General features: G+C 42.9%; 1 protein-coding gene across 1 annotated transcript; it reads right to left on the minus strand.

Annotated features, from left to right (window-relative positions):
* Positions 1-6,879: 6,879 nt before the first annotated feature.
* LOC309551300 (uromodulin-like) lies at positions 6,880-99,456 on the minus strand (the record flags this gene model as incomplete). Its single annotated transcript, XM_082251831.1, has 17 exons — positions 6,880-6,956; positions 12,253-12,273; positions 12,658-12,751; positions 14,444-14,606; positions 24,913-25,158; positions 32,837-32,994; positions 38,172-38,380; positions 39,698-39,793; positions 39,971-40,759; positions 45,755-45,769; positions 48,820-48,957; positions 55,520-55,697; positions 60,376-60,498; positions 65,103-65,341; positions 71,679-71,840; positions 92,758-92,817; positions 99,384-99,456. 17 exons carry the CDS (start codon positions 99,454-99,456, stop codon positions 6,880-6,882), a joined length of 2,841 nt encoding a protein of 946 aa, XP_082107957.1.
* Between the last annotated feature and the right edge of the window lie 44,723 nt (positions 99,457-144,179).

Consider the following 144,179-nt stretch of genomic DNA (forward strand, 5'->3'; position numbering starts at 1 on the left):
GCCCATCAGTGCCACCTATCAGTGCCCATCAGTGCTGCCGATCAGTCCCCATTAGTGCTGCCTATCAGTGCCCATCAGCGCTGCCTATCAGTGCCCACCAATGCTGCATATCAGTGCTATCTATCAGTGCCACATATCAGTGCCCATCAGTGCTGCATATCAGTGCTACCTATCATTGCCCATCAGTGCTGCATATCAGTGCCACCCCATCAGTACCACCCCATCTGTGTCTCCTCATCAGTGCCTGTCAGTGCGGCGTCATCAGTGCTCATCAGTGCAGGAAAAAACGTATCTATTTACAAAATTTTATAACCTAAACAAAAAAAACTTTTTTTTTTTTTTCAAAATTTTTTTTTGTGCACCAAAAAAGAAAAAAACTGGCGGTGATCAAATACCACCAAAAGAAAGCTCTATTTGTGGGGAAAAAATGACACAAATTTGGTTTAGGTACAGTGTTGCATGACTGCGCAATTGTCATTCAAAATGCAACAGCGCTAAAAGCTGAAAATTGGTCTGGGAAGGAAGGGGGTTTAAGTGCCCAGTATTGAGGTAGTTAATAAGAAAAAATTCACGTAAACTGTCAGAAATGCGAGAAAAACAACCCGGTTCCTGCAACATGCGGGTGTCGAACCTCCACACTCCTGGGAGAGGGACTCTCGTGGATTCCTCGATAGAGAGTGTGACTCCCGCATGGTCAGACCAAGATATAGTCTTAATCTCCGAGGAGGACGCTTTACTCAATAGGAACCTATCCACTAGGAACATATCCAGTCTAGAGCAGGGATTATGTCTAGATGAAAAAAACGAGTAATCCCTCTCATTGGCATGCTGACACCACCAAACATCAAACAATTTTTCTGCATGCAAGAGATTCCCCAATCCCTGTTGGCGGCCCCGGGGGGATGCCGAAGAGTCCAACCCGGGGTTGTCAACGATGTTAAAGTCCCCACATAACAAAAGATGTCCCCTCTGAATCTTGTATACTTGCTTGAGGAGTCTGCGAAGGAAGCACAGTTGGTGAGAGTTCGGAGCATAGACATTGACAATGGTCATCGGTAGGTCGTTAAGTTCACAGACAGCAACAATATACCTGCCATGAGGATCCAAAACAGAGGTATGAAGCTTGAATGCAAGAGAGTTCCGGAAAGCCAGTAGGACTCCACGCTGCTTCAAAGTGTCAGAGGCTAACAGGATTTGGGAAAAGTCTTTGTGGGAGCAAGACGGGTGGGAACCAGTCTGAAAGTGAGTCTCCTGTACAGCAAGGACATCGGCTCTGGATGATGCAGCTTCTTGCCACAGGGAGCGCCGCTTTGCAGGGTGATTGAGTCCATTGGCGTTAATTGACAACAGCTTAATGGTCATTAATCAGGAGGTTGGGAACGAGAAGCAAATCCAGCGGTTCTTCGAGAGGCCAGCAAAACTGGAGCATCATAAAAGAAGGAATGTCGTACATCCGGTTGTGTTGAATGATCACGGGAAAGTGATGCGAAAAGTACCAATGCCAAACAAAACAGGGAATAATATACAGCAAAACTAAGAAAGGAACCATCTCTGCGGTTCGTGGTCGGGAGGAGCCGACTACGAGCAAATGGAGGGCCAGGAGAAAATAACATTTCCTATGGCCATGGACACTTGAGGATTAGAAGTTGTGTTATGAGTTTGAGCCCCCATGGTTGGATGCTGGTCTGGAGGGTCTCTTCCGGGACACTATGTGCCAGTCCTCTTCCAGGGGGTGCAGGGGTGAGGAAGCGGAGGCTGAGGGTTGCTGAGGAGGCACTGTAGCCCACAGGGAGGTTGTTAGCATGGCGGGTTGCCAGCATAATTTGTTCCTTCGTGCGGTAAAAGTGCACACGCAGTAAAACATCTCTAGGGACATCACTAGGTAGGAAGGACGGCTTAGGCAGCCTGTGGACCCTGTCTATAAGTAGATCTGCAGTGGAAGCCGCAGGCACCAGAGCTTTAAATAGTGCAGTGACATAGTCCAGAAGTTGGGATGGTTGTACTGTCTCAGGGACACCCCTTATTTTGATGTTATTTCTCCTGGAGCCGTCCTGCAGGTCAGCTACCTTGTTTTTGAGCCACTGAATATCCTCATCATGAGTGTTCACTCTGTCAATGACCGCATTGATGCAAGAGGCCTGTTTCCCCACATTACATTCAGCATTGTCCACTCTGGACCCCAGGGATACAATCTCAGATTTAAGCTGGTGCATGCAGGCCTGCATGTCCGCCTGCATAGTGGCACGGAGGGTATACATCGTGTCTTTCATCACCCCTTCAGAGATGGGGTTATTGCCAGAGGGAAAGGCTGCAAAGGGATCTGGCTGGTTGGATATCTGTGCATCTGCAGCATAAGGAGAAGTACTGAGTTCCATACCTGCACCCTGGGGAGGCCGTGGAGGGGAGTCTCTCCTATGTTTGTTCTTCGCCGGGCTCCTGGATGAGGGCGAGGGAGGTGAGGGGGAGCCAGAGGATTGCCCACTGTCCGGGTTGGCGATCTGCCTGAAGGCTGGGGCCGCGGATGGATGCGGATGGAGCGCCTGTAGCTGCTGAGTCCGCTGCTGTGAGCCGGTGGCCGCCACCATTTTGTTGTAGCCCGGCACTCTGCAAGATCCAGAAGCCGGACAATTTATTCAGTTGTTCCGGCCCCTTCTTGCGGAGGGTCATTGCGGCGGCTGGTAACGGGTTCGGCCGGTGTACCGGGGTGTCTGTGCGGGTCGATGGGGCTCTGATGGAGCTGCGTGTCCAGGGTGGCCTCACGGAGCGGGACTAGAACGCGTCCATCTTCTCTGCCGGAAACCACGCCCTCAATTTATAACTTTTTTGAAATGCGTTTTTCTGGATATTTTTGTTGTTATTTTGTCTCTCACTGTTAAAATAAACCTATCATTAAAATTATAGACTGATCAGTTCTTTGTCATTTTGAAAACGTACAAAATCAGCAGGGGGTCAAATGCTTTTTTCCCTCACTGTATGTAAATTGTTGATGCTATATAAATACTTTTAATAATCAATAAATCGTTTCCCAGCCGCTAAATCATATTTTAGCAGAAAAAAAAGTGTTTATTGTTGTCATTGTTTTCCAAGACAGTTTTTAAATTGACAAGAATTACATTTTTGTGATGAAACTCATGAGGCACAGTTCAGTCATTTTTTAATTTTATAAATTTCCTTTAACCACTTTAAGACAGGAGGATTTGGCTGCTCAATGACCAGGCCCCGTTTTTCAACTTGGCACTGCGCAGTTATGCAATGCTGTACCTAAACGAAATTTACATCCTTTTTTTCCCCACAAACAGAGCTTTCTTTAAATCATATTTGATCACCTCTGCGCTTTTTATTTTTTGTGATATTAATAAAAAAATAGCAACACTTTTGAGAAAAATTACATTTTCAACTTTGTCTTTTAAAAAATAACCAATATACTAAATATTTGTCATATATTTTGGCCAAAATGTATTTAGCTACATGTCTTGACAAAAAATCTCAATAAACGTATTTTTATTGGTTTGCGCAAAAGTTATAGCATCTACAAACTATGGTGTAAATACTGGAATTTATGCAGCTTTTACTTTCTGACTGCCTATATAATTTCATGAAGTGCTAAAATGGCAGGGCAGTACAAACCCCTCCCCCCAAATTACCACTTTTTGGAAAGTAGACATCCTAAGGAATGTTCTGAGAGGCATGTTGAGCTCATTGAATATTTAATTTTTTTGTCACAGGTGTTTGAATTTTTTTTTTTTTTTATACAAAGTTGTCACTAAAAGATACATTTCTCAAACATGACATGGGTATATGTGGAATGACACCCCAAAATACATTCTGCTGCTTCTCCTGAGTACAGGGATACCACATGTGTGAGACTTTTTGCGAGCCTAACTGTTCACGGGACCCTGAAAACTAATCACCACCTTCAGGTTTTCTAATGGCGTAAATTGTACATTTTACTTCTGCACTACCTGTCACAGTTTCAGAGGCCCTAAAATTTCAAGATAGCACAACCCCCCCCCCCCCAAATGACTCCATTTTGCAAAGTAGACACTCCAAGCTATTTGCTGAGAGGCATGGTGAGTCCATGGAATATTTTATATTTTGCCACAAGTTCCGGGAAAATTATTATTTTTTTGTTTTTTTTACACAAAGTTGTCACTAAATGATATATTGCTCCCACATGGGTATATGTGAAATGACACCCCAAAATACATTCTGCTGCTTCTCCTGAGTATGGAGATACCCCATGTGTGAGACTTTTTGTCAGTCTAGCCTCGTACAGGACTCCGAAAACCAATCATCACCTTCAGGCTTTCCAATTTGTTGATTTCACTCCTCACTACCTATCACAGTTTCAGAGGCCATCAAATGCCAAGATAGCACAAACCCCCCCCCCCCAAATGACCCCTTTTCGGAAAGTAGACACCCTAAGCTATTTGCAGAGAGGCATGTTGTGTGTTTTGCAGATCTCACTTCTTTTTGTCACAAAGTTTTGAAAATTGAAAAAAGAGGAAAAAAAATGAATTTTCCTTCTTCTCTTCATTTTCTAAAATAGATGAGAGCTGCAAAATACTCACCATGCATCTTAGCAAATACCCTGGGGTGTCTACTTTTCGAAAAGTGGTAATTATGGGGGGGGGGGGGGGGGTTGTGCTATCTTGGCATTTCATGGCCTTCAAAACTGTGATAGGTAGTGAGGAGGGAAATCAACAATTTACAATTTAAAAAGGATTTTGGGAGGAGAGAGAGGGTCATTTCTGTGCCTGTGTTTACATTACACAGGCAGAAGTCAGTCTGTGATTGGTCAGGACCAATCAACAGGTCCAGGCCAAAAATCATTGGCCTGGACCTGATGACTGATCGGTTCTGAACCCAATCAGACCATCAGCGGGGCAGGGGCCCATGGGAGGATGCCCCAGGGCCCCAGGAACGAGCGCCGTACATGTACGGCGCTTTGCCTGTATGAGCCAGACTGCCGCAGTACATCTGCGGCGGCTTGTCATAAAGTGGTTAAGGTCTCTCCAATGTAAGCACTTTCTTATTATATATGCCTTTTTAGTTTCTGTCATGAAAACTTAAAGTGATACTAAAGTCTATTTTTTTTTTTGTTTAAAAATAATAAACATGTTATACTTACCTGCTTTGTGCTGTTGGTTTTGTACAGAGCAGCCCAGATCCTCCTCTTCGCGGGTCCCATTTCGGCGCTTCTGGCCCCTCTCTCCTGCTGAGTGCCCCCACAGTAAGCATCTTGCTATGGCGGCAACTGAGCCGAGTCACATCTCTGTGTATCCATTCAGACACAGAGCTGTGGTTCAGCTTTGCCCCCTCTCTGTCCTCATGGCTCACTGACTTTGATTAACAGCAGCAGGAGCCAACGGGAGCTGTGTCTCAGCCAATCAGGAAGGAGAGTCCCGGACAGTCAAGTCTCTCATGCCACATTGCTGGATCGAGATGGGCTCAGGTAAATATTAGGGGGGCTGAGGGGGGGCTACTGCACACAGAAGGTTTTTTTACCTAAAGCGGAGTTCCAGCCATTTCACTCACCTGTCCAACGGTCCAGCGATGCGGCCGCCCGAAGCCTTGATCCTCTCCCTCGGCGCCGGCATCACTGCTGTGGGCACCCGGCTGTGACAGTTTGCGGCTTCACAGCCGGGTACCCACTGCGCATGCGCGAGTCGCGCTGCACGTCTTGATTGGCCGGCAATCTTCTGGGACCTCTGACATGTCCCAGAAGATTGCAGGGAGGGAGGGGGAGAGGAGAACTTCCGCTCAGGGCGCCGCGGCGCTCCGAGCGGAAGTGGGAGCGGGTACCTGTCAAAACTAGGTACCTGCTCCCCCCCCAAAAAAATGACATGCCAAATGTGGCATGTCAGGGGGTTAGAATACCTAAAGCGGAAGTTCCACTTTTGGGTGGAACTCCGCTTTAATGCATAGAATGCACTAAGATGAAAAAACTTCTGCCTTTAGAATCACTTTAATACATTTTTTAGTTAAAAAGAAAATGAAGAAACAGACCCCCTAAATAACTCCTCTTCTACATGCTCGATTTACTGTAGGTGAGTTCACAATTATTTAATAGCCACTTTGTATGATGTATTATTAACTTTAGAGAATTTGTTTTAATTAACTAAAAAGGTAACGTTTTTTCTGCTGGTTCTTTATTATATATTTTCTTTAATGAGAAGATGGCATTATTATACCATGTACATTTGCCGAAGGACAATCCATAATTAAGAAATATCATAGTTCACATAAATAGAAATCTTTCTTTTATTTCTGTACAAGGAATGAATACTCTCATCAAAAGTCGTATCAATGAATTAATGAACTTACAGTATGTTCTTGCCTTTAAATCCAAATATAAATTACATTTATGTTTACACTTTTAATGCCATAAGACCTCTCTCCACTTCAAGGATGAAGAGTATGAGGGAGGTTGGGGGTGGACATCTGTATCTCAAATGCTCATTCTTTAATAGGTAACTTTGCTTTAAAATGTGCCTGTCTAGGGGCACATATAGATCCAAAAACAAAAAGGCAGACTCGGTCCATTGCTGGAAAAATTGCATATTTATTGATTTGACTTATTATTACAGGATATAGTGTAATAGAGATAAATGTGATATATTTACTGCATGTTAATTTACTTTATATATCATTTAAAAAATCAATCATTTTTGCAATTTTTGAAAAAAATTGCATTTAGTATTGTATTGTATTATGAAAAATGTAAATGACATTTAAAACAGAGCCATCCAACTATTTTATGTTTTTGTTTAGCTCCTACTGTAGTTTGTCACTGATCTGTGACCACAACCCAACATCTTCATTGCCCTACCAAATAACCTGTGTATGTCAAAATACATAAAGACTGTACATGGAAGGTTAAATGGATGTGTATGACGTTAGGAACCTTCCAAAAATAAAAATGGTTGGTAAAAGATGAACAAAATGAGCAGTCCCTGAAATAGAATGGAAAAAGTAGTCACTGTCAGAATACTAATAACACAACGTTTTATAAAATGAATGCATTTATATAGCTTTTTAGACTGTACATTTTGTAAATGCTTTATTTGTTTCCTAATCAGGACTAATAACAGACATTATTTATTTTCGAGTCTACTGAATTAGGCAATGAGCTGAATTAGCTTAGATGTGTTTGTTGATGGCTCACATGGTACAACATTCTGGTAATATAGCTTGTTTTTTTTCTCTGTCTCTATCTTTTTTTTTGTGTGTAAGTACCTCTCACTATTATCCCACTTTGAATGTCTATCCAAACAAAGTAAGGCGTAGGCATACTGTGCTAAAGGGAAAACAGTTCCACAAGTTTTAAATCTAAAAAGTGCATTGTTCTTAACATTTATAAATAATTATATACTAAAACCCTCCTTAGTAAAAAAAAAAAAAAAAAAAATATATATATATATATATATATATATATATATATATGTGTGTGATCAAACCAATATAGTTTTGTTATTGCCAATACCGATATTTTGGTCATTGGATATCGGTATCGGCTGATATTGGCCGATATTTTCGCACATTAAATTTTTTTTTTTTTTTGACAGGTACTTTTGTGGAGGGATCTGGGGGTCTAAAAGACTCCAAACCCCTCCTCGGCACTTAAAAGCATTCAAAACGCCAAGTTTGGCTGTTTTGAATGCTCACATTGTTTTGAATTTGCCGCCGAGTACCCGGAAGTGATGTCATGACATCACTTCTGGGTTTTTACATGGAGACCTGATCAGAGCTGAATGCGGCTTTGATCGTGTCTTCTCCTCAGCGGCGGAGGAGGTAGGATGCCCGGGTCTCCCGGTGGGACGGAAGACCCAGGTGAGCCGCGGAAGGCGGCGCGAGGGGGCGGGGAACGTCCTCCTTGTAATGACAGCCGAGCAACTTCTCAGCCGCATCGGTTGTCATTACAAGACAGCCTACCGTCAGCTATGGACGCCGGTACCAGGGTGATGCCTCTAGCTGCAGGCATCACTCCGGTACATGAAGGGAAGGGAAGGGGTATGGCGCTGCCTAAATGATCAGTCAATTAGAGATCACAGGGAAAGAAGATAGTCAGGGTAAACCACTAATAATGGTATAAAAAAGAGAGTGGAATATAAATCCAAATCCAATGTGAATAAGTAATTAAAATTGATAGAAAGTGACTGGTGTTAACCTTAGTAAAAGTTCTGATGTAAAGGAGATGGAGAAATCAAACAATATTATTAATATAAGTAAAAAATTATAAAAGAATATAAACAAAACAATATGAATTCAAGTAGATGTAAAGTGACTAGTGGTAGTGGGGTGTGACACACACTGAGTAATAATCGATATTAGTGACTCAAAGCAAGTAAAGCTGATAAATATTGTGATAATGCACCTACATAAAAAAAAAGGTGTAAATAGATATGTAGTGATCACAATCATCTATCCATAAAATAAATAAATGAATCAATAAAGTGACAATGTGCATAAAGTAAGTGGATGACAGTGTGCAAAATATATGGTGACTAAATATCAGCAACAGTCCATATATAACATGCAGCATGGTCAGTGGAGCCTCAATCGTGTGATGCCGGTGGTAACCCTGTGGTGGGTATAGTGGCGGGGTGCTCGTGAACCCTAGGGTAAGTAGCACACTCACCGAAAATACCCACCCCACACAGGGGTAAAGAGCGGGTATGTAAATGTAGGTGGGTCCCTCTGGTGGGTCCTGGATTCCTGTAGGGGTCTTGAAGTGTGGACCTGGTACTCCTAGATGGGTATCCTGGGGGACCCCTCTAGGTTCCTAGGGAAATGGATGGCGATAACCCCTGGGGTGTCCCAATCCCGGGTACTTAGGTCCTAGGAGGGATTCTAATCCACTGCATCCCTCAGAGCGTTGGGGTATGTGGTACATCCGTGGGGAATGAGAAGAGGGCAGCAATCGTGTGATACCGTAAAATAAGGATTTATTGACAGATAAAATGACAGGTACTCACAATACGATCGGTGCAAACAAGCGGTATAACAGCAGCTGGAATACGCTGCGTTCCTCCTGGAGCCGGAACCGGAAATGATGTGACGGCGCCGGTACATGCACTTTCCCTAAATATCGGCAATATCGGTAACCTCAGGGGCCGATTCCGATATATCGGGGAAAGTGCATATCAGCCCCCGATAGTTCAGCCGATCACATATATATATATATATATATACACATACAGTACACTGCCTGGCCAAAAAAAAAAGTCTCCACCTGGAATTAACTAAACAACTAAATAAGCTAAGCATGCAGTAACGATCCTATTGGATCGTTACTGCATGTGCCCAAAGAATGAGGTCGGCTGACTACCTGAATATACTGAATGACCATCAATGGATTTTTTTATTCCCTGATGGCACGGGCATATTCCAAGATGACAATGCCAGGATTAATCGGGCTCAAATTGTGAAAGAGTGGTTCAGGAAGCGCGAGACATCATTTTCACACATTGATTGGCCTCCACAGAGTCCAGAAAGTAACCCCATTGAGAATCTTTGGAATGTGCTGGAGATGGGTTTGGGCAATGGTCCAACTCTCCTATTATCCATACAAGATCTTGGTGAAAAATGAATGCAACACTGGACGGAAATAAATCTTGTGACATTGCAGAAGCTTATCGAAACAATGCCACAGCGTGCCGTAATCAAAGCCAACAAAATATCAGAGTGTGTGACCTTTTTTTTTGGTGGCGACTTTTTTTTTTTTTGGCCAGGCAGTATATATACAGTCCTCAAATTTTCCACTTGCCTGCTAGCATTTTGCGAGTGGAAAATTATTTAGGGTGAGTGTGGGGCTGCTCTGGGAGCCACTCAGGGGAAGAGAGAGGAGAGGAAGAGGAAAGCCGGCCAGCCGACTGACTGGATAATCACAGAGCGCAGATCATCCCACTGTAACAGCTTTAATTGTAATTGCCGGGTGCTCGCCGACACACACAGTCCCACCTCCTAGCCCGGCTTCTTTGATAGACAGAACACCTGGCCAACCAGGACGTGTGACATCTATCAAAGGCGCCGAGCCAGAGGCAAGACTGTGTGTCTCGGCGAGCGCTCCGGCAATTACAGTTGAAGCTGTTACAGTGGGTTGACCCACGCTCTGTCATTATCCGGCCAGCTTTCCTCTTCTTCTCTCTCTCTCTTCCCCTGCACTGGTCAGTGCATTGTCGAGCAAAGATAAACCTGCATTCATGGACACAGGTGAAGCTGCGTTAACAGGCTCAGGTAAAGCTGCATTGATGGGCACAGGTGAAGCTGCATTAACAGGCTCAGGAAAAGCTGCATTGTCGGGCACAGATAAAGCTGCAATGATGGGCACAGGTGAAGCTGCGTTAACAGGCTCAGGTAAAGCTGCATTGTCGGGCACAGATAAAGCTGCATTGATGGGCACAGGTGAAGCTGCATTGACGGGCACAGGTGAAGCTGCATTGACGGGCACAGGTGAAGCAGCATTGATGGGCACAGGTGAAGCAGCATTGATGGGCACGGGTGAAACTGCACTGAGGGGTATGGGTGAGGTTGCATTGATGTGCACGGGTGAGGTTGCATTGATATGCACGGGTGAGGTTGCATTCACATGCATGGGTGAGGCTGCATTGATGGGCATGGGCAAGGCTGCATTGATGGGCATGGGCAAGGCTGCATTGATGGGCATGGGCAAGGCTGCATTGATGGGCACAGGGGAGGCAGCATTGATGGGCACTGATCAGGCTGCACTGATGGGCACTGTTGAGGCTGCACTGATAAGTTTTATTGATGATGCTGCAATGATGGTCACTGATAGGCTGCATTGATGGGCACTGATGAGGCTGCTCTGATGGGCACTGAAAACATTGTTATTAATATTTATTTTTGTAACTTCTGCATTAATGCAAAAACATTTAACAGTGTCATTTTATGAGATAATTTATGAGGACGTGTTTAGGGGCGGGATTAGGGGCGGGGCAGGGTAGGAGTTGGGTGGGGCAACTGTGGCGAATAACCCTTAACCTCCATGGCGGTATGATTCTTTCAGATTTTAGGTGCTGAAAGCGGTACCATTATTTTGCATGTAATTCTTAATAATGAGCAGCCCAAACCAACTATTTACATATGATTTTTTTTTTACTGTGCGTTCTTCTTTATAACATCTCGGGCATGATAAAGTTTGAAACACAAAATTATAAATTATAATATTATAAAAAAATATAAATAAGTTAAAGTATGTATGTATGTATGTATACATATATGTATATATACTGTATATATACTATATATATATATATATATATATATATATATATATATATATATGTGTATATATATATATATATATATATATATATATATATAAAAAGTACAGTAAAACTGCAGGAAAGGGCACTGGGGGGCAATCTAATGTGAATTTATTTTATTTTGCATTGTATCAGTGTGTTTGGTTTGTTTTATATTTGAATTTGCTGCTGGTTCCACCCCCCTGCGAGCGTCACGTCGCAGGAGACGGAAGCCGAGGCACACAGAGGATCGGGAGGAAGATCCGCCGCCACACACCGCCGGGATATATCGCTGGATCCCGGTGACAAGGTAAGTAACCCCTCTACCAGGATCCAGCGATCTTCCTAGCGGTACCCCGAGAGTGGCTCGGGGTTACCACTTTTGGCACTGAAATTTAACCCTGAGCCACACTCGGGAATACCACTAGGAAGGTTAAGGCCTGGCTAGTAGCCCAGGACTTGAAATGTTGAGCCATATATATATATATATATATATATATATATATATATATATAGTATTTTTCCTAACAAATGCATTCAAGACCATGCTGCAAAAATGAATACACCCCAATGAAAGCTTTAGCAGCAAAGCTAAATTTTGGACAACAAAATCCTACTTAACAAGACAACTACAGCGATTCTAATGATTCATTAAACAGGCGTCCAGCAGACAGTTTAATTAATCACAAAGATCATTCTTAACAAAGAAAACCCCTTCCCTTTCATGCTGTTAGCCTGAATATATATATATATATATATATATATATATATATATATATATATATATATATATATATATATATATATATATGTATGCTCATATATACACACTCTGCTGATATGAGCTGCACTGATCAGCTTTAGTGGGACTGCATTTGAGTTTTGACCTAGAAGACTCTAGACATAAGTGTAAAAGTATTTATCCATAAGTATCCTCATATGCTACAATCAACAAATATCAGAAAACGTAGTAATAACATTTTACCAGCTATTCCAGAGGATGAAGCTGTAAAGAAGAAAAAAAATCAGTTACAGGTTTACTTACAAGTATCATTGGGAAAAAAATATATAAAAGCTTTAAACAGTTTGCATATAGGCTAAAGCATATAAAAAAGCTTGCACTACTATAAATCAATAACACCAAAGGAAGCATTTAAAGTGTGTATAAAGTCAAAAGTTCAACTTTTGCTCTAGTGACAACTCTGGAATTTTGAATGTCCCATCACTTTCTGTCTCTGTGACATTGGTCACCAGGAGAGAAATACCTAACAAAGGGTCCAACGCTTACCCACTCTTTGCAAAACTTAATGCAAAATTGCTTTTACAGTACATACACTTTAAATACATTGATTTTCTAGGTATATATACTCTGTACTTTGCTGTACTTTACCTGATATCTCCGGCAGAAGTGTAACTGGTCCCACACTTATGCTGTACATCTGATTGGAAGATTTTACAGAGTTGCTTTTAGCACCAGAGCATGACTGTAACACATAAAATATTTTCTTTATTAGTGTAAAGCAAAGATGAATTACCATATATCCAAAATGTATTAGTTGCATAACCAACAGATCACTATGTGCTTCATTATGTCAGTCTATGGACTTCAAACACTGCCCATAGACATTACTAAACACCATGCAATATGAAATCTTTCTATTTTAAACTGAATGGGTTGTTTCACAAGGTGGGGTTTTACTGAATTTCATTCAAAATGTTTTCATTTTAAGAATGTTTTCTCCATTGTTCTAATCTTTAGTGGGGTCAAATCATCATTTGTTTTGCACCACAATGGAGAAAACATTTGAAGAACTTTTTCTCAATTGAACAAATTTTTAACAGTGAATGTTGTTTTCCTTCAAGCGACTGTAAATCGTACTTTATTTTTTTTATTAAAATAACTAAAATGTCATACCTGTTCTGTGTAACGGTTGTGCGCAAAGCAGCCCTGATCCTCCTCTTTTGAGGTTCCCCACCGGTGCTCCTGACTCCTCCCATCCACAGAGTGCTCACCATAAGAAGCCGCGTCCTATGGTGGTTGCTCATGCGGGCTTGATCCGGGGCCGGGCTGTTTGCATCTATTCAGAAACACAGCCAGGCTTGGCCCTGTCCCACACTATCTGCTCACAGGTTTTGATTGACAGCACCAGGAGTCAATGGTTCCCACTGCTCTCAGCCAAGCCTGTGAGATAGGGGACAGGGGAGAAAAGCTGCTGCAGACGTGCATAGTGGTGGACTGAGTTCAGCTCACGTGACATATTATAAGAATGTCTAATCTGTAATTTGATGCCTGTTGGAGATTTTTTCATCTTTCCTTGGCTTCTTTATGCACATAAATACAAATTTTTACCTGGGGTGCCCAAACTTTCGATCCCCACTGTAGGTGTGTGTGTGTGTGTGTGTCAGTGGCCTGCTCATTTCCCATAACCCTGAATGTTGTGATCTGTGAGATGCACGTCCAAGAGAGTCTTTTAAAAGTATCCATACTCCCTGCAGCTACCACCATTTGTGGAAGAGAGTTCCACATTCTCACCGCCCTTACAGTGAAGAACACCTTACGCAGCAAAAGGTTAAACTGCCTCTCCTCTAATCTCATTGTGTTGTCACGTGTCTTCTAACACTCCTTGGGGCTAAATAGTTTTCTACCTATGCTAGGATCGCCATTGATGTATTTTAGATCGCTATCATGTCCCCTCTCAGGCGTCTCCTCTCCAAGGAGAATAAATGAAGCGCTTGTAATCGCTCCTCATAATAAAGGTCCTCCAATCCCCTAATTAGTTTAGTTGCCCTTCTTTGGACTCTCTTCAGTTCCAGCACATTCTTTCTCAAGATTGGCGACCAGAACTGGACAGAATGGTCAGGACAGGTGTGGCCGAACCAGGGTTTTATAAAGTGGCAAGGTTATAGCTTTATCTCTGCAGTATATCCCCTTTCGCTAGAAATTTGTCCAGCCATCAAACATACTGAGAATTATGGTATGAACGGTCATCCAAAAAATCTCCTAGTTTATGGATTGCTTTACTGTAATGCTGTATGAAGAAACTCCTTTATGAGATTTATTCTAGGGTTTAATTGGGCTTTACTAACTAAAAGAAGTAATGAGCAACGCATGGCTCTTATTAGGATTCACTGGAAGAATTGTTTGTACCCATTTTTCAATGTATCTTTGTACTCACTGGTATGCAACTGGCAGTTGTGAGATCACACAGATTTATATGGCAGTGCAGGTAAATTTTGCTGTAACCGGTGATGAACTTAAATAACTTCAAGGAAAAGCGACCTTCCTTGGAAACACCATTCATGGGAACGCTGATGGACGAGTCCTGCCTGTTAGGACAGCTGTTAAACAAAAGGCAGAAAATAAATCAATTACGATGCTATGATACTGCTATAATACATCATTTGTGTTATTTTAATTACAATAGGTGCTGAAAATATTATGGAATTTAAAGAGACTCAGTCATGTGATAAAATACTTTCGAGAGAGCATATTCCTGTAAGGAAGAGGCTGAACACTAACCTCTTCTTCCATTCAACATTGGTCCATTGTAGAGAGATTGTCCCCCAAAGTCACTACTGGGTCCTACCTTGTTTTGAGCTTGGAGGGAGGAACAAGGGAAAGAGGAGGTGGTTCCTGGAAGTGCTGGTTTCCCAGTGGAATTAAGGGGATCACTTGTCTGCAATAGAGCAGCACTGAGTGGTGCAGGCAGACAGAGAGGTAAGCATTCAGGCTCTTTTTCTACAGGTAGGTTCCTCCTGGAAGTGTTTTCTTATGATGACATAGGGGGTTGATTTACCAAAGGCAAATATACTGTGCACTCTGTAAGTTCAGTTGCTCCAGAGCTTCATAAATTAGGTAAATCATTACTTTGCAAAGAATACCCAATCACATGCAAGGAAAATGAAAAAAAAAAAACAGCATTTTTGCTTGCACGTGATTGGACGATGGAAGTCAGCAGAGCTTCTGCTCTGGAGCAGCTGCACTGCAAAGTGCACAGCCTTTTTGCCTTCAACGGTCTCTTCAACAATTGAAATAACCAATGCACAGTAGATACATACATATTAGTAATAATATTTCCCTAGTCATATCAAAGATAATTCCTCATTGTGATGGGTAACTGTGCCTTGCTCCTCTTTACACATACTGTAGCAAATTAAGCCATTAGGCTAGTATATATTGTATCTGATCCAGTTAGAATGACTTCATACTATGCCCAATCCAACGACTAGACAATGAAAGGAGAAGCAGTGCAGTGATGAGTCTCAGTCACTCTTCTCTCTTCTACTATTAGCATCCATCTTGTCAGCACATTAACTGATTGACTTCTTGTACTGCTTGATTTTTAATTTTGAATATTTTTAAAGCTGGGTTTAAGAAAAAGAGTGTCTACACTTACCTGGGGTTGGTTTACTAAAAGAGTAGAGGTTGTTCATCTATCAAGGTGAGTGGTAACTTTGTGAAGACAAAGGACAAACAAAGTTCTCAGTGCTACCCTTCTCTGGCAGAATGCAAATAACTAAAATGGATGTCCATAAAATGGTATAGAGCACTGTCCAGATAAATATCAAGGGCAAAAAAACTTGAATAAAGTCCTAAAAACTGCCTAGAGATAATGTAAAAAATGCTGACTGTGATCCAAAGTGGGAGCAAGACTGTCTGTTTCAAAAGGGCTGGGAATCCACACTAATTAAAAGAGGGAAGAGAGAGAGAGGCGCAAGGTGACCACTTGGGCCTTGTTCACACCTGAGCGAATTTCAGCTCGTAAAACGCTCATCTCTGAACTCTCAAAACGCCCAAAAAGCAAAATCCCATTCATTTCAATGGCCCCTGTTCACATCTAAGAGTTTTGTCTCCTGAAGCAAAACGCCTGAAGCTTAAAAAACGCCTGAAGCTCAAAAAATGACATGAGCTTCTTTTTTTGCAGATTACCAGCATTTTCGTTAGATGTCAATACTTGCCTTTAAACACCTGCAAAAAACGCCTGGCAAAAGCCTGGAAAAAGCCCTACAAAATGCTTGAAAAAAGGCGAAAAAAACTCCTAAAAATCCCCCAAAAACGCCTAAAAAAGCCCAAAAAAATACCTGAAAAAGCCCAAAAAACGCCTGAAAACGATACGCTCAGGTGTGAATGGAGCCTAAGTGTAGCACAGTTTTATTATGAACAGATAACTAACACATAAAAGTTCCACTCACAAAAGGTGTCAAATGTGGGAGTCTAGGACTGGAGAGAGCTGTGTGAGTGTGACGTCCTGCTCGTGGCCAGGCTATCAATCCACTCCACTTCAGGACCCTGCTCCCTGGGATTGGGCAGGGCTATATATATATATATATATATATATATATAAATATATATATATAAAATATATTAGTACTGCCATCTGCATACCTCCACATCTGTTTCAGAAAGTTCTACAACTTACTGGAAAGCAAAGGAGCTATCAGACTGACAGCAGCTGAGAACACTGACCAGACCTAATTAATCAATTGCAGCTGCACTGATTACAGTGAGCAGAACTACATTTACCTAACACACTAATTACAGTGAGGCAAGCTAAATTTACCTAGCAAAAACACAGCTCTATTGAACACTTTGAGCTAACACTAAATCTATCTATCTAATACAAGCACCTATCAGGAGGTTGCTACGTATGGGACCTGACGTTCCACACATCTGCCCACACATTGGTTTCCATGTGTGTGTAAGGGGGGCACAGTCAATGACAGTTAGTGGTTTCGTTGATCTTTTGTGTCAACCCTAAACTGAAAGCATGAAATCTGAATGTTCACTCGGAAAAGACTTCAATAAATACACCATGATGCAAGAACACGATTCCTCCACCAGAAATTGGACAGCAACTCACTTCCACTGTACTGTATGACCTCTGACTATAGAGGAAGGTCTCACTTAGTGCAAACTACTGTTTGATGTTCAAAGTTTAAATTGAGAGAATACTACAGTATACACAACCGAAGGGTTGATAACTTGTCCAGAAATAGAGCTCAATACTGATATGGACCCAACACATCTTCCACACTTTCCTAGTGGACAGTGAGGCCACTCATCACAGTAGTAATCAGCCAGTAGGTGTAGGAAGTGAGTTCCAGCCTTTTATTTTTATAGCCAGTTCAACATATATTCGAAGGCACTGATGTACTAAGAAATCATGTAAAAACAGAATAAGGTCGATGATAAATACTATTAACAAAGTATGACAATGTACCCTTCACCTTCCTGGTTCCTCCTTTCCCTCTCGAAAACATTCTAATGACAATTTTAAAGAAAACCTGTTTTCACTGGATACCTTATTTTAGTCCCAGTAACATCATGCTGGCTCTCTGAGACAGATCATCTTGGATAGGAAAGATATCAGAGTACTCTACCCAGATAGCTTTCTGAAAACCTCATAGCATCCTGTCTCAGTACAGGCAGTCTCTGAGTTACAAATATCCAACTTACAAATGACTCAAATGTACAAACGGAGGGAGACAACAGGAAGTGAGAGGAAATCTACCCCTAGGAAGGGAAATTCACTCCTGTAAGAGTCACCTTGAAAAAAAGGTGTCTCCACTGAAGCTTTATCACCAATCCTTGTTTCCACAACAACCCATAATTTAAAAAAACAGTTATCACAGGGACAGAAAGTGAGGTGAAATCTATTGAACAGGGGCACAGACACTTCCTCTCCTGCAATGCGTCCTGGGAGCTCTTACTCATCACTCCCAGGAGACAATGGGCAGTGACGTAGGCGGCCGGCCTCTCCTCTCATTGCGTTATTTTCAAACGCGATGATAGGCGTCCCTATGGAAACCCTTACTATGCCGATCGCATAGTACTGGGCATGCGCGAGATTTTACGCTGCATTCCTCGGCCCCCTCTAGCTAGAACCAGGAAACAGGGCATACATTTGCATACTGCGGCTTCAGGTGACCAGAACAAAGAGGGCGGCACTGAGCAAACGTTTTATAAAGTAAGATTTTATGATTGCCAATGAATTATTAAACTGTGTAAAACCGGATTAGCGAATGTATGAAGGGCGGTGGATCGCTTTTTGGGAAGTATTTTTTTAAAAAAACGATTCTGTGGCCGGAACTCCTCTTTAAATAATGTACCTGTTCCAACTTAAGTACAAATACAGCTTAAGAACAAACCTACAGAAGCTATCTTGTTTGTAACCCCGGGAACTGTCTGTATTCCTCTCGACAGTCCTCAGTTCTGTTGTAAACAGTGGGCTGACTCTTGAGAGGGTGATGGAGGCTTGATGGGTGGAAGTCAGTCTGGAGCATTGGGTGTTCCTCGGCAGGCAGTATTTGCATGCAGACCACCCTAGGTAATGCTCACATGTACTTCTGAACCTCCATGACTGAAAGAGCTAAAATACAATGAATAAATGGTGCAGGCCAGGGACAGTTGGGGAGAACTGGATCAGCCATTTACCCCAGGTCTTGTAGAACCCCCCCTGCTAAAACAATTCATTGGGAGCAGTGGGAAAAAATGCACCATACATTAATGTATAGTGGGAAGCATGATCTCTACTCAGCAGTGGTCAGAATGACACCCTAAGAGACAGCTAAAATAATCATTGGGGTCATGCCACTGGAGCTGTCAGGGGAAGTTGTCTTTGGAAATATGTAGTCACAGTTCAAGGAATCCCTAATAACCTGAGTAACCTCCAGGGGAACCTTTAGATTCCACAGGACCCTTGTTTAGAAAGGCTGGACTAGATGATGCTGGACATCCTCCAGTCTAGAAATGAGTACTGTATTTTCTGGCGTATAAGACTTTTGAACCTCAAAAAAATCCCCCAAAAATGGGGGTTCGTCTTATACGTTGAGTATAATATCTCCAAGGTAACCTAAGTATAAGTATTACCGATAGATGTAATCTCTCAAGACGCTGGCTGTGTGGGAATCCTGTACTGGTATACCGTATGTACCGTAGCTTAGGCTACATACAGTGTACCGCGCTGAGCCAATCAGGGAGAGCGATGTATTCTATTATTGAATGCAAAGCCTGCTCGGATTGGCGGAGTAACATCAGCCCACCTCTCTGACTCTGCCAATCCGAGCAGGCTTTGCATTCAATAATAGAATACATCGCTCACTGTGATTGGCTCAGCGCGGTATACTGTATGTAGCCGAAGCTACGGTACATGCGGTATACCGGTACAGGATTCCCGCACAGCCAGCGTCTTGAGATTACATCTACTGGTAATACTTAGGGTACCTTGGAGATATTTTGAGAGATTACATGTATTACAGTACTAGGGTACCTTGGAGATCTATGAGAAATCTGATGTTTTTCAATGGTGTTGCCTTGCTTCGGAAGGGGGGTCGTCTTATACGCCCAGTCATCTTATACGCCGGAAAATACGGTATCTGACTTTCAGCAGTGTGCAATGAAATCAGAGTAAGCCATTTCAGGACAGGAGAGGAGCCTGTACAACTGTGCAAGACTAAAGGGAAGGCCGGTCAGTTCATTTTTGATGGTTGTGTCCTGCATCCCTGGTGGATTGCTTTTCAAAAGGCGGCATAGCAGTGGGTGGTGGCAGGTGTCCAGGAGGCGCTACTTCTGCCTACAGTTTTTTTTTCTTTACTTTTTTCTAATTTGTCCAATAGCAATTTAAAATTGCACGGCAATGCCACAACTGCGAGCCAAACATTTGGCTCCCGGTTGCTTTGTGGCTCCATTAATCTCAATGGGCAAGTTTGACAGATGGCAATGCCTGTCAAACTCTACAGCCCAAGTTAATATTGCCACCGCTGCAACATGTGTAGAGCTCTGTTAGGCTGTATTGTTAGAAATCAAGAGGGAACTGCGCTCAGATGCTTATTTTTACTGAAACCCCAATAGAAAGTGAGAGAAAACGCTGAACAAGTGTCCCCATTGGAAAATTGTTCATCATCAGTTTACATTCCTTATATGTAGTGACTTCATTGGATTTCTTTTTTTAACCATTTGACCTCCTGAAGATTTACCCCCCTTCATGACCAGGCCATTTTTTGCGATATAGCACTGCGTTATTCTAACTGACAATCGTGCGACACTGTACCCAAATAACATTAATTTCCTTTTTTCCCACAAATAGAGCTTTTGTTTGGTGATATTTTATATTTGTTGTGCTATAAACAAAAAAAGGCCGACAATTTTGAAATAAAAACAATATTTTTTACTTTTTGTTATTAAACATATCCAATATCTAATTTCTTCATCAATTTAGGTCAATATGTATTCTGTTACATATTTTTGTTAAAAAAAAAAATCCAAACAAGCATATATTGATTGGTTGGCGCAAAAGTTATAGTGTCTACAAACTATGGGATACTTTTATTTATTTTTATTATTTTTATTCTTTTACTAGTAATGGCGGCCATCAGCAACTTAAAGTGGGAGTGCAATATTGCGGTGGACAGTTGGGACGCTATCTACCACTTTTGACACTTTTTTGAGGACCAGTGACACCAATACAGTGATCAGTGCTAAAAAAATATACACTGTCACTGCCCTAATGACACTGGCTGGAAAGGGGTTAACATCGAAAGGCGATCAAAGGGTTAAATGTGTGCCTAGCCTGTGTTTTACTAAACTGTGGGAGGGGCTTGTACTAGGGGAAGGCATCGATCCATGTTCCTGCTTAACAGGAACACAGGATCAATGCCTTCCCTCCTGACAGGACAGCGATCTGCCTTGTTTACATTGACAGACCACAGTTCTGCCTCTGTACCAAAGAATCGGTGGGTGACGGTTGACATCAAGTTCACCGTACCCGCCAATCAGTTCCAGCTGTGTATAATAACAGCGGGAGCGGCCGCCATTGGCGTGCCTGTTCACTTCCTACCAGGAAGTGCTGGATTACATACTAGGTACGTGATCCAGCACCGGAGAGCAGCTTTGCAGCTGTATATCTAAGTGATACGGTTGGAAAGCGGTTAAGCTAAGATAATTTTCAGTAAATGCAGAAAATATCTGTTGATCCTGCCAAAAATGCAGTGTCCTTGTCACTTCCTGTGAGCTGCACTAAAGAATATCTTCTTTTCTAGCTATCATTTGTAAACTACCAATTGTCTTGCAACCTATGTAATGCAGATGAAGAGATACAAGCATGTTTTTAGTCCGAATCAGGAAAACAGACTTGGGTGATACTGTGACTCCCTCCATAGATACAAATTGTATCATACAATGGAAAAGTAACATAGCCATCCTGGGACAGAAAGTGTGATATTTGCACCATTACCAGGTGAATATAAAGCAAAAGAAGCTTGAAAAAGAAAACTAATGAAATCACCATGTAAGCGGGGCCTAACCAGTATGCCTGAGATTTGAGTAAACATAACTGGATACCTAAACTTTGTTTATATTGTAGAAATTAAATGACTGCAAAACTGGGGTGACTTACGGCACAAGCACTACATATGTTCCAGGTCAAACATATCTTCACATTGTTTATCCAAAAATCACTTTTCAATAGTAAATCAGGCACTTAAAGAGGAGTTCCGGACAAATTTTTATTTATTTTTTGATAAAAATACCCCCAGGACAGTCAGGGCTACTGCATTTAAGCAACGATAGCCTCTGAACTGTCCCCTGCTTAGAGTACCTGTAAGAAGAAAAACTTACCTTGAACATTTCTTGTCCAGCGCTGCCATCTATGGTGTGGGCAGCTGAAGCCGTAGCGTCCCTCTTCGTATCCCTCTTCCTGGATGTCGGAGTCCCAGAATGCCATACTCGTCATCCCGCAGCTGGTTCTGTGCATGCCCAGAAGCTGTTCTAATGCATTCAGCAGGGAATGACGCTCCTGCGCCGGAAGTGACGAGGGACATCGGTGCAGGCGCATTGACTCCTAGGATGGATGACTCTCATCTCCCAGGAGTCAATGCAATGGAGGAAGTGACGTCGGGGGCCGCGGCCGCATAAGGAGGAAGTGGCAGGAAGGTAAGTTAATCTTTATTAAAAATAAGGCAAGTGAAACAAAAAAAAATTATAATTTCCAATTCTTTTTCAGGTTTTTTTAATCTAACTGACGGTGTAAAGTGAAAAAAATAGGGTGGAACTCTGCTTTAAAGACCACAGAATGCCAGCGGAGCACTTCCCTTGAAGAGGCTATGATATTGCTTGGTCACAATGTGAATCTAACATTAGGGATGATCGAACTTTTCAAAAGTTCGGTTCGACCAGAACACCAGAACTTCCAGAAAGTTCGGCCCGGATTTCAGAACCCCATTGAAATCAATGGGACCCGAACTTCTGTAATAAAAAAAAAAACATTTTGAAGCCCTAAAACCCAATAAATGCCCCTAAAAAGTGCCTAGGGTTCTGGGTCGTGCCCCAGAGACTATTAATCACACAAAAAAAAGTTCTTACAAATTGTCATTTTTGATAGAGAGCCAATTATTGAAAAAATTATTGAAAAAAAAATGAGATTTCTTTGGATTTAGTGTCTGGGGGGTCTAAAAGTGTACCTGTGAAGTTTCAGCTCTGTAGCATGTCCAGAACCAGAAAAAAAAGATAGTTTCTCTTAGGTCACTTATAGAAAAGGGATATGGCTATGCTATTTTCACACCTTGCCGGTTTTGTAGCAAGCGTTTTTTTGAGCATTTTTTGGGGGTTATTGGAGGCAGGCATAACATCAGAACTTCTGTGTAGGGGTATATATACACACACACTTATATGTATATATACACATACACATATATAGGTGTGAAAGTAGCAGAACACTATGCTTGCGCTAATGAAATAATTAACACCCATATGGCTTCTCTCCTTTCACACCTATATATGTGTATGTGTATATATACATATAAGTGTGTGTGTATATATACTCCTATACAGTAGTTCAGATGTTTGCCTGCCTCCAAAGATCCACAAAAAATGCCCAAAAAAACGCCTGCAATAACACACCTGGGCGTTTTTTTTGGCGCAGGCGTTTTTTTGGGCATTTTTTGTGGGTCTTTGGAGGCAGGCAAAACATCTGAACTTCTGTATAGGGGTATATATGCACACACACTTATATGTATTTATACACATACACATATATAGGTGTGATAGGAGCGGAGCCATATGCCTGTTAATTATTTCATTAGCGCAAGTATAGTATTCTGCTATTTTCACTCCTATATATGTGTAGGTGTATATATACATACATGTGTGTGTATATATACCCCTATACACAAGTTCAGATGTCATGCCTGACTCCAAACATGTCCTCAAAAAAGCCCTATAAATGCCTGCAGCAAAAAAGCAGGCTGACCGGCGAGAAGCCATATCCCTGTTCTATAAGTCACCTAAGAGAAACGATCTTTTCTCTATAGCGGTCACCCTGAAATGGAAGGGTTTGGTCACCCTGCCATAGCGGTCAGTGTCAGTTCACCCTACACTACACTACGGTCACCCTGGCACTTAACACTTTCCCTACAGAAACTAGATTTTTGACGCTAACTAAAGTGGAAAATAGCACCCTAACTACACTAGATATCCCTTTCCTCACACTAATAATTGCTAAATGACACTTTTGAAGCAGAAGTAACAGAACTGCTTCCACTCTCTTCCACGTCCCTGTATTAAAATGCTAGGAATTTGGCGGGGCTATCTTATTTACCGGGGGGCGTATTCACTAATGATTGGCCTCTGGACCCCCTAGTCACTCCAATCACATTTCTAGCATTCTCCTGCTCCCTCAATTGGCTTTTACTAATGGTTCTGGTCCAATCATGGGCTTTTAAAGCCCATTTCCTGTCCCATTGCATTTTGGTCGGTTCTGGTTGCCGAATTCGGTCGAATTTCGAACACCCAATGTTCGGGTCGAACCGATGGTTGACCCAAACCTTTCGATCATCCCTATCTAACATGTCCCTGCAGATATCCGGCTGCCAGCGGGTTCCAGGAAGTTGACATTGAAGACACCCTGTAATGGGAAACCTCCTCTTTCCCTCTTCGAAGGGTACACCTCCCTACCCTCACCACCAGGGGCTATGTCCCTATCTTATTCCCGCACTGGGACAACACTGAATAATGCAGAATCTCCTATTTAAGGAATACTGGTTTAAGATAGCCTATGAGATCTCTTAGGTTTTGGGTATCTATATCAGTGTTTCTCAACTCTGGTCCTGAGGGCACACTAACAGGCCAGATTTTAAGCATTACCTTGGGGAGATACAGACTAGAATACTACAATCCCTGAGCAGCAAATTATACCACCTGTGATTTATTTCAGTTTTCTTGCAAACCTGGCCTGTTAGTGTGCCCTGAGGACCAGAAATGAGAAACACTGATCCATAGGATAGCTGTCCTCCCAAAGATGGCTGCCTGGAGCCCAAAGAAGGGGACACTAAGTCTTTAATGGTCTCCTTCCAGCCTAAAGAAATGGCACAGTGCCACCTTCAGGTTGGTGGATGTACTTCAGCCCATACCTGCCTACAAACACACAAGAGACTAATAATCTGCAATATATTACATTTTTGGTTTTGGGTTTAGATAAACTTTAAAAAAAAAATGTTTTGGCTATATGTACATTTTAATGATAGTCTGTTTCAAATACGCCCTAAAATATATACCGATCTTGCATGATCCTTCTAATGATTCATTATTATTGACCATCATCAATAGTGAAATCTGTTTTCAAATATTCTTTAACAGTGCACTGTAACAAACCTGTCTTTGATGATATGGTATCTTAAAGTATCATTCATGTTTTTTGTTGGTGTGCCAAAACAGTTCTTCATCAACACAACATATGGCGAACTATCGAGCCCATCGAGAAGGATACCAATATACAGATAAGATTCGATTGACAACTGAACTTCAGGTGCTTCATAGGGAAGAGTGTAGCTGGCATCTTGGAAAAGTGCCATGGAGATCTTGAACTGGCCGATGCCCTCTGTCAAAATGTTTATTGTGCTGCAAAAAAAAAATATACAGACATTATTTCTGCACAACAATTATCAATATGTCGCTTGGCAACTTAGGCCCTGTTCACACCTGAGCATATTCCAGCTCATAAAACACTCATCTCTGAAGTTCCAAAATGCCCAAAAAGCAAAATCCTATTCATTTCAATGGGCCCTGTTCCCATATGAGTGTTTTGTTGCCTAAAGCTCAAAGTACATGAGCTTCTTTTTTTTGCCAAACTACAAGCGTTTTTGGTCAGATGTCAATGCTTGCCTCCAAACACCTGCAAAAAGCACCTGAAAAGGCCCAAAAAAAGCCTGAAAAAGATACGCAAAGGTGTGATTAGAGCCTAAACACAGGGTTAGCACATGCTACAGACTGTAGGTTATGTCCCTTATGCTGATTGTTTTGTTTTTAATCATCACCCCTTTAAAGCAAAGGAGATAACAATGACATCACCTCCCAAATATGGCCACTGGCCAAAGTTTAGCAATGACATTGACCAGATATGGCAATTGCCATATTTAGTTAATGATGTCACCATCATTCCTGCAACTTTTTTCTTTTAAAGCTGATGACAGCTGGGGGGCTGTCATTAGGCCATGTAGAGTGTTGGGATCAGTCATGTGCACCAGGTCATTTTTTCCAGAGAGTCAATGGGCATCATGATTGATAATAGATTTGCATGGTGGGACATTTTTCGGGGACTTTTATTTTTTAATAAAAGACTCATCAAACATTTGGCTATTAATGAGTAGGGGTGCTATGTACTCATTATTATGTACTTGTTCTCATGGAGGGATGTGATCTGGAGGCCCCATTATTATTAAATACCTCCACAACTACCTGACTAGGTTTGTGGGGAAGAAGCCTTTGTCCTTACCCCCCCCCCCTGGCAAGGCATCCCTTGAGGGCATGTGGCCTTGTATGTATCAGGAGTGGGGGACAATCACATCATTTGCCCATCCCCCACCTCATAATATTCTTGACACCCCTTTGCATATTATCCCAGAAATGGGCATCTTTAATTTAACAGATTCAGCTCCCATTAATTTGAAAGGGGTTCGGGATCAGTACCTGAACTTCTTTGAAATTCACAGAACAATGTTTGAACTAAACCCATGGCGATTTGGTTCATCCTTCCTCAGCAGTTGAAATTACATGGTAAATCAAACTGATTAAAAGTCCTTATACTTTTCCTTTAATCTTGCAAAGGAAAATGTCACTGTGACTGTACTCACTGTCACTGGGAATGAAAGACAGATACTTAATGGTTTGGATTGCTTCAAATGGGGTCTGTGTTTACACTTATGCTAATGTATATTGTACTTCAATGTTAGAGACAGGCTGTCACGTACCTGGGAGGAGTCTGAGTTGATGAGGTCGGCCTCTCTTATATCTCCGGCCCAGACCCCACTGAAGGTGAGACAGAGGGTGTCAAAGGCCAGGAGGGACACGAGTGCCTGTGGTTGTTGATGGATCAGGATAGGCTGCTTTTCCGGATCCTGGAAACTGGAACATGCAATGCTGTATGGAACATGTGCAGCAGATAGCCAGGCAAGCACTCGGGTAGTTCTGAGAGACGGAGTCAGAGTAGTAGGAAAGCCAGGGTCATCAACAGGCGGTGCAGCAGGGTACCAAATCGTAAGCAGAGCCAAAGTCAGGGACGGAGCCGGGTCAGGTTTAGCAGAGAAGCAGAAGCAGAATCCAAGTCCAAGTTCAGAACAAGCCAGGTCAGCAACAGGGAAGCATACAGGTATCATCAGGTCACAGGAAACAGCTGAAGATCAGTCAGCACAGGAAACAGGAATGAACTTCCTTAAAATAGCCTGTCTGGCACCACGCCCATTAGTCATTCTTCTGGGAATAGCCTGTGCACGGCCACGCCCCAGACGTCTCACAGGGATTCCCTGACATTGCCCCCCCCTTAAGGGCAGCCTCCGGATGCCCAACATAGACCGTTTTTCCGGATGTTGTAGAAGGTAGGCTCGTAACAATCGAGGAGCATGGACGTTTGAAGCAGGTTCCCAGGAATTATCCTCAGGGCCATAGCCCTTCCACTTGATAAGAAGCTGTGTCTGACCACCCCTTCTTCTACAGTCCAAAATAGACTCCACCTCAAATTCTTTATTACCTTCCATCAAAAGGGGAGCAGGAACTTCAGATCCACGATCTGGAAAGGGGTTGGGAACAGCTGACTTCAGTAAAGAAACGTGGAACACGGGATGGATCTTCAGATTACCTGGTAAGATTAATTCGAATGCCACAGAATTGATCTTCTTCCTGATAGAAAATGGACCCAGGTATCTTGGGCCAAGCTTTTTTGAGGGACACTTTAATCTCAGGTTTGCTGTAGATAGCCAGACCTTATCCCCCGGTTTTAAATTCAAATTCCCTCTCCTTCTTCTATCAAAAAATTTTTTATTACCAGCCTGTGCCTTCAAAATGGTTTCCCGCAAAAGCTGACTGTTGGTATTAAGAAAATTTAGTCTTTCTTGTACAGCTGGTACAGCAGATTCCATAGGTAACTCAGGTAGAAAGGAGGGGTGATATCCATAATTGGCATAGAAAGGAGACTGCTTGGTGGCGGAATGAACAGAGTTATTATAAGCAAATTCCTCTAAAGGGAGGAGTAACACCCAGTCGTCTTGAGAAAAAGAAGAGAAGCACCTTAAATATTGTTCAAGAGTTTGGTTTGTCCTCTCGGTCTGTCCGTTTGTTTGTGGGTGGTAGGCAGAAGACAAACAAAGTTCAATGTTTAATGCTTCACATAAAGCTTTCCAAAACTTGGAAGTGAACTGCACCCCACGATCAGAGACAATGCTGGCTGGAATGCCATGCAATCTCACCACTTCTTTGATAAACGTGGAGGCAGTTTCGGAGGCAGAGGGAGTTCCTTTCAGAGGTATAAAGTGTGCCATCTTGGAAAGACGATCAACTACGACAAAGATAGTTGTAAACCCTTCAGATGGAGGAAGTTCCACAATAAAGTCCATAGAGATCATACTCCATGGTTTTTCAGGTACGGGGAGGGATTCCAACAGGCCCCAGGTCTTGGCCCGATCAGACTTGTTTCTGAGACACACAGAGCAGGATCTGACATAGTTTTTACAGTCCTTTAACCAATCTGGCCACCAAAAGGAACGGGAGACCAAATCAGAGGTTTTATGGATACCAAAGTGTCCAGCCAGAAGATGATCATGACACTTAAGAATGGTGACCCTCAGTTGTTCGGGAATAAAGATTTGTTCCTTGTGGAAATAAAGTCCATCCCTCTGCTGGAGATGCAAGTTCAGAGGAGGTGGGGAGTTTGCAACTGTCCCCTTGATCTGTGACATCAAGTCTGTTTGCAAGAGTAGGAAATTCTTAGCTGGCAAGATGGTGTCAGGTTCAGGAGGTGGAGCTGGTTCAGGAAACATGCGAGAAAGGGCATCAGGTTTGCAATTCTTAGAGCCCGGACGAAAAGTTATATGGAACACAAATCGAGAGAAGAAAAGTGCCCATCTTGCCTGTCGAGGTCTTAATCGTTTCGCGGTTCTTAGATATTCTAAGTTCTTATGGTCTGTAAAAATAAGTATAGGGTGTACAGCCCCCTCCAGTAGGTAGCGCCATTCCTCCAGGGCAGCCTTTATGGCTAACAGTTCATGATCTCCTACGTCATAGTTCCTCTCAGAGGAGCTTAATTTTCTGGAGAAAAAGGCAATAGGGTAGAGTAGGGACTTGGCTCCTTGTCGTTGGGATAGTATAGCCCCGACCGCATTTTCAGAGGCATCCACTTCAAGTACATAGGCTAAAGCGGGATCTGGGTGTTTTAAAATGGGAGCGGAAGTAAACAGAGTCTTTAATAGTTCAAAGGCGGCTTGAGTCTCTGGAGTCCATTTGAATGGGGTAAACTGTTTGGTCAGCTGTGTGATGGGGGATATGATGCCAGAAAAGTTCTTTATAAACTTCCTGTAAAAATTAGCGAAGCCCACAAAGCGCTGTACTGCTTTCTTGTCCTCGGGGGCAGGCCATTCCAGTACGGCAGATACCTTTTGCGGGTCCATAGCAATGCCATCCGCAGAGATAATGAGTCCCAGAAATTGGATAACCTGTTTTTCGAACTCACATTTCTCCGCCTTTGCGTAAAGACGGTGTTGGCGAAGTCTGTCCAGTACCTTCTTTACATGGTTTCTGTGTAGGTCGAGAGAACTGGAAAATACAAGGATATCATCCAAGTATACGATGATAAACAAATCAAGATAGTCCCGAAATATATCATTAACAAGATGTTGGAATGTGGCTGGGGCATTACAAAGACCGAATGGCATGACCAGATATTCGAAATGCCCAAAGCGCGTTCGAAACGCGGTTTTCCATTCGTCTCCTTCACGAATTCTGACTAGGTTGTAGGCACCCCTCAAATCAAGTTTGGAGAACACCTGTGCCCCTCGTAACCTCTGGAAAAGTTCGGGAATTAGGGGAAGAGGATAACGATTCTTGACAGTTATCTTATTGCGATCGCGATAATCCACACAGGGCCTAAGGGTATGGTCCTTTTTCTCAACAAAGAATATGCCCGCTCCTGCGGGTGAAGTGGAGGGTCGGATGAATCCTTTTTCCAGGCTTTCATTAATGTAGTTACGGAGAGTCTCTAATTCGAGCTCAGAGAGAGGGTAGATCCGGCCAAAAGGTATTTCAGCCCCTGGCAACAGTTCAATGGGGCAATCGTATGTACGATGGGGAGGAAGAGAATCAGCGCTCTTTTTATTGAAAACATCCAGGTATTCGTGGTAAACTGTGGGTACCAGTTTCAAGACGTCGGGGTCCGGGTGGATACCAAGGAGAGAGGTAGCAGTAAGAGACTCCTCAGGAACACAATGTGCCCGGCAGTAGGGAGAAGAGAAGGAAATCTCACCCGTGAGCCAATTGATGCTAGGGTTATGGGCCTTCAGCCAGGGTATACCAAGAATGACAGGAAACATGGGTGATGTTATAACGTCCAGGCAAAGGAATTCTTGATGACCAGAGGAGGAAGAGCAGAAAATTGGAGCCGTCTCTTGTGTCACTGGACCAGACTTGATACCAGAGCCATCAGCCAGGTGAACAACAAACCCTTGTTTCTTGGTACAGAGAGGTAGATTGTGTTGGGCTGCAAATGTCACATCCACAAAACAGCTACAGGCCCCAGAGTCTATAATAGCAGGAACAGAGATAGTCCTTTCAGGAAGTTTCAGATGGCAAAGCAAGGTGAGATGTGTTTGATTAGTCCTGGGTGGATGCATCATAGAAATCCAGTTAGAGGAGGTTCTGCAAGGCCTCACAGGACAAGTCTGAATGTGGTGACCGGCATCGCCACAGTAGAGGCAGAGATTGGAGCGATACCGTCAAAGACGTTCCGATGTGAACAGAGGGGATCTCTGGAAACTCTTTCGTGAAGGGTAGTGAGGTACCTCTGGGGGGTTAACGGTAATGAGAGGAGTATCAGCCCCAAACTCCGGGCGGACCAAAGGAGCCTTGTTAGCTCTTTCGGCTTGCCTCTCACGTAGCCTCCGGTCAATCTGGATGACAAGGTTCACCAGGTCTTCTAAGGCCGTTGGTACCCCCACCCTGGCAAGTTCATCCTTTAGGGCATCAGACAAACCAAGACGGAACTGATGATGGAGGGCCGAATGGTTCCACAGAGTATCGGCACTCCATACACGGAAATCTGTCACATAATCCTCCACAGGCCTTAGGCCTTGCTTTAACTTGCTAAGCTTTGATTCAGCAGTCCGATGACAAAAAGGATCTGCGTATAGCTGGGACATGGCAGAAAAAAAAGAGTCCATGGTTGTCAAGGCTGGATCGTGTTGTTCCCGAAGATGGAAAGCCCAGGATTGGGGCTCATCCTGAAGGAGCGAGATAATAAACCCCACCTTGGTATCTTGTGAAGAGAATGTTCGAGGCAACAGGGAAAAGTATAGTTCACAAGAATTACGAAAAGTCCGAAATTTTCTTCGATTTCCAGAAAAACGTTCAGGAATGGGAACCCGAGGTTCCGGGTGGAAATCCGCCGCACAGGATGTGCTGGGCTCCGTCAGAGAAGAGTCATTTTTGCGGGCCGATAATTGATCTTCGATGCAATCCAATTTTCCTTGCAGGCTTTGTACAATGTGGGATAGTGCAGAGATCGATCGTCAAACGTTCTCCAGTGGAGAGACCTCCCTTTCAGACTCCATAGTTGGCTGACTGATACTGTCACGTACCTGGGAGGAGTCTGAGTTGATGAGGTCGGCCTCTCTTATATCTCCGGCCCAGACCCCACTGAAGGTGAGACAGAGGGTGTCAAAGGCCAGGAGGGACACGAGTGCCTGTGGTTGTTGATGGATCAGGATAGGCTGCTTTTCCGGATCCTGGAAACTGGAACATGCAATGCTGTATGGAATATGTGCAGCAGATAGCCAGGCAAGCACTCGGGTAGTTCTGAGAGACGGAGTCAGAGTAGTAGGAAAGCCAGGGTCATCAACAGGCGGTGCAGCAGGGTACCAAATCGTAAGCAGAGCCAAAGTCAGGGACGGAGCCGGGTCAGGTTTAGCAGAGAAGCAGAAGCAGAATCCAAGTCCAAGTTCAGAACAAGCCAGGTCAGCAACAGGGAAGCATACAGGTATCATCAGGTCACAGGAAACAGCTGAAGATCAGTCAGCACAGGAAACAGGAATGAACTTCCTTTAAATAGCCTGTCTGGCACCACGCCCATTAGTCATTCTTCTGGGAATAGCCTGTGCACGGCCACGCCCCAGACGTCTCACAGGGATTCCCTGACACAGGCTCTCCATTTTGTCGGTGTATTGAGGTGTGATGTGGATTATGTTAAGCTTGTCTGTCCCACTGTTAATTGTTAATGAACTCACATATGGTGTCTGTCCAGATGGCTAGATAATTAGTTCAGGTTAATTCTATTTCTGTATACAATTTCATCTGCATATGATAATGTAATCAGGCAACCCCTGACCTGATGGGGTAATTTGATCAGGAGGGGGATGTGCTCATGTGTGTATAAATTGAGTGTGAAACTGTTCAATAAAGGAGAAGGTTCCAGTACAAGCTAAGTTGTCGGCTAGCTTTGTATGGGGGGGGGGGGCGGCTGGAATATTCAATATCTATGTTCAAGACTGAAGGAAGCCGTATACTGATGGAAGCCCACTAACACAGTGTGGGTCGCGGTTCCGTTACAGTCCCATATCTAAATAACTTTTTTTCCTTTTTGATAATTCAATTGGTATTTTCCATGTAATGATTATATTTGAAATGGTGCATTTCAGACTACTTAATATCACAGTTACAGCTAAGCATATATATATATATATATATATATATTTTGTAACATGCGAGAGTACACATGTGTTATGCAATATCAGATAAGATGAGTCTGACCAAATTTCCGTGAAGCTGGATTTAAAATTTTGGGTTTCGCTGGGTGTGTTATCACTCCACATTCCTTATAAATGGGCTGCCAACACACCACAACAGACAATAAAATGCACATGACCTTTTTTTTTTTTTACAGTGCAGCACACCACAATGCCTACATCTAATGTACTGAGTCGTGGGGTTCAACTCACAATGAAGGATATACAATGATGGACACCTCAACACACAGTGTGAATGGCCCAATAATCTTTCTGAAAAAAAAAAAAAATACACAAAAATACCTAACATTATTTACCTAACCATGGGATTAGTTGCAGTGCCAAGGCTAAGTTTTATGTCAAGTGGGTAAGAACATTTCATTTGAACAGCCACTTCTCTTTGTACAAATGAACCATTACTTGATTCCAAGGTAATTTGTAACGTGTTGATAAAAGTTGCAAAGGTTTTAGATGTCTGTGGGGAAAAAGAAATAAAATATGAAAACATATCCTGTACAAGTTATAAAAACTGCAAAATAATTGGAATAGCTCTGTTTTAGAATGTTTGCTTGGATGCAGTATTCCATAGGTATGATTTCAGAAAATAAAAGCAAAGAGAAGTGAAGATAATGTCCTTTGAAATTAGTCATCCAATGCTTCAATTACTATTTTACATTATATTTATTAATATTTAAAGAAAGTTACAAATGTAAAAGAGAACAGAAGCTTATGATAAGCAATACCCATTACAGGTAGGAAATGGAAAGCATAATGAGCAAAATGTTTTTGTCAGGGACTGATTCATTACTCATAAGGAATCATTTATGCAATTGGCAAATGGCAGGGTTATGTCTTTTCTGATTCATTCGTAATTATAGATAAAAGAAAATATGACCTAAATGATGCAAGTATACAATATTCCCACAACAGGGTATCCAGTGTAATATAGTTTTATAAATGGGTGATCCTGCCAGGAGATGTGTTATTTTTCAATTTCCTATACCATGCCAAGCTGTCCAAAAAGTGACAGAAGGGTTGGGAAAAATACAATAAATTAAAGTAGAAGTTCAGTGTAAAGCTAAAATCTCTAAATCTACTTTCAGCCGCAATCTAAGACTAACCTATCCAGCCCTGTAAAGTAAAACTCTCTGTAGCACTGCCCCCTAGAGAGCTGCTGAGAATTACACTTCTTGGGTTCCCCTGGGTTACCATTAGCAACTGACAGCAGATACACAGCATTAAAAGTTCTTGGCTCAGACAATAATCAGTCCAGGGGATTTGGTTTTTGTATTTTATTTAGAACTGGGATGGGAGAAGGGATGAGTGGGATACTCCAACTAGTAACCATGCACAATTCTGAGGACAACTGACTGTAGAATGTGGCAAGACTTCACCCTGCCACTGAAGTGAAGTTAAATTGACCGTTCCAGCTTGAATACTCTCTTCAAGGTTAACAACGTGGCACCCCCTTTTCGCTCACTGCCTGTGTGCTGTCGCCCGTTCATTGACTCTAGCCACTGGAGTGGTCCCCTTCCTGGGCAGACCCCTTGGCAAGCTCCCATGTACTCACGGACACTGTTTTTCCACAGTTGCTCTGCCTTCACCTCCACAGTCAGCTTTATGGGACCTCTAGGTTCAGCCACACCACTGGTTCACTAGCCCGACTGCCTACGGCCACTCTCACAGCTGCAGGAAAGGAAACAGCTGTCACCTTCCTTCTGGGACTTGGCTTCCCGCCCAAAGACCCCCTGTCACATGTGCCCTTGGCTTTTATAATGTATCCCAGGATGCACCACTGCTTGTGCCAACCCACTGAGATAGTTACAAAAGCCTGTGCGTCACTGGCTGGGTTTCCTCCACTGTCCAACAGGCTCCCCTATTGGATGCAGTGGGGACACTTCCTCAGCCCAGATGAATCACACCCTGGACACATGCAACAGGACTAACTATTAATCAGGCTCCCCTGATAAGCAGACAGAACAACTATACTTTCTCTGCCTAGCACCTACCTAGGAGGGTGCTACATCACTATACATACCTTTTCTGAAGCTGCTCTGGACTGGTCCCACGCTGAGCTGTCAGCGGCGGCTTCTTTGTGTAGGCAGGTGCAGAAGAGGCAGTGACAATGGAAGCTCCATAGTAACTCCATAGTAACTCTATGGGTAACATCACTTCCCTGGCATTTCACAGCTGTTATCGGCTGTGTCCTGCACACAGATTCCGCCACTGAAGGCCGAACCAAATCAGATTCAGAAAAGGTACAGTATTTACAGTGTGTTTTGCTTTACAGGGTTAGATAGGTTAGTCTTAGATTGTGCCTGCAAGTAGATTTAGAGATTTTAGTTTTAGGCTTGACCTACACTTTAAGCCCACCACATGTACCGAAATACGGTCAGAGGTGCTTACAATTGACAGCTTTTATTTTTATTGCTCAAACCTTTTTTTATTAAAAAAAAAACGGATGCAATTACTGCCTAAAAGATATTATCTTAAAAAGAAAAGTCAAATGTCACCTTTGTTTCCAGAAATTCAATCATTTGAACTAACCCGGAAACCCACCTTTGTCTTCCTCATGAAAGTGGAGTTGAAGACCCTCCTTGACTAATCAAATGTAAAAACACAGGGACTGGTTTTCCAGAATCTTCCATGAACTGTGTAATCATTGTGACTTCTAGCTTGGTCTATCCAAATCAAACAATCACACACTTTTACCTAAAAAAACTAGAACTCCCGATAGTCCAGAGTGCACCGATTCGCTAACATTGCACCAGCCTTCCACAAAATACCCTTCATAACATTACCTTGACAACATCATTCCATCCGAGATGCCCAATCTTGACTACAAACCTTCATGAAAGCCACCAAATTTCCAATTTTTTTTAAAGAAGTATTTGAGCCTTTCTCTGCCCCATTTTCCACATTTAGGAGGTATGATAATTTACCTTCTCTTTGCACTCAGGCAAGAGTGCCAGGGCTGACAACTGGCGATAACATGACATGAACAATTCCCCTTATTAATTACATCATCAAAAACAACCAACTAATATGCCTTCTATCCATCAATGCTGAGAAGACATCTAAAAACCTTGACTGGGACATTTTATCTGCCATTCTCTGCCAGATTGCCACCCCCTAAAAAATGTTATGGCACTGTATGACGAACCCTGGGCCTATATATGTATTACCGGATTATCGACACAGCCGAGATGTTTCCTCTCTCCACTCTATATTCTTGTCATGGAGCACCTCCTGGGGACAATACAAGCTAATGCCACTATCCAAGACCTTCTGGTCGATGTCTGACACCATGAAGCAGGTCTTTACACATATCCGATTTATGTGAATTCTGAATTGATTGTTTTAATATCCTTGATGTACATATAAGGTACCAAATAGGCCTTAACTTGCATAGGGTAACCACTCAAGATGCTTCTTGCATGGCAGCTCAGCTGTCCAGAATTTAAGCTAAAGGATCAAGTGCAAATGGCTTGCTTATCTATCTTACACACACACATACATTTTACCTTATTTTTTTTGTTCAGGAGCAAACATATTACACTTCAAATAATATGTTTATTTTTTTCTCTGGAAAATATTTGTTATGTAGTTTTAGGCTCCTTTTTACAGATTTGCCTGTCTATTCTTAGATGCTTTGTTAAAATGAATCCTGAGGTTTACAGATTTCAGTAACTGAAGCTGGAGTGCAGCTGAGTGAATCATCTTCTTCACATCCTTTTCAATCTAAGAAAGAGTCTTAACCACTTGACCTCTGGAAGGCATTACCCCCTTCATGACCAGGGCAATTATTGCTATTCAGCACTGTGCTAATTTAACTTGCAATTACTCAGTCATGCAACACTGTACCCAAATGAACTGTATATCATTTTTTTTTTCCACAAAAATAGAGCTTTCTTTTGGTGGTATTTGTTTACCACTGTTTTATTTTTTATATAAATGAAAAAATACCAGAAGTTTTGAAAAAAAAAAAATATTTTCTACTTTCTGTTATTAAACATATCCAATAAAAAAAATTAAAAAATCTTTTCTTTTCTTAAATTAAGGCCGAAATTCTGCCACATATCAAAATCCCAATAAATTGATTGGTTTGTGTGCAAGTTATATCTGCAAATGATTGTATACACACTGGAAATTACGCAGCTGTGACGCTATACTAATGAAGATCAGCGACAGTGACAGGCAATGTTGTGCTAACAGACCATCGCTGGAGGGTACGCTAAATGACCGACATTGACATCAATAGTGAAACTAATACAGTGATCAGATATAATACTGTACATTGTCACTGTACTAATGACACTGGCTGGGAAGGGGTTAACATCTAGGGGCGATCAAAGGGCTAACTGTGTGCTTAACAAGTGTAATGGGTGCAAAATGTTATGCTTTTACTTAGAGATCTGTCTGTTTTTTCTGCCTTTGCAGGGAGTAGAAACCGCCTGATTGCTGATCTGTGTACAGAGCCCTGTGTGTTTGTAAACACAGGGCTCTGTGCTATGATTGGCTCTGTGCTGTGACTGGATACAGCTGATCAGCAGGCCATAAATTATGGGGGGGGGGCCCTACTGACAAAATCCCGCTGTAGCCAGTGACCCTTAACCTGGAACATGTACATCATCCAGCCTACCCGGGAAGCAGTTAATATAAACAGATCTTTAAAGAAAACCCATAATACTCTGTGAATCCGTGTATTTCAGAACAGTAATAGAAGTCCTATCCTATAGATGTTCTGAAAATCCAGAAATGTTAAATTACCCCCCACACCTGGCTGCACATGTAAAAAAGGGCCTAAATTTCTAAGTTCCCCACATTAGGCTATCAATATAGAGTTCAAAAATTCAAACTTGAACTTACATGAATGATACAAACAGAAGTGATTGATGCCTTGCAGTGGCTTATCCCTTTCGAGATAACTTAGTCCAGATTTTCAATAAACCAACTTTCCAACAACATCTTCTGTGCCATTATTTTAGCTAGCCCATAGAACTCTTATTGCCGGTTCACACTATAGTGATTTCATATATCGCATTTGATTCGCACCACACTGCTCTGCAAATCACATACGATGTCTGTGCGACACAAATTCAGGCATACAGATTGTATGGCTGAATTTGCATCGCATTCGGACCAAAGTTGCGCGGGACCCTTTTTGTGGTCCGCCTCAGAATCGGATCGCATGGGTGTTCACACATATGCGATCCGATTCCTGTCCGAATCAAAAGTTTGCACTGAGATATGCAAACTAATCTGGCGTTGTCATTAACTTTGTATTTACACTCCCAGCAGTTCGCATATGGCAGTGTGATCTGCCTGTGAGTCGGGTGCGATGCGGGAACCCGCAGTGAATTCGCAGGATTCTTGCATCGCACCAATGTGAACTGGCACTTAGAATGTTTTGCTATGTACAATATTTAATATTCATTTGAAAAAGAAAAGTAAAAAAATCTGTATAACTAGGCAACTGTTTAATAGGCACCCCCTCCAGGGAGAGCTGGATAGATAGATAGATAGATAGATAGATAGATAGATAGATAGATAGATAGATAGATAGATAGATAGATAGATAGATAGATAGATAGATAGATAGATAGATAGATAGATAGATAGATAGATAGATAGATAGATAGAATTACGCACTATTAGCTGAACTCCACATTTTCCATCTGTCAGAGAGACTGCTACTGAATAAGTTCCGTTGCCGATATCATCTTGAAACTTATAACAGCCGACATTTGCAATGTTGAGTTTACTGACATCAATATTTTGACTTCTTAGCTGACATTTTAGGAAAGAGGCTTTCATTTCATGTGCTCCACAGGTAAGTATTGGACGTATTTCTGAAATATCTTAAAAGAGAAAAAGCTTAAATGGATCCTTAAATAAGTAACTAAGTTAAAAAAATAGAAATACATATATCTAAAGATATAATGACGAGTACATATTTTATTTGATGCATTGCATGAATTGTGCCTTTTGTTACCATAATGAAGCATTTTACCTCTAGAAAGGGCACTAGGTGTGCAAAAGTTAATCTTCGGTAGGTGAACATGAATACATTTATTAAAATTATTAGGGTTTTTGCAAATGTCTGCATATCCTCAAGTTTAATTTTACGTTCTCCAAGACCCCATAGCCCTACCCGACCTATACTACAGAACCCTGCACCAGTTTTTTTGTTTTTCATATAATTGGTGGCTGCTTTACAAGGTTGTCTCACCAATGACATTTATGTCACATTGCGCATGCTTCTTTGAGATCTGATGCAGACTATGATTATTAACTCATTGCCGTGGCTTCAGCAACATAAGCATCATTACACCTTCATGTTGTAAAAGCTATGGCAACATATAATCACACACCACACCAGATCTCCTCAAGCTAGCCATAAAGGGGCCATTTTTTTTGTTCAGTCAATGGGTTGAATGAAAAAAAAATCTAATGGATTCCCCTATCCCCATAAGTGTAGTTGATGGAGGAATCCTACCCCAATATGGCTTTGTATTCTGATAGCAGGGCTCCTCTACAGTAAGAATACACTGGTCATCATTTTATTTATTTATTTTTACAATGTCACTGACAATGACTCTGTCCATTCAGAAAAGGAAGGAGCTAGTTAATTACATGTTTACCGACCCCTTCCTGGTTTTCTATTGTGACACATCCCCTGCAGCAGCCAGCAGGAGAGGGAAGGTAGCACAGTGGAGGGGGGGGGAGCACAGTGGAGGGGGGGGGGGCAGGGGAGCCCACAGGGGCACAGAGACAGCAGAACACAAGTGAACTGGATAGGAGGAGTGGCGGGGGCAGCATACAGAGGAACCAATCTCCTCTATTTTTCTCCTGCAGCAACAGGAGGAAAAATTAGGCCAGTGATTTCTCTACATGCTGCCTCCACCGCCCCTCCTAGCCAGGTGTACAGGGGAGCTGCACAGGCCCCCTGGAACATGAGACCTCATGCAATGCATACAGCTGATGTTTATCTAATGTTCCTGATTGCTTGACCTTCCTGCCTGATGCTGCCTTCCCTGACCTTTACCTGTTCACTTTCAATAGCCTAACATACTTTATTTTGCCTTTACTTAGCTCAAAAGCTAACAATAATAATGACATTAAAAAAAAAGATTTGTTTCTACCCAACAGTTTACAAAATGCACATTCATATTTACCAGAAATGCTAAATTTATCTCTGCAGCCACACCCATATTTCCCATCAATATAGTGACATACTTCATTGTGTGCACATGCACAAACAGAGGAGGGATCTAAAAAATAAGGTCACATGTTACATAATGCAAATGTCCAATGCATAATGCTCTATATATACAGTATATCTATAGATAGATAGATAGATAGATAGATAGATAGATAGATAGATAGATAGATAGATAGATAGATAGATAGATAGATAGATATCAAAGTAATACAATTTTCAAATTTACCTGTACAGTAAGATAAACTGCAAGCAGGAGTTCCACTTAATTTGTACACATAGTAATTATCCGGACAGGATTTAATCTGCACAGTTGTTGACCACATGCAGCAATTTCCACCTGAAGAAGCACAGACCGTATGATTTACAATCCCATCATCGATTCGTGGATGGGATCCCTGGAGCCACATTGGAGCCATCGCGCCACACCTATTTTCAGATACACAGTATTCTGGCATTTTGACACCTCCTGCACCTACAAAGCGGTACCATCCACTCTTGTCATAGTCACAGTTCCAAATGTTATCATTGGAAGTGCTTCTCCATGGTTCATCAAGGGTAGTGTAACTAATGCATGGATCATAGCAAGAATAAGAACCAAAGTATTTTACACATTCCTTACCAAAACCACAAACACCACGGGCACACTCATCCAGTTCACAAGAGAAGCCATTCCCAAAGTATCCGGGAGCACACGCACATGTATATGAGCCAATAACATTGATGCATATTGCATTTAGACCGCAGCTATTTAGGGCAGGGTTAGCACACTCGTCAATATCAACGCATCCCTCTCCACTGCGATTGTAGTAGCCAGATGGACACATACAGGTGTAAGAACCAAATGTGTTTACACAAGTGTAATAACCGCATTTATTTGACCAGGAATAGGCGCATTCATCAATATCAGCACAGCTAAAGCCATCTCCTATAAACCCGTCCTTGCAGGAACACTGGAAGTAGCCAAAATTGTCCTCACAGGTAGCATGAGCGTGACATTTTGAACAGTTTGAAGTAGCTGATTAAGACAAAAATAAGATATATTAATATTTTTGGTGAATGTTTCTCTGTTATGAAAGACATCAAGTTTTGCAAAGTTCTACACAATATACTTTCTGGAAAATTTACTAGCATAGGTATTCTAAATACATTTTATGGGATTCTATGCAAACTCCTCTCCCCAAATTAAGATTTGCAAAAGCACATTTATCAGGATAATATATCACCAGTTCCGCAACTGATACTCTGGTATTTTTCTACTATTTTATTTGCATATTTACATAGTTTGTAAGGTTGAAAAAAGACACCAGTCCATCCAGTCTAACCTATGGGGTTAATTTACTAAATCTGGAGAGTGCAAAATCTGATGCAGCTGTTCATGGTAGTCAACCAGCTTCTATTTCTAACTTCAGCTTGTTCAGTTAGGCTTTGACAGAAAAACCTGAAAGCGTATTGGTTTCTATGCACAGTTGCACCAGATTTTGCACGCTTCAGTTTTAGTAAATCAACCACTATGTGCGTGTATATGTGTGTGATTTCTATTCTCTAAAAATCCCCATAGCCATGTGTATTCTGATTCCCGAGGAAGACATCTAAAAGTTTTTGAAGTTGTCAACACTCTCAGATATTTCCACTTCCTGGGGGAGGGAGTATCACATTTTTACTGCTCTTACAGGAAAAAAAAAACATTTCCTCAATCTAAGGTTAAACTTCCTTTTTTCTAACCTCAAATCCTGGTCTCATGTCCTCGCCAGGGACCTTAGAGTAAACAATTTATTTCAGTTATTGGCGTCACCTTTCATATATCTGTACATTGTAATCATATCCCCTCTTAAGCGACTCTTCCTCTAAATAAATAAATGTCATCTATGTAATTGATCCTCATAGCTGAGCTCCTCCATCCCCCTTAATAATTTTGTTGCCCTTCGCCAAACTCTTTCTAAATCCACAACCTCTTTCCTGAAGATTAGTAACCAACTATTTTTGTTGAGGTTTTGGTTAACCAAACCAAGGGGGTCTTTTGTGCTAGGGGAAAGGTTTATGGGAAGGCTTGAGGAGTTTTTAAACTAGGATTGAGTGGGGAGGGTGAATTAGAATATAATGGGGCAGACAGGTCAGACAGGGGTCAGCCCCAATTGTGGGTGGAATGGGGAAAAATGGGGGGAGAGTTATGGCAGAGGATAAGAAGGTTCCCATGTTACAAACAACCATTGGAAATGGTACTATTTGTACCAAAATTAAAAATATGTAAAATAAGTGTCCAAAATGTGACAATGAATTAAAGTGTTTGTTCACCAATGCCAGAAGTCTGCCAAGCAAAATAGGTGAGTTGGAAGCTCCGGTGCATGAGGAGAACTATGATTTAATTGGTGACCATAACATCATTTCATTTAATGTTAGCTGTAAGCAAAAAACGCATACAGGAAATACAAAAACACTTAACTTTTAGAAAGCAAATTTTCCAAGGATGAGGGCTGCTCTCCAGGATTTAGACTGGAAGGGAATATTGGCATCGATGAGCACAGAACAGAAATGGGAAATTTTCAAAAAGACTGTATGCAAACTCACTACAAAGTATATTCCCATGGGTAATAAGTTTAAAAGGCGAAAAATAAAATCTATGTGGCTCACAGTCAAAGTTAAAAAAAAGCTATAAATAATAAGAAAAGAGCTTTTAAAAATATAAAATGAAGAAACACTAGCGTTGTTTAATTGTTATAAAAAAATATAATAAACTATTAGTCTTTGTTAAGTAACTATAGATCTGTTAGCTTAACTTCTATAGTCAGGAAGATACTGGAGAGTTTAATAAAAGACCACATAGATGAGTTCTTGCTGGAAAAAATATTTTAAGCAACAGACAGCATGGATTCATGAAAGACAGAAGTTGTCAAACAAACCTGATTTCTTTTTATGAGGAGGTAAGTAAAACCTTGGACAGAGGGGTGGCTGTGGATGTAGTATACTTGGATTTTGCAAAAGCTTTTGACGCAGTTCCCCGCACACGGCTAATGTGTAAGGTAAAGTCCACAGGCTTAAAAAGATCAGATTGTAAATGGATAGAAAATTGGCTAGAAAATAGAATTCAGAAAGTAATGGTAATGATTCTTACTCTGAATGGTCTAAGGTTATCAGAAGTGTACCCCAAGGTTCAGTGTTGGGACCCTTACTTTTTAATATCTTTATAAATGATATAGGGTCTGGGATTAAAAGTACCATTTTAGTCTTTGCAGATGACACCAAGCTTTGCAGTGGAATAACTTCTTTACAGGATGTCTCCAACTTACAAGCTGACCTCAATGCACTGTTTCATTGGGCAACTATGTGGCAAATGAGGCTAATTGTTGATAAATGTAAAGTTATGCACTTGGGGGCTAAGAATATGCATGCATCATACATACTAGGTGGAGTAGAACTGGGGGAGTCCATAGCGGAGAAGGATCTGGGTGCTCTGGTAGATCATAAGCTTAATAATAGCAAACAATGCCAAGCTGCGGTTTCCAAAGCAAGCAAAATCCTTTCTTGTATTAACAGAGGCATGGACTCCAGAGAGAGAGATCATTTTGCCCCTGTACAAATCATTAGTAAGACCTCATCTGAAATATGCAGCTCAGTTTTGGGCACCAGTTCTTAAAAAGGATATCAGAGAACTGGAGAAAGTGCAGAGAAGGGCAACCAAACTGATAAGAGGCATGGAGGAGCTCAGCTATGAGAAAAGATTAGAGGAACTGAATTTATTTTCTCTTGAGAAGAGGAGATTAAGGGGGGATATGATCAACATGTATAAATACATAAGGGGTCCATATAGTGAACATGGTGTTGAGTTATTAACTTTAAGGTCAACACAGAGGACAATGGGACACTCTTTACATCTAGAGGGAAACAGATTTCGTCTCCAAATACGGAAAGGTTTCTTCAATCTTCACAGTAAGAGCTGTGAAAATGTGGAATAGACTCCCTCCAGAGGTGGTTCTGGCCAGCTCATTAGATTTCTTTAACCACTTAAGCCCCGGAAGATTTTACCCCCTTCCTGACCAGGGGGTATTTTGCGATTCGGCACTGCGTGACTTTAATGGACAATTGCGCGGTCGTGCGACGCTGTATCTAAACGAATTTGGCGTCCTTTTTTTCCCACAAACGGAGCTTTCTTTTGGTGGTATTTGATCACCTGTGCAATTTTTGATCATGCGCTATAAACAAAAAAAGAGCGTAAATTTTGCAAAAATAGCAATATTTTTCACATTTTTTTATATGAAATTCCCCCCCAAAAAAATGTAAAAATCAAAATTTTTTAACATTTTCGGCCAATTTGTTTTATGCTACCTATGTTTGGTAAAAAAAAAATCGCAAAAAGCGTATTTTGATTGGTTTGCGCAAAAGTTATCGCGTTTACTAACAAAGGGAAAGATTTTTGTCATTTTTGTTGTTTTTTTTTTAACGCGTAATGGTGGCGATCTGCAATTTTTTTGCGGTACTGCGACATTGCGGCGGACAGATCGGACCCTTGACTGACATTTTTGACACTTTTGGGGTTACCAGTGACATTTCTACAGTAATCAGTGCTATACATATGCACTGTTACTGTAAAAATACACTGGCAGTGAAGGGGTTAACTTTTTTTGAAAGGGAGGGGCTATGTGTGTCCCTAGGGGCGTGCTTTCTACTGTGATTGGCTGTGGCTTCAGATGTATGAACAGTGATCAACGGTTCTACATAGTAGAACCGTATGATCATCCTTCATACACAGGGGAGAATGACAGGCGGCTTGTTTACACAAGCCGCCTGACTTTCTCCCTCTCCCCCGCCGATCGCAGAGTGACCGGCGGACATCGGGTCCGCCGGTCACACGCACGGGGGGGCCCGTGACCACGCGGGAGTGGGAGTGCGCCTCCGGCGGCACGCGCTCGCTCCCTAGACCCTCACAGGCTAGCGACGTAGACCTACGTAGCTTTGCCTGTGAGGGGCTGACCGCCGACGTAGATAGTCGTGCGGCGGTCGGCAAGTGGTTAAAAAAGACCTGGATTCTTTCCTGGGTGTACATAATATAAATAGGTACTAATATTTATAGGTAAAGTTGATCCAGGGAATATCCGATTGCCTCTCGGGGATCAGGAAAGAATTATTTTTTTGCTGGGGTTTTTTCGCCTTCTTCTGGATCAACTGCGTGTAAAGGATTGTGTATATGGGATTGTATGGTTGGGTTTTCTTTACTGTTTTTTTTTTTTTTTTTTTTATTGGTTGAGCCAGATGGACTTTTTTTTCAACCTGACTAACTATGTAACTATGTAACATTAGAGAAACCCACATATAAGAATGTAGCCTAAGGCCATAAGGATCATGTTTTAAATTATTGGATGTGTACAGAGGAGCACTTGAAGGATTTTTTTGGAACATCTAATGATTAATATAATTTATTAGAGCCAATGATCTTAGGGGGAAAAACGCCTCCCCCTTATTTAGGGCTTGAGCAGTCAATGCTATAAAATCACAACAGAGTACACTAGGGGACCTGTGTTTGGGCTTGATTAAGACTAACATCTCCTGTCTGCATAGTAGAAAACCATTAAATGTTCCAAAAAGTCCTTTACCTGAGATGTACTTTTGTACAAGATGCTCCTTACTACACATTCAGGAATTTCACCATATAGCAAGTGCATCCTTTGTCGCTATTAGAGAGGTAGCAGCCTAGAACCAGAATAGGGTCCATCTGCACTATATTTCAACCAAGGATCTAAGGATCTACTTCTTTGAAGGAAAAATCACTTTATGGTGGATGTAGGGAAAACAATTTTCACATCTATTAGTCCACTCCTATCATACATGCATCAGGCATGTTTTAAATTTTGTGATCTATGTAGTCTATGATCCCAGTGCTGACTATGATTTTCTTGTCGGATTAGTTTGGCTTTTATTTCTGAATACTGTGAGAGAGAACGTTTGTGGGTACCATTTACTAAAGAGTAGGATTACGCAGCTGCATTATTTTCATTTTTTTTTTTTCATTTTCACTTACTTGAGGTATTAGTATCTGAAAAAGAGAAAATATAAAATGAGTTACGTTGCAATTTAGGAAATGAAAAATCAATAACTATAACTTTATTAAACTAATGTAGTAGAATGTTAGAATGTTACATTGGTGAATGGCTATATACATAGGACAAATGGCATCTTAGTGAATGTGCAGAAATGTGAATAATGATTAAAGCCTGACTGTAGATTTTGTATTACTTTAAATAGTTTGTTTGGGCCAAGCCAACTATGTCCAATACTAAGAAAAGTGTCTGCTTTCAGCTGCATATAGTATACAGTGCTGGCAGCAGTATGACTTTCCATCCTGTTCCTGGAACCAAATCAAAGCGAAAGTATGTCACCAGCAAAACATGGATCTCCGGAATGGGTCCAAAGCTTTATTCAGTGATTATATCATAATAACAGAAGCAATGATCAGTTGCCTTACAGGGCCCCTTCCTCAGGCAGGTGATGATCCATGGTGGCATACTTTCACTTTGATGGTCTTCAGTTTCCAGCTGGTGGTCGCTGTAGCACCCACAGCCATTCTGCAGGAACGCATGCATTGGGAATAAGTGTGTTTGAATTTATGGAACAAAATTAAGTCGGGATGAGCACTGCTCAGCCATTCTCAGGAAGCATTGCATTTCTATGAATTAATACAAGTCTTCCCCTAATTGGCTGAGGTGAATAAATGGGTGGATGATGTCAGGATCCCCTCCTCAGCCATTCAAAAGGAAGCCATGTGTGCATTCATAAAAAGATTCCCTGTGAATGTCTCTGCAGTGTTCAGTCCAACTTAATTTTTTTCCGGGAATGGGACAGGAAGTCCCTTGGACCACTGCCAGAACACAATGCTGTATACGCTGTATGTGGCATCAACAACATATAGTATAGAGTGCTGTTTTCCATGTACTGTGTGTAGCATCAACAAAATATAGTACAGAGTGCTGTTTTACATATACTATATGTAGCATCAACAACATATAGTATAGAGCAGCCTTTTTTAACCAGGGTGCCCAGGTACCCTGTGATGCCTTCAGGAGTCTTCAGGGGTGCCTTGGCAAAATGCCTACACATTTTCCAAAAATTGTATACAAACCAGCGGGTGGATCAAGCCTGCCTATTGGTTACATAAAGCCACAAGTTTGCATTGTGCACCATAACAACCTGTTAACCGCCAGTGTCCTAACAACCAATGACATCATCGGCTTTTTTTCATATACTGTATGTAACATCAACAGCATATAGAATAGAGTGATGTTTTCCATATACAGTGTGTAGCACCAACAACATATAGAATAGAGTGATGTTTTCCATGTACTGTGTGTAGCATCAACAACATAGTATAGAGCAGTGATGGCGAACCTTGGCACCCCAGATGTTTTGGAACTACATTTCCCATGATGCTTAAGCACTCTGCAGTGTAGCTGAGCATCATGGGAAATGTAGTTCCAAAACATCTGGGGTGCCAAGGTTAGCCATCACTGGTATAGAGTGCTGTTTTCCATACACTGCATGTAGCATCAATAACATATAGAATATAGTGCTATTTTCCATATACTGTATGTAACGTCAACAACATATAGTATAGAGTGATGTTTTCCATGTACTGTTTGTAGCATCAACAACATATGGTATAGAGTGCTGTTTTCCATAAACTAAGTGTAGCTTCAGCAACATATAGAATAGAGTGATGTTTTCCATATACAGTGTGTAGCATCAACAACATAGAGTATACAGTGCTTTTTTTCCATATACTGCATGTAGCTTTAACAACATATAGTATAGAGTGCTGCTTTCCATATACTGCATGCAGCATCAACAACATATAGTATAGGGTACTATTTCCCATATATTGCATGCAGCATCAACAACATACAGTATAGGGTGCTGTTTTCCATATATTGTGTGATAGTATAAAGTGCTGTTTTCCATGTACTGTGTGTAGCATCAACAACATATAGTATAGAGTGCTGTTTTCCATATACTTTGTGTAGCATCAACAACATATAGTATAGGGTGATGTTCTACATACACTGTATGTAGCATCAACAACATATACAAACATAGTCAAACTTTAAAAAAATCAGCACAAGAGACAGTACTTACTGTCAGTGATCCTCTGATACCCTGACCCCCACAGTGTTTCAAGGGTTAATAGGAAACACAAACACCAACTATGCTCGTCCTTTCTGCCCCACTCCTCTATTCATAGAAGCTGCATTATAGCTTCTATCAATGAAAAGCAATCTACGAATGGAAGACCAGTGCATTAGTGAATTTTCTATATCACCCATTCATAGTTTGCTTTTCATCCTTGTTTTAATCCTTCCCTGCTGTATCCAAAATTAAGAAAAACATGGTTATACATATACATTAATGCACTAAATAGAACATAAACCTTTTTTTAAACCAGAGCTTAACAATGTATGTATGTATGTTGTGGCATGTTGCAGTGCTGGTGTGTTGCCTACTTCAAGAGGGATGCCATGAAGAATAATGGCAGACTCTGTCCCACCCCTTACAGCCCACCCCCTTAATACAGATCCCCTTTCTCCTAGCTCTCTTCTACCTGCACAGATTCCCTTCACCCCAAAATCCACTCACCAGACCTCAAAGGCAGTTGCAGTTCAGAGTGAGGGGGGAAGTCTTTTCCTTGATTGTACCATGTGACTGGAGCCAAGAGGGAGCTAGGAGAAGATGTCCTTGTCTACTGCCGACAGATGGACAGAAGTTGAGCAGAAGAATTGAGACTGCTTCTCTAGTCATGCCCATATGCTGCATTGGGGCTGCAAACAGACAGCTCCTGCTGTGCCCCAGCCCCCCTGCTGACCTGATGGGGTCTGGTATGGGAGTACTGCCTGTAACCCCCTATCAGCTGCCCTCTTCTACAGCAACAATGCATTGAGGTGCATACCAAGGTTACAGTGTGTTACAGTTATATGTAGTAAAATATGCATTTTACCACATATTATGTTAACATGGCACGGAAATGTAAATGGGCCCTACACATCTCTGCATAATATGTTGGATTTGTATAATGAAATATTAACACATGATATACACCATGAAACCCTTCCACTCGAACAGAACATCTGCCACTTCCCACAATGCCAAAGATCCAGATTCCCAAAGCAGGTTGTTTTATAATGTACATGGCACCCCATCTCTCATCCACAGTTTTCGTGATATCTTCTCTAGAGGCTGCAGAAGGAAAGAAGTACAATGTGTCATTTTACAATACACATCTACCAGAACACACTGTTATATAAACTTGCAATTGCCTAATTCGTTTTTACTAGGGATCGACCGATTATCAGCAAAGCCACTTTCCCCGATATATCTGAATGAGGTTACCGGTATTGCCGATATTTCGGGAAAGTGCTTGTACCGGAGTGATGCCTGCAGCTAGAGGCATCACCCCGGTACCGGCGTTCATAGCGACAGTCGGCTGTCTTGTAATGACAACCGATGTGACTAAGAAGCCGCTTGGTTGTCATTACAAGGAGCGGGAGGGGACGTCCCCCTCACGCTGCCTTCCGCAGCTCGCCCAGGTCTCCCGTCCCACCGGGAGACCCGGGCAAGCAGCCTGCATGGCCGCCGAAGAGAAGACCCGATCAAAGCCGCATGTCATGACATCACTTCCGGGTACTGGCCCCAAATTCAAAAAAGGACAGCATTCAAAACAGCCAAACATGGCATTTTGAATGCTTTTAAGTGCAAAGAAGGGGTTTGGGGTATTTTAGACCCCCAGATCCCTCCCCAAGAGTACCTGTAAAAAAATAAAAAAAATATAAAAACATTTTTAATGTATGGAAATATCGGCCAATATCGGCCCATACCGATATGCGATGACCAAAATATCGGTATCGGCAATAAAAAAATGATATCGGTCGATCACTAGTTTTTACTAGAGTAGAAGAAGAAATTCTGGCACCCAAAACCTTCATGCAGTACCAGTGACTCTTTGTACATCTATGCTGGTTATTTGGTTGGAATAACTTATGCAAACTCTACAACTATCACCAACAGAAACAAATCAGGTGTTGGCTTGACTTCTCTTCTCTAGGCTGAACAGGAAAAATACAATATTACATCAGAACATTTGCTATAGACAGCTCTACAGTTACTTGGTTTATTTTTTTAAATAGCAACAGTACTGAATATTGTGACAATGGAACATTCTGTAAAAATGTGGCCCTTTTCAGTATTGCCCTTTTCAGCAGAGAAAGGGGTCCCTGAACAGTAGTGAAACTGATTGGGGACAGGTGAATGTTACCTACAAAAGAGAGTGTTCTCTGGTCGGTCATAGTTTCTATGTGGTGCCTGGGCAGTTTAAAGCTTGACACATCAGGAACACATGTCAAGGCCTGTCTGGCCTACACAGAAGGTCCACCAAGTCAGACTGATTTCTGAGAGCTAAAGATTGCAAAGGGACAGAGGAATTCTTCGTCTGAACAGACCAGTATGTCTTCTGACATATCTATTTCTTCAACTTATTAAAATAAAACAAACTGCACAACCAATAAACTTCAGTATTTCATTAAGATGGGTCCTCCTAAAATGATGTCACCACAATTGACAACTGTAAACAACAGAAAACATGTTTTGCAATGTCTGTTTTTTTTTTAAAGGGTTGGTTATTTAAATCCAATTGCTCAATTTTGGATGTAAATGCAGGTTCAATCACCCAATAAAGGACTCCTGGACTCCAACTTAGAGCTCTTACCACTACATTCTTGATTTGCTGACCACCTAACTATGGGCATTATTAGCTTGTGGTGAGTTATCCATATATATTTATATTGGATAATTTACATGGTATATAACATAGAAGTCCTTGCCATAACCCAAGGAACCCAAGCAGCATATCCACACATTACTGGAAATGGCATGGAGCAAGTTGGTGCTGTAGCAACTACACATCAAAACATATATCACTAGCACACTATGGATCTTCAAAAAATGTATTTAAGCCATCACATCACAACAGTAAATTGCCACATTTCAGTGTTACGCAGGACCCCTTCATCAGGCATCAGATCTTATGAAGGGGTCTTGTGTGGTCCCAAAACATCACAAATTACTGCCATGATGTGATTGCTTTAAAGAGTAACTCCACTTTTGTTGAGTAAAAAGAATATTCCCCTCTGGGTGATGTACATTGCAAGGATTGTAACAAACTTTGTTGCGGATTCCTACCTTTTATTTATTCTTAACAAATAGCTGTTTGTTTGTCTGTGTCCATGTGCTCAGTGAGTCTATATGAGAGTGGTTTTATAATTATGAATCAGCTACTGCACCTGCAGGGTTCTAAGGATGGAAATTGCAGAGTCTGCATACCTTTAGACGTGATTTCCTTTGGGAATAGCTCACCAAAATGTCATTTTTGTTGCAGGGGATGCACAAAATAGAATGAAGGTTTGGGGGGGCATTCATTGCTCCACCAACACCTATGGGATTGTGACAGACCAATCAATACATAATAAGTTGGTATTTATGCTCATTTGCATATTCGAATTTGATTGGTCCATTTTAAAGCAACTGTAATAACGGTTATTTGTGGTTATGATCTTATCTAAGTAATAACTGCGTCAGCAGTTAATCTAATGGCGGGGACAGAAGAGGAAAGTTGTCCCGCCCTCCCCACCCCTATGTTTACCCTATGTCACGGTCCTTTTTTGGATGTCTTTGTACTTGATACTTTGATGTCAACTTGAGTGGTTATAACTGAGTTGATGATATTTATTGTGGTTGTGGATATTGTATTTATGTTAATTAACTTGAGCAATCAATGCTGAGTTAATATAAAGATAGTTTATTAATATTATATATGTTATAAAATATATATAGGTTTGTGTATAATATATATATACAAATTTAAATGGTTATATCAATAAAGGGCCGTGGCCAATTTTCAATCCATATTCTAAGTCTGGTCTCTTTTATTTATGTTTCTTATATATATATTTAGATATATGTTTTTTCTTCTGATGGGTTCTGTCTACAGTCCCATTTGTATCTTAGTGCAGACTTCTGGGAAAACCAGTAAGCCAATCACACAAGCAGGAAATTACATACCTGGGGGGCAGTCTATACCCATCTTTGTACAGAATGCCTCCAGGTAGCCAAATTGCATTGCATTTTACAGAAAATTACAGCTGCTGCAGTTTGAAAAGGAAAGGCAATTTTTAATAACATTCAATTATAATATGACTTGTGTTGTTATATTCGTTTTTTTTTTAATTTGCTAATTTTTTTCCCCCCACAAAGTGAAGTTATCCTTTAATAAAATTGTGGATGCTATTTTGAAAAACCAGGGAAAGTCAATGCAAAAACAGGACAGGAGATAATCTCCCTGCAAAGATCTCCCATTAAGCTGGTGAATATTTGATTGTTTGCTTTTAGGTTTACTCACCTTGAAGAATGGTTTACTTTATTAAGCTTTCAACTCATTTATCACATTCACTTAAAGTGTATGTCAGGCACAAAACTTTTTTTCTAGTTTTGGATGTACCCCCATTTTCTGTCCTGCTGACATTGGCTTTGGTAGACTTGGAATTGAGGGGAACTCTCCAATGGCAATACAAATGAAAAAAAAAAATCTGACAGGGGTTCTATCTTTTCCCTGCTCTGCTAAATGAACACAATTTAATTTTTGTCTGAGTTTCTGGTAAAGAGTTCTCCTCACTTCTTGTAAAACGTTCTCAGCAATACAAGAAATAAGAGAAAATCTCTCTAATCAAGTCCCAATTTTCAGTAAAAATCTAACAGGGGTTTAATTCTTTCCCTCTTCTTAAAACTGAGAAAAAAAGTTTGATGGGACAAACATTTTACCAAAAAATTAACTAATTTTAGTAGCGGATTAAATAGACACTTTTCCCATAGTGATAAAAATTTAAGAAAAAGCGCACCAATCTAGTGCAATAAATTACTTTAATAGAGATAGAAAAAGTCTGATGCACTTAGAAGAATAAAATATTAAAATCACTTATTTGCTGTCCAGAGACATTCATGCAAGGTCCAAGGACTTTGTCTGTATAGAAGGTAACCATGCTCATAGTAAGCCTAGGAGATTATGACAATCTCCACAAACTCTTTTAAGCCATAGCTTACAAAAGAGAAAACTTCTCCCTCTACCTCAGATACTCCTGACCTGTGATAAACCCTCCAGAGCTTGGCTGGCATTTTCCAAAATATTACCTTGGGACCATGGTATAGACTTCATGAGATGATCTCACACAGACTTTAAAACATTAATCTCCCAATCCACTTTGATCTGCTGGATAATTCTTTATCACTAGTATACCAAATCTTACTGAAGGAATAATTTTAAAATCTAAATAGGAACCTACCTAATTGAGTATCTCTTTGGGAGAGCTAGGTTGGAACAAGATATTGGCATTTACTTACAAGATGTGTATCTCATCATGTGCATAAGAATGTAAGTATAGAATTATTTCCAGATGGTATTGACGTCCAACTGCTCTACATTCTACGGACCCATCCATTTCTAATGTTAGCTGGAGATGCTTACAGGCCCCTGGTATTATGACACTATGGGGTACTTGTCCCATGGGCTATAAAACGTGATACATTTACTGTGATAATACATTAGTTAAGATGTTCATTGTAACAATAATTGGGCAACCTGGTGAATTTGCAATCTTTAGAATTTTTGGAAAATTATAAAAGTGGGGTGTCTGGAAGTGTTTTTCATAAATGGAAAGTGAATTCTTTTTTATAGGTTAGTTATCTAAATGCCTAGTTTTTGCAACTCATTTTTTTTTTGTATAATAGTACTCTTCCTAGGTCTGCTTGTTTAATCACATATATTCATTCTCCATGAGTCAAATTAAAGCAGGTATCTTACTGTTTGTAAGGTTTTTCTTCTTATTTTTCTTGGATTTGCATAGACTAGTAAATACTGAATATAAAATGTGATAAAAAGGTGTTAATGAAGGGACAATTCTCATGTGCTGGTTCTTGTCATTATTATCTCCTGGGCTTACTATGAGCATTACCTCACTTTCAGAACAGACGAGGACCTTACATGGAGGAATGTCTCTGGACAGCAAATAAGCAATCTTGATTTTTTACTCTAGTGAGTGCATCAGACTTCCTTATTTCCACTTAAAAAATGTATTGCACTTGACTGGTGCACTCTCTGTTGTCTTTTTATATCTTTTTTATAATGTTGGCAGTAGTTTTCAGACCATTCTTAGAGAACTGCAAGATCTATGTGATGTTTTAAGTGTATTTTATTTGTCTTGGAAAGATTTTCCACTCTCAATTAAGGCTGGAACTAATTTCAATTTGTTTTTGGATTTTATATTTTAGGATTGTGCTTTCCTATAGTGACCATAGTACATTGTTACCATCTGGTAGCCAGTATAGAAATATTGGCTCTCATACTACCAGGTTGCAGAATAGCTTCTTTCCTCGATCTGTGCGGCTTTTGAATTCTAGAGGTCTTGTAGAATAAATGTATTGGGAGTTACAGTATGTATTTATTATGGTATGTATGCTGTTTTTGGTTAAGTGTTTTTATGCTGGGCGTGGAATTTCTTTTTTTAACCGCTTGCCGTCCGCCGCACGACTATTTACTGCGGCGGTCAGCCCCTCACAGGCAGAGCGACGTAGGTCTACGTCGCTAGCCTGTGAGGGTCTAGGGAGCGAGCGCGTGCCGCCGGAGGCGCGCTCCCGCGCGGTCACGGACCCCCCTCGGCGATCGTCGGTACAGCAGGAGAATGTAAACAAGCCGCCTGTCATTCTCCCCTGTGTAGAAACAGTGAGCATCCGGCTCTACTATGTAGGACCGTTGATCATTGTTCCTACACATCAAGCCACAGCCAATCACAGTTAGAATCACGCCCCTAGGGACACACATAGCCCCTCCCTCTCAAAAAAGTTAACCCCTTCACTGCCAGTGTAATTTTACAGTAACAGTGCATATATATAGCACTGATTACTGTAGAAATGTCACTGGTAACCCCAAAAGTGTCAAAAATGTCAGTCAAGGGTCCGATCTGTCCGCCGCAATGTCGCAGTACCGCAAAAAAAATCGCAGATCGCCACCATTACGAGTTAAAAAAAAAACAACAAAAATTACAAAAATCTTTCCCTTTGTTAGTAAACGCGATAACATTTGCGCAAACCAATCAAAATACACTTTTTGCAATTTTTTTTACCAAACATATGTAGCAGAAAACAAATTGGCCTAAAAATGTTAAAAAATTTAGATTTTTAAATTTTTTTTGGGGAATTTCATATAAAAAAATGTGAAAAATATTGTTATTTTTGCAAAATTGACGCTCTTTTTTTGTTTATAGCGCATGATCACAAAATCGCACAGGTGATCAAATACCACCAAAAGAAAGCTCTGTTTGTGGGAAAAAAAGGATGTCAAATTAGTTTAGGTACAGCGTCGCACAACCGCGCAATTGTCCGTTAAAGTCACGCAGTGCCGAATCGCAAAAAAAACCCTGGTCGGAATGGGGGTAAAATCTTCCGGGGCTTAAGTGGTTAATGTGAGGGAGCTACAACTGTGTTTCATTTTTTGATTGTTGTTGTAAAATGACAATCCATATTCTGATTCTGATTCTGGCCAACATGATTTCATATTTTATTCTCTAGGATTTAAAATACAAACTCTGGTTGGTCGATGTAGTCAATTTAATTGCTTTTTAGATGAAGCAGTTTATTATTTTTTGTTCTAAAAACAGAGCCCAGGTGTGCCAAAAAGAAAAGAGAACTGTAATCTTACTATTAGGTCCCGTTATTTTAAATGAGGTGATCACTCCATCTGTAGTCACTATTAAAGAAGTAAAAACATTGACTATTGGAAAACTATCAGAATGAGCTCCATCTTCATAGTCTTTGGAGAATAGCTGTTTGGAATTGTCTGCCGGCTTTGACAAGGTGAAATCCAAGTAACGGAACACCTATAAAACCAACAAAATAATTTTAGTGAAAACCTAAATCACTGGTGGTTATATACAGTATGATATATACAGTAAAAAGTATTTGATGTATTTTTCCTGTAAAAATCTCCCCTCTGCAGTCATTCAAAGCCCTGAGACTGATGCTAGGTGCCACCATCTTGTGATGTTGGCCTCCCTACCAAACTCAGGGTTGTATCCCCCTTTGTTCCTCCTCCAATTGATTTATAAAAGGTTATAAGGGGAGAGGCAGAGGGACTGGGCCAGCACAGACAGTAGTTAGACTTTAAAGAAGAGATGGCAATGCAATGCAAAATAGGAAGGGGCTAATTTAGAAGCACAATGGAAGTCAGTAAAAAATTGTTTATGGAAAGAAAAAAAAATGCAGGTTTTAGATTTTTGCATTTGCAGTTTTTTTACCTACAACTTTTATGCTGGTGACAAAGTCTCTAAATTTGCCATACAGAGGGGGGATTGAGCTTCTGGTATTGAAGGACACACACAAAAAAAAGGAAAACAGTAATTAGAGGGCACACAGAGCAGTAAATGGAGGGGCACACATGAAGGGGAGAGCAGTATTCGGAGAGCACACAGTAGAATGGCAGAGCAGTGAATGGAGTGGCACACATGAAGGGGAGAGCAGTATTCGGAGAGCACACAGTAGAGGGGGCAGTGCAGTAAATGGAGGGGCACGCACACAGGAAAGAGAAAGCTGTATTCGAAGAGCACACGGTAGATGTGGCAGAGAAGTGAATGGAGGGGCACAGGAAGGGGAGAGCAGTATTCAGAGAGCACACAGTACAGGGGGCAGAGCAGTGAATGGAGGGGCACACAGGAAAGGGAAAGCAGAATTCGGAGAGCAACGGTGGAGGTGGCAGAGAAGTGAATGGAGCAGTATTCAGAGAGCACATAATAGAGGGGGTAGAGCAGTGAATGGAGGAGCACACAGGAAGGGGAGAGCAGTATTCAGAGAGCACATAATAGAGGGGGTAGAGCAGTGAATGGAGGAGCACACAGGAAGGGGAGAGTAGTATTCAGAGAGCACGCAGTAGAGGGGGCAGAGCAGTGAATAGAGGGGTACACAGGAAGGGGAAAGCTGTTTTCACGGAGAGCAAACAGTAGGGGGGGGGCAGTGCAGTAAATGGAGTGGCGCACAGGAAGGGGAGAGCAGTATTCTGAGAGCACACAGTAAAGGTGCATAGCAGTGAATAGAGGGGCACACAGGAAGGGGAAAGCAGCATTCGGAGAGCACACAGGAGAGGGGGCAGAGCAGTGAATAGAGGGACACGCAGGAAAGGGTAAGCAGTATTCAGAGAACACACAGGAGAGGGGGCAGAGCAGTGAATAGAGGGACACACAGGAAAGGGTAAGCAGTATTCAGAGAACACACAGTAGAGAGGGCAGAGCAGTGGATAGAGGGACACACAGGAAAGGGATGGCAGTATTCAGAGAACACACAGTAGAGGGGGCAGAGCAGTGAATGGAGGGGCACACAGGAAAGGGAAAGCTGTATTCTTAGAGCACACAGTAGAGGGGGCAGAGCAGTGATTAGAGGGCCACAAGAGGAGACAACGGGGATCAGAGTGCACACAGGAGACAGTGGGGAATGGTGTGCCGATTGTGGGTACTAAGTGGAAAGTACAGAAGGAGAAGAGCACACGGTGGTGGTGGCGGCAGGGAAAGGGAAGGATTTGTTACATTTTGTATGAATAGCTGCATTTAGCATCTAGCCAGCCCCTGATCAAAGCTATTAATTCAACCAATTGAGGACCACCCCACGCAGATATACTGCAGCAGGGCAGCCCTCCTGCACAAAATCACGTACCTGCATGTGATTTCGTGCACAGGGTCTGGGGCACACGTGCACGCCGCCAGCGACCCTCTACTGCTGTGTTTGGACACAGTGGGAACCAATCAGCGGGTCTAGCAGACGCAATCTCTTCTGGGACCCGCCAACCATTCACAGGGGAGGTAGAACAGCAGTCTGCCTCTATAAACAAGGCAGATCGCCATTCTGTCAGAGAGGCAGATGGAGATCTCGTGTTTCTGCTAAGCAGGAACATGGATCTCTGTCTTCCTCCAGTTAAGCCATCCCCTGCACACTTAGAACTCCCTAGGAGCACACTTAGCCCTTTGATCGCCCCTGATGTTAACCCCTTCCCTGCCAGTGTCATTAGTAGAGTTAACATGCATATTTTGTAGCACTGATCACTGTATTAGTGTCACTGGTCCCCAAAAAAGTGTGAAAAGTGTTAGTGAAGTGTCCAATTTGTCTGCCACAATATGCAGTCCTGCTAAAAATCGCTAATCGCCGCCATTACTAGTTAAAAAATAAATAAATAAAGATTCCATAAAAAATATCCCATAGTTTGTAGACGCAATAAATTTTGTGCAAACCAATCAATATATGCTCATTGGGATGTTTTTTTTTTTAACAAAAATATGTAGCAGAATACATATTTACCTAAATTGATGAATAAATTCGATTTTTTAAATGTATTTATTGGATATGTTTTATAGCAAGTAAAAAATATATATATTTTTTTCAAAATTGTCAGTCTTTTTTTGTTTATAGTGCAAAAAATAAAAGCTGCAGAGGTGATCAAATACCACCACAAGAAAGCTCTATTTGTGGGAAAAAAAGGGCATAAATTGTATTTGGGTACAGCGTTGCACGTCCCCGCAATTGTCAGCTAAAGTAACACAGTGTCGTATCACAAACAATGGCCTGGTCATGAAGGGGTGTAAACCTTCTGGGGCTTAAGTGGTTAATCAGCAGAATCAAGGGGACACTTCTGTTATAAGATCATGGTCCCTTAAAGTGATTGTAAAGTCTAATTTTTTTTGTATAAAAATAACAGACATGTTATACTTACCTGCTCTGTTGTAGTGGTTTGCACAGAGCAACCCGGATCCTCCACTTCTCAGGTCCCTGGCTGGAGCTCCTGGCCCCTTCCTCCTGTTGAGCACCCCAACAGCAAGCATCTTGCTTTGGGGGCACCCGGGATGAGCTGAGCTGCTGCTCGGTGTGTCCATTCAGACACGGAGCCGTGACCCAGCCCTGCCCTCTCTCTACTTATTGGCTCACTGAATTTTATTGACAGCAGCGGGACCCAAGGGCACCACACTGCCATCTAAGCTATTGAGGAGGGAGAGTCTCGGGCAGCCTAGACACTCCTGCAACATCGCTGGACAGAGATGGGCTCAGGTAAGTATTAGGGGGGCTGAGGGGGGGGGTGGTGTACACAGAAGGTTTTTGCATTAGGTAGAATGCATTAAGAAAAAAAAAATCTTCTGACTTTACAACAACTTTGAGTGGCCTTGTGTCTATAGCGTAACACGGAATGCAGCCGGCATAACGCATACTGAACTGGCTAGCTGCATGTGGTTCTGTTCCTCTGTATGCCTTACATAGGTAGTCGTGAAAGGGTTGCATTTTATTTCCATTTTTATCTAAAAAATATTTTTTACACATAATCATTTATTACAGAGTTTATTCATAGCAGTAAGCACTAATTGCAAGGTTTTCTAAAGGGAGAGCTGTTTCCTATCGGACTTTGGGGGAAGATTTTCTAAAACTGAAGAGTGCAAAATCTGGTGCAGCTCTGCATAGAAACCAATCAGCTTTCAGGTTTTATTGTCAAAGCTTAAAGTGATTGCAAAGTTTTGTTTAAAAAAAAAAAAAAAAATACTAAACATGGTATACTTACCTCCTCTGTGCAGTTGGTTTTGCACAGAGCAGCCCGAATCCTTCTCTTTTTTGGGTCCCTCGTTGCTGCTCCTGGCCCCTCCCTCCTATCGAGTGTCCCCACAGCAAGCAGCTTGCTATGGGGGCACCCGAGCCGAGCTGCAGCTCTGTTTGTCCATTCAGACACAGAGCAGTTCAGCCCCGCCCCTCTCTCTCCTGATTGCCTCACTCATTTTGATTGACAGCCGCAGGAGCCAATGGCACTGCGGCTGTATCTCAGCCAATCAGGAGAGAGAGTCCTGGGATGACCGAGGGACACGTGGACATCGCTGGACAGAGAGGGGGAACAGGCACAGGGGGCAGCTGGGGAGGCTGCTACACACAGAAGGCTTTTTGTCTTAATGCATAGAATGCATTAAGATTAAAAACATTCCTGCTTTTACAACTCCTTTAAATTGAACAAGCTTAATTTAAAAGCTAATTGGCTACCATGCACAGCTGCACCGGATTTTGAGTGCTCCAGTTATAACAAATTATCACCGTTGGGGTTAATTTACTAATGACAAAAAGACTGTGCACTTTGCAAAATGCTGTTGCACTCTGCAAAGTGCACAGTCTATTTTCCTTTAGTAAATCAACCCCATTGTGTCTGAGTGTAGCACAGAGCTTTCTGAACAAAGCAGTAAGGGGGAATAATTCAGTTATGGGCTTTAACTTGAGCTTCAGCTATTGCTTTCTACAAATCAGCATGACTTTTTTTTTTTTAGCAAAGCAAGCATATGAATAACCTGGAAAACATGTAAAAAGAAGCCTAAAGCTTCACCTGTAAGCTAAAATGAGACTAGTATAAAATATAATGTAATATTTAAAATGTAGTGACCATAATAAAAAAGATAACTATACATAACATTGATAAACATTCCTTTTGAATATTAGCAATATTAAGCATTACCAATACTTTTTGGATATAACAGTAAATAAATAGACACTCACTATATTTAAATCTGCTGCATTGACTTGAAAAACATGCCCAAAACTTTTTGATGCAATTTCTCTATAAATAAGGAAATCCCCATCATTTACAGTGTTGCATAGACCAGTAGCCAAAAAGAATACCTGAAATAGAAGAAGGACACAAATAGATACATGAAAGCCTAATATACAATTAAAAAAAAAAAACTTTTCCTTAAGCTGAAGAACAACTATTATGTATCTTTAAATTGTGTGACTCCAATTCTGTAAATATATTTAAAAATGTGAAAAGTTGCTAACAATTTGCATTCAAATCATCGAGGGACAAATTATGAAGGCCATCAAAGAAGAACTGTAAGGAAAGCTATTTGTCACCCAGATAGTATGGGAAGCTACGGTCTCCTGTTGAGTGTCTTTTGATTTGCTTTCATTTGTTTTTACTTGAGTTACTTAAGACAATAGATGTGATAATAGCATAATAAAAAAATGTAAAGAGACAGTACAACTGATTTGTTTCATATATTTGCTATTTTCAAATCAGTTTCAAATTATTTCAAATTTTAAATAGAAACATATTGCAATAAATACGGTAAGGTATAAAAGTGAAATAAGACGACGATTCGTAATTAGGCTGTTTTATAGTATAGAAAAGAATATAATAAAATAGAATAGAATAGAAAATACTAGAATAACAAAGAACAGAATAGAATAGAACAGGATAGAAAATAAATAAAAATATACTAATAGAATAGAATAAAATAGAATAGAATAAAAAAGAAAATATTAGAATAGGACAGAAAATATTAGAAAAAAAATTGAAATTTGAATATTGGAAAACTGCTATATGCATTCTATTCTATTCTATTCTATTCTTTTCTATTCTTTTAAATTATATTCTATTCTTTTTTTTCTATTCTATTATTTTTGATTATATTCCTTTATTTTTTATTCTATTCTGTTTTATTCTATTATACTCTATTATATATCTTTATTTTCTATTCTATTTTATTCTATTCCTTTATTTTCCATTCTATTCCTTTATTTTCTATCCTATTCTTTTCTGTTCTATTCTATTAAGCAGCCTAAGTAGGAATCATCATTTTATTTCACTTTTATACTTTACTGTATGTATTGCCATATGTTTCCATTTCAAATTCAAATACATTTTTAAATTTGAATTAATTTTCCAATTCAAATAATTTATTTCATTATAATTTATTTTGGAATCATTGAAATTCATTACTTTTAAGATTCAGAGATTCGGATATATCAGAATTTCTGAATACTGAAAATTTTGTTCGTAACTAAAGGAATCACACATGTCTAGACTAAATGAGGAAGTATCTCTAACTGGTGGCTCTGGGCCAACATATATTATTTGTACTGCTCCTCTTTCCCCCAGCCAAGTCCTGGGACCCTTTTAGCAATTAGTATAGTAACCATCTGTTGTCTTACTTTCAAATATACTAGCTTCTATTTTCTAATTAGTCATTAAAAACAAATACGATTTTACTGGATGATGTAAACATCCTGTACACCTCCTTTACGACCATCCCATACCACCACTCTTTTAAAATAGCCATTGTATATGATGGCTCGATTGGGTAGTTAGTCCTGTGAACTCAGATACTAAGATCTGGCACCCCGAATTACCAAAAGTTATAGAGGAAAAACTGTATCCCGTGAAATTTACCAAAAGTTATATATTTACTAGCTTTGTTATAGCTTTGTTATATTTACTAGCTTTGTTATAACTAGTATAGTTATAATCTGGCACACATGGCGATGTACCGTAATCCCTGAAATTAAATAAAATTAATAAAAATATATACCCATGATACTTTTAAGGGTATATCACCATTCGTTTGACAACTATGTTTGCTTAAAATTATTTAAACTTTATTAGTACAAAAAAAGACAGATTAAAATGTCATCTTTATCATTTATCATTTCCCCAGAAGGGGTCTAGAAGACGTTCTAAAACAATTTTAACAGAAGGGGAAGTGCAACACATTTCTCAAAGTGTTTTGTGAACTTTAATTTACTTCTTTAGGAGTAGAATACTTCCTGAGAAACCGAACATTGTTTTCAGAAGAGCTGTTGACAGGGTATGTAACAGCTGAATTAAAATCATGAATTGCAGGATGGACAACAACAGCAAAGTAAAGGGCCATACATACTATAAGATTTTCTGAAGACTTTTTACTTCAGATTTACATTTTCTATGCAGTGCTAGGGCCTGCCAGATTGCATACAAAATTAAAAGTGTTTAGGTTTGCCCTCATTATTATATGGTTTTGGTAAGTCTAAAGGAAAAAGTCTTAAGAAAATCTTATAGTGTGTATGGCCCATAAGTCTTCTCTGGCAGCTATGGGGGGAAGGAGCCCCCAAAGAGAAAGGCAGGAGAGGAGTGAAAATTAAATACCTGAATGTGAACAGAAGAGCTACAAATATAATCTGCTTGTTAGTTGTTGCCAGAAAACAAAAAGATAAATGGTTCTGACAGTACTACTGGTGTGTGTCCAATTAAAGAGGTTGTAAACCTCAAAAAAATAAAACTAATCGCATTGCATACTAGTTCGTTATGAAATACTTACCTTAGAACAAAGCCCTCCAGTGGTGACCGCGCACCGATGAGACAGCTGACATCTTCCTTGGTGTTTCTTTTGGGTTTCGCAGGCCCCGGCTCTGTGAGTTTACGGCAAGGGCTCTGAAGGTCCCGCACGGTAAGCCGGACCTTCAGAGTACATGAGTCAATGACGTCAAGTTTAAGAAATATTCACAGTACTTAGAAGTTGGTCTCAGGGTAAGTTCTATTAGGATTCACATTTCTGCACTTTCATCCCTAATAAGAACTGATTGGGCCTTCCCTTCTCATCATCCCATTTGCTGAGGCCTTGATGAGAATTTGTCCAGCAAGAGCATTCCCTTTTCCCAGCTGGGACCTGTCTTTGGTGCTGGATGTTCCATCTCATTCCCCAAAAAGAAAGTTGTTTCTCCCTGTCGTGACAGGCAGGGATACTCACCACTATACTAACGAGGACCACAAAGACCACACAGACCACACAGACCACACAAACCATAAAGACCACCTAGCACCTGCTGCCGCTGCCTCCTGGTAAAAGCACTTAGGGCCGCAGGCAAACCGCAGGGTTAAATTGCAGAGGTGGTCTGAAGCATCCGTGTCCTCTGAACCTGTGACAAAGCTGATGTTGAGCAGGGTGGCCATGAGATGACTTTCCCCAATTGCTATGTCCAGCAAACCCGAGCAGAAACTTTCTTTTGTAAAGACTATTACACTTTCTTCTGGAATGTCCAGCACCAGAGAGGCGTGTGGGTAACTGGGTAGAAAAAAAGTTGCTACTCCCCTGTAATGGATCTTAGTACCCCAGGTGGGCACATCCGCCAGACCTGTGTCTCCTGTCCTCCAAACGCACCCACACCCTGCGGAGAAGCCATACCCAGCCCTTAACTCCTCAATCACGAGACAATCCACACAGGTGTTGAGGGTTAACCATGCAGAGCTTAAACTGTTTATTAAATTCCAAGACATACAGTTTTACACACAGTTAGGGAAACTCCCCTTAGACTTGCCACAGGGGGGGAAGGGGACAAGGACCAACCAATGGGAACGGAACATTTGTACATTGAAACAGGCAGTCTTAATACACACCCCCTGCGGAGAGATGTCTCCAGCCCAGACCATTGTCTGTGTCATGAATCCACACAAGGAGGGGGGGGGGGGGTGGGGGGGAAGGGCTGTAGCATTACATTAGGTCAATGCCCTGAGTCATGCCATCTTCAGCTGTTCAGAAGATGAATAAAGGGAACATAGAAATGAAATAAAAGGCAATGTCCCCAGGTCTCCAGTATTTTCTGGCCCATAATCTGTCGGTAGGAGGCTTGCGCACAGTCCCCACCAAAACACACAGTGACAGTGGGTTCTGTCACATCCCCGTTGAAGAATCGAATCCCGGTCTCCCGCGTAACAGGCAGGGATACTCACCACTATACTAATGAGGACCGCTTAGTGCCTCTTATTATATGCTTATGGGTACATTTAAAAAATAAGCCATTTACTTCCTCTTTAAATGGGGTTTGGACACACACCAGGAGCACTGTCAGGACAAATTATTTCTATGATTTATGACAACATTGGTAACTTTAGTGTGGTTGTGCATTTTTTTTTTCATTTTTGCTCCTCCCCTGCCTATCTTTGAGGGCTCTGGTCCCCCACCCCACAGCTCCTGGGGTAGACATACTTTGGTGGTGTTGTCCTTCCTGGAAATTCATGTTTTTTTATTTGGCTGATTAATACCCTGCCAAAAGCAACTACTCCTCATGGAGAGAATTAAAGTTCACGAAAAGCATTGAGAAATGTGATGTGCTTCACCATCAGTTGGAACTGTATAAAAACATCTTCTAGACCGCTTCTGGAGAAATGATAAATGATTTATAACCTATGGGATAATTTTTGACAGTGGATGTTGTTAAAGTGTACAACACTTATTCAGCTGTATTCTCTTAATGTTTTAATAACAGAATTTTAATATGTCTTTTTTTTTAACTAATAAAATGTAATTAACTTTAAGCTTAGAAAGGTTTCATATGAATGGTGATGTACCTTTTAAAGTCCCATGAGTTTTGCTTTTTTTCCTGTGTAGTGTGTATTCACCAGCATCTGTCCCTTAAAACATACAGTAATTAGGAAAAGAAAAAAGCAAATTACTGTTTGGCATTCTTCTTACCTGTGACTGGGTTTCATTTAAAAGACTCAATACTTCATTTACTAAAGTAGTATTATCATAATCTTTGGCGGATGCATCTGTTAATACCAAAATGAACGTTTTCTCTGGCGAGTTCTCCAAAGCCAACTTCAGTCCTGCCATAGTCAGTTCTGGACAGTCACCTCCTCCATTGGACACAAGACTATCAAAGAAATAAGCAAACTCATCTTTGGAATACGTTACCCTGACAGGGCCAACGGCTAAAAAAAAGAAATACAAGATATGGTTTAAATATATATTGATATTTTTTTAAATAAAATTTTGGTAAATTAACAAAAAAAAAATATTCAACAAGTAAAATTATTTAGTGAACTTCTCTTATCATTCATTAAAATAATATGCTTAAGTCCCAAAGTCCACTCCATAGATCCTTTGTTAAAGTTTTATTGTTGTCTGTGTCCTCTCTGGGGAGATTAACTTCTATTTATGTCCTGGTGACCACTGTTACTGAGATAGAAAGGCGGGGAAACCAAAAAAAATTAATTTGTCTCCGGAACAAGAATTGAGAGTAAATCATTCAATGAGGGCCAATATTCTAGTGACACCTAAGACGGAAATAACATTCACTTATAAGAAATTTCCTTTCATTTCAGCAGAGGAAGTGAAGGAATATCTCCCCAGCTGGATGGAAGAAGCAAAAAACAAATTAATATTCTGTATGTGATATTTATTAAGTATCTCCAGAGAAACAAGGATCATTCCAGAGAAAATAGATTTATTGGATCCCAGAACAGAACTGAGGCACAGACAGGGTAGATGAAAGGATACTTAGAATATTCATGCAATGTTTAGACGCCTTCAGAGAATCTAATTTTCCCTATCACAGGCTTGTTTGTGGATGACTATCTAATTAAACATTTTAAATGAGGCGACTTGCAAATTTGCAAGAATTGTAAAATGCAGATTACTTGGTCAGACTTGAAAGGAATCGTAAAGATCCAGGGGGTGAGTTAAATGTTTAGTTCAGTTCGCACCAGAATATCTTGAACAGGAAAAAGTTCTAGCAAACACGCAAACTCTATTAACCACTTGCAGACCACCCCATGCAGATTTACTGTGGCAGGGCAGCTTGGCTGCGCATAATCACGTAGATGTAAGTGATTATGCGCACATGCTTTCTGTGGCGTGCACGCGCGCCACCAGAGCCGCACTCCAGCTGTTATTAGACAGAATGAGAGGCAGACCATGGGAGGAGCGGGCTCGATCGCCGCCGGCTTCCCGTAATCTTCGACTAGACTGACAGAAGAGCCATCTTGTATGTAAACAATTCAAGACGGCTCTCCTGTCAGAGAAGCAGGGAAAGATTGTGTGATTCAGTTAAGCTCCCAAATAGGGAACAAATTTAACCCCTTGATCACCCCCAGTGTTAACCCCTTCCCTGTCAGTGTCATTTATACAGTTGCATTTTATTTAGCACTGATTACTGCATTAATGTCTCTGGTCCCCAAAAAGTGTCAAAAATGTCAGTTAGGGGGTCTGATCTGTCTGCCCCAATGTCACAGTCCCGATAAAAATCGCTGATCGCCGCCATTACTAATAAAAAAAGTAAAAAGTCCGTAAATCTATTCCGTAGTTTGTAAACGCTATAACTTTTGTGCAAACCAATTATTATACGCTTTCTTGGGATTTTTTTTTTTTTTTTACCAAAAATATGTAGCAAAATACAAATTGGCCTAAACTGATAAAAAAATTAGATTTTTTTTTAGATTTTTTTATTGGGAATGTTTTAGAGCAGAAAGTAGAAAATATTGGTGTTTTTTCAAAATTAATGCTATTTTTTTGTTTAGAGCGCAAAAACGAAAAATCGCAGAGGTTATCAAATACCACCAAAAGAAAGCTCTATTTGTGGGAAAAAAAGGACATCAATTGTATTCAGGCACAGCATTGCATGACTGCACAGTTGACAGTTAAAGCAATGGAGTGCCGAATTGCAAAAAATGGCCTGGTCATTAAGAGGGTTAAACCTTTTCGGAGCTGAAGTGGTTAAAGTCTATGGGACACGAACATGAAAAATTAAAAGTCCTCATTTTAAGGGCTTGTATGCAATTTATTGCCATAAAAAGTGTTTGGGGACCTGGGTACTGGCCAGGGATACATGTATCAATGCAAAAAAACATTTTTGCATTGATACAGCAGTGATTTTAATAATGCTTAAAGGGAAACAATAAAAATGAAAAATCCATTTAAGTATCATGCCTGGGGGGTCCCCTTATTGTGCCTGCAAAGTGGCGCATTTGTAGGATGTATAGATCTTTCTGCAGCAATACTGACATTTCTTATGCTGTCAGAAGGGGGCAGTGCCACCGGGTGACGTTATCGGGTGGCTCCACCTCTTGTCTATAAAAGAGCTGTTAAAGCTCAAGAGCGTCATTCGGGGAGTGCGCCTCAGAAGAGGCGGGAGCGTCTTTCAATATCTTTGCCTATTTTTCGGGTGCTGCGGGCGTTGTTTTTGACGATGGATTTTCATCGAGGGACACAATTTTTTTTATTTTTGACTAAAGGACTTGTCAAAAACTGTCTTTTGTGTTTATTTATTTGCACATTTTTTTGGTGAGTGGGTAGGGGTATGATGTACCTGATACCCATTCACATAGGGGGGGAGGATTTTGGGGCCCCCTTGTTAAAGGGGGCTTTCTGATTCAAAAGGCCCTCCCTCTGCAGACCCCCACAACCACAGCCCATGGTTGTCGGGAAGAGGCTGTTGTCCCCCCCCCTCATCCTGGCCTGCTAGGCTCCATGCTCAGATAAGGGTCTGGTATGGATTTTGGGGGGCCCCAAGCCATTTTTTTAAATTTTGGCTTGGAGTTCCCCTTAAAATCTATACCAGATCCTAAAGGCCTGGTATGGATTTGGGGGGGGGGGGGGCATGCAGTTTTTTTTTTTTTTAATTCTGTCATAAGTGGTTCCCCTTTACCACTTAAATACAAAGCCCTTTCAGCTTTCAGTGCTCATTAGCATCTATGGGAAATATTGGACAGCTTGACTTGGCACTGCTCCCTTTCTTTAACATTGGTGTCTATGGGAAATCTTGGTCAGCTTGACATGGCCCTGCTCACGAACTATAAGTGACAGGGACACAAAACTTGGGGAGCACCAAGAGGGGACCCAGGACTACAACATATCTATACATTATAAAAGTGGGGTATAACCTGAACACTACACTGACTGCATTAAACTAACTCAACTCACTGTCCACTAACTACCTGCCTAATCTCCATTGTAACACACTATACAGGGCTGCCGTGTAAGCAGCATTCTTATATAGTGTGGGGAGTGGACTTAACTCCTGAACCATGATTGGCAAAAGGCACCCTGCCTTTGGCCAATCATGGCTCTGACAGGACATTGTGCTGTGATTGGCCACAGCATACAGGCCAGGTGCACGTTTTGGCCAATCATCAGTAATTAATTCACTGTATCAGCGCAGTGCACTATGGGGTGCTCATCGGCGGGCGAACTTCCCACAGAGCGCCCCATTTGTTCGTGTGTTCGGCTCAAACATCAAGCCCATCCCTACCAAGAGGCATAATATGTCACACATGAGATAAAAGGTACTAGTAAATCCAGCCAATCAGATAGCCCTGCATTTAAGTCAATGGGTAGAAGCTGTATGTCAAGGAAAGATTTTGGTTGCTGACACAGTTTTATTATGGAAGCAGAGGTCTAGATTATAACACACATTATGATTGTATGGAAGCTACCCTTAGGAGCATAATATAGATTGTATATATATGCTGGATGGGAGAAATACCTCTCTTTTTGCCATGATAAAAAGGGACAAAGTATTTTGAATGGGACTGTGAGGGCATCTGATCATTGTAATATTTAAAAAAACTCTGCTGGATTTTGTTATCTGCTCTGGAATCCAATAACTGGCTCTTTCTGGATGAACCAACTTGCTGTGGGAGAATTCAGTTGGCTTGAAGCAGTGCTGCATTGAACTGGTGTAATCATGTTTCCATAGTAACACTAATAATCATAATTATTCGTTTTCTATAGATATATATATATATAAATATACACACACACACTCACGTGCATCTCATAAAATTAGAATATCATCAAAAAGATCATTTATTTCAGTAATTCAATTCAAAAAGTGAAACTCATATATTTTATATAGATGCGTTACACACAGAGTGATATATTTCAAGCATTTCTTTCTAGAGCATGAAGTGCTCTAGAATTTTCTGCTAGAGGGCTATGCTGACTTTGGACTTAATAAAACACATTGGACCAACACCAGCAAATGACATGGCTCTCCAAATCATCACAGACTGTGGAAAATGTTGCATTTCTTTTGGAAATCAAGGCCCCAGAGTCTGGAGGAAGAGTGGAGAGGCCCAGAATCCAAGTTGCATGAGGTCCAGCGTGAAAATTCCACAGTCAGTGATGATCTAGGGAGCCATGTAATCTGCTGGTGATGGTCCACTGTGTTTTATCAATTCCAAAGTCAACACAGTCCTCTAGCAGGAACATTTTAGAACACTTCATGCTTCCCTCTGCTGACCAGATTTATGGTGATGCTGATTTTATTTTCCAGCAGGACCAAATATTGAGTGCATACTATACTGTACATACTTTTAATTAAGCCAACATTTCTGTATTAAAAATAATTTTTCTTTATTGGTCTTATGTAATATTCTAATTTTCTGAGAGTCTGAATTTTGGGTTTCCCCGCATCCAATTCGCATGATAGGAGAGTGTGACCGGCTCTCAAGGGAGCCGGTTCACACATCTCCGGGACGAAATGCAGAAGGGTCTTGTGCATCTTCTGGTCCATTTCGATTCGCACCTGAAACAGTGAACAGGGACGCACTGGACCCACTGTTGTGGGTCCAGTGCTGCTGTGAACCCAGCCTGATAGTTACAAATTTCTGTTTCATATGATATTTGCACAACTGTTTATTAAATGCAAATTTTCGGGAAATAAATAATAAAATTAGTTTTAGTGCAAAACCACACCATATAATACCCATTTTTGGTTAAAATATAAAAGATGAGGTTGCATCGAGTAAATAGATACCAAACATTTCATGTCCTAAAATTGCGGGTGCCCGCGATATTACCAAAAACCATGGTGCCAAAAAATCCCAATAGGTGATGCTTTAAAAGCCTTCACAGCTCATGAGTTTTATAGTAGCTCTTGTGCTAGAATTATTGTTCTCACTCTGACATTCGCAACGATATGTCACACATAGGTGCGACTGTGTTTTACATGTGTGTGCACTCCCTGGGCTTGCGTTTGCACAGGTGTGCGGAGCTACCGGGGTTTTCGCCATTTTTTTTTTTATTTTAATATATTTTATTATAATTTTATTTTTTTTTAAACTTTTTTCTTTTATTTTTATTTTTACGTGATTGCTATCACAACAGGTTAATAAACCCCTATGTGATAGCATTGGGTAGGTGACAGGTACTCTTTATGGAGACATTAGGGGTCTAATAGACCCCAATGTCTCCCCTGCCCTTCACGTCATCTAACCAAGCACAGATCAGCTTGGTTAGATGTGTCCCCTGGCTGTACAGGCCAGGAAAGGGTGCATATGAAACCGGAAGTGACATCACTTCCAGTTCAACGGTTTGCATGTGAGATTAAGGCATTTTTTTCCTTGGTGTCACTGCTATCTCTCTCCCCCATTCACCCCCGGCTGTGTTCCTGGGCACCAGTGAGTGCGGGACAGCCTGGGTAACCACGGGAGGAGAGGGGGCCGCGCCACGAGGCCAGCTGTGTGAAAATGATCGTAACTATGAAGCTGCCGCATTACTTTCATTTTGAAGCCGAATGCTTGTGATTAAAGGTTCACACTTTAGACCTACATAGTAGGTCCAAAGAGCTGAACTGGATAAGGGGCATGTGTTCCTTAGGTAATTAGAAATGATCTGCTACCTGTTCTATGAGGAGTCCATGAGGGAGGTGCATTCTGCAGATTCCTCTGTCAGTCCTCGCCCATCTTCCCCCCACTCAGTGGAGATCAAGAGAAAGGCTATGCTGGGCAGGCTCTGTTCTCATGAACGGACAGAGGAATGTGAGCCATCTACTGAAATCTTGAATCCTGTACATCAAATTGGACCTGGCAGGCATCCAAAAAAAAATAATAATTGCACTCACCTAGGTGGATGCAGCATTGATCATACAGAGTGAATTATATCCCTTGTGGCTATAAAGAAATATATTTAAACCCAATGTTTTGCACGTGGAGTTCGAAATTAACTGTGTTTTTGAGAAAGTGCATTGTACAATGGGTTATTATAATTGGAGTGTAGAGAGATTTTGATGGGAGGAGTTGACAATCTTTGACCTGCAAAGATATTTCCTGGGTATTTCCATTAAAAGTTCAAGTCTGAGTGGAGAGGAACATTTTTTTTTCAAGAATCATTCCATTTAAAATAAATGTTTTCTTTTTGTTTTTACTGGATGCTGTTGACCTAAGCTTACTAAAAAGTATCACATTATTAAAAAAAAAAAAAATCACTGTAACTATTAAGCCAACTCCAATTACATAGAACAGCTTTATGTTGTAAAATGGTTATTACTTGGGTCGTTGTATTCCACCATAGTGTATTGTCTGATACCACAGGGGAATCTTGCAGTTATACGATCTAGAAGCCAATTATTCACCAACTTCAGTTGATACATATCATCTGACATTGATCCTGTTGTGTCCACAAGATAGGTGAGAGAAGATCCTAAAGATCCTGAAATAAATGGTTATCATAATCAGTTTAGAATAATAAATGCTAAAAATCGAGATTGTAAAGACTAAATTGCAAAGAATGAGGTACTATATGAGATAAACAAGATGATTGCCAAAAACATACTGGTGGTATCCCAATGGGGCATCTAGGTGATAAGTGGTTGGCTCCTGTGAACTAAGGAACTGCCACAGTAACCTCAGAATTAATAAGTACCGGGGTTCATTTACTAAAGACAAATAGACTGTGGACTTTGCAAGGTACAGTTGCACTCTGCAAGAGCAATTGCTCCAGAGCTTAGGAAATAAGTAGAAGCTCTGATGACTTTCATAATCCAATCATATGCAACCAAAAAATGCTGTTTTTTTTTTTTAGTTTTCCATGCATGCATTCTTTGCAAAGTGAAGCTTTACCTCATTTACAAAGCTCTGGAGTAACTGCAGTTGCAAAGCACACAGTCTATTTGTGTGGGATGAATGTACTAGGAGTATATCCTTTGCGCCAAATGGGTTGGGGTTAATTTTAAATAAAGATGATATAAAAGCATGATTATGAATGTGGGAATAAGCAGCTGCTATAGTATGGAGTGTGAATTGAAGGTGTATAGCCCCAAAATAGAGGCTACCTATAGCGCTTGCTAATTAATTGTGTAAACATATACTACCAAAGTGCAAATGATAATCAATACACATTAGAATGGATTAATAAATAATAACATAGATGCATAAATAAATAAATGAATATCTTCATAAATGAGATTCAATATAATGTGAATACAATTAATAAAGTACTATGTACTTAATGTCCCAATAAGTGCTCAAAAAAGTTCATACATAGAGTCCATCAGAAATCATATAGTGACTTTTGTGTAAACAGTTCAGGATTGCTTTAAAGAAAAAAGTGCAAGTGCTCTGTGCCCGACTTCCAAAAGGTATTAGGATGACACTTGATTTCCACCATGAAGAGTAACAGAAATGCTTACTCACCAGAGGGAATGGGTCTTATATGCCTTATGGCACTAAGACTGGACAGCGCTTGTTTGGCCACCTGGGCCAGGAACGGTCCCACTCTAGGGTTCAGCAGTCTCAGCCCTCACTCCTCTCCATCCATGCATCCAACCAGGTGGGGGACAAAAAGAAAGCTCCAGGTGGTGTGATATAGTTTAAAAATATTTATTTGTTTCCAAGGTAAAAGATATAAGCCGAAATAGGCAAAAAAAGACAGCATATAGCGTCACAGATAGAGCCCTAGAGTGGAGAGCGGTGAACACCGTATGCGTTCCACTCGGCTCCCGTGATGTCACAGCGTGCGTTCCACCTTACGCACGTTTTGTCATTCCTGATGGATTTCTGATGGACTCTATATATTAACTTTTTTGAGCACTCATTGGGACATTAAGCACATAGTACTTTATTAATTGTATTCACATTATATTGAATCTCATTTATGAAGATATTCATGTATTTATTTATTTATTTATTTATACATCTATGTAATTATTTATTAATCCATTCTAATGTGTATTGATTATTGTTTGCACTTTGGTAGTATATGTTTACATAATTAATTAGCAAGCGCTATAGGTAGCCCCTATTTTGAGGCTATACACCTTCAATACACAGTCTATTTGCCTTTAGTAAATCAACCCTAATATTTGAGTATGAGGATCACACCGGATTATTTGAGTCCAAAATGAGGTTTTATTTCAAATGTAAAGTAGTGTTGTAGAATTTCATATTAACCCATGTATTTCATATTATTCATATTAATTTGCATATGTTATTAATATAATTATTAATATTATCATAGTAGTAGTGGAATTATCATTAATATTATTATTATTCAATATGAAAGCAAAAATTATTAGTCTTTAGTAGTGTTGAGCGAACACGGACTGTATTATTCGTGTTTGTACCGAATAATTGGATTTTTTGTACCCGAACACGGACACTTTACTGTATGTTCGGGTAAAAATCCGTGTTCGGTCGTTTTATTTCCGGGTTTTGCATGCTTTGGCGCTCTTTTCATGGCGGGCTTTCAACAGCCAATCAACAATCGTTTAACTGGTGTGCCTTAAGCCATCCCAGCCATGCCTGCAAATGTCTCAGTAGCTGTGATTGGCCGTCTGAAGCATGTGACCAATAGGGATGATCGAACGGTTCGGGTCGACCATCGGTTCGACCCGAACATTGGATGTTCGATATTCGGCCGAATACCGAACTTTTTGCGGCAAAAGTTCGGTATTCGGCCACCAGAACCGCCCAAAATGCACTGGGACAGGAACTGGGCTTTAAAAGCCCGTGATTGGCCCAGAAACGTCTGCAAAAGCCAATGAGGGGGCAGGAGTCTCCTAGGAACGTGATTGGAGTGACTACGGGGACCAGAGGCCAATCAGGAGTGAATACGCCCCACACTATATAAGATGGCCCCGCCTAACCCCTAGCACAGTTATCCAGAGCCTGTTGAAGAGAGTTGAAGCAGTTCTGTCTGACTCCTGCTTGCTACACTACATTTCCTACATATCGAGTGGTTCTAAAGCTCCATATAGCAGAATTGTATTTAGCTTACAGCCAGTGTAGTTAGATACAGCGATTGTGCTGGTTCTTAGAGTTAAAAAAAAAAAAAAAAAAAAAAAAAAAAAAAAACTTAAGGGACAGTGTCAGTCTTCTGCTGTATGGAGCTTTCTATTTAGTGGAAAGGGATATCTAGTGTAGTTAGGGAACTTTGTACTACATTAGTTAGATTTGAAAATTTAGTTTCTGTAGGGAAAGTGTGAGGGTTCTGTTTAGTGAGCACGTGGCACAGTGCTGCTGTATCACAGCAGGTATACGTGCTTGCTAGGCAGCAAAATACAGTGACAACTTAACGCCTGTTGTTCAAAGCGTTAGGTGCACTGTACAAAAGCCTTTGCAACTGTGCGTGACACGGAACTGCTGTGCTGTATCCAGCGACAACTGTGGGTCGCATAGCAGTGTGCGTTTTTCACCGCACACAGTTGCCAACGCATCAGTGACAACCTAACGCCTGTTGTTCAAAGCGTTAGGTCCACTGTGCAAAAGGCTTTGCTACTGTGCGTGAACCGCAACTGCTGTGCTGTATCCAGCGACAACTGTGGGTCGCATAGCAGTGTGCGTTTTTCACCGCACACAGTTGCCAACGCATCAGTGACAACCTAACGCCTGTTGTTCAAAGCGTTAGGTCCACTGTGCAAAAGGCTTTGCTACTGTGCGTGAACCGCAACTGCTGTGCTGTATCCAGCGACAACTGTGGGTCGCATAGCAGTGTGCGTTTTTCACCGCACACAGTTGCCAACGCATCAGTGACAACTTAACGCCTGTTGTTCAAAGCGTTAGGTGCACTGTACAAAAGCCTTTGCAACTGTGCGTGACACGCAACTGCTGTGCTGTATCCAGCGACAACTGTGGGTCGCATAGCAGTGTGCGTTTTTCACCGCACACAGTTGCCAACGCATCAGTGACAACCTAACGCCTGTTGTTCAAAGCGTTAGGTCCACTGTGCAAAAGGCTTTGCTACTGTGCGTGAACCGCAACTGCTGTGCTGTATCCAGCGACAACTGTGGGTCGCATAGCAGTGTGCGTTTTTCACCGCACACAGTTGCCAACGCATCAGTGACAAATATGCCTGGTAGACCAAGAAAAGGCATACGTGGCCCTGCTGCGGAAAGGGGCACAGCTTCTAGGGTGTCTAGAGGCAGGGGTGGACGTGGTGGTCAGTCCTCAGCCAGGCCACCATTTGGATTGTTCTCCGGCAGTGGCCAAGCTATACGTCCACAGTATGTACAGGAGGTGGTGGACTATATGAACAAACCCTCATCATCGGCATCATCTGCAACTACAGTGACCCAGGCAGAGAAAAGTGGTCAGTCTTCTGCAGTTGTCAGAACAAATACAGATGAGTCCATGTCCACCTCATGTCCTCCCTTAGACCCAATTTCAGACATGGCAGAGGAGTCAGCTGAGCTGTTTGACCACAGTGTCGGCCATCTACTCCAGCCTGATGCTCAGTCCTTTATGGAGTCTGATGTTGGGTCTGAGTTTGAGGAGGAGGCAGAGCAAACAAGAGGGGAGAGCAGACGGCCCGCTCCATCTAAGGCCGCACCTGTTGTCTCCCAGGCCAGGCCTGATGCTCAGTCTTTGATAGAATCAGATGTTGGGTCTGAGGTTGAGGAGGAGGCAGAGCAAACAAGAGGGGAGAGCAGACGGCCCGCTCCATCTAAGGCCGCACCTGTTGTCTCCCAGGCCAGGCCTGATGCTCAGTCTTTGATGGAGTCAGATGTTGGGTCTGAGGTTGAGGAGGAGGCAGAGCAAGCAAGAGGGGAGAGCAGACGGCCTACTCCATCTAAGGCCGCACCTGTTGTCTCCCGGGCCACTATACACACCTCATCTTGCTGGGCCTTTTTTGAGACATCCCATGCAGATAAAACAGTTGCGATCTGCAAGATTTGTAAGAAGGGTATAAAACGTGGCAAAAATGTCAACCACCTGGGTACAAGCTGCCTAAACAGGCATTTGACAACCCACCACTCGGCCCGTTGGCAGGAGCATTTAAAGAACCCACAAAAGGGCCAAAGATTGGTCAGTCGGCCTCCTAGTTCTCCTCGCGCTCCTCCTCATGCTCCATCTGCTCCACCTGCTCCACCTGCACATCAGTCTGTTCCTGGCCCTGCTATAGTCACTCGTCACCTGTTGGCAGCCTCCACTGGCAGGGATGATGATATAGCAGGCAGTGTCGCATCTACCTCCAGCACACCACCAGCTGTATCATCTAGACGCCAAATTTCGATTCCACACATGCTGGAACGAAAAAAAATGTATACTCCCCGCCACCCACATGCCCAGCGTCTAAACAGTAGTTTGGCTAAACTACTGGCTCTGCAACTATTACCATTTAACCTGGTAGAGTCTGCTCCCTTCCGTGACTTCGCAAAATGTGCAGTTCCACAGTGGCAGGTGCCAAGTCGGCATTACTTTTCCCGTAAGGCCCTGCCATCCCTATACCAACATGTGGAAGGCAATGTAGTGTCATCCCTGGCCAAGTCAGTCAGCCGTAAGATACACTTGACGGCTGACACTTGGTCAAGCAAACATGGGCAGGGACGGTACATTTCTGTCACTGCTCACTGGGTGACACTGCTTGCCAGTGGAAGGGATTGTAGCCAGGGCTCGGTGCTGCAGCCAGTGTTGCCCCCACGTCTGCAAACAGCTGGTGGTGTCGCTGATCCGGGTAGATCGATCACTTCTACCCCCTCCTGCTCCTCCTCCTCTACCTCCTCCATGCCCTCCTCTGCAGAATGGTCCTTTGAATATGATGAGATACCACGTAAACGTTCAAAGGGCTATTCTATGTCTCAGGCCAAAAGGTGTCACGCAGTGCTGCAGCTTGTGTGTCTAGGGGACAGGCAGCACACTGCCCCTCAGATTCTTGGGGCTCTGCAGGCACAGGCCCAGAGGTGGTTGACACCACGCCAGCTGCAGCCAGGGATGGTGGTTACTGATAATGGGTCAAACCTCCTGGCCGCCCTTCGTCAGGGAAAGTTAACCCATGTGCCATGCCTGGCGCATGTCCTGAATCTCGTGGTACAGCGGTTTTTGAACTCGTACCCGGGAATGCAGGATGTGCTAAGGATGGCAAGAAGGGTGTGCAGTCACTTCAGGCGGTCGTACAGTGCCACTGCACGTTTGGCCGAAGTGCAGCGCGAGTTTCACCTGCCGGTACACCGCCTCATCTGTGACATGCCCACCCGCTGGAACTCCACCTTGGCTATGCTGCAGCGCCTGTACACGCAGCAGAGGGCCCTCAATGAATACCTATGCGAGTACGGCACCAGCACTGGCTCTGCGCGCCTGGGCTTCTTTTCACCACGGCAGTGGCTTTTGATTAAGGATGCATGCGCTGTCCTCTCGCCATTTGAGGAGGCCACAAGGATGGTCAGCCGGGACAGCGCATGCATCAGTGACACCCTACCGGTACTGTTTTTGTTGGAGCACACTCTGCGTGGCATTATGGACAGGGCACTGGAGGCAGAGCAGCAGGAGGAAGAGGAGGACTTCCTTGCCTCTCAAGGCCCCCTTTATCCTGAGAATCCTGACCCCATTATGCCTAGCTCCCAGAGGCCCGAGCAGGATCTAGGGGTGGAAGAGGAGGAGGAGGAGGACGATTCTGCGGGAACTTTTGCAGGGTTTGAGGAGGAGGAGGAGGAAGACATGCGGCAATCTGCAAGGCCTAGTTTGACTCCCTCGGGACACTTTGGAGTAGTACGTGGCTGGGAGGAGGAGGAGCCCGTTGAAGATAATGTCGTTATGAGTGACCCCGAGGAGTCAGCTTCTCAGGCCTTCGCTAATTTGCGACGCATGGGAAACATCATGCTCCAGAGCCTGCGAAAGGACCCCAGAATCAAGGCCATTAAAGAGACTAACCACTATTGGTTGGCCACCCTACTTGACCCCCGGTACAAGTGTAAAGTCTCACCCATAGAGTCCACAGGATCAAATCCCTTGAGGACAGTCTCAAGAGGAATCTGGTGAACATGTTCCCCGACTCCCGTAGGGTGCAGGGGCGGGGACAACCTACCATGGATTCTACTGGTGGTCACGAGAGGAGCGTTGGAGAAGGCGTGCGGTTGACGGATGCCTTTCGGTCTTTTTTTAGTCCTCACCGCCCAGGCCTCTCAGCTGCCACATCGCATCGACAGCGTCTGCATCACATGGTGGACGATTACGTGAGGGCACAAAGTGACACAGAGGGCTTTTCATGTGACGAATCCGATCCACTGGCATACTGGGTCTTAAGATTAGACCACTGGCCAGAACTGGCCCAGTATGCCATGGAGTTGTTGGCCTGCCCTGCTTCCAGTGTCCTATCGGAACGGGCATTCAGCGCAGCAGGAGGATTCGTCACAGACCATCGAACTAGACTCTCCACCGACTCAGTCGACCGTTTGACATTCATTAAGATGAATCAGTCGTGGATATCAAGCTTTGATGCACCTGATGCAGACCTTGTAGACTAGGCTATCGTTGTGATGTGGCAGTTGAGCCTCAGTTTAAGCCTGGACCATGGTGCCACCCTCAAACCCTCCTCTCATTCTCTTTACGTTCACAGAACCTCATTTTGGTTATGACAAAAACGACAATGTTTGCGCACCTGTTCCACAGGTGCACACCTTTACAATTTTTGGGCCTCCTTCAACACCAGCTCTTTGGGGTTAAGGTGGGGAGGCTATGCTAAAACAAAAACGACAATGTTTGCGCACCTGTTCCACAGGTGCACACCTTTACAATTTTTGGGCCTCCTTCAACACCAGCTCTTTGGGGTTAAGGTGGGGAGGCTATGCTAAAACAAAAACGACAATGTTTGCGCACCTGTTCCACAGGTGCACACCTTTACAATTTTTGGGCCTCCTTCAACACCAGCTCTTTGGGGTTAAGGTGGGGAGGCTATGCTAAACAAAAACTACCATGTTTGCGAACCTGTTCCACAGGTGCACACCTTTACAATTTTTGGGCCTCCTTCAACACCAGCTCTTTGGGGTTAAGGTGGGGAGGCTATGCTAAACAAAAACTACCATGTTTGCGAACCTGTTCCACAGGTGCACACCTTTACAATTTTTGGGCCTCCTTCAACACCAGCTCTTTGGGGTTAAGGTGGGGAGGCTATGCTAAACAAAAACTACCATGTTTGCGAACCTGTTCCACAGGTGCACACCTTTACAATTTTTGGGCCTCCTTCAACACCAGCTCTTTGGGGTTAAGGTGGGGAGGCTATGCTAAACAAAAACTACCATGTTTGCGAACCTGTTCCACAGGTGCACACCTTTACAATTTTTGGGCCTCCTTCAACACCAGCTCTTTGGGGTTAAGGTGGGGAGGCTATGCTAAACAAAAACTACCATGTTTGCGAACCTGTTCCACAGGTGCACACCTTTACAATTTTTGGGCCTCCTTCAACACCAGCTCTTTGGGGTTAAGGTGGGGAGGCTATGCTAACACAAAAACGACAATGTTTGCGCACCTGTTCCACAGGTGCACACCTTTACAATTTTTGGGCCTCCTTCAACACCAGCTCTTTGGGGTTAAGGTGGGGAGGCTATGCTAAACAAAAACTACCATGTTTGCGAACCTGTTCCACAGGTGCACACCTTTACAATTTTTGGGCCTCCTTCAACACCAGCTCTTTGGGGTTAAGGTGGGGAGGCTATGCTAAAACAAAAACGACAATGTTTGCGCACCTGTTCCACAGGTGCACACCTTTACAATTTTTGGGCCTCCTTCAACACCAGCTCTTTGGGGTTAAGGTGGGGAGGCTATGCTAAACAAAAACTACCATGTTTGAGAACCTGTTCCACAGGTGCACACCTTTACAATTTTTGGGCCTCCTTCAACACCAGCTCTTTGGGGTTAAGGTGGGGAGGCTATGCTAAACAAAAACTACCATGTTTGCGAACCTGTTCCACAGGTGCACACCTTTACAATTTTTGGGCCTCCTTCAAAGCCAGCTCTTTGGGGTTATGGTGGGGAGGCTCCGCCAACACCAAAACTACCATGTTTGCGCACCTGTTCCACAGGTGCACACCTTCATAATTTTTACGCCTTCTTCAACACCAGCTCTTTGGGCTTACAGTGGTATGGCTCCGCCAACACCCAAACAACAATTTTTGCGCACCTGTCACACAGATGCATATCATTGTAATTTTTTTCCTTACAAAGGCAATTATTGCTTTCATTACCAGCACTTTCATAGGGATATGGTGTCAAGGCATCGTCCGCACCACCAAATGCCCAATTTTTAAGCATCCTTTACTTCTATTCAAAGTCAAGAGACAACACTATTCATCCAAAACATCTCTAATCTTGTTCACTCTGCACTACCTTGTGGCCCCTACCCCTAACCCTCAATGTATCCGTGCATATATGTCTGTTTCTTGTGAGATTTCAAGTTAAAGTGCACCAAACACCATTTTACATGAAATAAAGTGCAATTACATACATCTTTGGACTTCTTGAAACATTTGGTAATAAAAGCCCCATTGTGGAAATACACCCGTTAATTATATGCACATTTAAAGAGACAGCACCTTTTTCCAAAAAAACCTCTAATCTTGTTCCCAGTGCACTGCATTATGTCCCCATCATACACATTGGCTGAGCCGTTGATTAGGAGCAAAAGAAAGGTGCGGTTAAGCAAAAAAGTCATTTTTGAAGGTTTGGTATGCTGTAATTCTGGTTCTGGACATGCTACAGAGCTGAAACTTCACAGGTACAACTTTTAGACCCCCCAGACACTAAATCCAAAGAAATCTCTTTTTTTTTTTTTTTTTTAATTTTTTCAATAATTGGCTATCTATCAAAAACGACAATTTTTAAGAACTTTTTTTTGTGTGATTAATAGTCCCTGGGGCATGACCCAGAACCCTAGGCACTTTTTAGGGGCATTTATTGGGTTTTAGGGCTTAAAAATGGTGTTTTTTGATTACAGAAGTTCGGGTCCCATTGATTTCAATGGGGTTCTGAAATCCGAACCGAACTTTCGTGAAGTTCGGGTGTTCTGGTCGAACCGAACTTTTCAAAAGTTCGATCATCCCTAGTGACCAAGTCTTTATAAGTTCCAGGCAGCCGCAGCGTCTTCATTCTGCTGCTTAGATCAGGGACAGAGCACACATCAACGTGCTGGCTGCTGATTAGGGAAAGACAGGCAGGAAAAAACCATTTGTGTCCGGATAGAATTGAGGGACAGGTCGGAGTGTTTAGGCAGGGCGAGTTGTAGGCATTTTAGGGATAGAGTCTGCTGAATTATAGGGTCAGTGTCTTCTACAAAGTACAATCGATATTGCTGTGTGGTGTGGGATAGGAGATAGGCAGGTGTCAGTGATCCACATCCATTTTTCTGTGTGTGAGCTGCAGTGAACACAATCTTTTTGGGCTGCAGTGAACACAATCTTTTTGGGGTGCAGTGAACAACGTCCTTTTTGGGGTGCAGTGAACAAAATCTTTTTGGGGTGCAGTGAACAAAATCCTTTTTGGGGTGCAGTGAACAACATCCTTTTTGGGGTGCAGTGAACACAATCTTTTTGGGGTGCAGTGAACAAAATCCTTTGTGGGGTGCAGTGAACACAATCTTTTTGGGGTGCAGTGAACAACATCATTTTTGGGGTTCAGTGAACAAAATCCTTTTTGGGGTGCAGTGAACACAATCTTTTTGGGGTGCAGTGAACAAAATCCTTTGTGGGGTGCAGTGAACACAATCTTTGTGGGGTGCAGTGAACACAATCTTTTTGGGGTGCAGTGAACAACATCCTTTTTGGGGTGCAGTGAACAAAATCCTTTTTGGGGTACAGTGAACAACATCCTTTTTGGGGTGCAGTGAACAAAATCCTTTTAGGGTGCAGTGAACACAATCTTTGTGGGGTACAGTGAACAGAATCTTTGTGGGGTGCAGTGAACACAATCTTTGGGGGGTACAGTGAACACAATCTTTTTGGGGTGCAGTGAACAAAATCCTTTGTGGGGTGCAGTGAACACAATCTTTGTGGGGTGCAGTGAACACAATCTTTTTGGGGTGCAGTGAACAAAATCCTTTGTGGGGTGCAGTGAACACAATCTTTGTGGGGTGCAGTGAACAAAATCCTTTTTGGGGTGCAGTGAACACAATCTTTGTGGGGTGCAGTGAACACAATCTTTTTGGGGTGGAGTGAACAAAATCATTTTTGGGGTGCAGTGAACAACATCCTTTTTGGGGTGCAGTGAACACAATCTTTGTGGGGTGCAGTGAACACAATCTTTTTGGGGTGGAGTGAACAAAATCCTTTTTGGGGTGCAGTGAACAACATCCTTTTTGGGGTGCAGTGAACAAAATCCTTTTTGGGGTGCAGTGAACACAATCTTTTTGGGGTGCAGTGAACAAAATCCTTTGTGGGGTGCAGTGAACACAATCTTTGTGGGGTGCAGTGAACACAATCTTTTTGGGGTGCAGTGAACAACATCCTTTTTGGGGTGCAGTGAACAAAATCCTTTTTGGGGTGCAGTGAACACAATCTTTTTGGGGTGCAGTGAACAAAATCCTTTGTGGGGTGCAGTGAACACAATCTTTGTGGGGTACAGTGAACAGAATCTTTGTGGGGTGCAGTGAACACAATCTTTGGGGGGTACAGTGAACACAATCTTTTTGGGGTGCAGTGAACAAAATCCTTTGTGGGGTGCAGTGAACACAATCTTTGGGGGGTACAGTGAACACAATCTTTTTGGGGTGCAGTGAACAAAATCCTTTGTGGGGTGCAGTGAACACAATCTTTGTGGGGTGCAGTGAACACAATCTTTTTGGGGTGCAATGAACAACATCCTTTTTGGGGTGCAGTGAACAAAATCCTTTTTGGGGTACAGTGAACAACATCCTTTTTGGGGTGCAGTGAACAAAATCCTTTTAGGGTGCAGTGAACACAATCTTTGTGGGGTACAGTGAACAGAATCTTTGTGGGGTGCAGTGAACACAATCTTTGGGGGGTACAGTGAACACAATCTTTTTGGGGTGCAGTGAACAAAATCCTTTGTGGGGTGCAGTGAACACAATCTTTTTGGGGTGCAGTGAACAAAATCCTTTGTGGGGTGCAGTGAACACAATCTTTGTGGGGTGCAGTGAACAAAATCCTTTTTGGGGTGCAGTGAACACAATCTTTGTGGGGTGCAGTGAACACAATCTTTTTGGGGTGGAGTGAACAAAATCCTTTTTGGGGTGCAGTGAACAACATCCTTTTTGGGGTGCAGTGAACACAATCTTTGTGGGGTGCAGTGAACACAATCTTTTTGGGGTGGAGTGAACAAAATCCTTTTTGGGGTGCAGTGAACAACATCCTTTTTTGGGGTGCAGTGAACAAAATCCTTTTTGGGGTGCAGTGAACACAATATTTTTGGGGTGCAGTGAACAAAATCCTTTGTGGGGTGCAGTGAACACAATCTTTGTGGGGTGCAGTGAACACAATCTTTTTGGGGTGCAGTGAACAAAATCCTTTTTGGGGTGCAGTGAACAACATCCTTTTTGGGGTGCAGTGAACAAAATCCTTTTTGGGGTGCAGTGAACACAATCTTTTTGGGGTGCAGTGAACAAAATCCTTTGTGGGGTGCAGTGAACACAATCTTTGTGGGGTACAGTGAACAGAATCTTTGTGGGGTGCAGTGAACACAATCTTTGGGGGGTACAGTGAACACAATCTTTTTGGGGTGCAGTGAACAAAATCCTTTGTGGGGTGCAGTGAACACAATCTTTGGGGGGTACAGTGAACACAATCTTTTTGGGGTGCAGTGAACAAAATCCTTTGTGGGGTGCAGTGAACACAATCTTTGTGGGGTGCAGTGAACACAATCTTTTTGGGGTGCAGTGAACAAAATCCTTTTTGGGGTGCAGTGAACAACATCCTTTTTGGGGTGCAGTGAACACAATCTTTTTGGGGTGCAGTGAACAAAATCCTTTGTGGGGTGCAGTGAACACAATCTTTGTGGGGTACAGTGAACAGAATCTTTGTGGGGTGCAGTGAACACAATCTTTGGGGGGTACAGTGAACACAATCTTTTTGGGGTGCAGTGAACAAAATCCTTTGTGGGGTGCAGTGAACACAATCTTTGGGGGGTACAGTGAACACAATCTTTTTGGGGAGCAGTGAACAAAATCCTTTGTGGGGTGCAGTGAACACAATCTTTGTGGGGTGCAGTGAACACAATCTTTTTGGGGTGCAGTGAACAAAATCCTTTTTGGGGTGCAGTGAACAACATCCTTTTTGGGGTGCAGTGAACACAATCTTTTTGGGGTGCAGTGAACAACATCCTTTGTGGGGTGCAGTGAACACAATCTTTGTGGGGTACAGGGAACAGAATCTTTGTGGGGTGCAGTGAACACAATCTTTGGGGGGTACAGTGAACACAATCTTTTTGGGGTGCTGTGAACAAAATCCTTTTAGGGTGCAGTGAACACAATCTTTGTGGGGTGCAGTGAACAAAATCCTTTTTGAGGTGCAGTGAACACAATCTTTGTGGGGTGCAGTGAATACAATCTTTGTGGGGTACAGTGAACACAATCTCATACTTCTGAACATTTGAGGGTGCTGCCTGTTCCATACTCCTCCTCCTACTGCTCAACCATCCTTTTAGGGGTACAAACAATAGTAATTGGGGCCTAGTGTGGTGGTGTATGTGTGAGATACATACACTTTCTTTTTGATCATATTTTCTATTCCGCTATTCAATTAAAACCTTTGGGGATCAATTAAATTGCGTGATAGTCTGTGTCGGTACGTGTGAGATCCACCTTTCCAAGTTTTTGGGGTTCATCTCATACTTCTGAAGATTTGAGGGTGCTGCCTGTTCCATACTCCTCCTCCTACTGCTCAACCATCCTTTTAGGGGTACAAACAATAGTAATTGGGGCCTAGTGTGGTGGTGTATGTGTGAGATACATACACTTTCTTTTTGATCATATTTTCTATTCCGCTATTCAATTAAAACCTTTGGGGATCAATTAAATTGCGTGATAGTCTGTGTCGGTACGTGTGAGATCCACCTTTCCAAGTTTTTGGGGTTCATCTCATACTTCTGAAGATTTGAGGGTGCTGCCTGTTCCATACTCCTCCTCCTACTGCTCAACCATCCTTTTAGGGGTACAAACAATAGTAATTGGGGCCTAGTGTGGTGGTGTACGTGTGAGATACATACACTTTCTTTTTGATCATATTTTCTATTCCGCTATTCAATTAAAACCTTTGGGGATCAATTAAATTGCGTGATAGTCTGTGTCGGTACGTGTGAGATCCACCTTTCCAAGTTTTTGGGGTTCATCTCATACTTCTGAAGATTTGAGGGTGCTGCCTGTTCCATACTCCTCCTCCTACTCCTCAACCATCCTTTTAGGGGTACAAACAATAGTAATTGGGGCCTAGTGTGGTGGTGTACGTGTGAGATACATACACTTTCTTTTTGATCATATTTTCTATTCCGCTATTCAATTAAAACCTTTGGGGATCAATTAAATTGCGTGATAGTCTGTGTTGGTACGTGTGAGATACACCTTTCCAAGTTTTTGGGGTTCATCTCATACTTCTGAAGATTTGAGGGTGCTGCCTGTTCCATACTCCTCCTCCTACTGCTCAACCATCCTTTTAGGGGTACAAACAATAGTAATTGGGGCCTAGTGTGGTGGTGTACGTGCGAGATACATACACTTTTTTTGATCATATTTCCTATTCCGCTATTCAATAAAAACCTTTGAGGATCAATTGAATTGCGGGATAGTCTGTGTCGGTACGTGTGAGATCCACCTTTCCAAGTTTTTGAGGTTCATCTCATACTTCTGAAGATTTGAGGGTGCTGTCTGTTCCATACTCCTCCTACTCCTCATCCATCCTTTTAGGGGTAGAAACAATAGTAATTGGGGCCTAGTGTGGTTTTGTACGTGCGAGATACATACACTTTTTTGGATCATATTTCCTATTCCGCTATTCAATAAAAACCTTTCTAGGGAAAGATCTTAAATTACAGAAATATGAGGAGACCGTCAAATAAGGGCCGTGGCCTGGGTCGTGGTGCTGCTGGTAGAGCTCCTGTTGCAAGGAGAGGACGTGGTCGATTTGTGCCAGCTACACGCACAAGTGAAACAACTTCCTCAAGTGTGAGTAGGCGACAGAACCTGCATCAGTATTTGGTAGGGCATCATACGCCCCTAGAACTGATGAGGCCAGAACAAGTGGAGGCGATAGTAGATTGGTTTGCTGCTGACAGTGCCTCCAGTTCCTTCACATTGTCTCCCACCCAGTCTACTGCAGAAAGGTCACAGTTGGCACCTGCAGCCGATGTCCAACCGTCTTTCACCTCACCCCCTTGCAAATCAGGCAAGCAGTCTGAGCCCCAAGCCATACAGCAGTCTCTTCTTCTTTTTGATGACTCTTTCAGCAGGGTTTCCCAGGGCCATCCACCTAGCCCTGCCCCAGAAGTGGAAGAGATTGAGTGCAGCGATGCCCAACCACTTATTTCTCAAGATGAGTACATGCAAGGATCATCGCAGCACGTCTCCAATGATGACGAAACGCAGGTGCCAACTGCTGCGGCGTTCAGCATTGTGGAGACCGACAAGGAGGGCAGGGGTGAAGACTGGGTGGAAGATGATGTGGAGGACGATGAGGTCCTCGACCCCACATGGAATGAACGTCATGCAGGTGACCTGAGTAGTTTGGAGGAAGAGGCGGTGGTCGCACAGAGCCACCAGCACAGCAGAAGAGGGAGCAGGGTGCAGAAGCGGAGCGGCCGTGCCCTAGACACTACGCCCGCTACTGCCCAACGCAGCAAGGGAACGAGCACACCAAAGTCAGCTCAAAGGAGTTCTCTAGCGTGGAAGTTCTTTAGAAAATGTGCTGATGACAGGACACGAGTGGTTTGCACCTCGTGCAATCAGAGCTTGAAGCGAGGCATAAACCTTCTCAACCTGAGCACAACCTGCATGATCAGGCATCTAAGTGCAAAGCACGAGCTGCAGTGGAGTACACACCTTCAAAACCAAGAAACGTCTCTGGCTCATCCTGCTTCCTCTTCTGCTGCAGTCTCGGCTGCTCCAGCCACATCTGTAGTGATACCGGCACCTGCCACCCCGCAAACAGACGATCTGTCAGCAACACCACCACCTGGGTCACCAACAACCATCTCCACAATGTCCCGTGGAAGCGTTCAGCTTTTCATCTCCCAAACACTTGAGAGGAAGAGGAAGTACCCCCCTACCCACCCGCGATCCCTGGCCCTGAATGCCAGCATTTCAAAATTATTGGCCTTTGAAATGCTGTCATTCCGTCTGGTGGAGACGCACAGTTTTAAAAACCTTATGTCGGTGGCTGTCCCACAGTACGTCGTGCCCAGCCGCCACTACTTTTCCAGGCAAGCCATCCCTTCCCTGCACAACCAAGTGGGGGAAAAAATCACGTGTGCACTGCGCAACGCCATCTGTGCCAAGGTCCACCTAACTACCGATACGTGGACCAGTAAGCACGGTCAGGGGCGTTATATCTCCCTAACGGCACACTGGGTAAATGCAGTGGCGGATGGGCCTGAGGCGGATAGCAATTTGGCGCATGTCCTTCCACCACCGAGGATTGCAGGGCGCTTCAGTTTGCCTCCTGTTCCTAACTCCTCCTACTCCGCTTCCTCATCCTCTACCGCCTCCTCATCCGGACAGCGTAACACCTTCACCACCAACTTCAGCACGGCCAGGGGTAAACGACAGCAGGCAGTTTTACAACTTGCCTCTTTGGGGGACAAACCACACACCGCGCAGGAGTTGTGGAGGAGCATGGAACAGCAGACAAATGAGTGGTTGCTGCCAGCGAGCCTCAAGCCCGGCCTGGTGGTGTGCGATAACGGGCGAAGTCTCATAGCAGCTCTGGGCCTAGCCGGTTTGATGCACATCCCTTGCCTGGCGCATGTGCTGAATTTGGTGGTGCAGAGGTTCCTTAAAAACTACCCCGATATGTCAGAGCTGCTGCAGAAAGTGCGGGCCGTTTGTGCGCACTTTCGGTGTTCTCACCCTGCTGCTGCTCGCCTGGCAGCGCTGCAGCGTAACTTCGGCCTTCCCGCTCACCGCCTCATATGTGACGTGCCCACAAGGTGGAACTCCACCTTGCACATGCTGGAAAGACTGTGCGAGCAGCAGCAGGCCATAGTGGAGTTTCAGCTGCAGCACGCACGCGTGAGTCGCTCTGCGGAACAGCACCACTTCACCACCAATAACTGGGCCTCCATGCGAGACCTGTGTGCCTTGTTGCGCTGTTTTGAGTACTCCACCAACATGGCCAGTGGCAATGACGCCGTTCTCAGCTTAACTATCCCACTTCTATGCCTCCTTGAAAAAACAATTCGGGCGATGATGGAAGAGGATGTGGCACAGGATGAGGAGGAGGAGGAGGATGAAGAGGTAACATTTCCAAGGCTTTCAGGGCAGTCATTCGCAAGGGGCTCCGAGGGTGGGTTCCTGCACACACAAACGCCAGGGACACAATTGTCCAGCAGGGGCACAGTTCTGGAGGATGAGGAGGATGAGGAGGAGGAGGAGCTGGAGGAGGAGATGGAACCATGTTCACAGCAGGGTGGCACCCAGGCCAGCTCATGGCCATCACTGGTGCGTGGCTGGGGGGATACAGAGGACACGGACGATACACCTCCCACAGAGGACAGCCTTTCGTTGCCTCTGGGCAGCCTGGCACACATGAGCGATTACATGCTGCAGTGTCTCCACAACGACCGCCGAGTTGCCCACATTCTAACTTGTGCTGATTACTGGGTGGCCACGCTGCTGGATCCCCGTTACAAGGACAACGTACCGTCCTTAATTCACTCACTGGAGCGCGATCGCAAGATGCGCGAGTACAAGCGCACGCTGGTAGACGCCATGCTGCTGGCATTCCCATCTGACAGCGGGGCTGCAGTGGAAGCACAAGGCAGAGGAGGAGGAGGAGGAGGAGGAGGTCGCCAACGCAACCAGGGCACCGCCAGCACCTCAGAAGGCAGGGTTAGCATGGCCGAAATGTGGAAAAGCTTTGTCAGCACGCCACAACAAACAGCAGCACCAGCAGCTCAGATGGAACGTCTTAGCAGGAGGCAGCATTTTACCAACATGGTGGAGCAGTATGTGTGCACACGCCTACATGTAGTGAATGAGGGGTCTGCCCCCTTCAACTTCTGGGTCTCCAAATTGGGCACATGGCCTGAGCTTGCCCTTTACGCCTTGGAGGTGCTGGCGTGCCCTGCAGCCAGTGTATTATCTGAACGGGTATTTAGCACGGCTGGGGGCGTTATAACAGACAAGCGCAGCTGCCTGTCCAGAGACAATGTGGACAAGCTCACGTTCATTAAAATGAACCAGGCATGGATCCCACGGGACTTTTCCGTACCTTATGCAGAATAGCAATGGATAGCGACCTTACCCACCCATTGTTCCATTTTTGCTCTTTCTCACTCTTTTGGGGTGTACCCTCATTTAAAATTTGTGAAAAGAAGCAGTGTTGGCTACCTCGTCCTCCTCCTCAGGGCCAGATTAACGTACAGGCCCCTACCTTTTATATAGGCCCCGGGTTGGCCATATTCACTGTTACCGCTCTTCTGTCACTTGTAAACACAGAAGTCTGGCTTCTATGCTCGCTTCCCCAGGCAGCACCCTCAGAACCTCCCCACACAGCGCGAAGGCCGGACAAGGAGGGACAGTTGCCGATGCATGGATGTGTTTATGGGCTTCAGAGACAGCATCCCATGTTGAATTAGGCATGCATGGCTGCACCCTTCCTCCTCTGGGTGCATGGCAAGGCACGGCCCTTAAGGCCCTTCAAAATCCTCAGCACCAAGCCCATGATGCTCTTAATCCGGCCCTGGTCCTCCTCCACCGCCGCTTCCACCTACACCGCCCATAGGTGTGCGCAGCCTATTGCATTAAGGTGTGCACCCCAAAGTTGAAATACACATGCATGTGTTTGCCAGCAGGGAGAGTAATGTATCGGGGCCATGTACCTGTAGGCAAAGAGAAATAGAGCAGAGCAGGTCCGAGGGAGATCTTTCCCATCTCCTCACTGGCAATGCTATGTGCCCTAGGTGATTAGGGTGTGCCCAGGCACACCCGGCACACCCTGTGCGCATGCCTATGTCACCGCCACATCCACCACCACCTCAACCTCCCTCCTACTCCATATGGGCCTCGTCCTTCAGAGATGAAGAAGAACATTGTTTTATTTTTCTGTTTTTTTTTGTTGTTTTAAGTTATTTCCCTATCCACATTTGTTTGCAGAGCACTTGCCATGCTCTTAATTACGTTTTGCTGCCATTTGCAGCACTCTAGCCCTTTCCTTTGGTGTTTTAGAGCCATTTTAGTGCCTTAAAGTTCGGGTCCCCATTGACTTCAATGGGGTTCGGTGTCCGGGAAAAGTTCGGTAAAAGTCCGGGACACGGACCCGGACTTTTTTTTAAAGTTCGGCCGAACCCGTCGAACACGGACATCTAGGTGTCCGCTCAACCCTAGTCTTTAGTAATGTATACTATATTATTTCATAATATAGAAAACTACATCTAAAAGTTGAACTCTAGATCAGTTTTTCTCAACTCCGGTCCTCAGGGCACACTAACAGGCCAGGCTTGCAAGAAAACTGTGATTGAAGTATTCTAGTCTGCATCTCCCCAAGGTAATACTTCAAATCTGGCCTGTTAGTGTGCCCTGAGGACCAGAGTTGTGAAACACTGATCTAGATGACCTCTCTGCTTCATACTGGTATTTTTATAAGACAGTCACAAGTTTACTGGGTGAAAGTTTACTAGGATAAAGGTCAGACAGTTTCAAACATCTGTGTCTGAACTGCAGATGTCAATTATTTTTTTTAGTTATGCTAATTACATTGAAATATGTTTTGACAACCAATCATATTGTACCACATGTAATTCTATGGTTAAAAATAGTTATAAGAAGGCTTGCGTGCCTTTCTTTCTTTGAACAAATAATGAATATGTTCCCAGCTGCAGCTGTTATTAAACCTCCCTTCTTTTTTTGAAATGTATTGTTTGCTACATTTCCACATCAGTAGGTGCTACAGTCCAACGCATTTCAGGAACAACCTATTCCCTTCATGAGGACTTAAAATCTATAGAAACTTCTGGTATGGGCTCAAACTGCTATATGAACTGTATTAAGAACACATAGCAATGTTCAGCAGTCGGTGGAAACTCTATGAAGTTGATATAGGTTCATCTAGATAAAATGGCAATTATCACTTAGAAATCTTATCAGTGAGCTTCCTTCCACACATCAACACAAGACACCTGCTGATATTGTCAGTTGTCCAATGGCAAAACCTGTTGGACCCTGAGAAGCAAAGCATGTCACTAGGCATTTATACAGAACAGGGAGATGTACAGTATGTCAAACAGTTTACTCCTAATTTGTTATGGCAAAGAATGAGTACAGTTGTAGATACAGTGAAACAAAGAATGCTTGGGTGGTATCAATTACAACAACATATTTAATGTTTTATGTACCATACAGCCAACTAACAAATAACTAATTTGAAAATATTATTTGCCAAAAATCAGCACTCTGGGATTTAATTACTAAGAGCAAATATGCTGTTCACTTTGCAAGAGACATGGGTATTTTCCCCAGAGCTTATTGATAAAGTTTCTCATTGCCAAGAATACCCAATCACATGCAAGGGAAATAAAAAAAAAAAAAAATCTCTAGGGAAATTCCATGCAAAGTGCAAATTCCCTTGCAAAGTTAACAGTCTGTTTGCCTTTAGTAAATCAACCCCTACATCCTGACCAGAGCAATTTAGATGGAACCGACTTAAATGACTGCCTGGCAACCTTCAATCTAAGCTACAACTTCAACAACAAAAATTATGCCTGTCTTTTCCACCCAACTCTTCCATTTATAGAAGCTTTGCTATAGCTTCCATTAATGAAAAGTAATCTATAAGTGGAGGAAGGCCGAATGAATAAAAGGTCTGACTCCTCCATTCACTGAACTATTTCATTCATAGAAGCTGTAGTATAGCTTCTATGAACAGGGGTGATGGGTGGAAAGTGTGGACATACTGTATTCGGCACTACTGATGAGTGTCTGTGATTGGTGCAGTTCTCATATTATGCTCCATAGGACCAGGAGTTGCAGGGATATGAGGGGGCAGAGTTTTTGGATTTCAACTAGGATATTCGGCATCAGCACAAGGGACACTTCCTACTAAATATAAGTACTGTCCCTTGTGCTGAGGTTTAAAAAAAAAAATAAAAACTTAGGCTTTAAATGATGGTATTGTTTGTGAATGTAAATCAATTTACACAACAAAACTGTAAACTACTACATTATTGAGATTTACAGTACAGTATAAAAAAAAATGCACTTTTACCTTTTTTTTCAGCACAGTCTGGACTCCTTGTAGTCCACGGCATAACGGTTGTGGAAAAATCTGAAATAGATGATAATATACAGTAGTATAGAGGGTTAATTATTTGTTTATTTTTTTTAAATATCTTTTTATTCATTTTACTTTACATACAAAAAAAAAAAAAAAAAAAAGGAATTATTTTATTTATTCATTTATTTATGTAAAAATGTCAGCTTTAATTTAAAGAAAATATATATATATATTTAAAAAATTAAAAATAAAAAAATGACACAACGCGATGGATAGAGTGGTTTATTTTCTTTAACCTCCTCCTGCTTAGCCAATGTAGATAAATGTCCTTCAGATACACCGGATCACATATTGGGGTACAAGGCCAAAGAAATTGGCCCTGTACCATTTCATCACTGTAAAAAAATTCTGCATAATGCAGCCCTTCTCTTACAGTGATTGGCACTGTGATGAACCCTCAGAGGGTTAAAAAAATAAAAAGGTTACCCCTCCCGAGAAGTACAGTTTCACTGTGGTGACATTGTAATGCTCTGCTGTCTGGTGACCAGAGACGCTGGCTGCACTGATGACACTGTGTGCCATTGTAGTTGCCAGTGTCTCTGATTTATAACCACAGCAGTACAATGCCACCATAGTCACACTGCACTGCTCTGGTGACTGTGATCTTTTTTAACACACTGTCACAAGGGCAATGTAGTGTCACTATGGTGACATTTATTCTCTGTCAGTAATCATGTACAATGGATGGCTGCTCTGATATCACTGTGTGTCCCAGTGTCCCTAATCACCACCACACCAGTCATTGTGTAACTATAATAGTAGAGCCACATTGTCCCCAATCACTACCACAGCAGGCAGTGTTGTCGGATCAGTGCAGCCAGCAACAGTGTTCCTGATTCCCACCGTGCCAATCCCAGTGTCACCAGACCAATGTAAGTCATCAACAGTGTTCCTGTTCATCACCACACCAGTCCCGCTGTCACCAGACCAGTGCAAGCCAGAAAAAGTGTTGAGTTTCCACTCAAAGAATTGCACATGCCAGCATGTTTCTGATAAGATGGTGAAGCTACAATAAACTGTATCCCTTGACCACTTGTACAGAGGTGACCAATACAGTACTCTTGTTTGATACAATTGGTTGATTTGTGTGTTATCCAATGTACGGTAAATAATCAGTCTATTGAACACTGTGACATGTCCATACTCAGGAGGAGCAAAAGAATGGGTTTGGGGTAAAATTATGCCCATGCTGTGTGTAAAAAATATCTTATTAAATTACCAACTTTAATGTGATGTGATGTGACCGTCCCTCCTCTCTATCTTGTCCAATCAGAAAACATTTTACGTTAAAGAGGCTGACCTCTTGTGTTGCAGGAGGGCAGCCACTTGGTGCAGCATCCAGAAGAAAGTGGAGATCACTGAAGTAGCAGTCTCTACTACAGTGATTTTCAGATCCCCTGTGTAACTATAACCATACCTGGAATTCTTCTTCAACTGCTTGCTGCTCAGCATATGTATATACAATAAGTATCCTTGGCAGGTACTATGATCCTGGTACCATTTCCTAAAGCTGTGATAAGCTGTGATTGGATTTCCTGTAGAAGTGATCCAACATGTTATACTTACCTGCTCTGTACAGTGGTTTTGCACAGAGTGTATAAATAGAAAGATCCATACACCAATAGCTCTTAAAAAATCTACAACTTTATTCAAAAACCACAGTACCCAACTGCTGATAAGATCAGTTGACATGTTTTCAGCCTATAAGCCTATAAGGCTGATCTGAGGTGTAAAGATGCAGTAAATCAGGCTGATCTGAGTTGGGAGGGTGCAGAAATTTGGGCTGATCTGAGGTGTAAAGCTGCAAAAAGTCAGGCTGATCTGAGGTATGCGGGTGCAGGAATCGGGGCTCATCTGAGGTGTGAAGGCACAGGAATTAGGGTGATCTGAGGTGTAAAGGTGCAGGAATTTGGGCTGATCTGAGGTGTGAAGGTGCAGGAATTGGGGCTGAACTGAGGTTTGAGGGTGCAGGAATTCGGCCTGATCTGAGGTATGAGGGTGCAGAAATTGGGGCTGATCTGAGGTGTAAAGGTGCAGGGATTTGGGCTTATCTGAGGTGTTAGGGTGCAGGAATTCAAGCTGATTTGAGGTGTGAGGGTGCAGGAATGTCCGTGATCACCTGGCACATCTGTCCATGATATTCTGTCACATCTGTCTGTGATAATCTGGTACATTTGTCCATGATAATCTAGCACATCTGTCGTGATAATCTGGCACATCTGTCCATGATCATCTGGTGCACATCTGGTGCACATCAACTGTCACATCTGCTACACTTGTCCGTGATCATCTGCCACATCTGTCCATGATCATCTGGTGCACATCTACCACATCTGTCCATGATCATCTGACGCACATCTGCCACATCTTTCCGTGATCATCTGCCACATTTGTCTATGATCATCTGCCACATCTGACCGTGATCTGCCACATCTGTCCGTGATCTGCCACATCTGTCCCAGTCAACATCTGCCATATCTGTCCATGATCTGCCACATCTGTACCAGTGAACATCTGCCACATCCCAGTGATCAACATCTGTCGAAAGGCCTTCCAAAATGTGATAGGTACTCAGGAAATGAATGTGTAATTTATGCCTTTAGAACGCCTGATGGTGCTACTTGGATGTTGGGCCTCTGTATGTGGCCAGGCTGTGGAAAAGTCTCACACATGTGGTATCGCCATACTCAGGACAAGTTGCAGAATGTATTTTGGGGTGTCATTTTTGCTATGTGCATGCTATGTGTTAGAAATATCTTATAAATTGACAACTTTTTTTAAAGAAAAAAAATATATATTTTAATTTTCTTTCCACCTGTTCCAAAAACTTGTGGAACAAAATTACATGTTCAATAGACTCATTATTGGGGTGTTTTCTTTCCAAAATGGGGTCTTGTCATGGGTAATTCTATTTTCCTGGTTCTCCAGGGCCTTCAAAAATGTGATAGATACTCAGCAAATGAAATGTGTAGGTTATGGCTTTGGAACGCCTGACGGTGCTACTGGGATGTTGGGCCTCTGTATGTGGCCAGGCTTTGAAAAAGTCGCACACATGTGGTATTGCCATACTCAGGAGGAATATATTTTGGGGTGTAATTGCAAGTTTATCTATGCCAAGTGTAAGAAATAACTTGTTAATGTGACAATTTTGTGGGGAAAAAAACAATCTTCATTGCCCAAACTATTGTGGGCAAAAAACTGCAACTTTAAAAAACTCACAATGCCTCTTACTAAATACCTTGGGCTGTCCTCTTTACAAAAATGGGCCATTTGGGGGGTTTTTGTATTGTCCTGACATTTAAGGGCCTCAAGAAATTAGATAGGCAGTCAGTACATCAGGATTGAGCAATTTTCAATGATACGTAGCCTAGCTTGTAGACTCTATAACTTTCACACAAACCATTATCATACATTTATCCAGATTTTTTTTAACCAAAGACATGTAGCAGAATACATTCTGGCCTAAATTTATGACAAAATTTGATTTTATTGGATTTCTTTTGAAACAGAAAGTAGAAAATATAATAAAATATTTACAAAAGTGTGAGGGGTGTACTCACTTCTGTGAGATACTGTATGTATATATATATATATATATATATTTACTGTATGTGTGTGTGTGTATACATATATATATATATACTGTATATATATATATATTTTTTTCTTATTTCTTATTTTTTTTATTGACTAACATACAGCTTCCTATCCTACTCCCAGTGGAGTCCCTTTGTTTGTTCCCTGATGGTTTGGTCTCCCCCCCTCCTTACAGGCCGGTGAAGACTTTGGGTACTGGTGGCTCTTCCAGCGGTCCCCTGGTTTGGGGCACGGGGAGTTTTTTGTTTAAAATCTGTGGTGGTCTTTATGGATGATATATATTTACAGTTTTTGCTATGCGTTTTTATGTCACATAAGGTTTTATAACACAAGTGTCACTAATTGCAATTTTATTACCACTAAAAGTCACCAATTTTATATAGACACAGAGATATATATTTCACCTTTTTACTAGGTTGTTATTACAAATGGTTCACATTATGGTATTATAGATTATTTTAAAGTCTACCATTTATTTATTTATTGGTAAACGATCTTTATGGACATAATTGATTGGTGTAGACAATCTTAGGCCCCTTTCACACATGCTGTCCGTTTGTCCGTTTTTCATCCATCCGTTGACGGATGAAAAATGGACATCAATGTATCTCTATGTAAAAACGGATGACAACTGATGATCATCAGTTAACATCCGTTTTCATCCACTTCCGTCAATGTCCGTTTTTTTGAACAGATGAATGCCCTATTTTTCATCCGTCAAAAAAACGGATCGGACGAAAAACGGAGGACAACGGATGAAAAACGGATGTCAACTGATGACAACGGATGACAACGGATGAAAAACTGATATCAACTGATGACAACGGATGAAAAACGGACGACAATGGATGAAAAACGGATGAAAAACGGATAACAACTGACGAAAAACGGATGGAAAAACGGATAACAACTGACGAAAAACGGATGAAAAACTGATGACAACTGACGAAAAACGGATGAAAAACTGATGAAAAACTGATGAAAAACTGATGAAAAACTGATACATTTGACGTGACTGAACTGATGAACTGAACGGACTGTATGTGTGAAAGGGGCCTAATACCCCCTAACACACCTGGAACACATACTGATTACCAGCGCCTACTTTTTCACTTATCTACTACTTGTATTTTTTTGGCACACCACCATTAAAATAAAAAAGGGCAGCAGGTTTTTGCATTACATCAAGGGCCAAAACATTAAAACCAGGCACCTTCACCATCTATAACCTACTTTTTTTTTCTCCTGCTTGTTTTCCTGCTTGCTTGATTTCCCCAAGATGAATAGATCACTACTAATTTTAAATAGTTTGATATAAGTATATTTTTGAGAGATGTATTTAAATTATGTTTTTGCATTTATAGTTGCTCAATATGAACCTTGATTAATTGGTCTTGAAGAAGCGGGGAATCATCAACTTGCTTCTATGCTTTTTCAAGATAATTATTTGATGTAATGATGTTGGTGTTTTTAATATGATGGAATAAAGCTTTTGTTAACTTTTTTGTGGCACAAATTAGAGTCCCATTATCATATAATTGGTTGCAATATGCTGTGTAATTCAACTTATGAAAGATGGCTCTACGAGATTATGTTGCAACCACAATTTTACACTGTCACTTCTTTTGCTACTGACCTCCTTTTAGGAGTGCCTAACTCCCCCTTCACAACTTTTCCTGATTTTGGCACTCCCTGGCTCAGGTTATGGGTTCATATTGCAATGCATGGCAGTAAGAATTACTGATTCCTCAGTACAATACTGCACACAGGTCTTTTTATACCAACCTACAAGCCATTCGTCAGTGAGCAGCACTTATGCTGATGGGATGAAAATTGGCTAAAATTTGATTCACCCAGAACTATGGAAGAATAGATAATAAAAAATAGCTGATGGGGAATTTTGAGTCAAATTGCATTGAAATCATTCAGGTGCACATTTTATTGGGCATTTATGGCCTCTTGGAGGGTACTGGGCAAGTTATTGCCGAACAAATAGCATGGAAAATTGCGCACTGCTGTGGGGCACTTTTGTCAATGCAAAAAAATAAAGTAAGAAAAAAAAAAAAACATAGGGGTTGATTCACTAAAAGGCAAATAGAATGTGCATTTTGCAAGTGCAGTTGAACTAATTTTCCCAGAGCTTATTAAATGTAGTGAAGCTTCACTTGATAAAGAATACCCAATCAGATGCAAGGAAAATTTAAAAAAAAACACAATTTTTACTTGGAAATGATTGGCTGATGGAATGAGCATTTACCAAACCAAAACCAATTTTCATTTAATTTCCTAATTTTCCAAAAAATGGTGACAAAAAATTACAACTTCAAAAAACTTGCCATGACTCTTACTAAATACCTTGGACTGTCTGATTTCCAAAAAGGGTTACTTTTGGAGGTATTTGTGCTATCTTGGCATTTTAGGGCCTCAAGGAATAAGATAGGCCATTAGTACTACAGGATTGATCAAATACTGTATATCAATTGATCATAGATACAATACTTTGTAGACTTTCACAAAGACCAAAAAAAATTACACTGAATTGGGTTATTTTTACCAAAGAAATGAAGCAGATCACATTTTGGTCTAAATTTATGAAGAAAGAATATATTTTGCAAAATTTTAAACCAAAAAATAAGAAAAATGTTTTTTTTTTTTTTTTGATTTTCAATGTTTTTTTCTATTATATAGGAAATAATGAAAAAAAGTTGTGATTAAATACCACCAAAAGAAAGCTTTTTTTGTGTTGAAACTAATGATACAGCGTTGCATGACAGAGAAATTGCAGGTTAAAGTAGCACAGGTCATGAGGGGGGTTAAAGCCACCTGGAGGTCAAGTGGTTAACAAGGAGCCAAAATATAAACAAAAAAAATTAAATTTGAAATTACTTTTTTTTTTTGTTCATTTGCTTAGGAGAAAAGGGGAATGAAATGGAAGAAACGTAACTGCATTATCCACTTACCTGATTCCACAGTACAGGATTTGCAGATGATTAGCAAAATAAAAGGCAGAAACTGTAGATTCATTCTCACCATATTTCTAATGGTTTCCTGATTTTTTGCGGAAACTCAGAAAATATAAGTACAATCAAAACATGCACTTCAAATTAATTGAAAACACAAACTAGGAACCCCAACAACCGTATAGTGAACCACAACGCAAAATATTAAATAAAACAAGGAAACACCACTGTTTTTAAATTGTCCCAAGGAAGAGCCACCCCTGCTTTGCATACAGGACATTTCACATTTTTTAATGGTTAAATAGATTTGAACAATTAATTATCATATATCCCTTGAATAAATATTTTCTTTGCTTCAAATTTAGCACTGCAGCATACCAGAACAACAGTTCACACACTAATACATAATGATCTAATACAAAACATATCGATCTAATACATAATGATCTAATACAAAAGTTGTACAAGCTAGGACTTAACCCTTGGGTGGTTCAGTGGATTTGCATTTGGCTAAAGGATAGATACCAGAGTGTGGTTGTAAATGGGGTTCACTTGGAACAGAGACCAGTCACATGTGTACTACATGGCTCTGTACTGGGCCCTATTCTATTTAATCTCTATGTAAGTGATATAATGAAAGGGTTGCTGGTCCTGGACAAGGTTTGTCTTTTTCCTGATGATACAAAGGTGTGTGATAGGGTTGATATCCCTGGAGGTGTCTGTAACATGGGCCATGATTCGGCATTGCTGGAAGATTGGTCAAAACAGTGGAGACTGCAGTTCAATATTTCTAAATGTAAAATAATGCACCTAGAGAAAAGGAATCCCTTGAGAGAGTAAAGTTTCAGTTGCAAAATCAGCAAACAGTGTGGCCAGGTAGTGGGAAAAGCTAATAGAATTCTAGGATGCATCACTAAAGGGATCACCAGCAGGAGGAAGGAGGTCCTGATTCCTCTATAGATCTTTAAATCACTAAAGTGATCACCAGCAGGAGGAAGGAGGTCCTAATTCCTCTATAGATGTTTCAATCACTAGAGGGATTACCAGCAGGAGGAAGGAGGTCCTGGTTCCTCTATAGATCTTTAAATCACTAGAGGGATCACCAGCAGAAGGAAGGAGGTCCTAATTCCTCTATAGATCTTTCAATCACTAGAGGGATCAACAGCAGCATGAAAGAGGTCCTGATTCCTTATATAGATCTTTAGTTTTCACTAGAGGGATCACCAGCAGGTGGGAGGAGGTCCTGATTCCAATATATAAATCTTTAGTTATCACTGGAGGGGTCACCAGCAGGAGGAAGAAGGTTCTTATTCCCCTATACAGATCTTTAGTGAGACCTCATTTAACCACTTAAGCATCGGAAGATTTTACCCCCTTCCTGACCAGGGCCTATTTTGCGATTCGGCACTACGTGAATTTAACGGACAATTGCGCGGTCGTGCGACGCTGTACCTAAACTAATTTGACATCCTTTTTTTCCCACAAACAGAGCTTTCTTTTGTTGGTATTTGATCACCTGTGCAATTTTTTGATCATGCGCAATAAACAAAAAAAGAGCGTAAATTTTGCAAAAATAACAATATTTTTCAATTTTTTTTAGATGAAATTCCCCCCAAAAAATGTAAAAATCAAAATTTTTTAACATTTTTGGCCAATTAGTTTTATGCTTCATATGTTTGGTAAAAAAAAATCGCAAAAAGCGTATTTTGATTGGTTTGCGCAAAAGTTATTGCGTTTACTAACTAAGGGAAAGATTTTTGTCATTTTTGTTGTTATTTTTTTAACGAGTAATGGCGACGATCCAGGTTTTTTTTGCGGGACTGCGACATTGTGGCGGACAGATCGGACCCTTGACTGACATTTTTGACACTTTTGGGGTTACCAGTGACATTACTACAGTAATCAGTGCTATACATATGCACTGTTACTGTAAAAATGACACTGGCAGTGAAGGGGTTAACTTTTTTTTGAGAGGGAAGGGTTAAGTGTGTCCCTAGGGGCGTGATTCTAACTGTGATTGGCTGTGGCTACTGGTGTAAGAACAGAGATCAACGGTCCTACATAGCAGAACCATGTGATCTCCATTCTTACACAGGGGAGAATGACAGGCGGCTTTGTTTACATTAGCCGCCTGCCTTTCTTCCGGTGTAACGGACGATCGCGAGTGCCCGGCGGACATCGGGTCCGCCGGGCACACGCGCGGGAGAGTCCGTGACCAAGCGGGAGAGGGAGCGCGCCTAGAGCCTCACAGGCTAGCGACATAGCCCTACGTCGCTTTGCCTGTGAGGGGCTGACCGCCGCAGTAAATAGTCGTGCGGCGGTCGGCAAGCGGTTAAAAAAAACTTTGTCCAGTTCTGGAGACCTCACTTACAAAAATATATATTGATAAGATAGAACGAGTCCAGAGACGGGTTACAAAAAGGGTGAAAGTTTTGGGGGATAAAACAGGTAGAGACAGACTTCAGGAACCTAATATGTACAGTCTGGAGGAAAGAGGGGGAAGGGGAGACCTGATTAAAACCATTAAATACATCAAGGGGATGAATAAGGTTCAGGAGGGCAGTTTTTAATATGAAACCTGATAGAGGAGTTACTTTTAAGTTCTCTTGGCAAGGGCAGTATAAAGACCCCTCCCGCAGCGTTTCCACCCCTGAAAATCTTAAAGGGATAGAGACGGTGTTATGGCCGATGGATGGCACTGACAATCATTGGAAATCACTGTATTATTAAAACAATCAAAGTCTTGGCTAATGGTGGTCCCAATCATCCAACAAATTGTTTTTATTAATAGACCCCTACACCTTTCCTTTTTTATAACAGAATTGATGCAAGTGAGCAGACTGATAAGAGGTTGACAGTAAGATTTGGAAAAGCAACATGTGATCTGCAGCTTGTGATAGAAAAGGAAATTATTTGCATACTTTGATTATGGAAAGTACATCAGCATTCTTTTCCTGTTTCAACCCTTACAAACTATTTATGACACATGAAGTGCTGCTTTTGTTGGCAAAGAAATTTACATATCTGCATACTTTGATTAAGTACAAAAACATTATTTTGACAGCCTAGGTTCACACTGCTGCAATCTGATTTTGATCTCACATTCAGTGAGATTATGTAGTGCAACTTGGATATGGTTTTCATATTTTATGGGGCCAAAATCGTGCTGAAATCACAAAAAGTGAATCTTTTCCAAAATCAGGCCAAACGTATCTACATTGAAGTGAACGGACACCTTTGAAAAAATGTGATTTTCATTGTCTGATGACTCTCGTCGCATCTGAATTCGTACTAGTGTACAACCCAGTCGCTATTTATGACATATTGACATACATGTCTCAGGCTTATAAAGCTTTACATTTTTCTTTTTTTTACAAGACATCATTATTATTATCATCATCAACAGCAACAGCAATAATAATAACTATTGTAGCGGAGTGTCTCTGAGGGAGACCTGATGGGAGGGGTCAGCATATTCTCGTGATTATTGATTATGTTAAACATTACACTGAGGCAGTTCCTTTACACAACTCCTCTGTTAAAAATATCGCCAAGATGTTTATTGTGTTCAGCCACGTTGGGGTCCCTAAGAAGGTCCTTACAGACCAATGCACCCCATTCCAGTGGCGGCTGGTGCTCAAAATTTTTTTTGGGGGGGGGGGCGCAAACAGAAAAATGTAATAGGCATTGCTTAGAAAAACGCAGTAAAAAATTGTGTGACTTTGAGGTCACACAAGTGTTAAAGGGGCCTTCAGTAATCAAGGTAAGAAAATATGTAGCAGAAACCAAATTGGCCTAAAATGTTAAAAAAAAATGTTGATTTTTTTTAGGAATGTCATATAGCAGAAAGTGAAAAAAATATATATTTTTTTCACAATTGTCGCTCTTTTTTTGTTTATAGCACAAAAATTAAAAAAAAAAAAAAAAAATCACAGAGGTGATTAAATACCACCAAAAGAAAGCTCTATTAGTGGGGAAAAAAAGGACGTAAATTTTATTCGGGTACAGCGTCGCACGACCGCGCAATTATCCGTTAAAGTAACGCAATTGCAAAATAGGGCCTGGTCATTAAGGGGGCAAATCCTTCTGGGCCTAAAGTGGTTAAAGTGTATTTAAACACTAACATACATTTCTCTTATTTGCTCCTCTAAAAATACAATTAAAAGCATTTTATTTTGTTTGGCAAAAAAAAAAAAAAAAAAAAGCTGTTCAAGCACCCAGGAATCTTGTGAGCTGATAACTTTATGAGCTTTCTGGACTGTTATCAGTTAGCATTGTTCCCTGTTATCCCCATGAACTACAAAACACCTCCCCCTGTTATGAAGAAGAGAAGGAGGCCTTACCTCCACTCACAGATTTTAATCAAACAATTTTATTTTGTAAATGAGATCCTATTAATTGAATGCATTTAAAATGTATGTGATTTTACCTTTTACATTCTCTTCAAATGCCTCCAAAAAGTAAAAGAGGAAGTCTGATTTAGAAGGAGTTTGTTACCCAAAACAAAAAAAGTAGAACTCCTTCTAAATGGGGATAACAAGGAACAATGCTAACTGATAACAGCCCAGAAAGCTCATAGTCATGTAATGGCCCATACTGGAAGGATTTTGCAGGAGCGGTAACAAACTCCTTCCAGTATGGGCCATTACATGATCAATTCCCTCCCTTCCCTGGCAAGCTGGTGATGGGGGGGGGGGGGGTGTCACCCTGGCAGTGTTACCTGTGTGGTGTCGCCCCCTGGTATTGTCAGTATTAGCTGTACGGTGTCACCTTACAGTGATCTTGTTGTCAGGTGTCACCCTGCCATTACAAAATATATATTGATATAACATCAGAGAGAGGGGGGGTGAGAGAGAGAGAGAGAGAGAGAGAGAGAGAGAGTGGGGGTGAGAGAGAAGGGGGTGAGAGAAAGAGGGGGTGGGGTGAGAGAGAGAGAAGGGGGTGAGAGAAAGAGGGGGTGGGGGTGAGAGAGAGGGAGGGTGAGAGAGAGACCCGTTAGCCCTGTCCCAATCTCTTTCTGCGGGTTTGGTGTGTATGATGGTGTATAAAATGTTACCTTCCACGCCAGTAGTAGGATGTTCATGATTGCCAGCAGCGGGCAGGGCCTGTTTTCCTTGAACCGGGGGTGCTCTGCTCCTTTCAACGGACTCCTGGCTGTCTGCACCTTCCGTCTAGTGGCGTCGTTAGGGTTGGTGTCACCCGGTGTGATAAAACATTGTGTCATCTCTATCTACCAACTATAGTCGCCCCTCAGTACAGGCTCCCCTCCCTCAGTACAGACCCTGCTTTCCACTAAGTATTGACCCCCTTCTGTCAGTACAGAGTCCCCCCCTCAGTACAGACCCCCCTCAGTACAGATCCCTCCATCAGTAAAGACCCCACTCTCCACTAAGTATTGACCCCCTCTGACAGTACAGACCCCCCCCCCATCAGTACAGCCCCCCCCCCCCCTGAGTACAGACTCCTCCATCAGTACAGACCCTTCCATCAGTACAGATCCCATCATCAGTACAGACCCCCCTCAGTACAGACCCCTCCATCAGTACAGCCCCCCTCAGTACAGACCCCTCCATTCAGTACAGACCCCTCCATCAGTACAGACCCCTCCATCAGTACAGATCCCTCCATCAGTACAGACCCCCTCAATACAGACCCCTCCATCAGTACAGACCCCCCTCAGTACAGACCCCTCCATCAGTACATACCCCCTCAGTACAGACCCCTCCATCAGTGCAGATCCCCCTCAGTACAGACCCCTCTATCAGTACAGACCCCCCTCAGTACAGACCCCTCCATCAGTACAGACCCCCCTCAGTACAGACCCCTCCATCAGTACAGACCCCTCCATCAGTACAGACCCCCCTCAGTACAGACACCTCCATCAGTACAGACCCCCCTCAGTACAGACCCCTCCATCAGTACAGACCCCCTCAGTACAGACTCCTCCATCAGTACAGACCCCTCCATCAGTACAGACCCCCCTCAGCACAGACCCCTCCATCAGTACAGACCCCTCCATCAGTACAGACCCCCCTCAGTACAGACCCCCCTCAGTACAGACCCCTCCATCAGTACAGACCCCTTCAGTACAGACCCCTCCATCAGTACAGACCCCTCCATCAGTACAGATCCCTCCATCAGTACAGACCCCCCCCTCAGTACAGACCCCTCCATCAGTACAGACCCCTCCATCAGTACAGACCCCCCCTCAGTACAGACCCCTCCATCAGTACAAACCCCCTAAGTACAGACCCCTTCATCAGTACACACCCTTCCATCAGTACAGATCCCTCCATCAGTACAGACCCCCCTCAGTACAGACCCCTCCAGCAGTACAGACCCCCCTCAGTACAGACCCCTCCATCAGTACAGACCCCTCCATTAGTACAGACCCCCCTCAGTACAGACCCCTCCATCAGTACAGACCCCCTTCAGTACAGACCACTCCATCAGTACAGACCCCCTTCAGTACAGACCCCTACATCAGTACAGACCCCCCTCAGTACAGACCCCTCCATCAGTACAGCCCCCCCTAAGTACAGACCCCCCCTCAGCACAGACCACTCCATAAGTACAGACCCCTCCATCAGTACAGACCCCCCTCAGTACAGACCCCTCCTCTCTCATTACAGACCCTCACTCTCATTACAGACCCCCCTCTCACTCACTACAGCCCCCCCCCTCAGTACACACCCCCTCTCATTACAGACCCCCCTTATTGCAACTGGGCGGCGGGTGGGGGAGGATACAGTGTGTAGCAGCTGCCTTGAGAGTTTCTTGCTCTGACTGTCCATCCCGGGCAGGAGGCTTGTGACAGGAGGCAGCCGCAGCAGCAGTGAGAGTGAGACTGAAGAGTCTCACTCAGGGCTAGCGTGGCGCCGGTTGAAACTTTGGGCAGTACACCGGCATGTCCTGGCTGATTCCTGGACCCTTGGCTGCCCTTGGGATGGTGCCACCTCTCTGCGGGTGTCACCCAGGTGTGAGCCGCACCGACACCCCCATACCGCACCTCCACTGCTCCCGTCCTAGTCCTCCGGCCCGCTGTGTCACATGAGGGAGTGGAGGGTGGAGAAGACACCTATTGACCAGCTGCCACTGCCCCATTCATGTCACAAATCACTAAGGAATTGTGCGAATTGTTTAAGGTGATGCATTTGCGAACCTCCATGTACCAAACTCAATCTAATGGCTTTGTGGAACGATTGAATAAAATGTTAAAAAGTATGTTGAAAAAGATGGGAAAATCTGGGACTTTTTTGCTTTCATTCTTGATGTTTGCCATCAGGGAGGTTCCCCATTCCTCTACGGGGTACTCTCCATTTGAGTTGTTCTATGGGAGACACCCAGCCAAGGAAAACTGGCAGATTTAGAAGATGCCCCACAAAAGTATCATTGGGGATATTGCTCAGATGCATGACAGAATTGCAGTGATCATACCCATTGTAAAAGAACACTTAGTTCAGGCCCAAGAAGCCCAACAAAGAATATTTAACGGGGGGAAGGATGGCACGAGTTTGTGCTTTCTCACCTGATTAAAGGGTCTTGTTATTGGTTCCCACTGTTAAAAGCATGTTTCTGGCTATGTGGCAGGTAGGGATGATCGAACGGTTCGGGTCCACCATCGGTTCGGCCCGAACATTGGGTGTTTCGAGGTACGGCCGAATTTAGAACTTTTTGCCCAAAAAGTTCGGAATTCGGCAACCAGAACCGACTAAAATGCAATGCTTCAGGAAATGGGCTTTAAAAGTCCGTGATTGGACCAGAACCATTAGCAAAAGCCAATTGAGGGGGCAGGAGAATGCTAGGAATGTGATTGGAGTGACTAGGGGGTCCCTAGACCAATCATTAGTGAATACGTCCCCCAGTATATAAGATCGCCCCCACCAAATTCCTAGCATTCTTGTACGGGACATGGAAGAGAGCGGAATGCTGTTCTGTTCTAATGTGTTACAAAGTGTCATTTAGCTATTTTTAGTGTGAGGAAAGGGATATCTAGTGTAGTTAGAGTGCTCCTTTACACTTAAGTTAGCTTCAAAAATTTAGTTTCTGTAGGGAAAGTGTTAAGTGTAAGGGGACCGTAGTGTAGTGTAGGGTTAACTGACAGTGACTGCTATGGAAGGGTGACAAAACCCTTCCTCAGCAGGGTGACCGCTATAGAGAAATGATCATTTCTCTGAGTTGCTTCGGGACAGGAATATGGCTTCTCACCAGCCAAGCATTTTTCATGCTGCAGGGGCTGCCACTGCCAGTGCTTTTTTGAGGACATGTTTGATGTCAGACATGACATCTGAACATGTGTATAGGGGGTATATATACACATATATGTCTGTATATATACCCCTAGACATATATAGGTGTGATAGTAGCAGAAATATATGCTTGCGCTAATGAAATCATTTACAGTAATATATTTCTGCTACTATCACACCTATATATGGCTAGGTGTCTATATACATATAATTATGTGTGTATATATACCACTATACACAAGTTCAGATGTTTTGCCTGCCTCAAAAGAACCCCAAATAATGCCAAAAAAACGCTAGCGTCAAAAAAAAAAAAAATGCCCAGGTGTGTTTTTGCTGGCATTTTTTGGGGGTTTTTGGAGGCAGGCAAAACATCAGAACTTGTGTATAGTGGTGTATATACACACATACATATATTTATATACACACCTAGACATATATAGGTGTGATAGTAGCAGAAATATATGCTTGCGCTAATGAAATCATTTATAGTAATATATTTCTGCTACTATCACACCTATATATGGCTAGGTGTCTATATACATATAATTATGTGTGTATATATACCACTATACAAAAGTTCAGATGTTTTGCCTGCCTCAAAAGAACCCCAAAAAATGCCAAAAAAAACCGCTAGCGTCCAAAAAAAATGCCCAGGTGTGTTTTTGCTGGCATTTTTTGGGGGTTTTTGGAGGCAGGCAAAACATCAGAACTTGTGCACAGTACCACTATACACAAGTTCAGATGTTTTTCCTGACTGCAAAGAACCCAAAAAAATGCCTGCTTTGAAACCGGCAAGGTGTGAAAACCGAGAAGAGAAGCTAACCCCCTGAGCTGAAAGTGTTCTAATACAAACAATCCATTTTTTTATGGTTCTGGACATGCTACAGAGCTGAAACTTCACATGTACACTTTTTAGACCCCCCAGATACTAAATCCAAAGTTCTAAATTCAAAATCAAAAAATCTCTCTTTTTTTTTTTCAATAATTGCCTTTTTTTATCAAAAAGGACAATTTTTAAGAACTTTTTTTGTGTGATTAATAGTTAATGAGGCATGACCCAGAACCCTAGGGACTTTTAGGGGCATTTATTGGGTTTTAGGGCTTAAAAATTGTGTTTTTTGATTACCGAAGTTCGGGTCCCGTTGATTTCAATGGGGTTCTGAAATCCGGGCCGAACTTTCGGGAAGTTCGGATGTTCTGGCCGAACCGAACTTTTCAAAAGTTCGATCATCCCTAGTAGCAGGGTCCCTATGAAGTTTTAGTCCCAAAACCAGATGGTAGTTGGAGATTTTATAATGACTTCCAAAAGCTTAATTCAGTGACACAATTTGACACCTACCCTATGCTTAGGGTATACAAGCTCACAGACAGACTTGGGAAAGTCTGGTATCTGACCACTTTGGACTTGACAAAAGGATATTGGCAAATCTCCCTGACTAAAAGCACCAAAAAAAAAGTCTGCCTTTGTCACCCCCTGAGGGTTTGTTTCAATATAAAAAGAAGCCTTTTGAATTATAAAATGCCACTGTGACATTTCAGAGGGTGATGGACAGGACCTTAAAACTTCATAGACAGTATGCAGAAGAATATCTAGATAACGTCATAATATATAGCACTGACTGGGAGTCTCACTTGCCCCATGTCCAGGCTGTCTTGGATTCCCTCTTGAAGGAAGGTTTTCGGCAAATCCTAAAAAGCGTGCCATTAGTTTAGAAGAAACCAGGTATTTGGGCTACACTATTGGATGAACAACATAGAAGTAGACATGAGCCGAATGACCCCCGTTTCGGTTTGCGGCAGAACTTTTGTACCTCGCAAAGGTTCAGAAACAGAATAATAAACCCCATTAAAGTTTATGGTACCCAAACTGGAAAAATGTGTGCCCATTTTGAAGGCTTATATGCAAGTAATCTGGCATACAATGGTTTTTGGGTCCGGGTATTGCCCTGAGGGAGATGTATCAATGAAAAAAAGTTTGTAAAAAACATCATTTTTAAATGACCAGTGATTTACTGATGCTTAAAGTGAAACCATACAAATGAGAAATAACAATAAAAATGAAAAAATACTTTAAATATAGTGCCTGGGGGTCCCCTTAGTCTGACCATAAAGTGGAACATCCATATCCTGTATAGAACCTGCTGCAGCAATAATGACATTTATAAAGCCAAAAAAATGGGGGAAGCCAGTCTCTAGGATGAGGACACTACTTAGTGAAATCTGAACAAGATTCCAGATTTTTAAAATTAATTCTGGTGTCTCTTTCGCAGACTTTGGATTGAAGTAACTGGTGTGGAAAAAGTTGACTTTGTGTTTGTGGTGCCTTCCCACTGTAACTCTATAGAAATTCTCTTGATGAAATCAAGAATTGGCCTTGCTGTCAAAAATTTAATTGATATGCTCTTTTTAAACAAGTGCAGAAAAATAGTTTTTTTTTTGGTGTTGGTGGTGCCTTCACACAGTAACCCTATAGAGGTACTCTTGATAAAAGCAAGAATTGGCCTTGCTGTCAAAGATTGAAAAAATATGCCCTGTCTAAACCAGTGGTTCTCAAATCCGGTCCTCGGGACCCACCAACAGGCCAGGTTTGCAAGATAACTAAATTACATCACAGGTGATCTCATTTGCTTCTCAGTGATTGCAGTATTCTAGTCTGCATCCCCCAAGGTAATACTTAAAATCTGGCCTGTTAGTGGGTCCCGAGGACCGGATTTGAGAACCACTGGTCTAAACAGTGGCAGAAAAATTATTCTTTGGGTGTTTGTGGTGCCTTCACACCATAACCCAAAGAGGTAGTCTTGATGAAAGCAAAAGTTGGTCCTGCTGTCAAAAATGTAATTGATATGCACCTGTCAAACAGGTGCAAAAAAATTGGTCTTTGGATGTCGGTGGTGCCTTCACACCATAACCCTATGGAGGTTTTCTTGATGAATGCAAGAATTTGCTTTGCTGTCAAAAATTGTAATGATATGCAACTGTTAAACAGGTGCAGAAAAATTGGTCTTTGGGTGTCAGTGGTGCCTTCACAGTGTAACCATATAGAGGTACTCTTGATAAATGCAAGAATTGGCATTGCTGCCAAAAATTTAAATTATATGCACTTGTCAAACAGGTGCAGAAAATTGGTCCTTAAGCGTTAATTGTGCCCATTAAACCTAACCAAAAAAAGTCTTTCAAGTGAAATCAACACCCACAAAGCTAGGCAGCCTAGACAGTCTTTCAGAGATTGAAGAAAAAAAAGTTTGTAAAAAACATAGTTTTTAACCACTTTACCACCGGAGGATTTTCCTGCTTTACGTCCAGGCCACTTTTTGTGATTTGGCACTGTGCGACTTTAACTGACAATTGCGCGGTCATGCAACACCGTACCCAATCGAAATTTATGTCCTTTTTTCCCCACAAACAGGGCTTTCTTTTGGTGGTATTTGATCACCTCTGCGCTTTTCATTTTTTGCGATATTAATAAAAAAATGCGACAATTTTGAAAAAATAACAATATTTTTCTACTTTGACAGTTAAAAAATATCCAATATGTTCAATATTTGTCATATATTTAGGCCAAAATGTATTTAGCTACATGTCTTTGACAAAAAAATTCTCAATGAGCGTATTTTTAAGACTGCAAGATTTTACCCCATTCCTGACCAGGCCATATTTTGCTATTCGGCACTGCATTACTTTAACCTTCCTAGCGGTATTCCCGAGTGTGACTCGGGGTAAGATTTTTGAGCCAAAAGCGGTAACCCCGAGTCACACTCGGGGTAGCGCTAGGAAGATCGCTGGATCCTGGTGGAGGTTTCACTTACCTTTTCTCCGGGATCCAGCGATGTATCTCGGTGGTGTGCGGCGGCGGATCTTCCTCTCGATCGTCTGTCAGCCCCGGCTTCCGTCTCCGGCGACGTGACGTCCGCCGGGGGGTGGAACCGGCGGCAAATTCAAAAAGTATAACACCAAACACACTGATACACTGTAATCCTATTGGATTACATTCCCAAAATATAATAAAGTGACCTTTGATTGCCCCCCAGTGCTTTCTCCATTGCACTTCCTGCATTATTCCCATACATTGTATTTGGATCATTGCAGAGCGACCATGGCCTCAAGCAAGCGTGCCGCAACATCAAAAGCGGTGTATGACCTGCTGGGCGATAGCGACAGCGATCCCGAATCGCACGGAGAGTGGAGTGACAGCGATTCATGGGGAAGCTCGTCATCCGATGCTGAAAGTGAGTTTAGTGATGATGATGGGCCGAGCGATGTGCGTACTTGGTGCGTGATCGACTGCGGTACGGAGCACGTAGCACCCCCAAGGTTCCCGTTTACCGGAACGCCTGGTCTCAAAGTTGATGTTGAGGAGGATAACCCCTTGGCGTATCTGCAGCTTTTTTTGACTGATGAGGTCATCGAAAAAATTGTTGTGGAGACCAACCGGTACCAGGAACAACAAGCCGCAGCACATCGGCGGTTTTCCAGGAGCAGGATGTGGGAACCCGTTACCAGTGCGGATATCTGGAGATTCCTGGGCCTTATTATTCTGCAGGGAGTGGTGGGGAAACCCCTGCAGAAGTGGTATTGGACCACAAACAAATTATTGGCCACACCTTTTTTTGGAACCATTATGTCGGAGTACAAATTTTCCCTTATTATGCGATATTTGCACTTTGCCAACAATGAGGATTTTGATGAGACTTCTCATCTGGCTACGAAGCTGAAAAAGATCTGGGACATTTATGAATTAATTTTGAAAAACTTCCAGCGGTCCTATGTCCCAGAAAGAGATATTTGCATTGACGAAAGTCTTATGGCATATAAAGGGAGACTTAGCTGGATCCAATATATTGCGTCCAAGCAAGCACGCTTTGGAATCAAATCTTTTATGCTGTGTGAATCCAGCTCTGGCTATATTTGGAACTCGGTCCTATATACCGGAAGAGGAACCAAGTTCAACCCAAGGTTCAGCAGCTATGGGATGGCAACTGCTTCTGTTCTGACGCTGATTGAGCCTCTGCTGGATCAGGGGTACTGTGTCACTACAGACAATTTTTATACGTCCCCAGAACTGTTTGAGTTCCTCCTACAGCATAAGACGGATGCGTATGGGACCGTCAGAGCAAACCGGCGTGACATGCCCTCCAGCTTTGCCAACAAAAAACTCAAGCCCGGAGAGTTAGTTGCCTGGCAGAAAGGAAAAATGTTGGCACTTAGATGGCGCGACAAAAAAGATGTGTGCCTGATGAGCACCATCCATAACACCGCCACTGTCATGGTCCATACAAAAGGGGGAAAAGATGTGCTGAAACCGCAACTGGCCCTGGATTATAATAACACCATGGGAGGTGTGGACAGAGCTGACCAGGCCATGACTTTCTATCCAGCAATGCGGAAACAGCAGAAAAAATACTATAAAAAATTTTTCAGACACCTCCTGGAGCAGTGTTTGTGGAATGCCTTCATTCTGCTAAAAAAGAAAAGTGACCGGCCTGTTATCCATGCGGACTTTGTGTGGAAAATTGCGGAGCTGATTTTTCTCAGGCACCAGACACCAACAGTAAGTGGATCCGGACGCCGTGCTGCTGGTGTCGTGAACCCCGAACGACTGACCGGTCGTCATTTTATGGACCTCATTCCACCGACGGAGAAGAAGACTGCACCCACAAGAATGTGTGTGGTGTGCTGTTCCAAGCACGACGACACCGGGCGGAAAATAAGAAAGGAAACGCGGTACTACTGTCCAGACTGTGATGTTGGACTTTGCGCTGTACCCTGTTTCAAAATTTTCCACACCCGGGACGTTTATTGAAGCGGTATGAAGAGTAATATTGCATCCTTTTTGGGAAAAAAAAAAATATATTGCATCCTTGTTTGACAAAAAAAAAATGTCAGTGTTTTTGATTACATGATTTACTATCATTTATTGAATAAAAAGTGTTATTTTTTGGAAAAAAAAAGTGTTATTATTATATTATTATTTTATAGTTATTTATTATATTATAATTTAGTATTTTGTGTTTCAAACTTTATCATACTCGGGATGTTATAAAGAAGAACACACGGTAAAAAGAAATCATTAGTAAATAGTTGGTTTGGGCTGCTCATTCTCCAGAATTGCAAGCAAAATAATGGTACCGCTTTCAGCACCTAAAATCTGAAAGAATCATACCTCCAGGGAGTTAACGGACTATTGCGCAGTCGTGCGATGCTGTACCCAAATTAAATTTATGTCCCCCCCCCCCCCCCCACAAATAGAGCTTTCTTTTGGTGGTCTTTGATCCCCTGTGCGATTTTTACTTTTTGCGCTATAAACAAAAAAAGAGTGACAATTTTGAAAAAATAACAATATTTTTCACATTTTTTTATATGAAATCCCCCCCCCAAAAAAAAATGTAAAAATCAAAATTTTTTAACATTTTAGGCCAATTTGTTTTCTGCTACATATTTTTGGTAAAAACAAATAGCAATAAGCATATTTGGATTGGTTTGTGCAAAAGTTATTGCGTTTACTAACTACGGGAAATTTATGTCATTTTTATTGTTTTTTTTTAACTAGTAATGGCGGCGATCTGGCGGCGATCTGCGATTTTTTTTGCGGACAGATCGGACCCCTAACTGACATTTTTGACACTTTTGGGGGTACCAGTGACATTACTACAGTAATCAGTGCTATACATATGCACTGTTACTGTAATAATGACACTGGCAGGGAAGGGGTTAACTTTATTGGTGATCTAGGGGTTAAGTGTATGCCTGGTGTTTACTAACGTGTGTGGGGGGAGGTGACTGAGTGACACAGGGACAGATCGCAGGTTCAGCTATGCTGAATCCTGTAATCTGTGACTGCCTGTCACATAGGAGATCCGCCCGTTTTGTTTACACAAGCGGGCGGATCTCCTCACTCGATCAACGCCTCTCCTCCCCTGGCCCGACTCCCACTGTGTCTGAATACAGCGGGAGCGAGCCTCCGGCAGAGCGCGCGCTGCCCACAAGGGGAGGAGTCCAGCAACGTAGGTCTACATCGCTGGACGATAACGAACCACTTTGCCGCAGTACGCTCCATGTGAGTGGTAGGCAAGTGGTTAAATGAGCAGTGATTTACCGATTCCTAAAGTGAAACCATACAAATGGGAAATAACAAAAAAAATAAAAAATGTTAAATATGGTGCCTGGGGATCCCCTTAGTCTGCCCGTAAAGTGGCACATCTGTACCATGTATGAAACCTGCTGCAGCAGAAATTATGTTTATAAAGCCATAAAAATGACATTTTTCCTGCAAGCTTTCTTTATTTTATAAACAACAGCTTGTGGAGCCAATCTGTATGATGAGGCCACAATTTAGTGCCTGTTGAGCAAGTTTACAGATTTTTTAAATTAATTTTGGTGTCTCTTTCTGAGACTTTGGATAGAAGTAACAGGTGCGGAAAAATTGGGCTTTGTTTGTTTGTGATGCCCATAAACCATAAGCCTATAGAGGTACTCTTGATGAAAGCAAGAATTGGCCTTGCTGTCAAAAATCTAAATGATATGTCGCAGCTAAACAGTGGCGGACAAAATTGGTCTTTGGGTGTCGGTGGTGCCTTCACACCATAACCCTATAGAGGTACTCCTGATAAACACAAGATATGGCCTTGCTGTCAAAATTTTAAATGATATGCAACTGTTGAACAGGTGCAATAAAAATTGGTCCTTGGGTGGTAATTGTGCCCATGAATCCAACACCAAAATTTTCCTCCAGATTTAATCAACACCCACAAAGCTAGGCAGCCTAGACAGATCCAGAAAGCACTTAATCAGCGACATTGACATCAGGGGCTTGATAGCTGCTGCCAGGACCAAATCCAGGACTTATTAATTTAGATAAATGCCAGATGCTCATTCGGAAAACAAGCTGGATGCAGGTCAGCCCAGCAGCTCAATTGCATACTGGGTAAGTTCTGGCCAGTGGTCTATTCTCATGACCCAGTAACCCAGTGGATCATCAATTGGAAAGCTATTTTTTCGCCCCTAGATAATATCCCACTATATGATGCAGACGTTGCCGATGGGATGTGAAAGCTGAAATCCCTTAGCATTGAGGACAAAGAAAATGTTGAAATGCATCACTAAGGTGGCCCCCTTTTCCACTGCTCCTCTCTTGACCAGCAGAAGCCCCAAAACTATGTTTTCCATGAGACTGTAACCTACCAGAGTCTAGAAAGGTGTTACATAAACTCCTCTTTAAGGTGTCCTCAAGAGACTTCATCTTCTGCTCTCTCTGTGGGAGCCAGATGAGTTCTGAGACTTTCCCCTTGTAACAGTTGTCAAGGAGGGTTGCCAAACAATAGTGATTCTTGCCTTTGATGCCACATATTCTCAGGTCCTTTCACAAGCTTTGAAGAATGCACTGCAAATTTGTGGAGGCATGAGAAGCAGACTTCTCTGGGTCACTGAGGATACAGTATCTGGAACTGCTTCCTTCCAGCTACCTACTACACTCAGGGGGTTCTGGGTATGGGAAGCCATCGCTTAAGGGTTGACGTATGTTTTCCTCTGCTTCAATGCCTCCAAAACTGCCAGAATCCTCCTCCTCCTTCTCTTGTGTATTGTGTGGCATCGCAAGAAATGTGTCTGCATAAAGCGGGCCTTGAAATGAAAGGAAGTCCTCCTCTTCAGCTCTGTCTCGAGTGCCATGTCCCTAATGCCACGCAGAGTCTGCTTCAGCAGGAACACAACAGGGGTGATGCATGCATTGTAATGGCTCACCATCCTTGTTGCCTCCTTAAATGGTGACAGTACAGTGCATGCATCCCTTATCAGCAGCCATTGACGTGGTGAGAAAAGCAGAGCCTGTCGTTGTGCCATACTGACACAGCCGTACTCATTGACGGCCCTCTGAATGTGCAGCTGCTGCAGCATTGCCAAAGTTGTGTTCCACCTGGTGGGCATGTCACAAATCAGGCAGTTTAAAGGCAGGTGGAATTCCTGCTGAATTTTAGCCGACCGAGCACTGGCTGTGTGTATGACCGCCTGAAATGGCTACAGACTCTTCTGGCCTGCTTTAGCATATTTATCAACCCTGGTTACCTGCTTAAGAAATTCTGCACCACCAAATTGAGGACATTTGCCAGGCATGGCACATATGTCAACTTTCCCTGTCTAAGGGGGGACAGGAGGTTTGTGCCATTATCGCACACCACCATTCACCCAACAACACAGCCTCTTACCATCCCAAAATGATCCTCACTACAAAGGTCTGGATAATCGATATTTAAATATTCAGCGGGCTCTTGGACTGTCAGCAACCTCTTTCCTGCTCTCTCAAATGATCTCCCCCAGGGCTTAGATGATTCATATGAAAGCAAACAAAACACAGGGTTTTGTTTGCTTTCATATGAATCATCTAAGCCCTGGCAGAAGTTTTTTTTCTTAAAGAGACAGCGCACCTTAAATAAAAATGGCAGAAAAGGACATTGCATAGTTCCCCAGTGATGAAACTAAGCTAATACAACCTGATACTGATCACTACGAAGAACAGGAAGTAGAACCCACACTTCCAGTAGACCAAGTCGTGCGACCAAGACGCTCCCTCAAACCGACAATAAAGGTCAGGGAAAACTATCAAACCACAAAAGACGAGCTATGCGATAACCTGGAAGAGCTATGGGAACGAGTTTCCTCCCTCATGTCAGGACTTAAATCCTCTGGTGATGCCACAAGCTTACAAGTTGCCATCAGGCAGCTGAACACAGCTCATGAAAGATACAAGAGACTGTCCACAAGGTATATAACCTTTCTAAAAGATGCTAATAATGATGAAGCCCTTTCAGAACTGAGCAAGGCAGAATCAATAGACAGACAAAGAGACGCCATGGTGCTGCGTGCTAAAGATAAAGCGGAACTCCGTATCTCCCATTTGCAAGAAACTGGATCACACAGATCAAATTCATCTAAACATTCCTCTTGGTCATACAGATCATCATGCTCAAGAAGCTCGGGGGCGTGACCGGAAGCCGATGAAGGAGGACGCAAGATACAAGAGCTCTGAGCTGCCTAATCTAATCTGCAGCCATCCTTCATCTTTAAAGCCATAGAGTGCAATATAATTGCACTACCACTAGCCACAACACTTGCCCAACACTCCAGTGGGATTTGTGCTGTGACAAGCGGTCCGATCGGCCCCCGTGAGGCGGTGCGGCCTAACTATAGGCGGAAGCCGCGGCCTTTCCTAAAGCAGCCGTACCCATCCACAAGCATACAAGCGTACAGATCCGCACCCCTGCATCCTCGATCAGCCCCCCAAGAGGGGCCCTGCTCGACCGGGCTGACAGCCATCCATTTCAGAGGAAAAGAGAGAAGATCCTTCCTGCACAGAGTGCGAGGCCTACCCACTGCCAGAAGCCGCGGCCTCGCCTAAAGAACAAGGCGACCCCGCCAGAGACGCCTGGTAAGCCCTGCTATCACTACAAGCACACCGGACCCTCCACACTCAGAGACAGCAGCTTCCCCTCACCTGGGCTCCTTAACTTCAGCTGAGGCCAGCACATAAAGCCAGGCTAAAACACAACCTACTCGGTTACTGAGTGAAGTGCACACTCTAGCAAACTCAGTCAGTATTCAATACCTAGCCCACTTCCATGCACTCAAGCATTCTAACTATTCATCCTGGTGCACTCGCAAACTGCTTTTTGTTTTAGTGCGCTTATATTCATGATGATGGCTGCCTAAAACTCTTGCCCTGATGCACAGGGGTTCACTATAAGCTGTATACAGGGATCTTGCAAACATATAATGTGGAAGCCTGATCGCAGCAGCTCAGCCACACGCTCCCGCTCTCACCTAAACCAGTGGTTCTCAATTCCGGTCCTCGGGACCCACTAACAGGCCAGATTTTAAGTATTACCTTGGGGGATGCAGACTAGAATACTGCAATCACTGAGCAGCAAATGAGATCACCTGTGATGTAATTTAGTTATCTTGCAAACCTGGCCTGTTGGTGGGTCCCGAGGACCGGAGTTGAGAACCACTGCCCTAAACAACGCACCACAGCAAGGGCGCAGCATTCCTGAAATCTTTAAATCACAGTCCAGAGATATGGAGAACGCATCACAACTACCCAGTGATACACGCCATCCAGAACATAGTGGAATTCTTTCTTATACCCAAGCACTTGCACAACCACCCCAAGCTGCCACTCCAAGCTTAGACGATCTGAAAGCGGTAGCGGGTGACATCAAAGAGACTCTATCTGCAGCAATTTCTGCAGCTATCTCTGACCTTAAAAAAAGACATTCAAGCCATCACCTCCAGAGTGGAGACGGTGGAAGAGACCACAGCTTGCCATGAAACCTCTATCCAAGAAATGAGAAATCCCGATGACATCCATACTCAATACCTCAGGGAAATACATAGACACCTTGAAGATTTGGACAACAGGGGCAGGCGCCATAATATCAGAGTACGGGGTCTACCAGAGTCAGTTGAACAAGGAAATCTACGCCATGTTGTGACCGCCCTTTTTAATGACCTATTAGTCAGACCCCCTGAGGCCAATATAGAATATGAGCGGCTACACAGAGCTCTTAGGTCAAAAGGACGTGATACAGATCCTCCAAGGGACGTCATATGTTGCATTGTGAATTTCAGAATTAAAGAGGAAATCCTATCCAGAGCGTGGCAAAGAGGTCCTATTCAATACCATGAGGCAGAAATAAAGCTTTTTCAAGATCTCTCCCCAATCACGCTACAACAGCACAAAAACCTGAGACCCTTACTAGACATCTTAAGAGAATGGGAGATACCATATAAATGGAAGTTTCCATTTTGCCTCGTCGCGGGTCACACAGGCAGGATGTCTTCACTGAGAGGGCCTGAAGATCTGCATTCTTTCTGCGAAGCCCTGCGAATCCCCTTGATCGACCTGCCAAATTGGTATGCAGACGTCAGACTCCCCCACATTCAGGAAGCTGAACCAATGGATTCACATCAACACAGGAGCTCTTCTAATTCCAGAAGGCGTAGGCCGAACCAACATGAATCCCCACCGCCAGCGAACAGATGCTCGCCTGGAAGAGGCAGTGTGCCGTCATCACCGGCCCACCGCAAAGCTAGACATGAGTGATAAGTCTACCACTTATTATAGTTATATCTTTCTGAAACATCCTGAACTTGACTTTAACTCTCCTTACCGAATGGGGATAATGAAAAAGGCACCTCATCCTAATTACAACACCGCCAGCCACTGTTACTCTGTTACTCTTGTTTACACCAATTCAGCCCCTTTCTCGGATCTTCATGAAGGCGACTGTAATACACACTTCTCGGATTCACCAAATACATAGTACAGGAAAGCAAGTCTTTTTAAAGTCTTTACCTCCACCTGCTATGCTTTGCGACCCTTACTGACTACTTATTTATGACCAACTGAACCTCCTCTGAAGCCTACCGTTCGGACAGTGAATACAGTTAAATACCATTAACAAGGCACAGGAGAAGATGGAGGAGAATGAGAAAATCTGAGCAGAAATCTTCAGAAGGACTGGGAAGCAGTTTTTTTTTCTTCATCCCCCCCCCCCTTTTTTTTTTTCTTCTTCTTTTTTTTTTTCCTACCCAGCATGCAATCACGCTTGCCATAAACTACCCTGACAATTTTTTTTTTTTCCTACCGCCATTCCCAGGTTTAAAATTGCTCAGGTGAAGTCTACCTTGGCGCACATATACACTTATATGTATTTTTTTGTAATGATAGACCTGCCTGGAATAGCAACATTCCGTTTGCCTTTTTACCTCTCCCCCCCCCCCCCCCCTCCCTTTTTTTTTTGTTTTTGTTTTGTTTTTTTGCTGCGTGCACTGGTCTCATTGTGCCCACTTCTCATTCAATACACGCATAATGTACTTGTTGTTTATATCCTTTTGACTGACAGTCTTTAGCTTTGGTTTAATTCCTTATGCAACTCTATTGACTATGTTTCGTTTTAGATAAACCCGAGAAAAAACAGAATCATCACAATTTGCAATTCAACTGGAACTTCTGGTTGCAGGTAAATGCGAACAACTTATCCGGTACATGTCTTACCTCATATGTATAAAGAATTTAACAACTCCCTCTAATTCCTCCATATCTGATCACCCTCTCACCCTTGGTAAAATTTCAACTATTGACATCCTGATTCCACTCCAATCCCATTAATCTACATTAATCCTACATCTCAATCAACCCATCAAAACTACTCTTCATTAATCCCTGTTCACTTCTCACCTAAAGAACCCCGGTGCGTCACAGTCCTAACACATGCATCATCTCTCATATTTTGACAAGCATTCCTCGTCAACTGAACTTAGGTGCTGAACCTACCCGACATCTCACACGTATACCTGTTCATAGGCGAGTTAGCAGGTCTATACTCGCGGTCGGATATACCCACTCCCCCATACACATTCAACTAATGGTATCCCTTGACATAATCTTCATTTCCCTTGCTGCGCTACAGCATTACTACCCACCTGATTCCTTCCCTCATCTCTCCACCTTACGTTCCTTTTTCCCCCCCTCACTCCTCTTATCAGTAGGAGCTCACCCACCCACTTTTTTTTTCCCCCCTCGTGTGTGTTACTTCTCCTCCCCTCCCTCCCACACAATATGGCTAAACCAAAATCCAATAAAACTTGTCCTAACCTCAAACTAGTTTCCTTAAATGCAAAGGGACTTAATATTCCCGAAAAGAGATCGCAACTCTTTACATACATGAAAAAACAACATGCAGATGTGGTGTTCTTGCAAGAAACACACTTTAAAATAGACAAAGTTCCTAAACTGAGTAATCATAACTTTCCTACAGTATACCATGCCACTAATAACAAGGGTAAAACGAAAGGGGTTACGATTAGAGTTGAGCGGACACCTGGATGTCCGTGTTTGGCGGGTTCGGCCGAACTTGAAAAAAAAAGTCCGGGTCCGTGTCCCGGACTTTTTCCGAACTTTACCCGGACACCGAACCCCATTGAAGTCAATGGGGACCCGAACTTTCAGGCACTAAAATGGCTCTTAAACACCAATGGAAAGGGCTAGAGTGCTGCAAATTGCAGCAAAACATAGTTAAGAGCATGGCAAGTGCTCTGCAAACAAATGTGGATAGGGAAACAACTTAAAACAACAAAAAAAACAGAAAAATAAAACAATTTTCTTCATCTGTGAAGGACGAGGCCCATATGGAGTAGGAGGGAGGTTGAGGTGGCGGTGGATGTGGCAGTGTAGGTGGAATCGGCGGTGGAGGGGGACGAGGTAGCCAACACTGCTTTTTTTCAGTCATTTTAAATTAGGGTACACCCCAAAAGAATGAGAAAGATCAAAAATATAACAATGGCTGGGTAAGGTCGGTATCCATCTCTATTCTGCACAAGGTACAGAAAAGTCCTGTGGGATCCATGCCTGGTTCATTTTAATGAACGTGAGCTTGTCCACATTGTCTCTGGACAGACTTGTCTGTGATAACGCCCAAAGCCGTGCTAAATACACGTTCAGATAATACACTGGCTGCAGGGCACGCCAGCACCTCCAAGGCGTAAAGGGCAAGCTCAGGCCATGTGCCCAATTCGGAGACCCAGAAGTTGAAGGGGGCAGACCCGTCATTCACTACATGTAGGCGTGTGCACACATACTGCTCCACCATGTTGGTGAAATGCTGCCTCCTGCTAAGACGTTCCATATGAGCTGCTGGTGCTGCTGTTTGTTGTGGCGTGCTGACAAAGCTTTTCCACATTTCGGCCATGCTAACCCTGCCTTCTGAGGTGCTGGCGGTGCCCTGGTTGCGTTGGCGACCTCTTCCTCTTCCTCCTCTGCCTTGGCCTTGTGCTTCTACTGTGGCCCCGCTGTCAGGTGGGAATGCCAGCAGCATCGCGTCTACCAGCTTGTACTCGTGCATCTTGCGATCACGCTCCAGTGAGTGAATTAAGGACGGTACGTTGTCCTTTTAACAGGGATACAGCAGCGTGGCCATCCAGTAATCAGCACAAGTTAGAATGTGGGCAACTCTGCGGTCGTTGTGGAGACACTGCAGCATGTAATCGCTCATGTGTGCCAGGCTGCCCAGAGGCAACGAAAGGCTGTCCTCTGTGGGAGGTGTATCATCTGTGTCCTCTGTATCCCCCCCGCACAATTGATGGCCATGAGCTGGCCTGGGTGCCACCCTGCTGTGAACATGGTTCCATCTCCTCCTCCATCTCCTCCTCCTCATCCTCCTCATCCTCCAGAACTGTGCCCCTGCTGGACAATTGTGTCCCTGGCGTTTGCGTGTGCAGGAACCCACCCTCGGAGCCCCTTGCGAATGACTGCCCTGAAAGCCTTGGAAATGTTACCTCTTCATTCTCCTCCTCCTCATCCTGTGCCACATCCTCTTCCATCATCGCCCGAATCGTTTTTTTGAAGGAGGCATAGAAGTGGGATAGTTAAGCTGACAACGGCGTCATCGGCACTGGCCATGTTGGTGGAGTACTCAAAACAGCGCAACAAGGCACACAGGTCCCGCATGGAGGCCCAGTTATTGGTGGTGAAGTGGTGCTGTTCCACAGAGCGACTCACGCGTGCGTGCTGCAGCTGAAACTCCACTATGGCCTGCTGCTGCTCACACAGTCTTTCCAGCATGTGCAAGGTGGAGTTCCACCTTGTGGGCACGTCACATATGAGGCGGTGAGCGGGAAGGCCGAATTTTTTCCCCCACTTGGTTGTGCAGGGAAGGGATGGCTTGCCTGAAAAAGTAGTGGCGGCTGGGCACGACGTACTGTGGGACAGCCACTGACATAAGGCATTTAAAACTGTGCATCTCCACCAGACGGAATGACAGCATTTCAAAGGCCAAGAATTTTGAAATGCTGGCATTCAGGCCCAGGGATCGCGGGTGGGTAGGGGGGTACTTCCTCTTCCTCTCAAGTGTTTGGGAGATGGAAAGCTGAACGCTTCCACGGGACATTGTGGAGATGGTAGGTGACCCAGGTGGTGGTGTTGCTGACAGATCGTCTGTTTGCGGGGTGGCAGGGGCCGGTATCACTACAGAGGTGGATGAAGAGGCCGAGACTGCAGCAGAAGAGGAAGCAGGAGGAGCCAGAGATCTTTCTTGGCTTTGAAGGTGTCTACTCCACTGCAGCTCGTGATTTGCACTTAGATGCATGATCATGCAGGTTGTGCTCAGGTTGAGAAGGTTTTTGCCTCGCTTCAGGCTCTGATTGCACATTGGGTAAACCACTCGTGTCCTGTCATCAGCACATTTTCTGAAGAACTTTCACGCTAGAGAACTCCTTTGAGCTGGCTTTGGTGCGCTCGGTCCCTTGCTGCGTTGAGCAGTAGCAGGCGTAGTGTCTAGGGCACGGCCGCTCCGCTTCTGCACCCTGCTCCCTCTTCTGCTGTGCTGGTGGCTCTGTGCGACCACCGCCTCTTCCTCCAAACTACTCAGGTCACCTGCATGACCTTCATTCCATGTGGGGTCGAGGACCTCATCGTCCTCCACATCATCTTCCACCCAGTCTTCACCCCTGTCCTCCTTGTCGGTCTCCACAATTCTGAGTGCCGCAGCAGTTGGCACCTGCATTTTGTCATCATCGGAGACATGCTGCGATGGTCCTTCCATGTACTCATCTTGAGAAATAAGTGGTTGGGCATCGCTGCACTCAATCTCTTCCACTTCTGGGGCAGGGCTAGGTGGATGGCCCTGGGAAACCCTGCTGACAGAGTCATCAAAAAGAAGAAGAGACTGCTGCATGACTTGGGGCTCAGACTGCTTGCCTGATTTGCAAGGGGGTGAGGTGAAAGACGGTTGGACATCGGCTGCAGGTGCCAACTCTGACCTTTCTGCAGTAGACTGGGTGGGAGACAATGTGAAGGAACTGGAGGCACTGTCAGCAGCAAACCAATCTACTATCGCCTCTACTTGTTTTGGCCTCAACACTTGTAGAGGCGCATGATGCCCTACCAAATACTGCTGCAGGTTCTGTCGCCTACTCACACTTGAGGAAGGTGTTTCACTTGTGCGTGTAGCTGGCACAGATCGACCACGTCCTCTCGTTGCAACAGGAGCTCTACCAGCAGCACCACGACCCAGGCCACAGCCCCTATTTGACGGTCTCCTCATATTTCTGTAATTTATGATCTTGCCCTAGAAAGGTGTTTATTGAATAGCGGAACAAAACAACAACAGTATCGAACGGGTGTATCTCACAGTCAAATATGCAAACTATGCCGCAATTTAATTTTTTTCAGCCCAAAAGGGTGTATATTGAATAGCGGAATAGAAAAAAGGATATAAAACGGTGTATCTCACACGTACAAACACAGACTAGGCCCCGATTACAATTTTTTTTACCCAAAAGGGAGGATGAGGAAGAGGAGTAGGAGGAGTTCGGAACAGGAGGCAAACTGAAGCACCCTGCAATACTCGGCGGTGGAAGGAGATGTGCCAAACAAATTTAAAAGGTGTATCTCACACGTACCGATACAGACTATGCCGTAATTTAATTTTTTTACTCTCCAAAAGGGTGTATATTGAATAGCGGAATAGAAAAAATTTTACAAAACGGTGTACCTCACACGCACAAACCCAGACTAGGCCCGATTACTATTTTTTTTTTTCAAATATTTTATTTTAGAAAAGGAACAACAGCTGAGAAACAATCTGTAAAACGTTCTACACATGTACCCAGAGCAGGAGTTACATAATATATAAAAGTGAACCTGAATATCACATTGAAAAATAATGATGAAGGACCTGGCCTAAGCAAAGAATCCAACCCCGAAGTCGGGTAAAGTGCGAACACCTCCGCCCGAAGTCACGGATAGCCAGACCCCATGTAAACAGGTAGAGGAGCTGGAACATATAGGAGGGAAAGACCTTTCCCGACCGTCGCTCCCAAATTTTTGCAAAGAGAGGGAAAGGGGAAAGGAGAGCAGAGCCCCAGACAGGGCGATAAACAAGAACACCAAGAAGGGATGATGGAGGGGACGGGACAGGAGGGGGAGGGGGGGGGAGAGAAGCAGATGGGGCAGAAAGTACCCCATTACATTTCACTTGGGCCGACGGGCAGGAGTAAATATGCCCTATCCAGGACATTAACGTGTCCCTGAAGCCCATCGCCCGCAACGTGGAAAGCATGAACCGCCAGTTGACGCGGTCAAATGCCTTCTCCGCATCTGTATTGAGTAGCACACAGGGTGTGTTCGTCGAACGGGCCACGTGGATAAGGTTCAGGACCTTAGAGGTATTGTCCCTCGCCTCCCGAGAGGGGATGAAGCCCACCTGATCCAGATGGACCAAGTGCGGCATATGGTGGCTGAGGCGATTGGCTAGGATCTTTGTAAACACCTTCAGGTCTATGTTCAGTAGGGATATAGGACTGTAGCTGCCGCAGCTGGAGGGATCTTTTCCGTCCTTGGGAAGGACCGAGATATGAGCCCGAAGCGTGTCCGGGGGGAAGACGATTCCCCCTTGCCCAGCGAATTGAGCCAAGTCACCCAGTGAGGCCCAAGCACGTCCAGGTAGGTGGAATAGTAAGGCAAAGTGAAGCCGTCAGGACCCGGCGCCTTCCCCGCCTGCAGAGCTCCCACCGCCGCCTGAAGCTCCAGTATGGTAATGGGGGCCTCCAATTCCTCCCTAGCCTCAGCTCCCAGGGACGGGAGGTCCACCGAAGCCAGGTTGTCCCCCACAGTGGGCGACGCCCCCCGTGATCCGGGAGGTTATAAAGGGAGGCATAGAAGTTCCGAAATTCACCTGCGATCTGTTCGGGCAAGGTAGCCGAGCCCCCCGAGGGGGACGTAATACGGGGAACATAGGTCGCAAGCCTCTACGCCTTGACCGAAGCCGCTAGTAGTCGTCCACATTTGTTCCCCTCCATATAAAAGGCATGGCGGGCCCTCTGGAGGTCCGCCTTAGCCTTGGAGAACATAAGGTCCTGTACCTGACGACGCAGCACAAAAAGCTCCTGTTCGTCCGATTTGTCCAAGTGTTTTTTATGGGAGGTTTCCAATTTGTGGATCTCTTCCAGAAGGCACTGTAACTGTTGAGATCTCTGCTTCTTGAGCCGAGCCCCCCGATTACTATTTTTTGTACCCTAAAGGCAGGATGAGGAGTAGGAGGAATTCGGAAAAGGAGGCAAACTGAAGCACCCTGCAATCCTCGGTGGTGGAATATGCGCCCCAAAAATTTGGAAGGTGTATCTCACACGTACCGATACAGACTATGCCGCAATTTAATTCTTTTTACCCCAAAGGCTGTAGATTGAATAGCGGAATAGAAAGTATGATATCAAAAGGTGTATCTGACACGTAAAAACCCAGACTAGGCCCCGATTACAATTTTTTGTACCCTAAAGGCAGGATGAGGAGTAGGAGGAGTTCGGAACAGGCAGGAGGCAAACTGAAGCACCCTGCAATCCTCGGCGGTGTAAAATGCGCCCAAAAAATTGGAAAGGTGTATCTCACACGTACCGATACAGACTATGCCGCAATTTAATTCTTTTTACCCCAAAGGGTGTAGATTGAATAGCGGAATAGAAAATATGATATCAAAAGGTGTATCTCACACGTACATACCCAGACTAGGCCCCGAATACTATTTTTTGTACCCTAAAGGCAGGATGAGGAGTAGGAGGAGTTCGGAACAGGCAGGAGGCAAACTGAAGCACCCTGCAATCCTCTGCGGTGTAAGATGCGCCCAAAAAATTGGAAAGGTGTATCTCACACGTACCGATACAGACTATGCCGCAATTTAATTATTTTTACCCCAAATGGTGTAGATTGAATAGCGGAATAGAAAATATGATATCAAAAGGTGTATCTGACACATACAAACCCAGACTAGGCCCCGATTACAATTTTTTGTACCCTAAAGGCATGATGAGGAGTAGGAGGAGTTCGGAACAGGCAGGAGGCAAACTGAAGCACCCTGCAATCCTCGGCGGTGTAAGATGCGCTCAAAAAATTGGAAAGGTGTATCTCACATGTACCGATAAAGACTATGCCGCAATTTAATTATTTTTACCCCAAAGAGTGTAGATTGATTAGCGGAATAGAAAATATGATATAAAAAGGTGTATCTCACACGTACAAACCCAGACTAGGCCCCGATTACAATTTTTTGTACCCTAAAGGCAGGATGAGGAGTAGGAGGAGTTCGGAACAGGAGGCAAACTGAAGCACCCTGCAATCCTCGGCGGTGTAAGATGCGCCCCAAAAATTTGGAAGGTGTATCTCACACGTACCGATACAGACTATGCCGCAATTTAATTCTTTTTACCCCAAAGGGTGTAGATTGAATAGCGGAATAGAAAATATGATATCAAAATGTGTATCTGACACGTACAAACCCAGACTAGGCCCCGATTACTATTTTTTGTACCCTAAAGGCAGGATGAGGATGAGGAGTAGGAGGAGTTCGGAACAGGCAGGAGGCAAACTGAAGCACCCTGCAATCCTCGGCGGTGGAAGATGCGCCCCAAAAATTTGGAAGGTGTATCTCACACGTACCGATACAGACTATGCCGCAATTTAATTCTTTTTACCCCAAAGGGTGTAGATTGAATAGCGGAATAGAAAATAAGATATCAAAAGGTGTATCTCACACGTACATACCCAGACTAGGCCCCGAATACTATTTTTTGTACCCTAAAGGCAGGATGAGGAGTAGGAGGAGTTCGGAACAGGCAGGAGGCAAACTGAAGCACCCTGCAATCCTCGGCGGTGTAAGATGCGCCCAAAAAATTGAAAAGGTGTATCTCACACGTAACGATACAGACTATGCCGCAATTTAATTATTTTTACCCCAAAGGGTGTAGATTGAATAGCGGAATAGAAAATATGATATCAAAAGGTGTAACTCACACGTACATACCCAGACTAGGCCCCGAATACTATTTTTTGTACCCTAAAGGCAGGATGAGGAGTAGGAGGAGTTCGGAACAGGCAGGAGGCAAACTGAAGCACCCTGCAATCCTCGGCGGTGTAAGATGCGCCCAAAAAATTGGAAAGGTGTATCTCACACGTACCGATACAGACTATGCCGCAATTTAATTCTTTTTACCCCAAAGGGTGTAGATTGAATAGCGGAATAGAAAATATGATATCAAAAGGTGTATCTCACACGTACATACCCAGACTAGGCCCCGAATACTATTTTTTGTACCCTAAAGGCAGGATGAGGAGTAGGAGGAGTTCGGAACAGGCAGGAGGCAAACTGAAGCACCCTGCAATCCTCGGCGGTGTAAGATGCGCCCAAAAAATTGGAGAGGTGTATCTCACACGTAACGATACAGGCTATGCCGCAATTTAATTCTTTTTACCCCAAAGGGTGTATATTGAATAGCGGAATAGAAAATATGATATCAAAAGGTGTATCTCACACGTACATACCCAGACTAGGCCCCGAATACTATTTTTTGTACCCTAAAGGCAGGATGAGGAGTAGGAGGAGCTCGGAACAGGCAGGAGGCAAACTGAAGCACCCTGCAATCCTCGGCGGTGTAAGATGCGCCCAAAAAATTGGAAAGGTGTATCTCACACGTAACGATACAGACTATGCCGCAATTTAATTATTTTTACCCCAAAGGGTGTAGATTGAATAGCGGAATAGAAAATATGATATCAAAAGGTGTATCTCACACGTACAAACCCAGACTAGGCCCCGATTACAATTTTTTGTACCCTAAAGGCAGGATGAGGATGAGGAGTAGGAGGAGTTCGGAACAGGCAGGGGGCAAACTGAAGCACCCTGCAATCCTCGGCGGTGTAAGATGCGCCCAAAAAATTTGGAAGGTGTATCTCACACGTACCGATACAGACTATGCCGCAATTTAATTCTTTTTACCCCAAAGGGTGTAGATTGAATAGCGGAATAGAAAATATGATATCAAAAGGTGTATCTCACACGTACATACCCAGACTAGGCCCCGAATACTATTTTTTGTACCCTAAAGGCAGGATGAGGAGTAGGAGGAGTTCGGAACAGGCCGGAGGCAAACTGAAGCACCCTGCAATCCTCGGCGGTGGAAGATGCGCCCAAAAAATTGGAAAGGTGTATCTCACACGTAACGATACAGACTATGCCGCAATTTAATTATTTTTACCCCAAAGGGTGTAGATTGAATAGCGGAATAGAAAATATGATATCAAAAGGTGTAACTCACACGTACAAACCCAGACTAGGCCCCGATTACAATTTTTTGTACCCTAAAGGCAGGATGAGGATGAGGAGTAGGAGGAGTTCGGAACAGGCAGGAGGCAAACTGAAGCACCCTGCAATCCTCGGCGGTGTAAAATGCGCCCAAAAAATTGGAAAGGTGTATCACACACGTACCGATACAGACTATGCCGCAATTTAATTCATTTTACCCCAAAGGGTGTAGATTGAATAGCGGAATAGAAAATATGATATCAAAAGGTGTATCTCGCACGTACATACCCAGACTAGGCCCCGAATACTATTTTTTGTACCCTAAAGGCAGGATGAGGAGTAGGAGGAGTTCGGAACAGGCAGGAGGCAAACTGAAGCACCCTGCAATCCTCGGCGGTGGAAGATAAGCCCCAAAAATTTGGAAGGTGTATCGCACACGTACCGATACAGACTATGCAGCAATTTAATTCTTTTTACCCCAAAGGGTGTAGATTGAATAGCGGAATAGAAAATATGATATCAAAATGTGTATCTGACAGGTACAAACCCAGACTAGGCCCCGATTACTATTTTTTGTACCCTAAAGGCAGGATGAGGATGAGGAGTAGGAGGCGTTCGGAACAGGCAGGAGGCAAACTGAAGCACCCTGCAATCCTCGGCGGTGGAAGATGCGCCCCAAAAATTTGGAAGGTGTATCTCACACGTACCGATACAGACTATGCCGCAATTTAATTCTTTTTACCCCAAAGGGTGTAGATTGAATAGCGGAATAGAAAATATGATATCAAAAGGTGTATCTCACACGTACATACCCAGACTAGGCCCCGAATACTATTTTTTGTACCCTAAAGGCAGGATGAGGAGTAGGAGGAGTTCGGAACAGGCAGGAGGCAAACTGAAGCACCCTGCAATCCTCGGCGGTGTAAGATGCGCCCAAAAAATTGGAAAGGTGTATCTCACACGTACCGATACAGACTATGCCGCAATTTAATTCTTTTTACCCCAAAGAGTGTAGATTGAATAGCGGAATAGAAAATATGATATCAAAAGGTGTAACTCACACGTACATACCCAGACTAGGCCCCGAATACTATTTTTTGTACCCTAAAGGCAGGATGAGGAGTAGAAGGAGTTCGGAACAGGCAGGAGGCAAACTGAAGCACCCTGCAATCCTCGGCGGTGTAAGATGCGCCCAAAAAATTGGAAAGGTGTATCTCACACGTACCGATACAGACTATGCCGCAATTTAATTCTTTTTACCCCAAAGAGTGTAGATTGAATAGCGGAATAGAAAATATGATATCAAAAGGTGTATCTCACACCTACATACCCAGACTAGGCCCCGAATACTATTTTTTGTTCAGTAAAGGCAGGATGAGGAGTAGGAGGAGTTCGGAACAGGCAGGAGGCAAACTGAAGCACCCTGCAATCCTCGGCGGTGTAAGATGCGCCCAAAAAATTGGAAAGGTGTATCTCACACGTAACGATACAGACTATGCCGCAATTTAATTCTTTTTACCCCAAAGGGTGTAGATTGAATAGCGGAATAGAAAATATGATATCAAAAGATTTATCTCACACGTACATACCCAGACTAGGCCCCGAATACTATTTTTTGTACCCTAAAGGCAGGATGAGGAGTAGGAGGAGCTCGGAACAGGCAGGAGGCAAACTGAAGCACCCTGCAATCCTCGGCGGTGTAAGATGCGCCCAAAAAATTGGAAAGGTGTATCTCACACGTAACGATACAGACTATGCCGCAATTTAATTATTTTTACCCCAAAGGGTGTAGATTGAATAGTGGAATAGAAAATATGATATCAAAAGGTGTATCTCACACGTACAAACCCAGACTAGGCCCCGATTACAATTTTTTGTACCCTAAAGGCAGGATGAGGATGAGGAGTAGGAGGAGTTAGGAACAGGCAGGAGGCAAACTGAAGCACCCTGCAATCCTCGGCGGTGTAAAATGTGCCCAAAAAATTGGAAAGGTGTATCACACACGTACCGATACAGACTATGCCGCAATTTAATTCATTTTACCCCAAAGGGTGTAGATTGAATAGCGGAATAGAAAATATGATATCAAAAGGTGTATCTCGCACGTACATACCCAGACTAGGCCCCGAATACTATTTTTTGTACCCTAAAGGCAGGATGAGGAGTAGGAGGAGTTCGGAACAGGCAGGAGGCAAACTGAAGCACCCTGCAATCCTCGGCGGTGGAAGATAAGCCCCAAAAATTTGGAAGGTGTATCTCACACGTACCGATACAGACTATGCAGCAATTTAATTCTTTTTACCCCAAAGGGTGTAGATTGAATAGCGGAATAGAAAATATGATATCAAAATGTGTATCTGACACGTACAAACCCAGACTAGGCCCCGATTACTATTTTTTGTACCCTAAAGGCAGGATGAGGAGTAGGAGGAGTTCGGAACAGGCAGGAGGCAAACTGAAGCACCCTGCAATCCTCGGCGGTGTAAGATGCGCCCAAAAAATTGGAAAGGTGTATCTCACACGTAACGATACAGACTATGCCGCAATTTAATTCTTTTTACCCCAAAGGGTGTAGATTGAATAGCGGAATAGAAAATATGATATCAAAAGGTGTAACTCACACGTACATACCCAGACTAGGCCCCGAATACTATTTTTTGTACCCTAAAGGCAGGATGAGGAGTAGGAGGAGTTCGGAACAGGCAGGAGGCAAACTGAAGCACCCTGCAATCCTCGGCGGTGTAAGATGCGCCCAAAAAATTGGAAAGGTGTATCTCACACGTACCGATACAGACTATGCCGCAATTTAATTCTTTTTACCCCAAAGGGTGTAGATTGAATAGCGGAATAGAAAATATGATATCAAAAGGTGTATCTCACACGTACATACCCAGACTAGGCCCCGAATACTATTTTTTGTTCCCTAAAGGCAGGATGAGGAGTAGGAGAAGTTCGGAACAGGCAGGAGGCAAACTGAAGCACCCTGCAATCCTCGGCGGTGTAAGATGCGCCCAAAAAATTGGAAAGGTGTATCTCACACGTAACGATACAGACTATGCCGCAATTTAATTCTTTTTACCCCAAAGGGTGTAGATTGAATAGCGGAATAGAAAATATGATATCAAAAGATTTATCTCACACGTACATACCCAGACTAGGCCCCGAATACTATTTTTTGTACCCTAAAGGCAGGATGAGGAGTAGGAGGAGCTCGGAACAGGCAGGAGGCAAACTGAAGCACCCTGCAATCCTCGGCGGTGTAAGATGCGCCCAAAAAATTGGAAAGGTGTATCTCACACGTAACGATACAGACTATGCCGCAATTGAATTATTTTTACCCCAAAGGGTGTAGATTGAATAGCGGAATAGAAAATATGATATCAAAAGGTGTATCTCACACGTACAAACCCAGACTAGGCCCCGATTACAATTTTTTGTACCCTAAAGGCAGGATGAGGATGAGGAGTAGGAGGAGTTCGGAACAGGCAGGAGGCAAACTGAAGCACCCTGCAATCCTCGGCGGTGTAAGATGCGCCCAAAAAATTTGGAAGGTGTATCTCACACGTACCGATACAGACTATGCCGCAATTTAATTCTTATTACCCCAAAGGGTGTAGATTGAATAGCGGAATAGAAAATATGATATCAAAAGGTGTATCTCACACCTACATACCCAGACTAGGCCCCGAATACTATTTTTTATACCCTAAAGGCAGGATGAGGAGTAGGAGGAGTTCGGAACAGGCCGGAGGCAAACTGAAGCACCCTGCAATCCTCGGCGGTGGAAGATGCGCCCCAAAAATTTGGAAGGTGTATCTCACACGTACCGATACAGACTATGCCGCAATTTAATTCTTTTTACCCCAAAGGGTGTAGATTGAATAGCGGAATAGAAAATATGATATCAAAAGGTGTATCTGACACGTACATACCCAGACTAGGCCCCGAATACTATTTTTTGTACCCTAAAGGCAGGATGAGGAGTAGGAGGAGCTCGGAACAGGCAGGAGGCAAACTGAAGCACCCTGCAATCCTCGGCGGTGTAGGATGCGCCCAAAAAATTGGAAAGGTGTATCTCACACGTAACGATACAGACTATGCCGCAATTTAATTATTTTTACCCCAAAGGGTGTAGATTGAATAGCGGAATAGAAAATATGATATCAAAAGGTGTAACTCACACGTACAAACCCAGACTAGGCCCCGATTACAATTTTTTGTACCCTAAAGGCAGGATGAGGATGAGGAGTAGGAGGAGTTCGGAACAGGCAGGAGGCAAACTGAAGCACCTTGCAATCCTCGGCGGTGTAAGATGCGCCCCAAAAATTTGGAAGGTGTATCTCACACGTACCGATACAGACTATGCCGCAATTTAATTCTTTTCACCCCAAAGGGTGTAGATTGAATTGCGGAATAGAAAATATGATATCAAAAGGTGTATCTGACACGTACAAACCCAGACTAGGCCCAGGTTACTATTTTTTGTTCCCTAAAGGCAGGATGAGGAGTAGGAGGAGTTCGGAACAGGAGGCAAACTGAAGCACCCTGCAATCCTCGGCGGTGTAAGATGCGCCCCAAAAATTTGGAAGGTGTATCTCACACGTACCGATACAGACTATGCCGCAATTTTATTCTTTTTACCCCAAAGGGTGTAGATTGAATAGCGGAATAGAAAATATGATATCAAAAGGTGTATCTGACACGTACAAACCAAGACTAGGCCCCGATTACTATTTTTTGTACCCTAAAGGCAGGATGAGGAGTAGGAGGAGTTCGGAACAGGAGGCAAACTGAAGCACCCTGCAATCCTCGGCGGTGTAAGATGCGCCCCAAAAATTTGGAAGGTGTATCTCACACGTACCGATACAGACTATGCCGCAATTTTATTCTTTTTACCCCAAAGGGTGTAGATTGAATAGCGGAATAGAAAATATGATATCAAAAGGTGTAACTCACACGTACAAACCCAGACTAGGCCCCGATTACAATTTTTTGTACCCTAAAGGCAGGATGAGGATGAGGAGTAGGAGGAGTTCGGAACAGGCAGGAGGCAAACTGAAGCACCTTGCAATCCTCGGCGGTGTAAGATGCGCCCAAAAAATTGGAAAGGTGTATCTCACACGTAACGATACAGACTATGCCGCAATTTAATTATTTTTACCCCAAAGGGTGTAGATTGAATAGCGGAATAGAAAATATGATATCAAAAGGTGTAACTCACACGTACAAACCCAGACTAGGCCCCGATTACAATTTTTTGTACCCTAAAGGCAGGATGAGGATGAGGAGTAGGAGGAGTTCGGAACAGGCAGGAGGCAAACTGAAGCACCCTGCAATCCTCGGCGGTGTAAGATGCGCCCAAAAAATTTGGAAGGTGTATCTCACACGTACCAATACAGACTATGCCGCAATTTAATTCTTTTTACCCCAAAGGGTGTAGATTGAATAGCGGAATAGAAAATATGATATCAAAAGGTGTATCTGACACGTACAAACCCAGACTAGGCCCCGGTTACTATTTTTTGTACCCTAAAGGCAGGATGAGGAGTAGGAGGAGTTCGGAACAGGAGGCAAATTGAAGCACCCTGCAATCCTCGGCGGTGTAAGATGCGCCCCAAAAATTTGGAAGGTGTATCTCACACGTACCGATACAGACTATGCCGCAATTTAATTCTTTTTACCCCAAAGGATGTAGATTGAACAGCGGAATAGAAAATATGATATCAAAAGGTGTATCTCACACGTACAAACCCAGACTAGGCCCCGATTACTATTTTTTGTACCCTAAAGGCAGGATGAGGATGAGGAGTAGGAGGAGTTCGGAACAGGCAGGAGGCAAACTGAAGCACCCTGCAATCCTCGGCGGTGTAAGATGCGCCCAAAAAATTGGAAAGGTGTATCTCACACGTACCGATATAGACTATGCCGCAATTTAATTCTTTTTACCCCAAAGGGTGTAGATTGAATAGCGGAATAGAAAATATGATATCAAAAGGTGTATCTCACACGTACATACCCAGACTAGGCCCCGAATACTATTTTTTGTACCCTAAAGGCAGGATGAGGAGTAGGAGGAGTTCGGAACAGGCAGAAGGCCAACTGAAGCACCCTGCAATCCTCGGCGGCTGAAGATGCGCCCCAAAAATTTGGAAGGTGTATCTCACACGTACCGATACAGACTATGCCGCAATTTAATTCTTTTTACCCCAAAGGGTGTAGATTGAACAGCGGAATAGAAAATATGATATCATAATGTGTATCTGACACGTACAAACCCAGACTAGGCCCCGATTACTATTTTTTGTACCCTAAAGGCAGGATGAGGACGAGGAGTAGGAGGAGTTCGGAACAGGCAGGAGGCAAACTGAAGCACCCTGCAATCCTCGGCGGTGTAAGATGCGCCCAAAAAATTGGAAAGGTGTATCTCACACGTACCGATACAGACTATGCCGCAATTTAATTATTCTTACCCCAAAGGGTGTAGATTGAATAGCGGAATAGAAAATATGATATCAAAAGGTGTATCTCACACGTACAAACCCAGACTAGGCCCCGATTACAATTTTTTGTACCCTAAAGGCAGGATGAGGATGAGGAGTAGGAGGAGTTTGGAACAGGAGGCAAACTGAAGCACCCTGCAATCCTCGGCGGTGTAAGATGCGCCCCAAAAATTTGGAAGGTGTATCTCACACGTACCGATACAGACTATGCCGCAATTTAATTCTTTTTACCCCAAAGGGTGTAGATTGAATAGCGGAATAGAAAATATGATATCAAAAGGTGTATCTGAAAAGTACAAACCCAGACTAGGCCCCGGTTACTATTTTTTGTTCCCTAAAGGCAGGATGAGGAGTAGGAGGAGTTCGGAACAGGAGGCAAACTGAAGCACCCTGCAATCCTCGGCGGTGTAAGATGCGCCCCAAAAATTTGGAAGGTGTATCTCACACGTACCGATACAGACTATGCCGCAATTTAATTCTTTTTACCCCAAAGGGTGTAGATTGAACAGCGGAATAGAAAATATGATATCAAAAGGTGTATCTCACACGTACAAACCCAGACTAGGCCCCGATTACAATTTTTTGTACCCTAAAGGCAGGATGAGGATGAGGAGTAGGAGGAGTTCGGAACAGGAGGCAAACTGAAGCACCCTGCAATCCTCGGCGGTGTAAGATGCGCCCCAAAAATTTGGAAGGTGTATCTCACACGTACCGATACAGACTATGCCGCAATTTAATTCTTTTTACCCCAAAGGGTGTAGATTGAATTGCGGAATAGAAAATATGATATCAAATGGTGTATCTGACACGTACAAACCCAGACTAGGCCCAGGTTACTATTTTTTGTTCCCTAAAGGCAGGATGAGGAGTAGGAGGAGTTCGGAACAGGAGGCAAACTGAAGCACCCTGCAATCCTTGGCGGTGTAAGATGCGCCCCAAAAATTTGGAAGGTGTATCTCACACGTACCGATACAGACTATGCCGCAATTTAATTATTTTTACCCCAAAGGGTGTAGATTGAACAGCGGAATAGAAAATATGATATCAAAAGGTGTATCTCACACGTACAAACCCAGACTAGGCCCCGATTACAATTTTTTGTACCCTAAAGGCAGGATGAGGATGAGGAGTAGGAGGAGTTCGGAACAGGCAGGAGGCAAACTGAAGCACCCTGCAATCCTCAGCGGTGTAAGATGCGCCCAAAAAATTGGAAAGGTGTATCTCACACGTACCGATACAGACTATGCCGCAATTTTATTCTTTTTACCCCAAAGGGTGTAGATTGAATAGCGGAATAGAAAACATGATATCAAAAGGTGTATCTGACACGTACAAACCCAGACTAGGCCCCGATTACTATTTTTTGTACCCTAAAGGCAGGATGAGGAGTAGGAGGAGTTCGGAACAGGAGGCAAACTGAAGCACCCTGCAATCCTCGGCGGTGTAAGATGCGCCCCAAAAATTTGGAAGGTGTATCTCACACGTACCGATACAGACTATGCCGCAATTTTATTCTCTTTACCCCAAAGGGTGTAGATTGAATAGCGGAATAGAAAATATGATATCAAAAGGTGTATCTGACACGTACAAACCCAGACTAGGCCCCGATTACTATTTTTTGTACCCTAAAGGCAGGATGAGGAGTAGGAGGAGTTCGGGAACAGGAGGCAAACTGAAGCACCCTGCAATCCTCAGCGGAGGAATATGCGCCCCAAAAATATGGAAGGTGTATCTCACACGTACCGATACAGACTATGCCGCAATTTAATTCTTTTTACCCAAAAGGGTGTAGATTGAATAGCGGAATAGAAAATATGATATCAAAAGGTGTATCTGACACGTACAAATCCAGACTAGGCCCCGAATACAATTTTTTGTACCCTAAAGGCAGGATGAGGAGTAGTGATGTCGCGAACCTAAAATTCGCCGTTCGCGAACGGCGAACGCGAACATCGGCAAATGTTCGCGAACCGGCGAACCGGGCGAACCGCCATAGACTTCAATAGGCAGGCGAATTTTAAAACACACAGGGACTCTTTCTGGCCACAATAGTGATGGAAAAGTTGTTTCAAGGGGACTAACACCTGGACTGTGGCATGCCGGAGAGGGATCACGCAAAAAAAAGTTCTTAAAAATTATAATTTTTTGATAGAGAGCCAATTATTGGAAAAATTAAAAAAAAATAAAAATAAAAAATTTCTTTGGATTTATTATCTGGGGGGTCTAAAAAGTGTACCTGTGAAGTTTCAGCTCTGTAGCATGTCCAGAACCCCTAAAAAACAGCATTTGTCTTATATTTTCAGGAATATGGCTTCTCTGCGGCTGGCTTTTTCTCTTGCAGGCATTTATCGGGCATTTTTTTAGGCAGGCATGTCATTTTTTGTATTTAGTGTCTGGGGGGTCTAAAAAGTGTACCTGTGAAGTTTCAGCTCTGTAGCATGTCCAGAACCCCTAAAAAACAGCATTTGTCTTATATTTTCAGGAATATGGCTTCTCTGCGGCTGGCTTTTTCTCTTGCAGGCATTTATCGGGCATTTTTTTAGGCAGGCATGTCATTTTTTGTATTTAGTGTCTGGGGGGTCTAAAAAGTGTACCTGTCAAGTTTCAGCTCTGTAGCATGTCCAGAACCCCTAAAAAACAGCATTTTTCTTATATTTTTAGGAATATGGCTTCTCTGCGGCTGGCTTTTTCTCTTGCAGGCATTTAGCGGGCATTTTTTTAGGCAGGCATGTAATTTTTTGTATTTAGTGTCTGGGGGGTCTAAAAAGTGTACCTGTCAAGTTTCAGCTCTGTAGCATGTCCAGAACCCCTAAAAAACAGCATTTTTCTTATATTTTCAGGAATACGGCTTCTCTGCGGCTGGCTTTTTCTCTTGCAGGCATATATATCAGTGGTGGGTGGGCAGTGGCACAGTACACTCTCTGTGGACCTGACAGCAGTCACTGGCACCCAGGCAACTGCAATTTAAAAAATATATATATATTTTTTTACTTTGCAAGCTGCTGCGCCACTTTATATATCAGTGGTGGGTGGGCAGTGGCACAGTACACTCTCTGTGGACCTGACAGCAGTCACTGGCACCCAGGCAACTGCAATTTAAAAAATATATATATATTTTTTTACTTTGCAAGCTGCTGTGCCACTTTATATATCAGTGGTGGGTGGGCAGTGGCACAGTACACTCTCTGTGGACCTGACAGCAGTCACTGGCACCCAGGCAACTGCAATTTAAAAAAATATATATTTTTTTTTACTTTGCAAGCTGCTGTGCCACCTTATATATCAGTGGTGGGTGGGCAGTGGCACAGTACACTCTCTGTGGACCTGACAGCAGTCACTGGCACCCAGGCAACTGCAATTTTAAAAAAATATATTTTATTTTACTTTGCAAGCTGCTGTGCCACCTTATATATCAGTGGTGGGTGGGCAGTGGCACAGTACACTCTCTGTGGACCTGACAGCAGTCACTGGCACCCAGGCAACTGCAATTAAAAAATATATATATTTTTTTTTACTTTGCAAGCTGCTGTGCCACCTTATATATCAGTGGTGGGTGGGCACACAGTGGCACTGCAGTGGGCACAGTACACTCTGTGGACCTGACAGTAACTGGCAGCCCAGGCAACTGCAATAATAAAAAATATTTTTTTTTTCAATTTATTGCAACAAGATGCTGTGCCACCGTATATATTTCAGTGGTGGGCAGTGCACTGCAGTGGGTACAGTGCACTCTGTGGACCTGACACAGCACTCACTGCAATTATGACAGAGGAAAAAAAAAATATTTTTTAAAATGCAAGGTACTGTGCCTGTGCCACCCGAAATGAGTGTGGTGTGCACACAGTACAGTCTGTGGTGGGTCTGTGGCCTCTCACACACAGCGGGCAGGCAACTGCAGTGTACAATAGATATATATAGATATATATATAAGGAAAAAACTCTATTACCTTACCAGCCCTTAAAAGGGCTTTTGGGGACACTATATATATATATATATATATATATATATATATATAAATAAAAAAAATCCTCAATTACCAGCCCTTAAAAGGGCTTTTGGGGACACTAGATAGATATAGATATATATATATATATAAGAAGAAACAACTCAATTACCAGCCCTTAAAAGGGCTTTTGGGGACGCTAGGTATATATATATATATATATATATATATATATATATAAAAAAAAAAAACACAAATACCAGCCCTTAGAAGGGCTTTTTGGGGTGCTGATATTACAGCAGTAGTGGACCAAGAACACTGCAAGACCAGGAACACTGACTAACTGTCCCTAGCTTAACAGCAGCAGCAGCAGCAGCAGCTCTCTCCCTACTCTCACTACACACACTGCTTCAGAATGATCTAAGATGGATGCTGCCCTTGCTTATTTATAGGAGGTGGGAGGGTGTGGGAGGGAGGTATGCTGATTGGCTGGAAATGTGTCTGCTGACTGTAAAGTTCAGGGTCAAAGTTTGCCTCAATGATGTCTTATGGGGGGCGGACCGAACATCGCATATGTTCGCCGGCAGCGGCGAACGCGAACATGCTAAGTTCGCCGGGAACTGTTCGCCGGCAAACAGTTCTATACATCTCTAATGAGGAGTAGGAGGAGTTCGGAAAAGGCAGGAGGCAAACTGAAGCACCCTGCAATCCTCGGCGTTGTAAGATGCGCCCAAAAAATTGGAAAGGTGTATCTCACATGTACCGATACAGACTATGCCTCAATTTAATTCCTTTTACCCCAAAGGGTGTAGATTGAATAGCGGAATAGAAAATATGATATCAAAAGATGTATCTGACACGTACAGACCCAGACTAGGCCCCGATTACTATTTTTTGTACCCTAAAGGCAGGATGAGGAGTAGGAGGAGTTTGGAACAGGAGGCAAACTGAAGCACCCTGCAATCCTCGGCGGTGGAAGATGCGCCCCAAAAATTTGGAAGGTGTATCTCACACGTACCAATACAGACTATACCGCAATTTAATTATTTTTACCCCAAAGGGTGTAGATTGAATAGCGGAATAGAAAATATGATATCAAAAGGTGTATCTGACACGTACAAACCCAGACTAGGCCCCGATTATTATTTTTTGTACCCTAAAGGCAGGATGAGGAGTAAGAGGAGTTCAGAACAGGAGGCAAACTGATGCACCCTGCAATCCTCGGCGGTGTAAGATGCGCCCAAAAATTTGGAAGGTGTATCTCACACGTACCGATACAGACTATGCCACAATTTAATTCTTTTTACCCCAAAGGGTGTAGATTGAATAGCAGAATAGAAAATATGATATCACAAAGTGTATCTGACACGTACAAACCCAGACTAGGCCCTGATTACTATTTTTTGTACCCTAAAGGCAGGATGAGGAGTAGGAGGAGTTCGGAACAGGAGGCAAACTGAAGCACCCTGCAATCCTCGCGGTGTAAGATGTGCCCAAAAATTTGGAAGGTGTATCTCACACGTACTGATACAGACTATGCCGCAATTTAATTCTTTTTACCCCAAAGGGTGTAGATTGAATAGCAGAATAGAAAATATGATATCAAAAAGTTTATCTGACACGTACAAACCCAGACTAGGCCCCGATTACTATTTTTTGTACCCTAAAGGCAGGATGAGGAGTAGGAGGAGTTCGGAACAGGAGGCAAACTGAAGCACCCTGCAATCCTCGGCGGTGGAAGATGCGCCCCAAAAATTTGGAAGGTGTATCTCACACGTACCGATACAGACTATGCCGCAATTTAATTATTTTTACCCCGAAGGGTGTAGATTGAATAGCGGAATAGAAAATATGATATCAAAAGGTGTATCTGACACGTACAAACCCAGACTAGGCCCCGATTACTATTTTTTGTACCCTAAAGGCAGGATGAGGAGTAGGAGGAGTTCGGAACAGGAGGCAAACTGAAGCACCCTGCAATCCTCGGCGGTGTAAGATGCGCCCAAAAAATTGGAAAGGTGTATCTCACACGTACCGATACAGACTATGCCGCAATTTAGTTCTTTTTACCCTAAAGGGTGTAGATTGAATAGTGGAATAGAAAATATGATATAAAATTGGTGATTTTTCAATAGCACATGTGAACACAGCAGTGTCTTATGTTTTATGTCACGGTCAGCTCTGCAGCAGGCTATGAAGGGAAAAAAAAAGAAAATTCCCCTTTAAGTTTGTAATTTTTAAATAGATTATTACAGACTATGCCACAATTTAATTTTTTTTTAACCCAAAAGGGTGTATATTGAATAGTGGAATAGAAAAAAGTGTATAAAATTGAAAATCACTCAATAGCACATGTGAACACAGCAGTGTGTTATGTCACGGTCAGCTCAGAGTCAGCAGCAAGCAGGCTATGAAGGGGGAAAAAAAAATTCCCCTTTAATTTGTAGTAAAATATAGCTGATGAACGCTGCACACAACTGACTGATAAAAATAGATTTTTTTCCCCCTCCTCCTCCTCCTCCTCCTCCTCAGTGGGCTCAAGTGAGGGCAAAAAGATTGTTCACTGCACCACTCCCCACACAGCAAAATTGATGTAGACTGTCCCTGCCTAATCTCTGCAGCCTGTCCCTAAAATGCTCAAAAAGATCGTTCACTGCACCACCCCCCACACAGCAAAATCGATGTAGACTGTCCCTGCCTAATCTCTCCAGCCTGTCCCTAAAATGCTCAAAAAGATTGTTCACTGCACCACCCCCCACACAGCAAAATCAATGTAGACTGTCCCTGCCTAATCTCTGCAGCCTGTCCCTAAAATGCTCAAATAACTTTCCCTGTCTACACTCCGACCTGTCCCTGCATTCTTTTCGGACACAATACAATTTTTCACTGTCTGTCCCTAATCAGCAGCCAGCACGTATGATGTGTGCTCTCTCCCTATACTACAGCAGAATGACGCAGCGCGCTGGGTCTCTCGAACTTATAAAGACATGGTCACATGCTTCAGATGGCCAATCACAGCTACTAATACATTAGTAGGCATGGCTGGGATGGCTTAAGGCACACCAGTTAAACGCTTGCTGTTGAAAGCCCGCCATTAAAAGCGCGCCATTACATACAAAACAGGAAATAAAATTACCGAACACGGATTTTAAACCCGAACATACAGTAAAGTTTTCGGGTCCGTGTTCGGGTAACAAAAATCCAATTATTCGGTACGAACCCGAATTATACAGTCCGTGTTCGCTCAACACTAGTTACGATCCTTGTTTCAAAACACACCCCTCTAATAATTGAAGACACACTGGTAGATGTCAACTGTCGCTATCTTTGCTTAAAGGGCACCATTTGGGGCAAACCCATAACCCTGGCGAATATATATAGTCCTAACACTGCTCAAGTTAGCTTTTTCAATAATATCTCCAGTGAGCTTGCATCTTTCCAAAAAGGAATACTAGTTATGGGTGGTGATTTTAACGTTGCAATAAATTCCCTAGAAGATACTTCCACGGGCACATCGTCACTACCATACCGAGCACTACATAGAATCAAATCGCGTCTTCAGCAACTCCTTCTCCACGATTCCTGGCGTACACTACACCCTAAGGAAAAAGATTACACATTTTACTCATTCCCACATAATAGGTATTCCAGATTGGACTACTTTTGGATCTCACACCTTCCGTATATCACGGCAACCTCAATAGAACCCTTGTTCTTCTCTGACCACAACCCTATATCGCTAACTTTGGAATTTCCTGACCAATGTAACCCCCATAAAACGTGGAGACTAGCTGCATCCCTGTTGACTGATCTACAAAACATTCTAACTCTGAAATCTCGCCTCTCCAAATTTTTTCAGATTAATAATACACCAGAAGGGTCACCTCTTATGCAGTGGGAGGCACACAAATGCTACATCAGGGGCTCATTGATTGCCATGGCTGCAGCTAGGAAAAGATCCCGACGGGCAAAGATAAATGACTAG

The sequence above is a fragment of the Pelophylax lessonae genome, assembly GCF_965119305.1.
Source record: "Pelophylax lessonae genome assembly, chromosome: 3".
NCBI lineage: Eukaryota > Metazoa > Chordata > Amphibia > Anura > Ranidae > Pelophylax > Pelophylax lessonae.